The sequence below is a fragment of the Equus quagga genome, chromosome 20, assembly GCF_021613505.1.
Source record: "Equus quagga isolate Etosha38 chromosome 20, UCLA_HA_Equagga_1.0, whole genome shotgun sequence".
NCBI lineage: Eukaryota > Metazoa > Chordata > Mammalia > Perissodactyla > Equidae > Equus > Equus quagga.
Genome location: NC_060286.1, coordinates 2,147,382 through 2,265,864, shown reverse-complemented (window position 1 = coordinate 2,265,864; position 118,483 = coordinate 2,147,382). Strand labels below are relative to the sequence as shown.

The 118,483-nt window shown below is 42.2% G+C and overlaps 1 protein-coding gene and 1 long non-coding RNA gene across 3 annotated transcripts; one reads left to right on the top strand and one right to left on the bottom strand.

Moving 5' to 3' along the window:
* Positions 1–25,325: 25,325 nt before the first annotated feature.
* GCH1 (GTP cyclohydrolase 1) lies at positions 25,326–84,418 on the top strand. Of its 2 annotated transcripts, XM_046647667.1 has the most exons (7): positions 25,326–25,906; positions 60,175–60,284; positions 63,931–63,986; positions 80,259–80,290; positions 81,223–81,307; positions 82,258–82,429; positions 83,349–84,418. In XM_046647667.1, the coding sequence occupies exons 1-6, from the start codon at positions 25,570–25,572 to the stop codon at positions 82,382–82,384; spliced, it is 747 nt and encodes a 248-aa protein (XP_046503623.1). In that variant the 5' UTR covers positions 25,326–25,569; the 3' UTR covers positions 82,385–82,429; positions 83,349–84,418. The 2 variants fall into 2 exon arrangements, with proteins under 2 accessions (XP_046503623.1, XP_046503622.1); XM_046647666.1 differs by having other exon boundaries at positions 25,329–25,906; positions 82,258–84,418.
* Positions 84,419–113,481: 29,063 nt separating this feature from the next.
* Positions 113,482–116,036, bottom strand: LOC124231111 (uncharacterized). Its single transcript, XR_006886384.1, has 3 exons — positions 115,430–116,036; positions 115,012–115,147; positions 113,482–114,772 (listed from the first exon to the last, which is right to left on the bottom strand). It is a non-coding gene; the product is annotated as an uncharacterized LOC124231111 (long non-coding RNA).
* Between the last annotated feature and the right edge of the window lie 2,447 nt (positions 116,037–118,483).

Genomic DNA, 118,483 nt, shown 5'->3' with positions numbered 1-118,483 from the left:
ATGCTCACTGTCCAGTCTGGTCGGGTCCCCCTCCGGCAGGCAGCCCCATTCCTCCTCCGAAGCTCAGACCACACTCTGGCTCCCTGCTGCTTCCGGGCCCACAGCTCTCGGTGGCCAGTCCTTAGGTGGCCAGGAGCAGCACTGCTCGGGAATGGTTCTACCAACTGGGGAAACTGCCCCCAAACTCCTCCCCTACAGACCTGGGCAGGGTGTCCCAGTGCATGGCGGGCCTGCAATACCACAGCACCACGTGATTTCAGAAGAGCATCCAGAGACAAGCAGTTTGTATTTTAAGAATTCTATATTTAATGTGTTGATTTGAGTTAATATATTAAGCCCATGACGTACAGCTTTCTTTTAAAAGAACTTTAAGTAAAAATGAGTTGATGTTAAGCGCACAATAGTAATACCACCAGGAATAGCAAAAATCTCAGAGGGCTGCAGGGCTGCCTGAGGCTTGGGAAACATTTGTGCAGGCACGGAGCTGTCCAATAGAAGTGTCACGTGAGCCACAGTGCAGGCCACTCACGCACAGTCACGCCTCGTTTCACCGCGCTTTGCTTTATTGCACTTTGCAGATACTGTGTTTTTGAGAAATTGAAGGTCTGTGGCAGCTCTGCATCACGCAGGTCTGTCAGCACCATTTTTTCAACAGCATTTGCTCACTTTGTGTCTCTGTGTCATGTTTTGGTAATTCTTGCAATACTTCAAACTTTTTCAGTGATGTTATATTTGTTATGATGATCTGTGATGAGTGATCTTTGATGTTACTATTGCAATTGTTTTGGGGTGCTGAGAGCCACGCCCACGTAAGACGGTGAACTTAATTGATAGGTGTGTGTGTTCTGACTGCTCCATCAACCGGCAACCCCCCATCTCTCTACCTTCCCTGAACAAAATAATACTGAAATCAGCCCAAGTCATAACCCTACATTGGCCTCGAAGTGTTCAAATGAAAGGAAGAGTCACATGTCCCACACTTTAAATCAGATGCTAGAAATGATGAAGCTTAGTGAGGAGGGCATGTTGAAAGCCGAGATAGGCCAAAAGCTGGGTCTCTCGGACCAAACAGTTAGCCAAGTTGTAAATGCAAAGGGAAAGTTCTTGAAGGAAATTAGAAGTGCTACTCCAGTGAACACACGAATGATAAGAAAGTGAAACAGCCTTATTGCTGATGTGGAGAAAGTTTTAGTGGTCTGGATAGAAGGTCAAACCAGCCACAACCTTCCCTTAAGCCAAAGCCTAATCCAGAGCCAGGCCCTCACTGTCTTCAATTCTGTGAGGGCTGAGGCAGGAGGAAGCTGCAGAAGAAAAGCCTGAGGCGAGCAGAGATTGGTTCCTGAGGTTTCAGGAAAGAAGCCGTCTCCATAACATAACAGCACAGGGTGAAGCGGCAAGTGCTGATGCAGAAGCTGCAGCAAGTTCTCCAGAAGATCCAGCCAAGATCATTAATGAAGGTGGCCACACTAAACAACACATTTTCAATGTAGATGAAACAGCCTTACATTGGAAGATGCTTCATCTAGGACCTTCATAGCTGGAGAGGAGAAGTCAATACCTGGTTTCAAAGCTTCAAAGGACAGGCTGACTCTCTTGTTAGGGGCTAATGCAGCTGGTGACTTTAAGTTGAAGCCAGTGCTCATTTACCATTCCAAAAATCCTAGGGGCCTTAAGAATTATGCTAAATCTACTCTGCTTGTGTTCTATAAACGGAGCAACAAAGCCTGGATGACAGAGCCCACTATTGAGACCTATGCCCAGAAAAAAAGATTCCTTTCAAAATATGACTGCTCATTGACAAGGCACCTGGTCATCCAAGAGCTCTGATGGAGATGTACAAGATTAATGTCGTTTTCATGCCTGCTAACACAACATCCGTGCTGCAGCCCATAGATGAAGGAGTAATTTTGACTTTCAAAACTTATTATTTAAGAAATACATTTCATAAGACTATACTGCCACAGATAGTGGTTCCTCTGATGGATATGAGCAAAGTAAATTGAAACCTTGTGGAAAGGATTTATCATTCCAGATGCCATTAAGAACATTCATGACTATGGGAAGAAATCAAAATACCAACATTAACGGGAGTTTGGAAGAAGTTGATTCCACCCCTCATGGATGACTTTGAGGGGTTCAAGACTTCAGTGGAGGAAGTAACTGCAGATGTGGTGGAAACAGCAAGAGAACTAGAATTAGCAGTGGAGCCTGGAGATGTGACTGAATTGCTGCCATCTCATGAAAAAACTTTAACGAATGAGGAGTTACTTCTTATGGATGAGCAACAAAGTGGTTTCTTGAGATGGAATCTACTCCTGGTGATGATCCTGTGAAGATTGTTGACATGACAAGAAAGGATTTAGACTATGACATAAACTTAGTTGATAAAGCAGCAGCAGGGTTTGAGAGGGTTGACCCCAATTTTGAAAGAAGTTCTATTGTGGGTAACATGCTATCAGACAGCATCATATGCTAGAGAGAAATCCTTAGTGAAAGAAACAGTCAATAGATAAAGCAAACTTCATTGTTGTCTCATTTTAAGAAATTGCCACAGCCACCCCAACCTTCAGCAACCACTACCCTGAGCAGTCAGTAGCCATCAACATAGAGGCAAGACCCTCTGCCAGCAAAAAGATTATGACTTGCTGAAGGCTTACATGGTGGTTAGCACTTTTTGCAATAAAGTATTTTTAAATTAAGGTATGTACATTGTTGTTTTAGGCATAATGCTATAGCACACTTAAGAGATTACAGTATTGTGTAAGTATAACTTTTATATGCATGGGGGAACCAAAAAATCTGTGTGACTTACTTTATTGCAATAAGTGAACCCACAATATCTCTGAGGTATGCCTGTAATTTAAAATTTTCTAGTAGCCACATTAAACAAGAAACAGATGACATTAAATCTAACAATATATTTTATTTAACTCAATATAACTAAAATACTATCATTTCAACATGTAATCAATATAAAGATTGTTGATGAGTTCAGTGACAAAGAAAAAACTTTAGGACTGCAAGGCAGAAGAAAATAACCTGCAAAGGAACCCTTATCAAGCTTTCAGTGGACTTCTCTGCAGAAACCTTACAGGCTAGGAGAGAGTGGAATGATATATTCAAAATCCTGAAAGACAAAAACTTTCAGCCAAGAATATTCTATCCAGTGAAAATCTCCTTCAGATATGACAGAGAAATAAAAACTTTCCCAGATAAACAAAAGCTAAGGGAATTCACTGCCACAAGATCTCCCCTACAAGAAATCCTCAAGAAGGCCCTCATACTTGAAAGGAAAAAAAAAAAAAAAAAGCAAACAGGAAAGGGGCTGCAAAGCCCTGAGCAAGGAGATGAATAGGTAGGCAATAATCAGAAAACAGCAGCTCTCTATCAGATTAGGTCGATAAACACTTAACTCTTACACCAAGGATAAAGAAAAGGAAAACACTGAAATAAAAATTATATCATCATGTTAACCACAAACTCACAACACAAGATGGAATAAGATATGATAAAAATAACTTAGAAGGGGAAGCAGAAAGGGATGGAATCAGTATAGTCTAAGGAAATAAGAGACAACCAGAAAATGGACTATCTCAGCTATGAGACTTTTTATACAAACCTAATGGTAACCACTAAACAAAGAACAGAGAATATAAGATAAACAAGGAGAAAATGAAGAAAAGTGTAGGAAACTACCTAATCAAATTGGTAGCCCAATATACATGGGACAAAAAACAAAGGATATGCATAAGAACCAGAAATCATGTGATAAGACGGCAGTATTAAGCCCTCATATATCAATAACGACTCTAAATGTAAATGGACTGAATTCTCCAATCAAAAGACACAGAGTGGCAGGATGGATTGAAGAACAAGACCCAACAATATGCTGCCTCCAGGAAGCACATCTCAGTTCTAAAGACAAACACAGGCTTAGAGTGAAGGGATGGAAGATGATACTCCAAGCTAATGGCAGCTTAAGAAAGGAGGTGTTGCCATACTTATATCAGACAAAGTAGACTACAAGATAAAACAGGTAAAGAGAGACACAGAGGGGCAGTCTATAATGAGAAAAGAGACTCTCCACAGAAGATGTAACACTTATAAAAATATATAAACCCAACACAGGAGCATCAAAATACATAAAGCATCTATTAAGAAACCTAAAAGGAGATATTACCAACGACACAATAATAGTAGGGGACCTCAACACCCCACTTACTTCAATGGGTAGATCGTCCAGACAAAAAGTCAACAAGGAGATAGTGGACTTAAATGAAAAACTATACCAGATGAACTTAATAGATATATATAGAATACTCCATCCAAAAACAGAAGAATACACTTTCTTCTCAAGTGCACATGGAACATTCTCAAGGATAAACCATATCTTAGGAAACAAAGCAAACCTCAATAAATTTAAGAAGACTGAAATCATATCTACTATCTTCTCTTACCATAATGCTATGAAACTAGAAATCAACTACAAGAAAAAAGCAGGGAAATGAACAAAAATGTGGAGACTAAACAACATGCTACTGAACAACCAATGGGTCATTGAAGAAATAAAAGGAGAAATCAAAAAATATTTGGAGACAAATGAGAATGAAAACACACCATACCAACTCATATGGGATGCAGCAAAAGTGGTCCTAAGAAGGAAATTTATGGCAATACAGGCCCACATTAACAAACAGGAAAAAGCTCAAAAAAAATTCTTAAACTACACCTAACAGAATTAGAAAAAGAAGAACAAATAAAGCCCAAACTCAGCAGAAGGAGGGAAATAATAAAAATTACAGCAGAAATAAATGAAATTGAAACAAAAAAGACTGTAGAAAGGATCAATGAAACAAGGAGCTGGTTCTTTGAGAAGATAAACAAAATTGACAAACCCTCAGCTAGATTCCCTAAGAAAAAGAGAGAAGGCTCAAATAAATAAAATTAGAAATGAAAGAGGAGAAATTACAACAGATACCACAGAAATACAAAAGATTATAAGAGAATATTATGAAAAACCATATGCTAAGAATCTAGAAGAAATAGATAAATTCTTAGACTCTTACAACCTCCCAAAACTGAATCAACTGAAGATAGAGAATCTGAATAGACCAATCACAAGTAAAGAGATTGAAACAGTAGTGAAAAACCTCCCCCAAAATAAAAGTACAGGACCAGACGGCTTCTCTGGAGAATTCTACCAAACATTCAAAGATTTATTACCTTTTCTTCTCAAACTATTCCAAAAAATTGAGGAAGATGGAAATATTCCTAACACATTCTATGAAGCCAACATCACCCTGATCCCAAAGCCAGATAAAAACAACATAAAGAAGGAAAATTACAGGCCAATATCGCTGATGAACATAGATGCAAAAATCCTGAACAAAATATTGGCAAACTGAACACAGCAATACATTAGAAAGATCATACACCATGATCAAGTGGGTTCATACCAGGGACACAGGAATGGTTCAATCAACATGATATACCACATTAACAAAATGAGGAACAAAAACCACTTGATAATCTCCATAGACGCAGAGAAAGCATTTGACAAGATCTAACATCCATTCATGACAAAAACTCTCAATAGAATGGGTATAGAAGGAAAGTACCTCAACATAATAAAGGCCATATATGACAAACCCATAGCCAACATCATACTCAGTGGGGATAAACTGAAAGCCATCCCTCTGAGAACAGGAACAAGACAAGGGTGCCCATTCTCACCACTCCTATTCAACATAGTACTGGAGGTTTTGGCCAGAGCAATCAGGCAAGAAAAAGAAATAAAAGGAATCCAAATAGGCACTAAAGAAGTAAAACTCTCACTGTTTGCAGATGACATGACTTTATATATAGAAAACCCTAAAGAATCCATCAGAAAACTATTAGAAATAATCAACAACTACAGCAAAGTTGCAGGGTACAAAGTCAATTTACAAAAATCAGTAGCATTTCTATATTCTAACAACAAACTAACAGAACAAGAACTCAAGAATACAATCCCATTTACAATATCAACAAAAAGAATAAACTATCTAGGAATAAATTTAACCAAGGAGGCAAAAGACCTATACAAAGAAAACTGTAAGACTTTACTGAAAGAAATTGATGACGACATAAAGAACTGGAAAGAGATTCCATGGACATGGATTGGAAGAATAAACATAGTTAAAATGTCCATACTACCTAAAGCAATCTACAGATTCAATGCAATCCCAATCAGAATCCCAATGACATTCTTCACAGAAATAGAACAAAGAATCTTAAAATTCATATGGGGCAACACAAGACCCCGAATAGCCAAAGCAATCCTGAGAAACAAGAACATACCTGGTGGCATCACAATCCCTGACTTGAAAATATATTACAAAGCTATAGTAATCAAAACAGCATGGTACTGGTACAAGAACAGACACACAGATCAGTTGAACAGAACTGAAAGCCCAGAAGTAAAACCACACATCTATGGATAGATAATCTTTGACAAAGAAGCCAAGAATGTACATTGGAGAAAGGAAAGCCTCTTCAATAAATGGTGCTGGGAAAACTGGACAGCCACATGCAAATGAATGAAAGTAGACCATTATCTTTCCCCATGCACAAAAATAGACTCAAAACAGACCAAAGACTTGAATGTAAGACCTGAAACCATAAAACTTCTAGAAGAGAATATAGGCAGGGCACTCTTTGACATCAGACTGAAAAGGATGTTTTTGAATACCATGTCTGCTCAAACAAGGGAAACAAAAGAAAAAGAAACAAGTGGGACTTCATCAGACTAAAGAGCTTCTAGAAGGCAAAGGAAATCAAGATCAAAATGAAAAAACAACCCACCAACTGGAGAAAATATTTGCAAATCACATATCTGATAAGGGGTTAATATCCATAATATACAAAGAACTCATAGAACTGAACTACAAAAAAACAAACAACCCTCATCCACTGCTGGTGGGAATGCAAACTGGTGCAGCCACTATGGAAAACAGCATGGAGATTTCTCAAAAAATTAAAAATAGAAGTACCATATGATCCAGCTGTCTCACTACTGGGGATTTACCCAAAGAACTTGAAATCAACAATTCAAAAAGACTTATGCACCCCTATGTTCATTGCAGCATTATTCACAATAGCTAAGACATGGAAGAAAACGAAGTGCCCATCAACTGATGATTGGATAAAGAAGATGTGGTATAGATATACAATGGAATACTACTCAGCCATGAAAAAGGTGAAATCGTCCCATTCGCAACCATATGGATGGACCTTGAGGGCATCATGTTAAGCGAAATAAACCAGACAGAGAAAGACAAACACCAGATGATTTCACTCATATGTGGAATATAAACAAACTTCCAGACAAAGAGAACAAATTAGTGGTTACTGGGGGAAAGAGGGTGGAGGGTGGGCACAAGGGGGGAAGGGCATACTTTTATGCTGTATGACAAATAATAATGTACAACTGAAATCTCACTATGCTATAAGCTATTATGACCACAATAAAAAAATAAGTAAAAAAATAAAATAAAATATTGTGAGGTCCTCATACAAGATGACCCAGCAACTCAAAAAAAAAAAAAAAAGATTATTGGTGAGATATTTTACATCATTATTTTTTTAACTACCAAGTTTTGAACTTCGGTCTGTATTTTACACCTATAGCACTTATATCTTATTTGGACTAACCATACTTCAGGTGCTCAAGAGCCACAAGTGGCTAGTGGCGACCGTACTGCACAGTACAGGTCAAGGGGAAGTGAGGTCTGATTCTGTCATTTGAGCTTCCAAATCCCACAGTGGTTGTCGCCAAACGTTTTCGCTCAAGTAGCTGCAAGAGAATTTTGGAAATCTGTGTGTCCCTCTACCTCCCCCCGCCTCACACACACGTTGTTAGATTGATAACTAAAAGCTCCCTAAGATTAAATAGTTGTAAAGGATATAACTCACAGTGTATTTTAAACATTGACTTTAAAACACAACTGTGACAGCATTCTTAGAGCATCAATACTCCAGCACATTGTCGCCCACTGCCCTAAGTTAGACAAATGGTTGAACAAGCCCTTCCTTCTCTTCATTTTTCTTCTTAAACTGATATTCTGTTCCTCTTCCCTCTCCACGACCGTACCCAGCTTTCATATTTGATAGTCTCTCAGGGACCCCCCCAGCAAGTCTCTCTGCAAATAGCATTTGTGAATAAATTTACATTAAAAACAATTCCTGTGACCATAGGGTTCTAGATGTTTTTCAAGCTATTCTGGAGTGAGTTATCTTTCCATATTAGTAGTATGTAATGTGGCACAAGAAAATAAATGTCACAGAGTTGGATAAGTATTAACAACACAGTTTTATTGGAAATCTATTTCTTAATGAAAGAACTGGTTCCCCCACTTGGTTAACTTACGTAGCGGGGATGAATATTATTTACTGCTAAAATGGGACAAGATGCAGAACCAATTCTATTCCAATTTCTATCTGTATAGATTTAAGCCCTGAATAGATGGCAATAGTAAAAGTTTTGTTTTAACAACAACTCTAGATTGTTTACCTTGCCTCCAAATTATACATGAAAACTTCATAACGATTTATCATAAATTATCTTAAGTGATCTATTAACTGACAACATGATTAGATCCTCCTTTAATTTTGATGAAAGCAAATAATTGAGAGCCACTTCACTTGCAGAAGTCGTTAGAATTACTCGTTCTCTCTGTACATATGCCAACATTCTGAGTTGCCCCTTTGCAGGGTGCCTGGGGCGGTGTATCATAGAAAGATATACCAAAGTCTGAGGCTGGTTAATTTCTTTTGGCACAGTCAGAGTAGGGCAGTTGTGAAAGAGGAGGTGGGAGAGGAGACGTGTCACAGGCAGATCACTATGGACAAAAGTCCTGGTGGACATTGACAATATGGAAATTGGTGTGATCCCACTGGAATTTGACTTGATGCTGGGGTCTTAGGGTAAGGCGACAGGTGGTAGACACAGATGTGTGAAGGGAGGTGTCCAGGTGAGCATCTGGGCTCGTGGTTCTCAATCTTGGGTCTTCCAGAGCCAATCAGAAGTCAGAGGGAGCTCCTCCATTCTTTTTATACTGAGGCAGGTACTATATCTGGAAAGAGAAATTGCTGAGGACTTAACCGTCCTTTTTTCCCCTGGGGCCTGGAACAGTAGGTTGGTCCAGTTGTGGCTTTAGGATACTCTCTATCAGCTGAACAAATTACTAACATTCTGCAATTAAAAACCACTTTCTTCCTCTGTAAAATGGGAGTAACAATCCTTGCCTCTTAAGGATTTGGGGACAGTTCCATGAAACCATGAATATAAAGTACTGTTTCCTGCTAAATTTTTCAGGTCCCTTTCCCCACTAATCACTCCTGTTTATTTCTTTAAATTTGGCGACCTATTTTGATCTATTCCTTTCAGCTGATAACAGCAATCAGATCCTACTTTTTCCCTAGGGTGTGGGTCAAGCCCAATTAAGCTACTTTTCAGATCTTGTTTAAAGATATATTTTGCTCCTCATAACTGTCTTCTCTTTTTTTATATATAGCCAACGATTAATGCTGTAGTTTAATTTTGACGCATCAGAAGGCGTCAATCTGGGGGACAGGGATCTGGCGGGTGGAGGGGGAGGTGGGTGGTTAGGAGTCAAGGGTGAGTATATTATGAAAATGGGGATTTCATTTTAAATGTCTTCTTCTGTGGGTTGCAAGAAACAGGGCCACTAATCAGGGTTCGATTAGATCAACAGGGCTTTGTTAGTCTCAGCTTTTCAATGGGAAAGTATGGAGGTCTTATTAGTGGAAACAATTTTAATCTAAGGTGGACACATGCAGACGTAAACGGTGAATGGGCCACAGACCAGAGAGAAAGATTTCGGGGCATCTCTCGTGGGACACAGGAACTAGGGGACGTGCTCTGTAACGGCAAAACGGATCCTCCTCTGCATGCAGTCAGATGTGGTTTTTCACACTTCCAGTTACTTCCTTCTCTGATGCTAATAACAGTATTTCTTAAATTCCCATGTGGGCTGTTAATGACATATAGAAGCTCAAAGCATTGGAACTTTTAAAATTGGGCTTCATTCTTACTCATTTCTCAATTACGTATCTTTCAACAGGGTTTAACATCTAAAATAGACAACAAATAGCTGATGCACTAAGCACCTAGAATCTTTCAGGCACAGTACTAGGCCCTTTAGCGTGTTATTTCTTTCAATTTTAGCAAAATCCAAATATACATATATACAGAAAAGTGCCCAAAACATAACCGTAAAGCTCACTGGATTATCCCAAAGTGAATACCTGTTTAATCGCCTCGCAAGTCGTGCCCACACCCCAGAAGCCTGCACCGTGCCCTCTCCCAATCCAGACCCTCTCCTCTCCTCAAAGGCCGCCAATATCCTACTTTCTAACATCTCTCACGAGTTCTCCCTGTTTGTGGAACATATATCATTGGAATCATATATGATAATATGTTATATATATATATTTTTTAAGATTTTATTTTTTCCTTTTTCTCCCCAAAGCCCCCCGGTACATAGTTGTATATTCTTCGTTGTGGGTCCTTCTAGTTGTGGCATGTGGGACGCTGCCTCAGCGTGGCTTGATGAGCGGTGCCATGTCGACGCCCAGGATTCGAACCAACGAAACACTGGGCCGCCCGCAGCGGAGTGCACGAACTTAACCACTCGGCCACGGGGCCAGCCCCGATAATATGTTATATTTTTAAAAATCATTTCAGCATCTTTGCAAGGAGGATATTGTCAGTCTCATGTCCAGAAGATGCAAATGAAGTACAGAGTGGTTAGGGACCTGCCCAAGGTTACAGAGCTTCTAACAAGTGGTTAAACTGGGATTCCACACAGGCCTGTCTAAATGCCAAACCGTGCTCTTTCCCTAGACGATTGCCAAAACCAGAACCGATGCCTTTCAGAGGCTCTTCACAAAGGACCCCATCCTTTCAGTCTCTGCCACTGCTCACGGCTTCCATGTGAAGGCACGGTGAGCCTGGGCTCAGCTGGGACCTCCTCCCTTGGCTTGAAGGAGTGTGGTGAGGGGACAAGGGGTGAGCCTTGAGTTTCCCTGCCTTCTGGTCATTTCTTGATTTCTGTCTGATTCTTGTTAATTTGGATACCACCTGCAGCCTGGTCACAAAAGGGCCTGCTCTCTTTCACGGTTTGAATCTATGTAAGGTTGGTGAGTATAACACACAAGGCTAAGAGCATTTTTGTACTCCCCTCCAAGTTTTTGATTGTATGAGGTAAAGCCTGGAGCTTTTAAAATATCCTGAGAAATAGGGGCAATCATGAGAACCACATGGTACTTGAACGATTGAATCTTGGAATATACTGTTTAAACAAGTGCTCCTATCATGGTAACATTCCGCAAAGTCTCACTGGTCTTCCAATTAAACTATGTCTCCCAAACCCATTCATAAATTTTACAACTTCCTACACCTATGTAATTCTGTGTAGATTTCAATAGGAATACATAGATATATATATACACATATATATATATATATATACACACACATATATGGCACCTTGGAGAGGAAAGGTTACACAATTGTCCTTTTAGATTCTCCAGAACTTCGAGAATATACAGGCACACCGGATGCTTCTTCCCGGGCCCGGGGCTCGCTGCTGTTGCTAGGATACCCTCCTCGGCTCCATCCAGCCTCTGGCTCCGCTGCACTCTCACGTAGCACATGGAAGCTGAAGACAGCTCTGTTCAGAGGCTGGAGGTGGGGGCTTCCCATGTGTTGGAAACTGAGGCACCGAGGCTGTCCTGCTCAAATATACCTCCCTACCAGGCTAAAAAGCAAGCACTTTTGTCTCTAGCATTCCTTGTGAAAGTCTCATGTAAGCCTGATCCCTGAGCAGGACTGCACATTAACTCAGAATTTTTTCTGGGACATGATGGGTGTAAACAAACACAAAAGACATTAGTATTAATTATCATATTCCTTAGATTTAGAAAAGCAATTGATATCATGCTGATTGAGCATAGAGAAGTTGTTAGGGCTTTGGATTGTTAAATTAATTAAACGAGGAGGCCATTAGACAGAGGGGGCTTTAACGTGTTAGCAGCCTAAGTAAGCAAACCAAATGCTAAGCCTAGAAATGCCTCGAGGCTGAGAAATCCAAACCCAAGGACAACCAGTCACACAGTGAGCAAGGCTTTCCCAGGGAAGGCAACTGCTGCACGGCCGCCAATCAAAGCGTCGCCCTGTGGGGCCCCTGCCCTTCTCCGACTGCCCTCCTCTCAGGGGAGCCTCCTAACCACTTCCTGCCTCGTGCTGTCCCACTGAAATGGATTTTTGCTCAGATAAACTCAGAAAAATTTAACACGCCTCAGTTTATCTTTTAACAGAATAAACTCAATTCACACACTTTTGGTCAGGAGTTTCCTTTGTGGACCAAGCTTTTCCATGGATAGTAAACGATACAGAACTTCCACAAATTGCTGAAAGTTGGTTGTGGAAGCTTCCAGATTTTGAGATAATATATGTAGTGGAGGGAAAAATGTAGTTTGAATTAATATAGAATTCTTTTTAGGGGAGAACATTGTCTATGATAAGCAAAATATCCTTTGGGAGTAGAAAGCACATGATCATGAAGGCTGAGCTGAGCTGACGCCTGGAGTAACAGACAAACTAACTCACATAATGAATGGACAGGAACATGGCCGTCAAGGTGGTGGACAAGGAGCTCACCTTGAGAAGAGAGGAAATTGTTGGAGGGACTCAGCAACTGGTGGGAGACAGGAGCCCATGTGGGGGTGAAGTGGAATATGGCTAAAGGTTGTCTCATATTTAATTTTCAATTATTTACAATGATGTCTACATATTTTGTGCTATGTCAGGGAATTCCTACTCAAACTATCATAGTAGGTGGGGTGTATGACTGCTAATACAATAGTGTTATCACTAAAAATTTGACATGTTAATTATATCCATTGTGGTTAGGTTTAACTCATATAACCCAAACCCCTAAATAGCAATGGTATAAATATATTATACAAAAGATTAGTTCCTCCCTTGTAAAAGTCCTGAGGTGGACAGTCCAGGACTCCTGTGGCTGCTCTACAGTTATCAGGGGCCAGATTCCTTCTATCTTTCTGATCTGCCATCATTAATGCACACATTCTCAAAGTTGCCTCATGGTCCAAGAGGGCTGTAGGAGTGCCAGTCATCACCTCTGAATTCCAGGAAAAGAAGTAGGAAATGGCAAAAGTGCTTGCCCCTGCTTCCTGTCCCTTTTTAGTCTTCCCATCCATCCAACAACTTCTGTTTGCATTTCTTTAACCAGAACTACTGCAACATGTTTCTGGGTGGGAGAAAGATTCACATAAAAATTGCAGAAAAAGATAAGAAATTATGAGTAATTAGCATCCATTTCTTGGATTTGTCTTGTACTAAACTTCTATTCCACATAAGCCCCATTATCAAGGGAAGACTAAGAGGAAGTGAAGCCCAGGATCTGAGGGTTACTGTAAATATTCAACAAGAGCATCATGACCCTTCACCATTGTTCCCAAAACAGACACAAATGAAAAGAAGTTAATCTTGTTAATTTGCTGTTTTCTTGTTTAACCTGAGGGGTGACTCAAGGGTCACAAGGATTTATGAGTTTGTTTTGTGGAAGAAGAACACCTTCAATGAGGTTACATCACCAGATAACCAGCCCCCAGCTGCCACGAGGCCCAGAAGTCTGATTGCCCAACAGCTCATCTGGAGGGAAAGAAACATGGATCTCCCTTTGTTTGTCAGAAACTCTTCCTTCCACATCCCTTAGCTCTATAAAGACCCCCTGCTTTCTCCTTTCATTAAGGCAGATTGGAGAGAGCCTATCCTCCGCCTTCTCACTTGGCCAATTCGAATAAACCTCCCTCCATCTCCAAGCAGCGTGCCTCAGTGATGGGCTCACTGCACTGGCACACTAACTTGAGATCAAGAGGTTCGGCACCAGAAGAGTGTAAAAGGAAGGGTAAGAAGCAACTGCTTAGCAACTTCTCTGCGTGATGAACACGTCATCATCTTTAAGATGCAGATCAAGTGCCCCTCCTCCAGAAGCCCTTTCCTAACTCATCCAGTACTTCAAATTACTTCTTCTTCCGTGCTCCCAAATAATTCACACTGACCTCTGTAACTGTATCTATTACACTGTATTGTACTGGGAAGCCTGGAGGGAGATGGTCCAGGGGTGGAGGCTTTGCTGTGTCATCAGGGACTCAAGATTTTATTTTTCTGCTCAGTTATCCTGAGCACATGCTATGGTCTCCTGGCTCAGGAGGGCTATGCCACTTCTGCCAGGGCCTCTGCACTCCTGGGAAAGAGAAAGAATGTGAAGGGAATAAGGCACCTATCAGCTCTGCCTCCTTTTAAAGGCTTTTCCCAGAAGCAGCACCAATTATAGCTCATTGGACAGAACTATGTCACATGACTATTGTGGCTGTAGGGAACTTGGAAGATGTGTATTTTTTGACAAGTCCAGGCACATTGCCTCTCTGAACTAAGTTGGAGATCTTTCAGCAAAAAAAAGGAAGAGAGAAAGAATGTTGGATAGGCATGCAGCAGTAACTGCCAGAAACTAATGGCCATCCAGCACAGGGCTTCATCGCACTATATGGCACGTGTCTGATGGGAGATTGTGGCTGGCCCGGAAGGTGCGATCCTGCAAAGGACCAACCACGGTACTGAAAACATTAGATCATTACACATTCGCATGTATATTTCTAGACACGTCTTCTAGTAATAAAGATACATCCAATTTATATAGAATTCTTTCTCTGGTTATTTAACAAGTCAGTGGGATTAAAAATGTATTAAAATTGCTTTGGATCCATCACTGTCATGAACGATGTCAGGAAATATTTGCCAGAAGCCAAACATTGGAACATCTTTAACCTGGCATCAGAAAAACTACAATTACATTCAGGAAAGAACTGCTTGATGTGCGACATTAAAATGCAGTTCCCCCGGCAACTGACAGGGAGATACATTCAATAACAAGGCACTTCCATGAATTGCTGAGATTTTACAGAATTTGCAACACCTTTTATTTATTTTTCATTGACAGTTAAATTACCACTTGAAAGCATCTGCTGACTGGAAAACAAGTCCTCTGCTCTGGGTGAACTAGACATCCTCCAGGAATAAGCGTCACGCTAATGGAGGGAGGAGGTTTGGGAGAAGGTGTGGCAGCGGCCGTGTGCGGCTGGGGCAGACGGCCTGGCCGGGCGCGGCTGCACTGGAGGCAGGGCTCTTTGCAGATGTGTGCTGGTCAGTGTTCAGATCTTCTTTGTCTCAGACGACAAAGCGCCGTCCCATGTTCTGATCATACGTGAGTTTGACAACCTTTCTTGTTGAATTGTTCCATTTCACAATGCCTGGCTGGGACCTCAACATATGGGCATTTAATAAGAAATGTTATTTGGGGGCTGGCCCCATGGCTGAGTAGTTAAGTTCGCGCACTTCGCTGCAGGTGGCCCAGTGTTTCGTCAGTTCGAATCCTGGGCGCAGACATGGCACTGCTCATCAAACCACACTGAGGCAGCGTCCCACATGCCACAACTAGAAGGAGCCACAACTAAAAATACACAACTATGTACCGGGGACTTTGGGGAGAAAAAAGGAAAAAATAAAATCTTTTTAAAAAAAAAAGAAATGTTATTTAACGAAATGCGTCATCTGAGGTATAATTCTGTACTTCCACAATCAGAAGTTGCACAAAGGGAATTTAAAAAACACCAGACTCACAGGGCCAGCTCCAGTGGCCCAGTGGTTAAGTTCAGTGTGCTCCACTTCGGTGGTCCGGGCCCAGTTCCCGGGGGTGGACCTATCCTATTTCTCTGTCAGTGGCCATGCTGCAGCTGTGACCCACATACAAAATAGAGGAAGATTGGCACAGATGTTAGCTTAGGGCCAATCTTCCACAGCAAAACAAAAACAAAACAGAATACCAAACTCACAATATTTGCAGTACAGTTTTACCTCACTTAACACAACCCATTACTGAAAAACTTGAAGCAAATCATATCCTTATTGATTTATGTTATAATTTCTGAAATATCTTGTTTCAACATCAGATTTATTTTCAGTTAACAGTAAAAGAAAACACTTTAAGTTTCTCTGGTCTGTACTTAAATACTCATTTTTCAAGGGATCTTTCTATAATTAAAATTTGTTTTGTATTATAAACATCTTTGCTATTAATAATGGCTAATATTTATCGCTCGGTTGTTATATGTTTAGTAGTGTTGCTAAGCTCTCTACCTAGATTATCTCAAACCCTCACAACAAGCCTAGAGGAAGATCCTATTACTGTAATATTCATTTTACAAATGGGGAAACTGAGGCTTAAAGAAGTTAGGAAACCTGCTGGCAACTGATGGAGCCAAGGTGTGAACTCGGAGAGCGTGACACCACAGGTTGTTTCTTTTTTTTAATTGAGATATAATTGACATATAACATTGTAGTAGTTTTAGGTGTACACATAATGATTTGATATACGTATATATCGCGAAATGATCACCACGGTAAGTCTGGTTAACATGCGTCAGCATACATAGTTACAAATTTGTTTTTCTTGTGATGAGAACTTTTAAGATCTGCTTTCTTAGAAACTTTCAAATATACAATACAGTATTGTTAACTACAGTCACTATGTGTACATTACATCCCCAGGACTTATACCTGGAAGTCTGTACCTTTTGATCACCTTCACCCGTTTTGCCAAGCCCCCGCCCCCCGCCTCTGGCAACCACCAATCCGTTCTCCGTATTTAGGAGGTTGGGTTTTTTCTTTTTAAGCTTCCACATCTAAGTGAGATTGCACATGTCGTCTTCCTCTGTCTGACATTGCACTTAGCACAATGCCTTCAAGGTCCACGTGTGTTGTTTTGCACACAGGTGGTTTCTCAACTACCACATGACATGGCCCTTATTTTTTCTAATTTGTGAGCTTACATAGTTTTACTTTTCAAGTGGCAATAAAGTCTCTAGAATTTTTCTAAAATCAGTGAAATAAAAAGCACATACGCCTTAGAAGTGGCCACATCAAAGAACTTGTTGAATGAATGAGCGTACGCTTGAGAGCAGGGAGGTTTTGTTCCTTTGTGTTGTTCCCTGTGCCTCCCATAGAGCCTGTCACAGAGACTTGCGCTAAAGATTTGTTGAATGAACGAATGACACCTGATCCGGACAGCATCACGGGGCCAACCCTCCTCCATGGCAATGGAGCCCCCCTGAAGTTTACTAACTCCGCTAGAACAGATTACAAGCTTAATTTTTGTTAATCTCTAAAACCACAAATATTTTGCACATTGTAGGTTACAGACTGAAAGTGGCCCCCTAACATACAGCTGACTCAGGCATTGACTGAAATCCTAGAGAGAATCAGCTCAAAGTGAAAGCATTTGAACAACTACATGAAACTTTAAATTCCTCCTTCTTGGCTCAGATTTCCAACCTTAAGGTTCACATCTGACTTTGGATACAGTACAGAACGGGGGAAATTGTCTCCAGAGGGTCTTCTCTCCGTGTCTACTGACACGGACAATGTCAGATGGAACACGGGTGAGAGAGGCTCGTTGCCTTTATAGTGGGTGTGCAGGCGGTTCTGAGCCAGGGCAGACACCGAAGGAAGGGCTCCCAGGACGGGGCCCAACCCCTATACCTCATCGTCAGGCAGACTGAAGAATGCTTCACATCTAGTTCTGCGGATGAATTCAGCAAGCTGAGTGCAACTTAGGGTGGTGACAGCATGTGTTGCCTCACCTTTTTTTATAGATAACCAGGAAACAGACTTGCATTTTGCCCTCTGACCGTATTTCCTGTGCTGCAATTAACATGGCTCACGGCTTAGAAAAGAATCATGGCTCAATCAGCCTGCCCAGAGCGGCAGTGACCTGATTGCTGACTCTGGGCATCAAAACTCAGTCTCAGTTGGGGTTCCACATGGCTTATTCCCTACTTGGGACTTTAATGTGATTTGTAACTGAGCGTACCCTACAGAATGAGAACCACACAAACCATACTGGATTGGGGACTATGAATGCCAAGCAATGGCATTCCAATGTAAAATTCCAGTTCTCCATTAAAAGCTGTTTGAAACCCTTTGCCAAATGGCATCATATGAGAAATGTTGTCTTTAATAGAAACACTTAAATTCATTTTATTTGAATTTAATAGAAGAAAAAGGATCTGAAGCAAATCTGAAGGAATTGATTTTGAACAAAACTGTGTTAGGGTTCTCCAGAGAGACAGAACCAAGAAGACATCTAGAGATAGACATATAAGAGGAAATTTATTATAGGAATTGGATCACAGGCCCACAGAGGCTGAGAAGTTCCACCATTGGCCATGTGCCAGCTAGAGGACCATGAACGCCGATGGTGTAATTCAGCCTGAGTCCAAAGACCTGGGAAGTGGGAGCGAGTGTGGGTGGAAAAGTGGGAGAGGCTGATGGCATGAAGTCCTGATTTGAGTCAGAAAGCTCAAGAACCAAGACCTGGATGTGCGACGTCAGAAGGCAGACGAAGAAGGATGTCTCAGCTTAAGCAGAGAGAGGGAACGTGCCCTTCCTCCAGCTTCTTGTTCTCTTCCGGCCTTAATGGATTGGGTGATGCCCACCTGCATTGGGGAGGGCAATTTTCTTTACTCACTTCACCAATTCAAATGCTAGTCTATTCCAGAAACACCTTCAGAGATGCACCCAGAAATAACGTTTTACCACCTATCTAGGCATCACTTAGCCCAGTCAAGTTGACACATAAAATTAACCATCACAAGAAATATTTGTTTTTTCATCACCAGTGATAATTCTTTTTTTTTTGATGAGGAAGATTGGCCCTGAGCTAACATCTGTGCCAGTCTTCCTCTATGTTATATGTGGGATGCTGCCACAGCATGGCTTGACGAGCAGTGTGTAGGTCCACACCCGGGATCCGAACCGGTGAACCCTGGGCTGCTGAAGCAGAGAGCACACACTTAACCACTACACCACCAGGCCGGTCCTACCAATGATATTTCTTTAACAATTCCACTAAAGTTAAAAAAAGAAATTACAAAAACCATGAAGAGGTTTGAGTCGTTGTTTGATTTTTTTTTAACTGCTATGTTTCAGTTTAAATAATATTACTGACTCCCTTTTATGAAAGATGAAAACTGTGCCCATCTCCCTTTCCCTAATTCTTGGTTTTGGTGAATTGTATTATGCTTCTTATACTGCCTAGGTTAATACTGTTCATGTACTGCTTTGTAACAATGATTCTTAAAGTTATTTAGTATTGGCTTTATACTTAGTATTGTTTTTACATTTAAATATTCAAAATTGGCTTTATATTTAGATGTTTACTACAGCATCTTCATTCCTGAGATATTTTGATTATGTCTTAATTAGCAGGATCTCACGTCAAGTGGTTTTCTTAAAAAGGACTGAAAGGAGGTATGTTTTCTGAGTTCATACATGTTTGAAACAGTGTACCCTTAAACTTGAATGCTTACTTGAGTGAGTATAACGTATTTTCTTTTTTTAAATTTTTAAATTTTTAAAAATTTTTTTGAGGAAGATTAGCTCTGAACTAACATCTGCTGCCAATCCTCCTCTTTTTGCTGAGGAAGACTGGCCCTGAGCTAACATCTGTGCCCATCTTCTATTGTACATGTGGGACTCTTGCCACAGCATGGCTTGACAAGCGGTGCCATGTCTGCACCTGGGATCCGAACTGGCGAACCTCCGGCTGCTGAAGTGGAACGTGCAAACGTAACTGCTGCGCCCCAATAAATTGGCTGGCCCCAATAACTTACTTTCCTTAAAGCTATAAAGTTATCTCCTTCCAAAAATTTGTTTTTTTGGCAATGAATGTTGCTATGAAAAAATTGGAGGCTATGTCTTTACTTCTAACCCCTTTTAGGCAATTCATTGTTTTGTTTTGTGCCCGGATGCTTGCAAAACTCTATCCTTGAAGCTGTCTTTATCCTTGAAGTTTATCTAACTTGGGGTTAAGCATTCTGCCTCAAATTTTTCTAGAACATACTGTTCTAGGAAACTCTACATATATTTTGCAAACTATATTTTTAATTTTTAAGAGAAATATTCTTTATTGAGAGAGAATTTATACGCCGTAAAACTCATCCTGTTAAATTGTACAGTTCAATAGTTTTTAGTATATTCACAAAGTTGTACAACCATCACCACTATCTAATTCCAGAAAATTTTCAACATCCCGAAAAGAAACCCCATACTTATTAGTGGTCACTCCCTATTTCCCATTGCCCCCAGGCCCTGGTAGTCACTAATCTACTTTCTGTCTCTATGCATTTGCTTGTTCTGGACATTTCATATAACAGAATCATACAATATGTGGACTTTTACATCTGACTTGTTTCACTTAGTATAATGTTTTCAAGGTTCATCCATGTTATAGGATACATCAGTATTTCATTTTTATGGTTGAATAATATTCCAGTATACGTATATATCATGCCTATTTATCCAGTCATCAGTTGATGGACATTTCGCTTGTTTCCACTTTTTGGCTATGATGAATAACGGTGCTGTGAACATTCATGTTCAAGTTTTTGTGTGGACATGCGTTTTCATTACTCTTGGGTTTATACCTGCTGTAGAATTGCTGGGTCATGTGGGAACTCTATGGTTAACCTTTTAAGGAACTGCCAGACTATTTTCTAAGGCAGCTGCACTATTTCATATTCCTATAGCAGTGTATGAGGATTTCAATTGTTTTCACATCCTCAGAAACACCTGTTATTATCTATTTTTTTGAATATAGCCATTCTAGTGGGTGTGTGGTAGTGTTCACTCATACCCTGACTTGCATTTCCCTGATGATTAATGATGTTGAGCATCTTTTCATGTGCTTATTGGCCATGTGTATATCTTCTTTGGAGAAATGACTATTTAAGTCCTTTGCCCATTTTTAAATTAGGTTAGGGGTCTTTTTATTATTGGGTCATAAGAGTACTTTATATATTCTAGATTCTCATCCCATACCAGATATATGATTTGCAAATATTTTCTTCCATTCTCTGGGCTGTCTTTTCCCTTTCTTGATAGCGTCCTTTGAAACTCAAAAATTTTTAATTTGGATGAGGTCTAGTTTATCTTTTTTTGTTGTCATTGCTCCCATTTTTGGTGTTATTTCTAAGAAATCTAATTGCTTAGTTCAAAGCCAGGAAGATTTATGCCTATGTTTTCTTCTAAGAGGCTTATAACTTTTCTCTTACATTTAGGTCTTTGATCTATTTTGCGTTAATTTTTGTGCATGGTATGAAATAGAGATCCAACTTCTTTCTTTTGCATGTAGATGTTCAGTTGTCCCACTCTCATCTGTTGAGAAGACTTCTCTTTATCCCATTGAATTGTCCGGGCACCCTTGTTGAAAATCAATTGGACATAAATATAAGAGCTTTATACCTGGCAGACAAGCATGCTTACATTACATCTTTGACCACATTCTCTCATTTGTTGAGTTCTCTACCTCAGGAGCCCTAGATATTCTTATGCCAGATCATCTTTGTCTTCTCTAGTAACTTCCATCCCCATCTTTTATTCTGCACTCATTCTCGTGCCATTCTTCAGGTCAGTAATTACATTTTCAATGGTGTCTATTTTGTCCATGATTCTTTCTAATTAATTCCATAACAATGATGGTCCTTAAGTTCCTTAGATATGCAACTACTTTTTTTCAATTCTATTATTTTATTATCTTGGTTTTTGTCTCAACGAATTCATGTTTTTATTAATTTGTTCTGTAGCATAACATCTGTGAGGAACTTTCTTCTGTTCCACGAATTTTATTTTCTTCTCAGTTGCGTTCTTTGTCTTTATGTCTTCCACATACTGTGTTTCGTTTTCTTTTGTTTGGCTGTTTATGCTTGCAGTTGTCGTGCTGTTTCTCTGCCTCCTGACCATGCCTGAGACTACTGAGGGTGATTTCTTTGTGTTTCCCGTTAGAGCGGAAGCCCTTTGTTTTCTTGACGCTGCTACAGTTTATAGCTTGAGGAGTTTGTGGTACATCCCTTCTCCCGTGAAGGACTGTGAAGTTTGGGACAATGCTAAGCTCTGGTAGTTTATACTCTCTATCAATACCCCTCTTTTTAGCATCTGCTTGTTCTTCTGAGATGGTATTAAAGATCCTTTACCATGAACATGTGACTATTTGGGGTCTGTCTATCCTTCCCTTGTGAGGTAGCTTTGGGCTTTGGATAGTTTCCTCAACACAGTGTGGAGCCCTCAAGCCTTCCCTTTCATCTCAGAGAATCAGCTCAGCATTCATCTTCTCCCATTTCTCTCCCTTTCATCTCAGAGAATCAGCTCAGCATTCATCTTCTCCCATTTCTCTCCCTTTCCTCGCAGAGAATCAGCTCAGCGTTCATCTTCTCCCATTTCTCTCCAGGAGTTGGTCCATTGCTCTCCAGTCAGAAGAGAAGAAAGGTCAAAGCTCCATTCAGTTTGCTTTTCCCCATATTTGGGGGATTTACTGAGATATCTCAGGATTTCAGCGACTCCACTGTCATGCTTCTGGAAGTTAGGAGTGGGATAAGGACACTTCTCTCATGTAACTTTCCACCTTGATCCAGAATCTCCTCCAAAGTTTGAGCAACCTTCATTAAGTACACTTAAGGCAATTTGCTTTTTTCCAATTACCATTGCCAAATGCTTAATGTTAGTTTACCTGTTACCCTTGATAAGTGACTGCATATTTCTGTAGCCCCGTAGTGTTCAGTTTTTGATGCTATGTATCTCACTCATCTGCCTCTCAGTTCTGTTACTGCCCTAGAAACAGGAGAATTAAAAAAAAATAATTCCTTGGCTTCTTGGTAGAAAGTAATTCTCAGTTTGGGTCCAAGGTGAAAATGGGTCCCTTACTGGGTTAGAAACATGGATGCTGTTACAATTCCTGGCTGGGAGTGCTCATAGTTTTACTGTTGAACCATTTTATGCTAATAAATTCTGTGGGACATAGCCCTCCTTTTTTAGCTTATTCCTCCTTTTTCTCCCATTTCTACTTATAACCACCTTTGCCAACTACATACATTACTGTTTATATAACGTTGGCAATTTTAAAGCTTTCTTGTATTACCTTTGGGCAATTGGCTGAAAGGCATTGCCTCCACTTTACAAGTAAATAGATCACAGAACAAATCCAGAGACTTTGTACTGGTAACTGACAACAAAAGTTCTGATGCCTCACTGGCAGTGCTCATAAGAAAATGTTAATTTTTAGGGTAACAATTTCATTAGAAATGGTCTTTAGGGAATATGATTTTTGTTAATGTTTATAAATGTTTTTAAAGAAAGGCAGAATATTGCCACTAAAAAAATCTTACTGAAACCATTTCCATTGAGTCCCTCTGTTTTTAAAGTACCTCACTTGGTATCTTTGTTTTCATTTGTTAAACAAAAGGCCACCCTTTAATGTTGCCTCCAACTGTGCTTGAAACAGTTTGAGACCCAGTGGATAATTCGGACCAGGAAGTATCAGCAAACAGTGAGCAGTGCAGTTAGAGGGAAAAAATGTTGCAGGACCTTGCCGATGGGAAAAAAAAAACCCTTAAAGACAATAAATCAATAAATATTAGGAGAGTAACAAAGAAGCTTTCCAAGGGATGTTTATATTTCTATGATTTATGTAATTTGGTATTTAATGTACAGAGAAACTCAATAACTATCTTTTAAAAAAAGATTGACATGAGGGGCTGGCCCCGTGGCCGAGTGGTTAAGTTCGCGCACTCTGCTGCAGGTGGCCCAGTGTTTCGTTGGTTCGAATCCTGGGCGTGGACATGGTACTGCTCATCAAACCACACTGAGGCAGCATCCCACATGCCACAACCAGAAGGACCCACAACGAAGAATATACAACTATGTACCAGGGGGCTTTGGGGAGAAAAAGGAAAAAAATAAAATCTTTAAAAAAAAAAAGATTGACATGAATATTCCTTCTAATTTAGACTAAGGGTGCCTAGGACGCCAGGCAATTTCCACATTTCTTTCCTGAATGTTTAGAACCGGGCTACACCTGGAGCAGACATCCAATAAACACTAATCACTAATTAAAATGACTGAGCTGTTTTACTAGTATAGATTCATTCCAGGGGCTTCCCTCCTGGTTTGTCTGACCCCAAGCCTACTAAAACTTGTTTATATGTCAGAAAACAAGCATTAGAAACTCTCTAGAGAAAATTATAAGGTATTAATTTGATACATGTTTTAAAACTCACCTTTGGCATTATGATATAACAATTCCTCAAGTGAGGAAAAAAGTCCATTTTTTAATCTTAAAGAAAACAGTCAAGGGGCCTGCCCATGTCTAATGGTTAAGTTCACTTGCTCAGCTTTGGCGGCCCAGGGTTCTCAGGTTCAGATCCAGCCCTGGACCTAGGACTGCTCATCAGGCCACGCTGTGGTGGCGTCCCACATAAAATAGAGGAAGACTGACACATACGCTGTTAGCTCAGCAACAATCTTCCTCAAGGAAAAAGAGGAGGCTTGGCAACAGATGTAGGCTCAGGGCCAGTCTTCCTCACACACACACACACACACACACACACATAAAGTCAGAGCAGATGTCGCTGGTTGAGTCCAGTCGATCAATAACATTTCACAATTTGTACCAAAGCCTGGGGAAAGGAGCTTAGCACGTCACTCTAAAACGATTGAGCACCAAATTTTCACAATTGCGTTTCCACAAAACGCACATGGGTTTTTAATGAAAGCTCTAACTTTTCTTCGCTTGTCAATCAATTTCTCCAGGGTCAAAGTTCTGGCCACCACAAATACCACCCCCTTAGATAGAGGGATTCACATAGGGCCGCTTGGAGTAACACTCGCCCTGACAGCGGCTGGGGTATTCTCTACGTGGCAGGTGCGCTGGCCATATTTTTAACTAACGAAGCAAGCGTTCCAAGGCATATAATTCTCTTGCCTTAAAAGCATAAGAGGTGGTTGCCTTTCCACCGGCTTAACCCTCTCTCCCCGGCGAGGCCACCTGTTTGCTCATCTTTCACAGGACGAGGGAACCGGAGCACGGCTGATGCAGCGCCCTCTTTGCGCCAAGAGAAGACGGCTGCCCGGGCGCCCAGACCGTGCCTCCCTCCGGATTCCATTCATCCCGCAACAACCCAGAGGTCCAGCGCACTCCTCCCGTGGCGCAGGAAGGGCCTCGAGCCGGGTCCGCGGCACCAGCCGGGCCGGCCGCCACTCTCGAGCGCCCAGCCGAGCCTGCCGCTCTCCGCCGCAGCCCGGCTCCCTCCTGGGCGCCCCGGGGAGGGCGGGGCGAGGGGGCGGGGCGGACGCGTGACGCGAGCGGCTCCGGCCAATGGGAGCGCCCCCGGCGCCGGCTGAGCCGCCTGCCTATAAAAAGCGGGCGCCGCGGCGCGTTCCAGCCCTGGCGGTCCCTGGCCGGGAGGGTCTCTGCCGAGTCGCCTGCCGTGGTCGGGTGGCTCCGGCTACAGCCTCTTGCCTGCGGCCGCCGACGAACTTCCTTGCAGCCCCTGAAGCGCCCCAGATCCCTCCCGAGCGGCAGCGGCGGGCCGATGGAGAAGGGCCCGGTGCGGGCGCCCGCCAAGCCGCGGGGCGCCAGGTGCAGCAATGGGTTCCCGGAGGGGGAGCCGCGGCCCGGGCCGAGCCGGCCGGCCGAGAAGCAGCCGCGGCCGGAGACCAGGAGCGCCCAGCCGGCGGACGGCTGGAAGGGCGAGCGGCCCCGCAGCGAGGAGGACAACGAGCTGAACCTGCCCAACCTGGCGGCCGCCTACTCGTCCATCCTGCGCTCGCTGGGCGAGGACCCCCAGCGGCAGGGGCTGCTCAAGACGCCCTGGAGGGCGGCCACGGCCATGCAGTTCTTCACCAAGGGCTACCAGGAGACCATCTCAGGTCAGTGCGCCCCGGCGACGCGGCGCGGGCGGGGGCCGCGGGAAGTTCCCGGAGTTGCCTCACTCTTGGCAGAGGGAGCGGAGCGCTGTCACCTTCCGGCCCCGCCGGCCCCGCCAAGGCGAGGCCCTGAGCGGGCGCGTTTCGGGTGCCCCGGGAGGCCGCGGCGTCTCCACCCCGCTTCCCGCGCGCGGCCCCTCCCCGCGCGTCGTGTTGGCGCCGCGGTCGCTGAGCTCCCCGCGGGCCCCGCCTGCAGCCGCTGTCATCGGAGCGGCCCGGGCCGCGCGCTGTGCCCGTGGTGAGGGTCACCTGGGCGCTGGTGGAAGGGGCGGCTTCCTAGGTCGTCCCTTCCCCCGACGTCTCAATTTTTTGGCAGGTCTGGAGTGAAGCCTTGGTTTCGTGTGCTTCAAGCTCCCCGGGTGATCCTTCGCCCAAACTCGGGGACCCGCACTGTCTGGCTTGCTGGGGGACCTGGGTCTTCCGAGAGTTGTAATTCTCTTTTGTCCACATCAAGTTCACTCCAGCTCAGGGCTTTTTTAGAATCTGGCACAGTTCTGGGCACCGGCTTTCTCTGGAGTTTGGGGTGTGATGTTTTTAGGTTTAGTTTGCTGCTTGGAGCCTTCTCCCCCTACTCTCCCCGACTGCAGGAAACCCCAACGCAGTAAAGTGACCCCTTGGGAATCGGGGAGGTTCGCTGGGCTCTTGGAGCCTGGAGCTGAGTCCCTCTCTCGCTCGTCCCCCACCCCCGCGCCGCATCCGGGATAAGCCGGGCTGGTCCAGTGCAGTTGGCGCAGGAGACAAGTCAGGCTTTCCCCCAGAGGCAGGGGAGGGTCTGTGGGGCGGGGGTGGAAGGGGAGTGGAAAATGGCTGAGGACTTGGCTGGGTGCGCACGTTGATGTTTAAGAAAAGAGAGAGAGAAAGAAAACCTTCTGACTTCCACAGCTAGGACCAAGGACGTTGTTTTCCAGTTCATGTCTGTGTCTCTTGGTGACATTTATTTCTTCGGCGTAAGAAGCCTTTTGCTATCACCATTTCTCAAAGAATAACAGTGCTGCTTCCCAAGCTAACCTCCCTGCCCCTGTTATTTCTCTGATAGAATATCTGTTACTCCCTGAGTAGACCTGGGGAAGAACAAAGTTATTTTCACCCAGTCTTCCACACGCCAAAGGAAGGGTGGGTAATGAGTGTGTGAGAGGGATGGGGCCCAAAAAGGAAATGATGCGACATCCTAAAACCAAGAAACGGACCTCTAGTTCTGTGTCCAAGTTCACTTTTTACCCCTTGATGGTAAAAGTTTGGGGCCTCAAAAGCAGGATTTCAAATGAAAGACAGTAGAATCAACGTTCTTCATTTGGTGAGTATTCTGTCATTTGGTGACATTCCACAATGTAACAAGGAAACGTCTTCGTAGGGCCTTGCTCATTCTGCTTCTTGAGGACACAGAAAGTGGTCTCCACAGCACTGGTCAGCTTTGGGAGTCTTGCACTAATGGAATTCACGGGAGAGAAAGGGATTTCTGACCCAAGACAGGTCACAGAATTACCTAAAGTGGCTCACGAGATTTGCTTAACAAATGGTTAGCAGACGTTTGTCTCAGGAGCCGTAGGACTAATGACTGCAAAGCTGTTCTAGTCAAGTGTCAATTTATTGTTTAAAGAGTCCACAGGCCTAGAGACAGACAGCAGGTTAGGGATTGCCAGCGTGTGGAGCGGAGGTGGAATGGGAAATGACGGCTCAGTGGGTGAGGGATTTCCTTTTGGGGTGATGAAAATGTTCTGGAACTAGACCGTGGTGATGGTTGCACAAGATTGTGAGTGTACTAAATGCCACTGAATTGTACACTTTAAAACGGTTAAAATGATGAATTTGTGTATATTTTACCATAATAAAAAGTCCACAGGCCATTTAAACATTAATAGCCATTTTTGAATACTGTTTATGCTCTAAGTGCTTTATGTGGATGGTCTTGGTTAATCCTCAGTTTTGAGGTAAACACTATTCTCTTTCCCTGTGACAAAGAAACTGAGGCAGAGCGGTTGACTGCTTACAAGTGGTAATGCTGGTGTTTGAACGCAGGCAGCCTGAATGCAGAACTCTTAGCTACTTCCTTATATTGCTGCTTAAAGAGAGAAATCAGTGTATTTTATCTACTAAGTGTTTTAAACTGTGAGTCATGACCTAATAGTTGGGCCCCCAGCACAAAAAAATAGTGGAGTAGATGGAGAAGATCAGTCAGCTACATGTAGTAACGGTAAAGCCTCTGAGGAACTTCTGTGTGGGTTTTACAGGTATGATTTTTTTGGTGTGTACAGGCTCCAGATGTAAAATTTATTTTTTACTGTGAGTTGTGGTCAAACGTTTGAAAGCCTCTGTCTAGAGGATCGTGCTTAGGGACTTACTTATATTGATTATTATTTTTTCAGTTCCTCCTGAGTGGATTGATGCTAACCTCTGGTGTTTGGGGGAATTTCTCAATTCTCCCTGCACTGCAGCTTCCGTCTCTGAGCCTTGCCTGCTGCTCCTTTTCCCTGCTTTCCAAAGCGTACCTCACTATAGGGCATCAGTGGTCACCTGTGATGGGGCTGTGTCAGGATTGTGCAAGTCTGCTGGTTACTGTTCACCCCTGCGCTGTAGCTTGTAGGCCAGGAGGGAGGACTGGAAGAGACGCTGTCACCTCTCCTAGGAACTGGCGAGCCTTTGAATCTGGCTTCACAGGGTGATCCTTAGACCCGCTTATCTTTATCTATTGCTGTCTCTTTTCTGTTTAACCACATCCTGGTTTTCTTACATATTCAACATTTTACTTCAATGAGGTCTCCTTTCTACACACGGAGACTTTCTTGCATTTCCATTCTTCTTTTATTCAGGACCTTAATTAAATTGGAGGGTCTGCCGTTCCCTCAGATCCGTGGTCTTCATGTCCCTGCGTCTGACCCTTCCCGTTCCCTGTCCTCTCCTGGGTGTAAATGGGAACAACCTCTTAGATGGTGTTGTCTACCAAAGGTTAAATGTGTATAACTTGGCCCATCAATGGATCTTTTTATGAGTTTATGGGAATACGTGAGTCTTGACTCTTCTGTCAAATTTCTAGTTAAAGTAGGTTTAGCTCGTTTTATCCAGGCTGCCAACCATTTCTTAAATCACGTTGACAGTGTCCCAGATGTTGGGAAGCCTGTGAGCTTGTATGTAGCGCAGCATGAAGAGACAACATGGACTCCTTGACTGTCTTCCTACAGGCTTGAGGAGGGATGTCCTTGCCTCAACCATTTTCACTGCAAGGTGGTATCTATTTTCTAAAGATAATACAAGGCAATTAGATATTTATTTATGCAAAAGAATCTCTTAACCACTTCACACTGAAATGTGCTAGCACTCACAACAGTTTTCTTTTACTCTTTGAATTGCAAGCCTCTTTGATTTACCAAGTCAGACTGCTATGGTGAACTAAGAATTGTGACAATTTCCAAGGTTTGAAGGGACAAAGAGTCAAATTATTTACTATTTCCTTCCATATTGTGGGTGAAAGTGGAGTTTATGTCCCGAGTTTTAAAGTATTTTATAGAAAAGTTAATTCATCCTGGAGAGGTGCCATTTTGGATGTTTGTAGGTCATTTAAATCTTGATTCACGGGCTGGCCTCGTGGCCGAGTGGTTCAGTTCACATGCTCCACTTCGGCAGCTGAGGGTTTCACTGGTTCGGATCCTGGGCGCGGACATGGCACCGCTCAGTCGGCCGCGTTCAGGCAGTGTCCCACATGGCACAACTAGAAGGACCCACAACTGAAATATACAACTATGTACTTGGGGGATTTGGGGAGAAAAAAAAAAAGCAGAAAAAAAAAAAGAAGATTGGCAACAGTTGTTAGCTCAGGTGCCAATCTTTAAAAAAAAAATCTTGATTCACTAACAATTTTTGTTTTAATTTTATTTTGTTAGTGAATGCTTGGGTAGGACTTAGTTCTGATTATTGCCAGAAAGAGTACTGTGAATAAAGAAGATATAACAAGGCTGTGAAGTGTTATATGACTGGAATTTGGGAATAGTCAAAGTTGATTAAAGCTATTAAGAAGTTATTGAGAATGGAGGAGAAAGGCTAGTCCTAATAGTTTCTTTTAAAGATGTATTATCTATAAACAATTTTTGAGGCATAGGAGGAAAAGTCACTACATATCACTTTGAATTACCAAACACAGCCATTGAATTGGTGTTTGGATTAGTTTCATTAGGCTGCCGTAACAAAGTGCCAGAACCTGGCTGTGTAAACAGTAGAAATCTATTGTCTCCCAGTTCTGGAGGTAGAAGTCCAAAACCAAGGTGTTGGTAGAACCATATTCCTCTGAAGCTGTGGGGGCCCTTCCTTCCCTCTCCCGGCTTCTGGTGGTGGCCGGCCGTCCTTGGTGTTCCTTAGCTCGCAGCTGCCTTACACTGATCTCTGCCTTTGTCAGTATCCAGATTTCCCTCTTAGAAGGCACCAGTCGCATAGGATTAAGAGTCTGCTTTAATCCGGTCTGCCTCATCTTAACTGAGCTGATTACATCAGCAATGACTATTTCCAAATAAGGTCGCATTGTGAGGCGCTGGGGTCTAGGACTTCAACATATCTTTTTGGGGAGTGAACACAATTCAGCCTATACCAGTGTTAAATATTATTATTGATAAGACTGATATATTATTGATAAGAATTGATATATTATTGCTATATAATTGATATATTAATGATAAGACTGATATATTATTGATAAGAATTGATATTACCATTTCATTCAACAAATTCACTGAGTGCTAGGCACTGCACTGAATGCTGGGAACACAGGATAAGCAAAACCAGATCTGGTTCCTGCCCTCATGGAGCTTACAATCCAGCAGATAAAAACATATATTCCTCAGAATCACACGAATGAGTGTATGATCATAGGTTGAGAAATTTAGTTATAAAAAGGACACAGCTCAGTGGAAGCATTTAGCAAAGGAACTTGATCTGTGCTGGGAGATGGGGACTGCAGATGCTGGAGCCGATGTCTGAAGAACAAACACCGCCGATTCCTTACCCTGTGCTGAGCACTCTTCTGAGTTCTTGACATACATTGCTTCATTTGATCTTCACAGTACCCTATGGGGTAGGTAATACTATCCAGTTTTTATAGAAAAGGAAACTGAGGTACAAAGAGAACTTGCCCAAGATCATACCTTGAAAGTAGCTGCTTTGGGAGAATGATAGGAAATCAGAATCATCGTTATCTCTGACATTCTGTTTAATTTTAATCATAATATTTTACTGACTTATTTGAGTTCCCTCCCATTCTCCTATGCTTTTTGTATTTTCTCTACTGTTTTCCTTGTCCAGCTCCAGAAATTCTTCCATGCTTGGGCATTCCCCTACTGACTCATTTGCAGTATACTTCTGTGTTTGGACTAAGTTTAACTAAATCAAACTGAGTCAGACTGCAGTATTAAAATTTGCCAGGAGAGGGCAACTGTCTAATCTTTGGAGAATCCTAGATTATGAATCCTGGATTATATGCACAATTCTTAATTCCAGGTTATGCAAATAAATATGTTCCATACAGTTATACATTCTGTATTGAGTTTATGGCAATTAGATTGGGGGAGAATTTGGATTGGGTTTATCAAAGAGTATCTGAAGAGAGGTAGATTGTTATGCTTAAGGTGGAGAGGACATTCGCTCCATAGAATTTTGTCCTATTATAACCAGTGGCAGTTTTTTAGACCCTTTTTGGAGAATCTGTATTCATCTTCATATCCCTAGCAAAGTGCCCACCCAGCACACGTGCGTAACTTGGTGAATGTCTGAGTTAATTTCTTACAGACAAGGACCCTTCTTAACTCTTGTCTTTCTCCTGCCTCAGTGCTCTGTGTGTAGGAGCTCAATAAATGCTGATGGTTTCATACACTAAAGAAAAACGTAGGGCATTTAGCTTTAAGAAAAAGCCACGCAAGTTATTCCTACTTGATCTCCTGAACACTTCTAGCCAGAGGACATCCTTTAGATGCCCTTGTATCCGTCATAGGACCTGCACCTGTGAAACTCACCTGTCTGGTGAGACAGCTCCCTCTATATCCAGCCAGCATATAATTCCAAGGTATCATCTGAAGCGACTGGCCTGTTTCCCTGGCACATCAAAATTCTCATGAGGAAGAATCTCTAGAAAACCTGTCAGGATTGTGATCAATTTTTAAACTATCGAAGAAATGTTCAAATGTATGCAAAATTAGGATAGTATAACAAGCTTCTGTGTGCCTGTCACACAGCCTCAAGTTAACGTAAACAGATCTATCGTGCTGCATCCTTCCTGCCTCACACACTTTCCCCACTGAATTATTCCATTCATAAATACTTCACTATATCTCTAAAATATAAAGATTTAAAAAAATCATCACACCTGAAATTAACAGTAATTCCTGAATATCAAATATCTAACCAGTGTTTACATCTTTCTTATTTTCTCAGAGGTTGGTATCTCTTTACCAATTGGTTTGTTGAATAAGTATTCAAACAAGATTCACACAATATATTTGATAAATGTCTTTAAGTTTCTTTTAATTTGTTAGTTTGCTGTTCCTTTTTTTTTTTGGTGAGGAAGATTGGCCTGGAGCTAACACCTGTTAATCTTCCTCTTTTTGCTTGAGGAGGATTGTCGCTGTGCTAACATCTGTGCTAGTCTTCCTCTGTTTTGTGTGTAGGTCGCTGCTACAGCATGGCTTGGTGAGAGGTGTGTAGGTCCATGACCCGGATCCAAACCTGTGAACCCCAGGCCGCTGAAGCAGAGCACGCCAAACTTAACCAGTGTGCCACTGGGCCGGCCCTAGTTTGCTATTCCTTTTCTCCCCCTAACAATTTGTTGAAGAAACAGGGTCATTTGTCCTATAGAATTTCCCACATTCTGGACTTTGCTCATCATTTTCTCATAATGTAGTTTAACATGTTCCTCTGCTCCTGTATTGCTTACGCACTAGCAGTTAGTTAAATTTCGAGGCTTGCCTCTCCCCCTCACGCCCCCTAACAAAATAGATTTAGTCAAGAATACTTCATAGGCGGTGGCACATGCTTCCGGGAGGAAGCAGCTAAATATCCAGGTGTGTCTTTTTTTTGTGATGGTAACATCGATCAGCTTGAGGTGTTATCAGCCCATTTGTCGGTTACAAAGTTCCCTACCAGCCGTTCATCTGCAGGTTTTAGCAGTCATTGGTGATTGCCTAGATCCAGTTTTATTTAAGTTGCCAAATAGTGATGTTTGGTTCTTTAATTCCTTCTGAATTTATTAGCTTGAGTTCTTCTATAAAGAAGTATACAGGAACTCTTTAGGCTATCTTTGCAGCTTTTCAGTAAGTTCAAAACTATTTAAAGCTTAAAGATATAAGGTTGTTAATTTCTGTAATACATTTCTTTAATTTTGCAGTGGAGATCTCCCTAATTATGACTCAATCTAGAAGCCATAAAAGAAAATAATTGTAACTTTAATTACATAAAAACCAAGAATTTTCATATACCAACCAGATACCAACACAAAGTCAAATGACAAACTGGGAAGAAATAATTACAACTTATGTTGTAGACAACAGTAATATAGACACACTAATTTAAAAAGAGATGCTAGATGGGGCTGGCGCCGTGGCCGAGTGGTTAAGTTCGCGCGCTCTGCTGCAGGCGGCCCAATGTTTCGTTGGTTTGAATCCTGGGTGTGGACGTGGCACTGCTCATCAAACCACGCTGAGGCAGCGTCCCCCATGCCACAACTAGAAGGACCCACAACGAAGAATATACAACTATGTACCGGGGGGCTTTGGGGAGAAAAAGGAAAAAATAAAATCTTTAAAAAAAGAAAAAAAAGAGATGCTAGAAATTAACGTGAGAGAAAGGGCAAAAACACAGTTGAAAAATTGGCAAGACACATCAACAGACAGTTCACAGGAAAGGAAACGGATGACTCTTAAGCACTTGGAAAGATGCTTGATCTTGATCTTAAAAATAAAACAGCGAGTTTATTTTACCAGCAAAATGAGTTTATTTGGGAGAAAACATAGAATTGAATTTGGGACCCACATGCTGTGACAAAAGCCATAGGCAAGTCCAACAGTCAAAGGAGAGGAACAATATTTTATAGGGAGAAAGGAGGAAATTGGGAGAGGTTGTTTGGAACAAAAGTGCACTGGAGAAAAGCAAGAGTTCAGGGTGGTGATGATTTCTCATTGGCTCAATTGCTGGGGTGGAAGATTTCTGTTTGGGACGCAATATACATTTCTTCCTGTAACTGCCACTTCTTTCCTATTGACTTCTTTCTGTTGGGGTCTATAATTGACTATCTTTCCTATAATTGACCTCCAGTGATACTCCCTGGGAGCTCTGCCTTCAGGCCTTCTGACTCCATTTTAAATGAGGTTTCCCTTTATTAATTTTCATAACTTCATGCTCGAGAAATTCACACAGACTAACCTAAGACATTTTTTCCTTGTTAGATTGGCACAAGTCTAGAAATTTGATACTGTATTATGTTATTGAAGTTATAGGGAAACAAATATTACTGCTGAGAGTGTAACTGTCCTTATGGAGGATAAATTGGCAAGATCTATCGAATACAAATGTATATATCTTACTTGAAAACCCTGCCTCTGGGAGTTGATCTTACATAGATACTTGCATATACGAAATCATGTGTGCTCGAGGTTAGTCACTGCAGCCTTGTATGGAAGAACTCTAAATGTCTAGTCCCTTAGAATGGCTAAATGACGCAGAGGAGTTATATTTGGTAGGAAAAGGTGGGCAGGGGGAGACAACAAAATGTTGTTTGTATTGGTGTTAAGAATTGGAGGATATACAAGCAGTTCCGTGTTAATCAGGGCTTTGAACTGGGAAGATGGCAAACAGGAGCAGAAGCAAGACTTCTCACTCTATTTTCAGGTTATGATTTTGCAGTATGTGCATGCATTTTCAAATAGATAAATTTAAAATATTGTGACAAAGTTGTTTCAACTCTAGGAGTAAAAGAAATACAACTTTTCCTAATGGCTAGCTAACGAGAAAAATCTGGTTACTGAAAACCTTTACCCTGAAATCAGGGAAAAATAGATGTACATGTTTGCAGCCTTGATCTTCATTGTGATCTTTAATACATATAGAAAGAGCCTGAGTTTGAGTGTCATACACTCAAACAGATGTTGCTTAACTATCTGTATAATTACTGGCATGTCGCTGAACTCAGTTGTCATCTTTCCCTTTTTGTCAAAGGTGGTAACGTCACCAGCTAACTGCCTGGAGTTGCTCAAAGGAAGTTTCAATAGCATTTAACAGTTGCTCAGAGTTGTTTTGTAGGAGGATGAAGAGCCACCGACTGGCTTATACCAGGTTAAGCTGGTCCAAACCACACCGCAAGAGTGACTCCTGTGTGGATGGACGGAAAAAGAGTACAAGAGTAACCTTTGCTTAATTTTAATGCTAAAATCTCCATCCCAGCAGGAACTCAAGTCTTATTAGCATAACATGCGATGCATGTGAAAGCATGATTTAAAACTACCCCTGGGCGAGCTTATATTTGCCTCTATGTGTAATGACACAACTTCTTCCCTTTTGAATGTTCGTGCTCCACCGCTTGCTCGAGGAGCCACGGCTTTGTGAAATTATTCCCTGTGGTCGCTTGTTTGCTGCATGCTGCAAATAAAATGCTTTGTGTGACAACTGCTTCTGGTGAAGACTTTGTTTTCAACTCACCAAGGGAGGACCCGCTTTGGCCTGGTAACAGTAATACCTGCTTTGCCTGGGCTTTTATAAGAATTAAGAAGGTATGCAAATGGCGCTTGATGCTTAATATATTCCTTCCTTTATGGTGAGGAAGAAATGTGGGATTGGATTCAGTGGAGAGTGTTTTAAGAATGTGGGACACTTTTGAGCCCTGAGACACCATGTAAAAAGTCCACTTACTCTGAGGCTGCCATGTTGTGAGGAAGTCGTGCTACATGGGGAGGCCACAAGTGGGTGTTCTGGCTGACGGCTCTAGCTGTGGTCCCACCCAATGGGTAGCATCAAACACTAGACATGTGAGTAAAGACTCTTCCAGGTGCTTCTAGCCCCCAGCTGACTAGTTGTCTCCACTGGGGCCCCAGACATTGTGGAGTACAGACCAGTCATCTCCTCTGTGCCCTGTCTGAATTCCTGACCCACAGAATCCAGGAACATAATAAAATAGTTGTACACCACTAAATTCTAGAGTGTTTTTGTTGTTCACTAAAAGCAACCAGATTTTGAGATGAAGGTGGTTAGAATTTGCATTTATACAAAAGAAAAGGGAGTGACTTAAACAGGCCAAGAGATGGCATGATAGTTTAAGGCTCAAGATTTAAATTTGTGAATTATTGGAATAAGGCTAGGAGAGTACCTGAGCTCCTCAGAGGGGAGTCAGAGGAGGAGATGGGTACCCTAAACTTTAGGAGATGACTACATTCAGATAGCGAGAAGAGTGAGACAAGAACCAGCAGAGACAGCCCTACAGGGAGGCCTCAGAGCCAGGACATCTGAGAGTACAAGTGTTGGCAGAAAACAGTTTTAAAAAGAACAAGGAACAAAAGGACGAGGTCATGAGACATAGAGTCGAGCCAGATTGCCTAGCTTCAAATCCTGTTATTTACCAGCTGTACCCCAATCGCCTCATCTGTAAAATGGGGCTGTTAATAGTCCCCATCCATCTGACAGGGGTATTGCGAGGAGTCAATGAGTTAACACATAAAGTGCTAAGAGAAATGTCTGACTTACATGAAGTGCTATAGATATTTGTTCGTGTTAGCAGTGAGTCCTGAGATTTGATTTGAGGGTGATGTTAGTAGTTTCAATAGCTTAATGTAGTCAGAAGGAAGTAATTTGATAAATTATAGAAAAGAAGAAATTTTTTGAAGTATTTTTTCCTGACTGGCAGGATCAAGTGAATTTCCCTTTGGTGTGTATCAGTGCAGCAAAGTGCTGGGCGCTGGGTGCTGGCGGATGAAAGCCTTAGGTGTGGAAGAGAGGAGCGTAGGAACCAAAACCCTGGGAGGGGAGGCCAGGTCAGGCACACGTGACCTCATATGGTCCTCCTGTCAAGTTGGAGGTCATACTCATTTCAAAGAGGTGAAAACTGAGGAGGCTCAGATTAAGTCACTTGCCAGAGGCCACGGAGCAGAATCCAGGCGTGTGTGACTACCACACTCATGTTCTGATCGACATCATGCCCCCTCAGGTTTTAAGTGCCTATGTTACAATTTCACATGAAGATCCATTTAATATTTGAGAATCATTATTTATAAGAATTCTGCTTTTCTTCCTGAATTCTAGCAAAGAGAAAGCTAAGTAGTTTTAGTTTTGAGGCATTTCTTAATATCCTGATTTAAAGATATTTAATGAATATCATGACTGATTGCAAAAGTTTTAGCTAAATTGCATTCAATTGTAAGGTGGATTAATAACAAAGTTTCCCCCACTTAACCTTCTTTTTCTTCTTCCTTCTTTTTCCCTTCTCCTGCTTCTTCCTCCTCCTCCTCCTCCTCCTCCTTTGCTGAGGAAGATTAGCCCTGAGCTAACGTCTGTGCCAGTCTTCCTCTATTTTTGTATGTGGGACGCTGCCACAGCGTGGTTGATGAGTGGAGCAGTTCTGTGCCTGGGATCTGAGCCCACAAATCCAGGCTGCCAACGCAGGGCACATGGAACTTCAACCATTGGCCATGGGGGCAGCCCCCTTCCCACTTAATCCTTGAGTGAGGCATTTGAAAACCAAAATTGTATATATTTTGTCTAAAGCACATTTAATTATATTGTAGTCATTTATAATTTATAAATATGAGTCTGTTTTGATGGTTTTACTGTTTGGAAACTTTTCAGTTCTGTTTTAAGTATTTGTTTTTAGGGCTTATATTTGTTAAATGCAGTTAAATTCTTAATGTTTCATTTAAAGTAGTTTTATCTACAATTACAATGGTATATAAATTTCAGAGATAAAAATTTATCTCAACTCCTTTTTGAACAATTAGGCAAGCATCATACAACATAATTATGTTCCATCTGTACTTAACATATCCACATTGTATTCCCTACTGTATATTTGTACCTGTGTTGAAGTGCATACCCTTGAATGTTATATACATCCATATATTTTTGTTTGTTTGTTTCCTTCTTACTGTGGTAAAATATACATAACATAAAATTTACAATTTTAACCATTTTTAAGTGTTTAGTTCAGTGGCGTTAAGTACATTCACATTGTTGTGCAACCATCATCACTATCTATCTCCAGAACTTTTTCATCTTCCCAAACTGAAATTCTACTCATTAACCAATAGCTCTCTAGTCGCCTTTCCTCGCAGCCCTTGGTAATCCTGTTCTGCTTTGTGTATGCATTTGAGTATTCTAGGTACCTCACATGCGTAGAATCATACAATGTTTGTCCTTCATGTCTGACTTATTTCACTTAGCATAATGTCTTCAAGGTTCATGTTAAGAACATCATTTTAAAATTAGAAAAGACCCATTTGGACCTTTTTTGAGCCAGTAACTCATTCTGTAGGATGCTGTATATTCTTAAGTTTATAAGTATTATATTTTTATTTCCTTATTTTAAGAAATTCTTAGAATTGAAGATACATTACCTGTGTGTGTATGTTTGTTTGTCAAACAGCAGCCCTCTGAAGGACCCTGTGCTAGCTGTTACAGGGGAGGCGGAAACAGCTGGCCTGGCACGGGCCCTCCAGGAGCCAGTGGTCTGTGCTAGCAGGGGCCAGACATGAGTTCCTGGGGAGAGGAGTAAATGGGAGTCTGTAGGGTCAGAAGGAAGATGGGTACTTCTGCTGGAGAGACTTGAAACCACAGATGACTATGGAGCAGGAAGCTTTTGAGCTGAACCTAGAAAGAAATTCATTTTGACTATTACCTTTTTTTTAACAGAAATAGTCTGTGCTGGTTTAGAGAAGATTATGGTCCAATTGTTTTGGAATAAAAAGAATACAGTGATATTCATAGTTGTCTTTACCATAGAGTTAAAATTAAATGAAGCTTTCAGAGTAATTAGGTTTATTTTAGACTTTTAAAGATCAGCATGGAAGACCATAGGGCTCCTTTCTCTGATGGGTTTTTTTGTTTGTTTTTTGAGGAAGATTAGCTCTGAGCTAACATCTGCTGCCAATCCTCCTCTTTTTGCTGAGAAGACTGGCCCTGAGCTAACATCCGTGCCCATCTTCCTCTACTTTACATGTGGGACGCCTGCTACAGCATGGCTTGACAAGTGGTACCATGTTCACACCTGGATCCGAACTGGCGAACCCTGGGCTGCCAAAGCGGAACATGTGCACTTAAGCACTGCGCCACCAGGCAGGCGCCTCTGATGGTTTTAAAGTCCGTTTCGGCCAGTCAGCCCTTCTAATGGACTTTATCGGAACACACATTGCCACTTGGTCTAGTCTTTCTAATCTGGTCATTCATTTTATGTGTGATTCTTCCTTCTCATCAGTCCCTGTGGTTCCCCATGCTCCACGTCCTGACTCTCGGACTTCCTGAGTGTCTCTGGACTCAGTCTTCTCTTCCCTTGTTCTCTTAGTCATCTCTCACCTGAAGTGCAGGAGCTTCTTAACTGGTGCCTGGCCTCGGAGCTTGTCCTGCTCACATCCATTAGTACCAACATGACTTCATGAAATCGAGTACGTCTCTTTCTCTGAAAACACTTGACTGATTTTCTCTTGTCTTTCCTCACAATAACTGTGAGGGTCGTTTTGTTCCAGTGTCTTGCCTGCGCTTTTTTCTTACTTTCCATCTCCTCATGAGGAGCAGTTTGGTATTTTAGTTTAGTGTGTAGTTATCTGTCTTGAAAAACTGTCACTGTACCAAAATGAGTCCTTTCCTTGGCTAGTTAAACCAGACTACACTAGAAGTAGTCGTCACACAGAGCACAAATTTTATTTACAGCATGCAGCAACTACAGTGGAGACCATAGGGAAGAATCTCACAAAGCTATGGCTCCCTGAGCACCGGGAGTGGGTGCCTTTTACTTGGGGTAGGAGATGAATATGCAAGAGGGAAGCCTTGTCATTCCATGTAGAGATGGGCATGGGCTGACACGTGCAGTTCAGACACATGCCTCCGCGTACATCGTGTGTTATGTTGACAGGACTTTAGCTCCTCCTGGGATGGTGCTTGTAGAGTTACAATGAGGTGAAGATTTTTTTCTGTACATTTTCTCATTCTTCTGCCCAGGCGTCGTTGCTGCAGTGTGGTTTGGACTGGTCTGAGACAGTTCAAGCCAGTGGGTGGCTGTTCATTCTCCTGAAAAACAACTTTGAGGAACTGTTGACTGCTGATGGCACTTGTTACGCAGCTCTTTAAGCAACCAAGCAGCAAGCAACCCTTTAAGCCTACGTACGTCTTTAAGCAACTCGGGCAGGTACTGGTGACAAAATCCCTCCTCTAGTTTTATCCTGATCCTCATCCTTGAGGGGCATGGGCAAAAGTCTGTTTTCTGTAACTACTTCCTCTTGAGCATGGGTGTTATTTTAGGGGTTAGCAGAGGAGCATAATTTTCCCCTAACTAGTCTAAGATAGGTTTGTGGGTCACCAGGCATAGTTCGGAGCTGTTGGTATCCCTGTGTGACAACCATCTGTAATTTTATAGCCTCAATGAATTTAGTTGCAAAATGTACTAAACAATTAAGTATGCAGGGTCCAAAGAGTAAAAGGAGGGGAGGATAGCTACCAAGGGGCCCAAGAGTGGGAGGAACCAAGTTAGGCTGGGAGGGCTTGTTTGACTTTATTCCAGCGAGATGTATTTGTTAAGGCACAGACTCTGTCCTGGTTTGCCAGAAGGTCTAAAGAGTTAATGGGTTTTTGCAATATCTTAAAGTCTTAAACCTGATTTGCTAGCCACCATGGTCACTGTGGCAGGCCACTGTGGCAGGGACTTCTTTGATAGGGACCGTATTACAGTGGCACCTCCCATTAATGCCACCAGTGACCCAATTAGGGCAATTATCCCTGCCACCATTAGGCCCATTGGAATCAGGGAATAGGGTAACTGGGCTTAGGGTCTGACAGGGGATACCCTAAATTGTCCACATTGTCATAGGTTGGCCCATAGTCAGTTTTTCTGCATCCTTGATTAATAGGCAAGTGGCAGCTACAGGTCTCAAGCATGGGGGCCATCCTTTCACCACGATGTTTAGTTGTTTTGAGAAACAGGCTGCCACTCTTTTTAAGAGTCCCAACATTTGGGTTAATACTCCTAGAGCTATTCCTGTCTTTCATGAATATATTGGTCAAATGATTTATTCATATCTGGTAAGGCCAGTGCGGGTGCCTCCCTTAATAAGTTTTAAAGTTTTTAAGCTTATTAAAAGCTTGGTCACACAACTTGTCCCATTCAAAGGGGTCTGTTTCTGGCCCCTGTAATTTGTTTTAGAGAGCCTTAGCAATCAGTCCAAAATTAAGGATGTGTAAGTGGCAGAAGCCAGTCATCCCCAAGAATCCTCTTAGCTCCCTACATGTTCTTGGTGGAGCGAGAGCCTCCCTCTTGAGGGAGTCCACACTGCCCCCAATACTTGACAGTCTCTTTAGATATCTGTGCTTTTCCCTTAGGTACTTGGTATCCCTTACTAGCTAAGAAGTTGAACATGGTTACAGTGTTTTCATCGGATTTCCGTAGCAGGGCTGGCTGTTAGGATGTCATTCACATACTATCACAGTCCTCTGTTTTCATTTTAATTCCCTTAAATCTCGGCCCAGGATTTCTCCAAAAATTGCAGAGGAATTTTTAAATCCTTGGGGTAAAACAGTCTAGCAGTACTGTTTCTGGTGGGAGTCTGGGTCCTCCCATTCAAAGGCAAAAGCCTCCTAGGACTTAGGGTCCAATGGGATGCAAAATAAAGCATCCTTTAAATCTAGTACTGTATAAAACGTGCTCTCCCCAGGAAGATTAGCCAGCAGGGTGTAGGGATTAGGTGTTACAGGATGTATGTCTTGGAGTACTTCGTTGACGGCCCTAAGGTCTTAGACAAATTGTATTCCCCTGGTCCTGGTTTTCTAAGGGATAAAATGGCGGTGTTACATGGGGATCTACAAGGTCCGATCAGTCCTTATTCTAAAAGTTTGTTCATTACAGGAAGGACTCCTTTTACGGCTTCTGGCTTTAGGGGGTATTGTTTTACTCCAGGCCAGTGGTCCCCTTGTTTTAATTCTGCCTTTACAGGTATGGCACTGGCTGCCTAGCCCACCTGTCCTTGTGCTCAGACCTCCAAGTTGACTTAGCTCAGAATGTTTTGGAGAATTTTTTTTCTTTTCAGGTGCCAGCATGTCTTGTAATAAGGCCATGAGCTCGACTCGCGATCTCTGGGAACTTCGATTTCTATTTACCTTGTTCCCAGTTTTTGAGTACCCTATTTCTTTTTTTTTTTTTTTTTTTAAAGATTTTATTTTTTCCTGTTTCTCCCCAAAGCCCCCTGGTACATAGTTGTATATTCTTCGTTGTGGGTCCTTCTAGTTGTGGCATGTGGGACGCTGCCTCAGCGTGGCCTGATGAGCAGTGCCATGTCCGCGCCCAGGATTCGAACCAACGAAACACTGGGCTGCCTGCAGCGGAGCGCGCGAACTTAACCACTCGGCCACGGGGCCAGCCCCTTGAGTACCCTATTTCTTTTTTAATATGTCCCTCCTGAGGAGAGGAACAGGGCACTCTGGCACATAGAGAAAAGAATGTCTTAACGTTTTTGATCCTGTTTCACAGGTCAGGGGCTCCAGAAACCTCTGGGTCTCTCCTCTACTTGATACTCCTTTTATATCACTTTTTTCTTTTGAAAGGGTTCCTTTTTTGGGTATTCAACAATAGAATGTAACTCCAGTATTGAGCAAAAATTCACCCTGCTATCCTCCCACTGCTAGGTAGTCGAGAGAAGTTGCCATGGCTTGGTCTCGTCCAATCCCTTCCCTCTCCGGGATGGTTTGGACAGTTCTGCTGCCAGTGCCGTTCCTGCTTGCGGTATGCACACTGATTAGGTCCCAACTTCATTAGTGGCCTTTGATCCCATGATGGAGGCTGGGCTCACGCACCCGTGGCATTCTCTTCCTCTCCCTCAGGTTACCTTGAGCAGACTGGAGGGCCGCTGCAAGCAGGCCCCTTGTCTTTGCATCTTTTTAGCATCCTATTCTCTTCTGCCTCATCCCGGTTGTTGAACACCCTAAAGGCTGTCTCCAGTGACTGTGTAGAACTGGTATTAGGCCCTATTGTTAATTTTTGGAGTTTCCTACAGATATCTGGAGCACTTTAAGATATGAAATCGGTATCAAGAACCGCTTATATTAATAACATTTACCCACACAATATAACTTAAGAAGGTTTATCATCATTTATTTGATAATATTTTCCATGTAATTTAACACACCAAACAAGTCTAATCAGTTTAATATCTTCCTCTTGATAGAAAGAACAAATTATTTTTAGAAGCCTTAGGGCCCCATTGGAAACCCCCCAAAAGAAAGACTTTACTTAGTGTTTGAACCTTAGGGAAATTTGTCAAAAATATCAAAAGGTTTTAAAACACTTGGCCAAATAGGAAATAATGTTTAGGCATCCGTTTAATCAAGGTGACAACAGAAAATGTCAAGGGCAAGCAGAGAGAGTAAAACAGTCTAAAAAAAGAAAACCCCAGTATGGACCTCAGCCTCTGTGAGCACAGGAAATTATTTTAACAAAACATAGATTTCTTTTTCTTTTAGATATACTCACTCAAAGGTCAAGAAAAAAACCTTTTATAATCTCTTTGTCAAAAGTAGACCAAAAGTTTAAGAAGGTTACCCTTTTAAGAGAGGGAGAAAGCCAAACTTTAACATTTTTTTTTTAAAGATTTTATTTTTTCCTTTTTCTCCCCAAAGCTCCCTGGTACATAGTTGTATATTCTTTGTTGTGGGTCCTTCTAGTTGTGGCATGTGGGATGCTGCCTCAGCGTGGTTTGATGAGCAGTGCCGTGTCCGTGCCCAGGATTCGAACCAACAAAACACTGGGCCGCCTGCAGCAGAGCACGTGAACTTAACCACTCGGCCACGGGGCCAGCCCCAAACTTTAACATTTTGTTAACTTACTTTTGATATTGAAACTCATTAATTTAATCGAATTTATTTTAATCTTAGTCACCTTTACCATGTACGAAACCCTTTTTTTCCCTCTGGGTTTTACTTCCACAAACTTCCTGTCACTTGCTTTTTTTTACATTTAGAATTCATCCCATGACTGACTTCCTTTTTCCTTTCCTGGTACTTTAGGACAAGTTTATTTTTAATTAACAAAACAAACGAAACTATCTCTAGTCTTTATGCCTCTTTTACTGAAAACGTGCATTTTATTTACCTTAAATACAAAGATTTTTTTATTAACTCTTATTAGTTCTAATTACATATATTAATCAGAATTTTTAACCCTTACAGACCTTAATTTTTATTGAAAACTAAGAAGTAAGCAATTATAAACTGTCTTTTTACATTAGCATTCTGTGGCTTAGCAAATTTATAAGTACTTTTTATACTTTGTAGAAACATGTTACTTCATAGCGCAGTCTTTCAGTAAAACATAAGATATGTTTACTAATAGACCTAAATAGCTTTTAGTTTCTCTGTCATAAGCCAAAAGTAGATAAACTTAGACATATTTATTAATGATGTTTCAGTATTTGTTTGTATTTGAAAATGACCTAGATATTTAATAAATTTTCTTATTTAATTTTACCTTGTGAAACTTTAAAGTTTCAAGTTAATAGAGATTTTGAAAGTTATTTTAAATATATGTCATAGAATATAATTATTGTTAAAAGTTTATCCATAAACCGTTATTTCACTTATATCTAAACCATTTGTTTTAAATAATCATGTTTAGATTACTCACAAAAGCCTTGTCACACTAAAGCAGTTAGCCATCATCTTAAGTTGCTTTAAGTACATACATCAGAACACATGATTTTTGTTAAAAAGTTCTCCCAAAAACTTTTACCTTTTTACATTTACCTTTTCTTACATCTATTTAGTTTACCTATTTCCAATAATTAGATTGTCTAGAAACCTTATGAGACATCAGACACAATCAGCTATTATTCTAAGTTGTTATTCTTGTCCACAAATTTTGTAACAGAGATAATATGAGTTTATTGGACTTATAAAGGCTGTATGTTTACATCTTGTTGATAACTATGTTGCTATCTCTGAGGACATGTCTATTTTAATTAAACCAACAAACTTAAGCAAGTTTTTATTTACTAAAGATCATTTTATATCATGCTAACTTGAAAGACATCTGGTCTAGTTTTTATTACATTTAAAAATAATTTATATAAGCGCTTATTTTAAGTCAATTAAATAGAGTTCTCTTTAGAAATATGTCATCTGGACGCACATACCTAGACATGTAGACAGTCACAAACAGGAGCCTTAAAGTTTCAGCCGGGTCCAGACACAACATTCAAAAGAACGCTGGGTCCAAATTAGGACCTGTTCAGATGGCTAAAGATTGTTGTTAAAGATTTTTTTCTTTTTGCTGTAAGGATCTTTTTTAACAGCTGGTTTTAAAGTCATTTTATCTTTTAGAAGCGTCGGTATTTTGATCAAAGAATGCAGTCCGTTTAAGAGGTTTCGAATCCTCTCTTTTTTAAGGTGGACTTACCTGAAACAAAAGTTCCCCAAAATGGCCATTACAATTTTAAAATATCTCAAAAGTTTGCTGATTTCCACTTGTTTAGTTTTAGATTTGGAACTTTGGAGAAGCTGAAGTCGGGAGCTCAGCAAGAGAGGCGTGAGGGGCAGGGCTGGTTTCCTTTCACTAGCACAGTCTCTGCTGCTGTTGCCTTTATTTAATTATTTTTTCTTAAAGAGGCAGTATGGGATTCCTGATCTTGTTTAGAAGCCTCAAAAGTTAAAATAGGCCTCCTATTGGTTGTTAATTTTTTATAGCCGACTTTTTCCAATTGCATATGCAAATGCACCAGTTTGGATAAACTGAAATGGCCCCATTTTGGCTATTTTAAAGTGAGATCTCCTTTAGCATGTTTAATTAACATTGCCTGAAGGGTGGATTTCTATGTTCTCACAATCCCCACAATATAATTAAAAATATAATTAGGCAAAATGATGTAGTCTTTTTACATAAAGTCCATCATTCCTGGCCAGTCCTGTTGAAAAAGTTTAGCACAACGACAAAAACAAAAAACTGTCAGATCTAATATCCAGGGCCGGCCCGTGGCTGAGTGGTTAAGTTTACGCGCTCCGCTTCGGTGGCCCGGGGTTTCACTGGTTCCAATCCTGGGCGTGGACATGGCACTGCTTGTCAGGCCACGCTGAGGCAGCATCCCACATGTCACAACTAGAAGGACCCACAGCTAAATATACAACCAGGTACTGGAGGGGTTTGGGGAGAAAAAGCAGAAAGAAAAAAAAAAAGATTGGCAACAGTTGTTAGCTCAGGTGATAATCTTAAAAAATAAATAAATAAAAAGATCTAATATCCAGTAAAAGAAAAATATCAGTAAAAGAAAAAAGTGCTTAGGGGTTGAGTACCTTGGCACCGTTGTGCACAAGTTCCGTTACTCACCAAAGACGTCTTCCCAAGGTCCTACCCTAGTTTCTTCCACCACCAAAAGCAAAAGTGGGATCTTGAAGGTGGATGATTAACTAAATGACCCCAGGAAGAGCTAATCTGGTAGAGGAGAGGTCGATGGAAATTCCCTAGCAGAAAGTAAGACGGGAAGAACAGGAGGACCACTGGGAAATAACTTGAGGAACAGAAAGAGATCTGAGAGGCCTAGAAGCAAGTCTGTTAAGGAAACGGGAAAAAAATGCCAAGATAAAGTTTCTATTACGTTAAGGCAAAAGCTTCTGTCAGGCTTCCTTGACCAGCACCCACACAGATCACAGACATTCAAACCTCAGCCTGCAGGGGCCTGACCTCGCCTTTTACCACAGTTGCAAGACAAGACTCAGAGACAGACTAACCTCGGAGAGAATTAACCCGAACCATGGGAGATCAGCTTCTTCTGTCACAGACACTGCACAAACATACAGATTCAGGGACTTCCGGGGGGACTCGAGCCCACCCCTGGTCACTTTCACAATACAAAAACAAAAGGGCCCTTAAAAGGGGCTTCAAGCCCCAGCAGTGACAAACTCAAACCCTCCCCGCCCAAAGACTAGTCAACAGGGATTGCTCCTGTTCGCCAGAGCCAAGCGTTGGTTCTTCTGGAGTGGCAGAGTTGTGCAGTCCTTTCAACCAAGGGAGACTCAAGCTTCCCTGAGCTAGGATACCTCTGGATGGGGACTTGAACCCCAAAGCCAGCCTCCAACAAGTAAACCCTGGGACTCGGACCCAACAAATAAACACTGGCACTCAAACCCAAGGTTTGGGCAGCCTGACTTTGTGAGACGACTTACAGGACTCTTGTAGTGGTGCCATGGCGTCGGCATCACTTTCTTCTGCTGAGAGATCCTTTGAGCAAAATGCTCAGTGTGGCCACAAGGTCTCCTGATGAGAAAGTGACGTCAAGCTGGCAGCACCAACACCAAGAAGGAAATCCATCCCCATGAGGTTCACCCCTCAACCTCCCGTAGCGTGAAGCAGGTTAGCGCGGGTGGCGCTGCTGCTGCCCACTGCTCGTCCGTTGGGAACTGGATGGTTGGAAGAATAGACCCTCAGAGGGACAAGGGTCCCATCTGGGTTGCCAGATTTGTCACTGGACCAAAGTGAGTCTTCTCCTTAGCGAGTTAATCAAACAACACCAGAAGTAGTTGTCACACAAAGCAGAAATTTTATTTACTGTAATTTGTCATTTACAGTTTATTTACTGTAACTATCATTTGATTAACTCGACAAGGAGAGGACTCTCTTTGGTTTGGTGACAAAACCACTCTCTCTTCTTTGCACACAGAAGCTGGGGGCTGTGGGAAAAGTCCTCACTGAGGCTGTGCTGCTGCGGATTTTGCCCCTATTATCGGCTCTCTTCCACTAATTTTTCTTCACTTCTTTTTTTGTTTTTGGTCACTAACCCTGAGGATCCTCCTCCCCAGCCCCCCAAGTTTATCAGCAGCTGTTGCCTGTGTAAAGGTCTGAAGAAATACCCGGGTTTAGGTGCGGAGATCGGCTGTTGCTGAGATCTGGGTTGAGTGTTTTGCGGTCCGGTGGATCCAGGGCTGCTTCAGTGAAGTCCTCCGTCAAGAGCACACGGCTCCCGCTGTGAGCCATGTGTTTTATTGGCACTCTGTAGCTTTCATTTGTTTTAAGTAGGAATTAGATTCCAGTTCAACAGAGGCCGTTGACAAACATCCCAAACAAGGAATTTCTCATTAAAATAGCTTAGAGTACAATTAAATCTATTGTATAATTTCTGCACTTGTGGTAAGACGTTCATGCGCAGTGATGCAGGCGCTGCCTGCCAGAGTTCAGCTGAGAGGCTGTTCGCCCCATGAGGACTTTGCCAAACTCTAGATCGCTTTGAGGGAGAGCTGCTGCAGATCACACTTGCCTCACTGACCACCCCTTTCAAAATAGAAGTGCTTCTGTTGGATCAGGTATGCCACTCTGATTGCCCATCAGAAACGATTTGCCTTCCAGCCGCCAGCTGTTAGCACCTTCAGGCTTTGCCTCAGTCGAGGCCATGCTCATCCCATGCTCCTTTGTTTTCATTTTAATATCCTTCTCTTTCTTCCTGCCTATCCTTCCCTCCACTGCGATAAACTGGTTTTTTTTGAGGGTGATGCCGTTTATAAGAGAAGTTGTTTATAAGAGGGAGATGCAAATCTTTCAGCTTCATGTTTAGTGTGTTAGAAACTCTGTTCACTAATATAATCTCAAGGTCCATTTGGTGTTTCTTAAACCATTTTAGTGTGTCGACAAAGACTCGTCTTGATGTAATGGGAAGAAGAGTTAGTCTGGGCTAGTCACTGCACCCCCACTATTTTATCACCCTAGACAAGTCACCTGACTATTCTGGATCTGGTCTACAGGGAGAGGCAGTTGGACTAGGAGTCATTGTCTCACCAGGATCTCTGTGGTATGGGCGCACCTGTCACTATTGTCTCACTGCTCACTCTGTTGACTTCCAGCAGCTGACAGGTGAGGTCCTAGCGAGGAGCTCAGGCTCCTTCCAGAGCTAGAGGTGCTGTTTTCCTTTGAAATCTTCAAACCACCCAGGTAGTTTCTATGGTAACAGGTCTGGTTGTTTTTTTTCTTGTGGTACAGATTTTTTCAAAGGTTCTTGGTCTGTATGCTCTTGAGCCTGTGGTCTTCTAACCTGTAGCTTCTTTGATTGGACAGAGCCTTTATTTCAAGACCTCCCCGCAGGCAGGAGGGTTGGAGACACTCCCACGAGGAGAATAAGCAGTGCTAGTCGTGCCAGCACTGAGGTTTAGTCTATTAAATACGGCTTCGTACCATCTAGAAGAGGAACTGTTGGATCAGTTGGCAGAACAGTTATATCAAGAAAACTAATATTCTGTTAGGATCGTCACATTTTATTTTACTTTTAGTTTTTATTATGTAAAATTTTCAAACACAAAAGTAGACAAAGTTGTATAACGGAAACTGTATGCCTCCTACCTAGATTCACAATGAACATTTTGCCATATTGGCGTCGTCTGTTCTTTCACTGAGAGATCAGAGAGGTGCATTTAGTGTGACGTGTCTCCCTAGAAAGTCTTTACCTTCCTAACCACTTAAACCCTATTCTTACTCAAATTAACTATTAACTCCTTAATATCATTTAATACTTAATCTATATTCGGCTTTCCCCAGTTGTCTCAAATGTCTTTACTCGTGATTTGTTCAAATCAGGACCCGCTCGACATCATACGTCTGCATTGATTGACGGGCTGTAATCCGGGGACTTGCCGCTGCTCCTCCTCCTCCTGTGCACTGATCTCTCGCAGGTGGCCGCTCGTCCTGTAGGATGGTCCACCTTTAGAGTTCGTCTGATGGTTTTCTTCTTGTCTTCATTTGACTTGTTTCTCTATCCCTCATGTTCCTGGAAACTGGACGTTAGGTCTAAAGACTTGATTATATCAGGGAAAACATTTTTGGCAGGAATACTGTTTTCCTCATGTGGTATCACAACCAGGCGACACAAAATAGTTGAATCTGGAAGATTTAAAAACTCTAGTTGGTTTGAAGACGATTTTTTACAGGTTTCTTAGGATAAACTTCTACAGAGAAGTTCCTTTTTTTAAAAAGGTCTTTTTATTAGTTTGAAGATTTAACGGATTCTCCTTTCCCCTGAAACTGTTTCAGTTTGATTTCAGAAAGTAAAGGTCAAAGTAGCATTAAATTACTGTTTCCCCTCATGTAAGCCAAGTAAATAGTTGATAGAACCTTGTGACCCGTGTGCCCCAGCTCGGGGCTGCAGCAGCCTCTGTCTTCTCTCTGGGCTGGCTGTTAGCTTGACCATCTCCTCTCCTTCAACTCCCTGTTTATAACTAATTTTACTTAAAAAGTGAATCAGCTTTGCTCTCTTCATTTCCTTTGCTGTCATTTACTTCAGGCCTTGTCACTTCATTCGTGGCTGACTGTGAACTGCAACCACTCCTGCTGTGGGCTTCCTGCCCCTGGGCTCTCCCCCTTCGGTCCATCCTTCGGGCTTCCTGCCCCTGGGCTCTCCCCCTTCGGTCCATCCTTCGGTTCAGAACCTTCTAGGCTTCTGGTGGCTGGTGATCAGGGCTCTCCTCTGGGAGTCAGAGAACAGGGGTCAGAAATGCAGCTCCCGCACTAATTAGTTGGCTCTACTTCAGCAGGTAACTTGATGTTTCCAAATAGAGCATCGGTTTTCTCATCTGTAAATGGGGATGATAACTGTTTGGGCTAATGTGGAGTGTGGCCGGGCTTGAAAGAAGACATGCACTAAATGTAAAATTTAATTTGAAAATGCTCTAAAATAGAGGGGAGTCTGGTTTCTGCCCCATGTGTGCACGCACTCAGGCAGTCCATTTAACCTCTTGTTGTTTCTCACTGTGTATTCCATCTCGTGTGGTAGCTCTCTGCCTTACCCCTCTAGAAAACCTTCCCTCTTCCTTTTCTCCTAGCTATCGTTAAGCCCTGGCACAAATCTTCAATATAGCCATATTTTTCCTCCCAGCCCATAATTTTTCCTTTATGCAGACTATTGCCTTTGTGACTTAGCTTCTAGTCATTCTGCAAATGTTTTTTATGCTTAAGCCTCTTATTTCCTCAGATCTTAAATTTCTTGAGGTCATGGTGGGATATATTTGCGTCCAGCTCAGGAACTCTAGTATAGGACCTTCTATGAAAACTTGATCATGTTATCCTTGAAACAGACTTCTAGTGAGTTGGCTGTAGGACCTAACTGGTTTCTGAAGTGGCTACTGTCTTCCAGGATGTGGGTGCCGAAAGTTCTTACGTGAGGCCCTCCTTCCTTTACCTTCTCTGGACCATGTGGTCACTTCTGCTGCCTGCTCTAGATAAAGTTAGCTCCAGGTTTTTTCCCTTGTCTTCGCCTCCTGTCGTCTGTCCTCAATCTCAGTGTCTGCTCCAAGCTGCCTTTCCTGGCTGATGTGCAGACCTCACAGGGTTCCACAGGAGTTGTCACCCTCTGACTTGGTGACTGTAGTCAACAAGGGTTCATGGTGAGGAATCATATTGCCCATTGTTCAGCCTTGCTTTGCTGCAGATAAGGCCAGTAGTGGGTCCATTTTCAACCCTCATCCTCTCTCACCCTCGAAAGCCTGTACTGCCAGCCTGACAACTGCTTGGGTTTTTTAAAGACATGATCCTGGGTTCACCCCTGCTCCTAGTGAATCTGACTTTCTCAGGGTGGCTTGGGAAGCTGTGTTTTCCAAGGCTCCCTGTGATTGGCCATATTTGAGAACCGCTGTTCTAAAAGATGATTCATTATCCCTTAATCATTTGTCACTGACCATGGTGGCTTGCCCACCCTGCTGGTGCTTATTTGTCAGATAGCATTACAGATGGGTCCATAACATCCATCTGTATGAAGTCTCATGGTATAAGTGAATGTAGGATGAGAAGAGAGAAGCTTGTTAAGGCTTTTGAAGTAAATGCGTAGTTTATGAGATTGGTGTGTCCTTTCTTTAGAACTACTGTGAACCAGACCTTTTTACTACCATCTCTTTTGTAAATTCCATTTTCAGTTTAACAGCTGGATTGTGAAAGATATACAAAACTATCCAATTAGGAAACTAAATTTGGCAAATGTGCATCTTTTTTTTTTTTTTTTTTTTAATAATGACTCCTTAAACACACTGTGTTCTTTTCCTTCTAAGGCTCTAATTTTGGTCTACCAGAAGTTTTTGGAGTAGTAAACTAAGACCAGAATGAGAGTTCTTTGGCTTGGATAACTTTAAGAGTTAATAATGTATATGATTGGCAGCCTTCAGTTTTATCCACAAATAAATCTGAATAGTTTAAAACAGGTGCTTTTCTCCATCTCAGTACAGAAAGCTGCTGGCCATCACCATGCACATCTCAAAAGCTGACCCCTGGGGGCGGAGGGTGACTCTGTTGTAAGTTGGCATGGAGTTCCAGCACCCCCAGAGCTGTGTAAGCTGGGACCCTGGAGTTATGTTACACTCCTCCTCCAAAACCATCCGCTTACCTGTGAGGACCTTGACACCCAGGTCACAGTCCGTACAAAGCTTGATCTAGAGCTCAGGTCTCTGGTCTCTTTTAATTCATTCCTTCTATTTCACCATTGTACTTCTTGAACCGTTATGCATGTGGTTCCCTAAGAGCCAGTTAAGTAATTGCATCTGGGTGGAGAAATTATATGTGCTTTTATTTTCTCATTTCAGTATTTCTATATCTTATAAATAAACTACAACCAACATTACTGTAGTAATCAGGAAAATAGTCTTAGTTAATAAAAATAACTGTATATGTGAAAACGAGTCCCTCACCAGTAGATGTAGTGTTCACAACAAGGCCAGCTGAGAGGATGGGAATAGCTCACCCTTACTGTGTTTGCTGAATGAAACATACATATCAATACTGTTTTGAAGGCAGCCGGTACATTTATTTCACTAGCCTTGGTTAAATGTATTTTTTCCAGCTTCATTGAGATGTAATTGACATACAACATTGTATAAGTTTAAGGTGTACAGCGTGTTGATTTGGCACATATATTGCAATATCATGATCATAGTAGCATTAGCTGACACCTCCATCACATCACATAATTACCATTTCTTTTTTGTGGTGAGAAATTTAAGATCTACTCCCTTAGCAACTTTCAAGTACGTAACGGTATTGTTAAGTAACTATAATTGGAAGCTGTCCATCACTCCCCCAGGACTTCTTTCTCTTCTGGCTGGAAGTTTGCCCTCTGACCAGCGTCTCCCCATCCCCCTACCCCCCATCTCCTGATAACCACCATTCTACTCTCTGTTTCTCCCAGTTCAGCTTTTTAGTTTCCCAATATAAGTGACACAGTATTGTCTTTCTCTGTCTGTCTTATTTCACTGAGCATAATGCTCTCAAGGTCCATCCATGTTGTCTTGGCTGTATTTTAAATACTTAAAAGCAATATAGGAGTATATCTCTGCCAAGGATGACAGAAATGAAAATCTCCAAAATAACCAAACGTTTACCTTCTTTGCAACGCATTGGATCTCTCCTGCTGACAAACTTGCAGTTTATGGAATGAGTTCCTAGAGGGTAGGAAAGCGAGCAGCAGCCCTCCCTGCTCCAGCAGGCACTGTGAACGGTTGGCTAAAGTCATCTTAGCTTTTGCCATTATATCAGTCTGTGGAATGTTTGGCTTAATACTTATTTCGGCCAAGTTTTACAAATGTTAGCTCTGTCTTGTTAAGTGCAAAAAGCTGTGAATGCTGGAAGCGTTAGCAGGAGGTGTACATCATGACAGAAATGAAAACAGAGATAGTGATTTTCTTCCTCTTTTAATTTGTTTTAACATTGCTCTTACTCATAGGACAAATTTTTCAAATAGGTAGAAAGCGAAAAGTTTTAATGCCGTGCTTAGGGCAAAAGCCTTTGTTTGAATCCGGAGTGTGATTTGGGGCGGTTTCTGAAGGGGTTTGCGACACTGCGTGAAGCCGCCTGTCTTCCCTGTGTGAGCCTCCCCCGGCCCGGGCCACAGCCCGTGTGCAAAGGTGATCTCAGTTTCTTGATTTTGTTTTTCAGGAAAAAAATAGCAGCATGTGCATAAACACCTCAATTAACAATCTTTTTATTAATGAAATGTCTCAAGTATACAAGAAAAGTAGAAAGAACTAGTTTAACATCCAGTTTTAACAAATCTTAACACTTTACTATGATTGCTTTAAAAATGCAGATGTGGTTTAAGCTTCATAGTTCTCTCTTTCTGATCCTGTTGCCCTCCCTCCACAGAGTGACCCACTCTCCTGAATTCTCCTACTTTCAGGCCTGTTTTTCTGCTTTTATTTTCTATGTACGTCCACAAGAATGTGTAACAATGTGTAGTATTGTTTCTACTTCATTTAAATGGATCATATGATGTATACCTGCTGCTCCTTCTGATACTTGCTTTGTTCACTGAACATTGTTTCAGGAATTTACCAATGCAGCTCAGATTCACTCACTTGCGCTGCTGGGTCGTACTTTATTGTATAATCGACCCAAACTGTGTAACTGTTCTTCTGATGTACGTCTAAAATTCCCAGCTTTTGCTGTTACCAATAATGCTGCAGTGAGAACTCTGATGTTCCCTTGGCCACATGAGTTTTCTTTGGAGTCCCTTAGTTTAAAGTCTATTTTAAGGAAGTAAATCACAGGGCAAAGACTGACGTTAATTGGCTAAAATGGAAGATCTGTGTTTAACTCTGGCTCTGTGTGTAGTATATGGCGCACTGTATGGAGACGCCAAAGCCTTAAGCTACAGTGCTGACCCCTGAGGGTGGGGGAAGTGGGCTGTGGCCCCAGGAGGCATGGTGAAAGAGTGCTGTTTGCTGGTAGAGGCAGCTCCGATCTGACAGGACTGGGCCAGTGAGCCAACGTTTCTCCACTGATCAGGGTGTTAGCACCTTGAGTTGATTTAGTTCCAGTCAGGAGCAAAGGTACTGGATGGCTCTTTGCTCTTGCTTTCTCTCAGTTCTGAAACCCGTTCTCTCTTTCTTAGCCCTTAGGATGGAAGCACACTCAGTGTTCTGAGTCTTCTTCCTTTGTCTTTTGACAGTGTCCTCCCAGGAAGAGGCATCAGATGTGAAATTCTGGCTTCCTCAGAGATCTCTAATTTTTGGTGCTCATCACCAAACATTCTAGATAGTGCTAATTCCTGTTATCACTCAATCAAAAGGAACTCCATAGAGAGAATTTTCCTCATGTGGAGACTCTCTCCCAGGAATTTCCTTTTACCTTCCCCCCCCCCCCTTTACTGCAGCATAAACAGGTCTGTGTTTGTCCTTAAATGTATATCCATATGTTTGAGTAGGAGCATTTCGAAGGTGTGAAGATTCTCTGTGCAGCACAAAACATGGAATACTGCAAAACGGGGGCTCTCAGAGTATGGTTCTCGGAGCAGAGTATTAGCATCCTCTGGGAACTTGTCAGAAATGTGAGTTCTCACGCCCACCCAGACCGATGAGAGTAGAAGCTCTGGGGATGGGATCCAGTGATTTGTGGTTTTGTTTTTGTTTTATTGAGCTATACTTGGCATACAACATTATATTAATTTCAGATGTACAACATAATGGTTCGATATTTGTGTATATTGTGAAATGATCACCACAGTAAGTCTAGTTAACATCCATCACCATACATAGTTACAAAATTTTTTTCTTGTGATGAGAACTTTTAGGATCTACTCTGTTAGCAACTTCCAAATGTGGGTTATAGTATTATTAACTGTAGTCACCATGCTGTACGTTATATCCCCAGGACTTCTGTATCTTATAACTGGAAGTTTGTGCCTTTTGACTCCCTTCACTCATTTTGCCCACCCCCCGCTCCCCTGCTTCTGGCAACTACCAACCTGTTCTCTGTATCTATGGCTTGTTTTTGTGTTCTTTTAGATTGTACATACAAGTGAGATCATACAGTATATCATAAGTCTTTCTCTGACTTATTTCACTTAGCATAATGTCCTCAAGATCCATCCGTGTTGTCCTGAATAGGAGGATTTCATTCTTTTTAATGGCTGAATAATATTTCATTACATGTATGTATGTATATGTATATATATATATATACACACATACATCACATTTTCTTTATCCACTTATCTATCAAAGGACATTTAGGTTGTTTCCTATTTTGGCTATTGTAAATAATGCTGTAGTGAACATGGGGGTGCATATGTCTTTTCAAGTTAGTGTTTTCATTTTCTTCAGATAAATACCCAGAAATCAAATTGCTGGATCATATGGTACTTCTATTTTTTTTTTTTTTTTTTGATGTTTTGAGGAACCTCTGTACTGTTTTCCATAGTGGCTATACCAGTTTATATTCCACCAACAGTGCACAAGGGTTCCCTCAGCTATTTGTGTTTTAGCAAGCCCCCTGGGGAGTTCTGAGAACCCTTGCTTCAAAGGGCACTTAAATAGGTCCTTGGGATCATGTTGTGGGCCTGCCTTCTGTATTTCGGGAAGGGACTGAATATTTTAGGGAGGGCTACCCAGCAGGGGTCTTTGTTGTCATTGCTTAATCATTAACAACACAAGAAAGATGTACTTTAGAATTGACATTGTATGGCGTTGTTGTAGGCAAACCTTTAACTTTTGGAGGCTGCTTTGGTTTCCTTTGTTGCTTATGACCAACAGTAGGAAGTAGAATGCCATAAATCCTCGTTTCCAGGGTTACTTTCTTGCTGCTGATAACAGGCAGGAAATTAAAACAATCAGTGGTGGTGTTTTGTTCTTATTAGCCGCAGATGGTAGCTTTCAGATATGTTGGAGCAAAACATAAATCAATATAGCAGGGAAGATTCATTATTAAAGAAATAGGATTTGGCTCGTTCAAGTTTATAGTCTGGGTTCATTTTAATGAAATGGGATGTAGGCAACATATTAGTGTTCCATCTCCACACGAGGCGTTAAAATGTGTGAGGGTCTCTAGTTTTTTTCTTTTTGGTTTAATTTTGAGTATGTATAACATTTACATGGTTTCAAAGTCAAAACTATGTAACAAATTGTATTCAAAGATGTCTCGCTTCTATCCACATCCCCTCTCTCCTTTTCTCTTAGGCCTTTATGGGTAATTGTTTTTATTAACTTTTTGATTTATTCTTCTGTTTCTCTTTGAAAATAAGCATACATATGTGTGTATATGTTTGTTTCCCCTTTTCACTGTTTTACAAAAAGGGTTGCATACTGTATGACAGTTTTTAAAAAATAAATATTTTTAATAGTTCTATTAAGGTATAACTTAAATTTAATAAAATTCAACTTTATGTGTACAATTTGAATTTTGACAAATACATGTGGTTGTACAACAATCAGTACAGTGAAGGGGTAGATTGTTTCCATCACCCAAAGAAGTTTCTTCCTACCCTCTTGCAGCCAATCCTCTCTCTCACCCCTCTGGTCCCTCGTAAACCACCTGTCTGCTTTCTTTCGCTATATTTGCCTCTCCTAGAATCTCATACACAGTTTTTTTGTGTGTGTATATGTGGCTTCTTTCACTTCGTATCATTCTCTGGCAATTCAGCGCGTTAGTACAGGTATCAGTGGTTGTTCCATTTTGTTTCTGGGCAGCGCTCCGTTGTTGACACATTCCAGTTGATGGACGTTATCTTGTTGCTTTTTCCTTCACTTTTCATCTTGAGATAATGTTAGACTTAGAATAATTGCAGAGGTAGTAGAGAGAATCACTATACGCCCTTTCCCCCGCTTCCTCTAATGTGAACATCTCACACAGCTGTGGTACAGTTGTCAATACTTAAGAAATTCATGTAGGGACAGTACTGTTAACTAAACTACAGACTTTATTTGGATTTTAGTTTTTCCATTGCATTTAGTTGTCATGTTTCTTTAGTCTCATCTAATCCGTGGCAGTTCCTCAGTCTTTCCATGTCTTTTTAAAAGAACACTTGTTTAGATATTTTCTAGACTGTCCCTCAACTTGTCTGGCGACTAGACTGCAGTTAGGTTTTTTGGGAAAGAATACCACAGAGGTGGTATGCCCTTCTCATCCTCTTGTATCAGGAGCTGGCTGGCATCAATATGTCTGATCACTGATAACGTTAACCTTGATCACTCGGTTAAGGTAGTGTCTGCCAGGTTTCTTCACCATAAAGTTACTATATTTCCAAGTCTGTTTCTTAGAAGCAAATTATTGCTTTTTTTTTTTTAAAGATTGGCACCTGAGCTAATAAATGTTGCCAGTCTTTTTTTTTTTTTCTTTCTGCTTTTTCTCCCCAAACTCCCCCGGCACGTAGTTTTGTATTTTTGGTTGTGGGTCCTTCTAGTTGTGGCATGTGGGACGCCGCCTCAGCGTGGCCTGATGAGCGGTGCCATGTCCGCGCCCAGGATCTGAACCAGCGAAACCCTGGGCCACCGAAGCAGCGTGTGAACTTAACCCCTCGGCCATGGCTGGCCCAAATTATTGCTTTTTGAATTCTGATATGTATCAGTGTGCATGGCACATAGTTTACAACCTCCTCAGCTTTAATTATTATAACAGTAATAGTGACAACTCCACCTTCACAGTTCTAAACACAGGTGGATTATCTCATTTAATTCTCATGGTACCCCGGTGAAGGAGGCATTTTTTTCATGCCCATTTTGCCACTGAGAAGATAGAGACACAGAGTGCTTTGCCCAAGGTCTAACAGCTAGTTAGCGATGGAGCCAGATGCTATCTTAGACTAACTCGAGGGACAGCTTTTAACACACATGCTGTGGTTGTTGTCAGAGCTTAGAATGGGGATGCTCTCATTCTTTGCCAGAGAAAATGAATGAAGGCTTCCTACATGTCACAATTACCTTTTGTTCTTTAAGAAATATTTTTTGTTGTTCTTACTTTCAGGAAGTTTGCTGAAAGATTTTAGTAAGCAGCACATGGCAATAATACATTAACATCGTGGAGAAATCCAGGTACTCTAGGGAGCACTAAGAATCCACTTTTGGACTTGTTTCAGAAATGTGACTGAAGATTAGGGCAGAGTATTCAGAATAGAAAACTACTTTTGGAGAAGGAGCATTTACTTAAAGGATGGCACTGAGCTCTCCTCCCTGGGTTTTATCAGCCTCCCCTGACAGGGGTGTCCTTTTTGTCTGTGCGGCTAAACTCCGCCTGTTCACTTTTGTTGACTATACTAATGACTTTTCTACTGCACAGCCTGACTCGGGATGATGACTGTGGTTAAATGATGACTCAGTATCGGTGAGACTCTGTTCTAGTGGCAACAGAGCCACTGAAGGTCCGGTGGTGTGGGTGGACGTGTATGCATCCTCTCTGTGACTCACTCAGCAGCCTGCCTTTCTGAAATAGCTGTAGGTGGCTGCGAAGCTGCGTTCATCTCCTCCCTTCTCAGTGTCATCGTACTCTGTAATTGGGTAGCCCCAAATCCTTGAAATCATGCAGCTAGGTATCTTGAATGTATCTAGTCTGCCAAGCTGTCCAGAAATCAGTGCAGTTTTTAAAAATAAAGTTTTTTTGTTTCTAAATGTCTGTTGTGTGCCTAGCTGTGTGTGCCAGAGTCCACAGGTTAAACGAGACAGTGCTCCTCACCCAGAGCAGGTCTGGACAGGTGTACACATAAACACTGTAGCATTTATTTCCTGAGGAAGGGAGGAAGGCAACTGTTTAGGTCTGATGTTTCATGCAATAACTCCAACATTTTACAAAGGTAGAAAATTACTTGGGGAATTGGTAACAGAGGTCGAGTTTACGGGTGTCTGGATCGGGCCTCAGAAATCAGAGGGCTAAGGATTAGTTTTTTTCTCAGATATGGTTTTCTACACATCCATGATAGAGAAAGTATTAGGTGCAAGAAAATGTAAGGAAGAAAGTGAAAGCAGCCCGTTTCTCCCATCAGAACTAGCCACTCTTTTGTTTTGCATAAATTCTTCCTCCCTTTCTCATGCTGCAAATATATTTATAATCCTGCATTTTTATGTAATACTATACCATAAGGCTTTTTCCCGTCATTTAAAGAAAAACACTTTGCTAATTTGGTGGGAGAAAAATAACTAGTTTTAATTTGCATTCCCTTAATATTTTAGTAAGGATTAATGTTCTTTCTTATGTCGACTGTTAATTTGTATTTACCCATAGAGATTGTTAGCTTTTCTGCTTTGTGTCTTTCTATAAATTTGGAAATGTTACTAAAGCAAGCGTCTTATTTCAGATGTCCTAAATGATGCTGTATTTGATGAAGATCATGACGAGATGGTAATCGTAAAGGACATAGATATGTTTTCCATGTGTGAACATCATCTAGTTCCATTTGTTGGAAAGGTAAGGCTTTCTCTGTCGTTTCATAACAATTTACAAAAGCACAATCAAAGTTTTAAAATTAGGATAATTCTATTTAAAATTCTCACCTGCTAATACCTAACGTCTCAGATATTTAGAATTACACATAAATGTTTACTCTTTATTAACTTGACTAGTAGCTTCAACTTAACAAAGCAGAAACAAAGTAGTAGAAGGCCCTGGGGCAAGCATTTCATAGTAAATACCATATTCATGAGTTAAAATAATGAGATTAAAATCACATTTTTTTCTTGGGTAGCTGCCTTGGGCTCTGAAAACCTTTGACCTTTATTTTGACTAAATAATGTTTCATCCAAGATATACTTTTGTATAATACAACATAAGCTGTAATGATTGCAGAATTTCTTGTGGAAGAGGTTATAGTATGAGTAGATTTAGTTTGTTTCCAACTCTTTCTTTATGAGGAAAAATGACTCTATTGCAAGCTAAATAATATTATCTAGCTTGTTGTAGTTAAACGTACCTTTAAGAACATGCGGGTTTAGGGCCAAGAGCTGTCCTGTTCTCTTCCCCTCCCCGCATATCATAATTTTATTTTATTTTGACTTTTTATTAATAATTTTCAAACATAAGACTTATAAAAATAGTGTTATATACCCATCACCTAAATTTAATGTGTTAATATTTGCTTCACATTTTTTGTTAAAGTATTTAATTTTTTATAAAGGAAAACAGACAGAAGAATGTACAAGTCGTAAGGGTATTCCTTACCACCTCTCAGATCAAGAGCTAGAACATTGTTAATATCCTGGAAGCTCACCTCATGCCCCTTCTTAATCCCCAGCCTGTTCCCTGTCCCCACTGGTAGCCAGTATATTGATTTCTAACACTATAGATTAGTTTTGCTTGTTTTTCAACTATATATAAATGGAAAGAATCTACAGCATATTCTGTTTTGTGTCTGGCTTCTTTTGTTCCACATCATAAGAGTTGTTGACGTTATTGCCTGTCATTGTAGTTTGTTTATTTTTCATTGCTGTGTATTATTCCATTGGACACACATACCACAGTTTATTTATCTGTTCTGTTCTTGGTGGATATTTGTGTTGTCTTCTCTCTCTCTCAGTTTTGTTTTGTTTTGCAATTACAAACAGTACTGCTCCCAGCGTTCTTCTGGTGCACATATGCATGCATTTCTTTTAGAGATGTATGCGAGGAGTGGAATTGCAGGGTCCTGGGGGTATACCCATGTGCAACTTATTAGATATTGACCTTTAGTTTTCCCAAGTGGTTGTACTGATTTGCACTTCATATACTCTCACATGAATCCCAGTCTCTTCACATCCCTGCCAACACTTGGCACTTTCAGTCTTAACTTAAAAATTCAGCATTCTGATATGTGTGTAGTGGTATCTATATCTCTTTCTTAAACCTTTTACTGTAGAAAATTTCACACATATATACAAATAAAAAGACTGATATAATAAAGTTCCATGTTCCCATCAACTAGCTTCAGCAGTTATCAGTAAAGGACCAACCTTGTGATATATAGGCCCCCACTAGACTGTTTTGAAGCAAACCCTAGATATCATGTATTTTTTCCATGCTTTCTTCTAGTATGTCTCTCTGAGAGATAAGGATTTTTTTAGAAACATAACTCCGATTCGATTATCAGCCTAAAAACGTTAGCAGTAAATCCTTCAACATGTTAAAAAATATAAAGTATGTTATAGACAGCATGACTCTTCATCAGTAATTAATATGCATTCTAAAATAATATTTTATTATCCACAGTAGCACTACCATCAACAAAATTATCGGTAATTCCCAAATAGCATCTAATAACTAACCCAGATTTACATTTCTCCGTCTGTCTCAACTCTTACTATCGGCTTGGTTAAGCCAGAATCCAAATAAGGGTCTCATATTTGTATTTGCATTGCGTTTGGTTGTTATGTCTGTTAAGTTTTTGATTCTAAAATAGTGTCCTACCCTCCCCCAATGGCATTCTCTCATTAAAGAGACTGGGCCAGTTGTGCTATAGAGAGTGTCCCACCTTCTGGACTTGTTCCATTCAACTTCTAGATTTCCTATAAACTAGATTATATCTAAAACTTTCTAAAATTAAGGCTAAACATTTTTGAGAAGAGTATTTCATAGGAGTACTTGCGGACTCCATATTTCATCACCTCAGGAGGCATGCGCTGCCTGGCAGTGCCACAGTTAATGACACTGGGCTTGTGATAGCAGGGCTCAGGACTTTTAAGAATGAAGGAACCTTTGAACTCATCACTGCCTTTTATTGTAAGTGACGAAATTAGGTCTAGAAAGCCTTTCACTTATCTAAGAAGCCACAGGGAGTTAGTGACTTGGCTGGGCCAGAGCCAAGAGCTTGATCCTATGCTCAGCTTCTCACGACTCTATCCTGTTGCCTTCTGCTATGATTACCTCTTTGTCTGTGTTCTTGCTAACTCTGTTTTTAAATATATTATTCAGGGATGATTTCCTAAAAATGGACATTTAAATGACTTAGGGTCTTCAGGAAGATCAAAATTAGTACAAACAATGAACAAATTATAACTCTGCATATAAATATAAAAATTTCAAGTGGTACAGAGGACCTTGGTTCTATGGGAAAGTTTTAACTCTGGTTTTTCTTTGAGATACCCAACACTCGGGTGCAAATTTACTTTCTCCTTCTGCTGACCAGGAAGGCAATGAGTTGGTGTTCTCAAACTCCCAAAGCATAGTGCTAACAGGTGAAAAATCACTAATTACTACTAGGTCAGTTATTCCAGTGTACAGTAAATATTAGGTGAACAGATGCAGCCAATTCTGGCAAACCGTGATGCAAAGGAAGTTTTAATTTTACATTAGGTTAATTGATTGCTTACACATGACCATTTACTTTATTAGCCTTTTTGGAGAACTGGTATTTTCTCATACTTAGTACTTGGTTAAAAGAGAGGTAACATTTACGTATTAGATGTTAATCAGTGCCTTTTAAAAATTAAAGAAATGGCTTTGCCTTCTAGCGGGTCCTGTAAGAACTTATGTCTGAAGATCCAGGTTCTTGCTGAGCCACATTTGTGGCTGTGTCTGTCTTCTCCTGTCAGGAGAATGGTGCTCTTCAGCAGCTTAGAAATGGGGCTGCCACACCAACACAGGGCATGGAGACCCTCTTTCAGTGCAGTGGGCCTCCGCACCAGGTGGAATTTTTAAGGTCGCCATGATGTGTGGAGTGGCAATATTTACAGTTACAGTTTCGGCCATTTAAAGGAGGTTTTCCTGGCTGCATTTTAATGTTGCTACAGAATAATTTGCCCTTTCTGGAGAATGTGTCCCCTCAGCAGAGGAAAGACTTTTAAGAATCGTATCGAGAGTTTAACCTCACCAGGAAATACCTTGACTGTACTTCAAACTTGCCATTTTATTAATTGAATCATTCTTATATATTTTCTTTTTACTGCATTTATGTACATTTTTAAATGCTTATATAATTGCTTCATTTTCTAAATCATAAAGCTTCTAGATATTTTAAGGATACATTTTCATTGTGTTGAATTACGTAGTAAGTATACTGTATAATATTTACTTATTTCCTTATTTTGTCACAAAGAAGCACTATATTTTCACTTAGCTTATGATTTCTGTCTCGTCTTTGAAGGTCCATATCGGTTATCTTCCTAACAAGCAAGTCCTTGGCCTCAGCAAACTTGCGAGGTAAGTATGACTGTGTGGTGAATAGGAAAACAGGTTTCTAGGACCTGCCCCTATTCGGTGAGAGTCTCGCTAGCGTTTTTCTCTTGACCAGTGTGGATCTAACCTGGAAGTCATATTGCAATTTAAAATTTATAGTTTCAGAGACAAACAGACTTAGAGAACCTGAGGCACAATGACCTTATCTTCCTGCTCCTCCACTGTCTGCTCTCCTCTCCTACCTCCCCCCTCTTCCTCCACCGACACATCCTTGAAGTCTTAGGTCACACCTTCCTCTGTAGACTTCCCTGACTGGAGAGGCCCCGAGAGTGTATTCAGGCAAGTCCCTGACCTTTAAGGGTGGTTTAGCCAGCAGGGAGGGGTGGGAGAGGACACCTGGGCAGGGGTCTAACTGCACTGCACCGTTTTCAGACTTTTAATCAAACTGCCATTTGGGGCCTCAACTTCTGCTGTCCCTGCGTACCTCGTTTGGGGCCTCAACTTCTGCTGTCCGTGCATACCTCCAGGCATTTCTCTGGCATGCTGCAGGGCCAATCAGGTCACTTCTGCTTTCTTTGCCTCTGCAGACACAAGACTGCGCCTTCCTTGGCTTTCTCAGCTCTGTTCAGAGACAATGTTTGTTCTCGTCTCACCTATTTCTCTCCTTTCTGCTACAGTCATCTTTTCCATTCTTTAGCCTTTTAAAAAATTCCTTTGCTACCATTTTTATTTTGGTTTTAGGAAGGAGAGGTGATATATAAGCGTGGTCATCTATGTTTAACTGGAAGTCAATTTAAGGGTTAGTGTTCATATATCTCTGATAGACCCAACCACCAATACTTTATTGCTTCTAAATATCCTTTTCTGTAATTTCTTTGTATAGGGTTAATGAGTCTTGGGTGATGGGGAAATACTGGGAAGTGTGTATGTGTGTGTGTGTGTGTCTGTGTTGAGAGAGAGTTAAGAATAAAATGAAGGAACAGGTAATGAACATACAGTCACGTGTCTTGCACCTTTTTTAAATAAAAAGCTAAGTTTGGATAACTCGATCAAAGTTTTTTAATGGCCCTATAAAAATTGGAATAGAAGAATCTTTGTGACCATCTGACTGTTCTGTGGCTCTGATGTGTTCCGGCTTCTCCGCTTGGGCACTGGGATTCACCACAATCCTGAAGTGGTAGTCCAGACCTTTTCCAATTCCATGTTGGAATCTGCAACCACCACTCCAGCAATCTGACAGCTGCTCTCCACAGCTGTTCTTTTTACTTTGTTTTCACTTCCTCTTTCTTACTCATTTCCTCTAGGGATTAAAGAGAAAGTAGGTAGAAGAGAGAAATTTAACTTCCCTAGGTTCTGACCTCATTCCTGCTAAGCAGTCTTGCCACCAAACAGGGTACTTGGCACCGTGGAAGGAGGTTATTATGTCATAGCTGTAATCGCTTCACTTCAGCGAGGCACTTAACACAAATCTGGAAACATCTTGCTGCTTTTCAGTGATCTGTACCCAGTGGCAGTGCCGAGGGGTGGCTGAAAAAGGGTATTGGTGGAGACGGGGGTAATTAAATTCCTGTAGTTTCTAATAGTAGCCCACACCCCACTAACTTACTCTCAAATAATAAAGTCATGTCAACTGTGAATAAAACTGTCTTTACTAAAATTGTGTATCTTTATCATTTTAGAATGCATAGTCTGGGTGAAATCGGCGTGCTTGCTGTGCAGACGTAGCTGTAGGCCCCGCCTCCTGCTGCCCCCACTTCCAGCAAGATCGCCAACCCTACTCCTTTCCCATACAGAAATTCTGGCAGTGCTGATGCCTGTAACAGAATGTCCGTATGTGGAAGGTGTGTAGTGGGTAGTTGTCACCTATGTAAAAGCGTGGTAGACCACACTAGGCCCGTCTTAATGTCAGCGGCCTTCTCTAGAAGACCACACTGTGTAGACCGTGAGTAACACCTTGTAGAAATAGATTCCAGAGTGAACCAGTGAGATCTTGAAATAAATCGTAACTTGGAGGTAGAAGAGAATAATCCCTGGTTGTTTCCTTTACTAGTGAAAGGAAAAGATCTCAGATAATTAAGCTTTTATGAAACAATACAAAGGAGTTTATTAATGTAGGGATTTGTCCTTTCACTAATAGGATTAAAGCTTTAGAAAAAAATGGAACACTAAACGAGAGAACTGAGTGTATGTTACTTTCAGATAGTTTGTAAAAAGATGTTTTTTATTGTAGTAACATTGGTTTATAACATTATATAAATTTCAGGTATACATCATAATATATTTCAAATTCTGGGTAGATTACATCATGTTCACCACCCAAAGACTAATTACCATCCATCACCGCACACATATGCCTAATGATTCCTTTCACCATCCTCCCCGCCGCCTTCCCCTCTGGTAACCACCAATCCAATCTCTGTTGCTGTGTGTGTGTTTGTTGTTGTTTTTATCTTCTACTTAGGAGCGAGGTCCTATGGTATTTGACTTTCTCCCTCTGAACTAATTTCAGTCAGCATAATACCCTCAAGGTCCATCCACGGTGTCACAAATGGCTGTCATTTCTTATGGTTGAGTAGTAATCCATTGTGTGTATATACTACATCTTCTTTATCCATTTGTCCCTTAATGGGCACCTAGGTTGCTTTCTCCTCTTGGCTATTTTTGAATAATGCTGTGATGAACGTAGGGGTGCATGTATCTTTATGCATTCGTGTTTTCAAGTTCTTTGGATAAATACCCAGCAGTGGAATCATATGGTAGATCTATTCTTAATTTTCTGAGGAATCTCCGTTCTGTTTTCTATAGTGGCTGCACCAGTTTGCATTCCCACCAGCAGTGTACAAGGATTGCCTTCTCTCTACATCCTCTCCAACACTTATTGTTTCCTGTCTTGTCAATTATAGCCATTCTGACAGGAGTGAGGTGATATCTCATTCTGGTTTTGATTTTCATTTCCCTGATAATTAATGATGTTGAACATCTTTTCATATGCCTGTTGGCCATCCATATATTTGCTTTGGAGAAATGTCTGTGCAGATCTTTTGCCCATTTTTTAATTGAGTTGTTAGTTTTTTGTTGTTGAGATGTTTGAGTTCTTTGTATATTTTGGATATTAACCCCTTATCTGATATATGGTTTGCAAGTATCTTCTCCCAGTTGTTAGGCTGTGTTTTCGTTTTTTGTTGATGGTTTCCTTTGCTGTGCAGAAGCTTTTTAGTTTGATGTAGTCCCATTTGTTTATTTATTCCTTTGTTTCCCTTGCCCAGTCAGACTTGGTATTTGAAAAAATACTGCTAAGACAGATGTCAAACAGCATGCTGCCTATGTTTTCTTCTAGAAGTTTCATGGTTTCAGATCTTATGTTCAAGTCTTTAATCCATTTTGAGTTGATTTTGGTGCATGGTGTAAGATAATGGTCTACTTTCATTCTTTTGCATGTGGCTGTCCAGTTTCCCCAGCACCACTTATTAACGAGACTGTCCTTTCCCCATTGTATGATCTTGGCTCCCTTGTCGAAAATTAGTTGTCCATAGATGTGTGGGTTTATTTCTGGGCTCTCGATTCTGTTCCATTGACCTGTGTCTGTTTTTGTGCCAGTACCATGGTGTTTTAGTTACTTTAGCTTTGTAGTAGGGTTTGAAATCAGGGAGTGTGATACCTCCAGCTTTGTTCTTTTTTCTCAGGATTCCTTTGGATATTGGGGGTCTTTTGTTGTTCCATATAAATTTTAGGATTCTTTGTTCTATTTCTGTGAAAAATGTCATTGGAACTTAGATGAGGATTGCATTTAATCTATAGATTGCTTTAGGAAGTATGGACATTTTAACTAATGTTAATTCTTCCAATCTAAGAGCATGGAATATCTTTCTATTCTTTGTATCCTCTTCAATTTCTTTCAACAATGTTTTATAGTTTTCAGCTCACAGATGTTTCACCTCTTTAGTTAAATTTATTCCTAGGTATTTTATTTTTTTGTCATTGCAATTGTAAATGGGATTGTATTCTTACTTTCTTTTTCTATTGCTTCTTTGTTAGTGTATAGAAATACAACTGATTTTTGTATGTTGATTTTGTATCCTGCAACTTTACTGTATTTGTTTATTATTTCTAAAAGTTTTTCAGTGGATTCTTCAGTGTTTTCCATATATAAAATCATATCATCTGCAAATAGTGACAGTTTCACTTCTTCTTTTCCAATTTGGATCCCTTTTACTTCTTTTTCTCGCCTGATTGCTCTGGTTAGGACTTCCAATACTATGTTAAATAAGAGTGGTGACAGTGGGCATCGTTGTCTTGTTCCTGTTCTTAGAGGGATAGCTTTCAGATTTTCTCCAGTGAAAATGATATTAGCTGTGGGTTTGTCATATATGACCTTTATTATGTTGAGGTACTTTCCTTCTATACACATTTTGTTCAGAGTTTTTATCATAAATGGATGCTCTGTCTTGTCAAATGCTTTCTCTGCATCTATTGAGATGATCATGTGATTTTTATTCTTCATTTTGTTAATGCAGTGTATCATATTGATTGATTTGCAGATGTTGAACCATCCCTGCATCCCTGGAATAAATCCCTCTTGATCATGATGTATGATCTTTTTAATGTATTGTTGTATTTGATTTGCTAGTATTTTGTTGAGGATTTTTGCATCGATGTTCATCAGTGACATTGGGCTGTAATTTTCTTTTTTGTGTTGTCCTTGTCTGGTTTAGGTATCAAGATAATGTTGTCTTCGTAGAATGAGTTAGGAAGCCTCCCCTCTTCTTCAGTTTTTTGGAAGAGTTTGAGAAGGATAGGTATTAAGTCTTCTTTGAATGTTTGGTAGAATTCACCAGGGAAGTCATCTGGTCCTGGACTTTTATTTTGGGGAAGTTTTTGATTACTGTTTCAATTTCCTTACTGGTGATTGGTCTATTCAAATTCTCTATTTCTTCTTGATTCACTTTTGGAAGGTTGTATGATTCTAAGAATTTATCCGTTTCTTCTAGATAATCCAGTTTGTTGGCATATAGCTTTTCATAGTCTTCTCTTATCATCTTTTGTATTTCTGAGGTGTCCATTTTAATTTCTCCTCTTTCATTTTTGATTTTATTTGAGCCATCTGTCTTTTTTTCTTGGTGAGTCTAGCTAAAGGTTTGTCGATTTTGTTTATCCTTTCAAAGAACCAGCTCTCGATTTCATTGATTTTTTCTATTGTTTTTTAAGTCTCTAATTCATTTATTTCTGCTCTTATTTTTATTATTTCCTTTCTTCTACTGATTTTGGGCTTTGTTTGTTCTTCTTTTTCTGGTTCCTTTAGATGCACTGTTAGATTGTTTATTTGGGATTTTTCTTGCTTGTTGAGGTGGACCTGAATTGCTATAAAATTCTGACTTAGAACTGCTTTTGCTGTATCCCATATATTTTGGCATGTCATATTTTCATTTTCATTTGTTGCCAGGTGTTTTTTGATTTCTCCTTTGATTTCTTCATTGACCCGGTAATGCAAAATTCAGTAGCATTTTGTGTAATCTCCACATATTTGTGGCTTTTCTGATTTTCTTCCTGTAGTTGATTTCTAGTTTCATACCTTTGTGGTCAGAAAAGATGTTTGGTATTATTTCTCTCTTCTTAAATGTATTGAGATTTGTTTGATGGCCTAATATGTGATCTATCCTGGAGAATATTCCATGAGCATTTGAAAAGAATGTATATTCTGCAGTTTTTTGGATGGAATGTTCTGTTTATATCTACTAAGTCCATCCGGTCTAACATGTCAGTTAAGGCCACTGTTTCCTTATTGATCTTCTGTTTGGATGATCTGTCCATTGGTGTAAGTGCAATGTTAAAATCCCCTACTATTATTATGTTACTGTCTATTTCTCCTTTTATGTCTGTGTAATAATTGCTTTATATATTTAGGTGCTCCTATGTTAGGTGCATAGATACTTACAGTGTTATATCCTCTTGTTGGATTGTTCCCTTTATCATTATGTAGTGCCATTCTTTGTCCCTTGTTACAATTTTGTTTTAAAATTTACTTTGTGTGATAGGAGTATTCCTACCCCAGCTTTCCTTTCTTTGCCATCTACATTGAATATCTTTTTCTGTCTGTTCACTGTCAGTTTGTGAGTGTCGTTAGGTCTGAAGTGTGTCTCTTGTATGCAGCATATATATATATATATATATGGGTCTTGTTTTTTTATCCAATCAGCCACCCTTAGCCTTTTGATTGGAGTATTTAGTCCATTGACATTTAAAGTAACTATTGATAAATATGTATGTATTGTCATTTTGTTACTTTTTTTCTGGGTGTTTTAGTAGTTCTTCTCTGTTCCTTTCTTCTTCTCTTGCTCTCTTCCCTTGTGGTCTGATGCCTTTCTTTAGTAATACGTTTGATTTCCTTTCTCTTACTTATTTGCTTATTTATTATATGTTTCTGGTTTGTGATTGCCATGAGGTTCATATATAATATTCTACATATGTAGCAATCTATATTAAGTTGATAGTCTCTTTAGTTTGACCTCTTTCTAAAAGCTATACTCTTTTACTCCCTTCCTCCCCCATTTTGTGTTTTTGAAATCATATCTAATCTCTTATTTTGTGTGTGTCTATCCATTACCCTCTTATCATCAAAATAGGTCATTTTAGTACTTTCGTCTTTTAACCTTCATATTATCTTCATAGGTGGTTGATCTGTACCTTTATGGTATTTTTGCCTTTACCAGTGATTTTATTACCAAGGTTTTTTTTTGTTTTTATATAATTTTCTTATTCCTATTTGTGGTCTTCTCTTTCCCCGTTAAATAAGTCCCTTCAGCATTTCTTGTAAAACTGGTTTCTTGGTGATAAACTCCTTTAATTTTTGCTTGTCTGGGAAATTCTTTATCTCTCCTTCCATTCTGAATGATAATCTTGCCAGGTAGAGTATTCTTGGCTGTAGGTTTATTCCTTTCAGCACTTTAAATATGTCGTGCCCGTCTCTTCTAGCCTGTAGGATTTCAGCTGAGAAGTCAGCTGATAGCCTTATGGGGTTTCCTTTGTATGTCACTTGTTGCCTTTCTTTTGAAGCTTTTAGGATTCTCTCTTTATGTTTTATGTGGCCGTTTTAGTTATAATGTGTCTTGGTGTGGGCCTCTTTGGGTGTGTCTTGTTTGGTGCTCTCTGTTCTTCCTGTACTTGGATGTCTGTTTCCTTCCTTAGGTTATGAAAGTTTTCGGCTATTCGTTCTTCAAATAGATTCTCTGCCTCTTTTTCTCATTCGTCTCCTTCTGGGACACCCATAATAAGAATGTTAATCTGCCTCATGTTGTCTCAGAGTTCTCTTAGACTGTTCTTGTTGTGTTTAATTCTTTTTTCTTTTATCTGTTCAGCTTGGGTGATTTCCTCTAGTCTTTTGTCCAGGTTGCTCATCTGTTCTTCTATATCATCTACTCTGCTATTGAGTCCCTCAAGTGAATTTTTCATTTCCAGTATTGTATTCTTCATTTCTGATTGGTTCTTTCTGTTTGTTTTTTAAAGATTGGCACCTGAGCTAACATCTGTTGCCAATCTTCTTTTTCTTTTCAAAGCCCCCAAATACGTAGTTGTATATTCTATTTGTTGGTCCTTCTGGTTGTGCTATGTGGGATGCTGCCTCAGCATGGCCTGATGAGCAGTGGCATGTCTGCACCCAGCATCTGAACCAGTGAAACCCTGGGCCTCCAAAGCAGAGCACATGAACTTAACCACTTGGCCATGGGGCTGGCCCCTGATTGGTTCTTTTTTATATTTTCCAATTCTTTGTTGATGTTCTCACAGTGTTCACCCAGTCTTCTCCCAAGATCAGTGAGCATCTTTGTCAAATTGTTTATTTCTCTTTCATTTTGTTCTTTTTCTGGGGTTTTGTCCTGTTCCCTTGCTTGGCACATATTCCTTTGCTCCTCATTTTGCCTCTTTCTCTGTGCTTATATCTATGTTTTAGGTGGATCAACTAAGTCTCCTGATCTTGGAGAAGTGACCTTTTGTAAGAGACACCTTTTGAGGCCCAGCAGTGTGCTTCCCTCTCATCAGCAGTCCAAATGTTCCCGGAGTGACCCCTGTGTGGGCTACTTGTGTCCATCTGCTGCGGCAGGGTTGCTCTTACTGCAGGTACCCAGAGAGTCTAGGCTTTCCCTCCCTGGTCGAGTGTTTGTGAATTGGGTTTGGGGAGCCTCAGCACCGTTGGCTACAAAGTCTATCAGCACACTTCTATGGCAGTTTTTCTGTTAAGTGAGTAGGCACCCAGTGGGGCTTATTGTTAGGCTCAGGTGCTTACAATTGCTATAGGCCTCAGGCCTGCAAGGCTGTTGTCAGCTATATCACCTTGCAGCTGAGTGGGGCTGGCCCCAGGCACAGGAACACCCAATTGTTTCAGGTTTTGCAAGGGGCCGATCCCTTTTGTGGCTGTTCCTGAAGCACAGGTCTGCTGCTGCTGCTGAGCCCCACCCCCCACAGGTCCTCACACACCATCAACATGGTCCTGGCCCACGCACACTTTCCAACCCCTGGAGCGTACCCAAGCACCCCACTGCAGAAGCCACCACACTCTCCACCAATGCCCCCTACACTTCACCTGCTCTTCACGCAGGCCCTTCCCCACAGAGGCAGACACACCTACCTGCCTGCAGAGGATCGAGGCACCCAGTTTATGCAGGCTGACGCTTAGCCTGAGGGCTTGCTATTGAATGGGGCCAGTCCATAGGGTGGGCTTCCTGCCCTGGCTGAGCTGGATTAAATCAGTGCTCTAGTGGATGCAGCAGACCCCTGGGCTAACAGACCAAGAGAAGAACTTCAATGGCACCTGCCAGTGTGTTTATCAGCATACCTGCACTAGTTAAACAATGGCTGCTGCTGATGTCTCAGACCCCAGAGAGGTCTCACCTCTTACCAAGATGTACCTATAGCCTACCAGGTGAGTCTCTTCACCAAAGGACTGTGCGCCTTACTTTCTGGTGATTTTAGGTTGCTTTCTGAGATGGGTGAATTTGTGCATGGGCCCTTTAAGAGCCGGGTTTTTCTGCTTATGTCTGATAGCTTTTCTGGGGGTATTCCCCACTGCAATTAATAGCCAGCAAAACCAGATAGTATGAGACTTGTCTCAGTTGTGCTGAGTCCAAAGGATGCTTGTAGTGGTAACAGAGGTCCCCACTCAGGTCCCCATATCTCCAGGGAAGGCCGCATACCTTAGGGTGGCTCCCGCTGTGCTGTGAAGCTCCACGGCTTGCAAAGGTGGCTTTTTTTCTTTCCAGAAGGAATTTCTGCCTCTTCCACCTCAGTTGGGGCTATCCCTTGTTATGGGGGTTGTTTCTATCCAGTTTTCAGTTCTGTCTCTGGGGTAGTTTTTCCAAGAATGGTTGTAACCTGGTTGTATTCATGGGAGGAGGTGAGTTCAGAGTCTGCCTATGCCACCTTCTTGACGAGATCCCCTAAAAAATTTGAATAGAGGATCTATTAAATGGGAGAGAAGACTAAGATTTTATCCAACTGATTATTCCTTATAAGAAGTAGCAATATTTAGCAAGTCAAGAGTAATAAAGAAAACTGAATGTCTTAGCAAAACTTCACTGCTCATTTTAATCTTGTATGTGAGGTTTGTTATATGCTTGCCTTTAAACGAATGACCTTTCAGTGCCAGGGAAGTCAAATATCAAACAGTAAAGCCTTAAGGAACAAGAAAATGCCAGAAGTGAGTTGATCTGGTTTAACTATAGTAAAATTCTAGAGTAAACTTAGGTTTGAATAGAAATTCCTTTTGTTGCTGAAAGTCCAGTGAATATGTATTAGTTTTCTTGCCTTCGAATAATTGAATGAACATAATTCTATCTTGAATATAGAATTGTAGTGCCTTGGGGTAGCCATGCTGAATCTGTTTATTGAGCACTTGCTGTGAAGGGACACTGTGCCAGCGATTGTGGCTGCTAGGGAGAGGTAGGACACAGCCACTGCCTTCAAGGGCAGGGACAGTCTGAGGCAGCAGGTGCCACAGAAATGCCTGATTAGGAGCTCCCAGTTCAGAGGAGCATCTCAGTTCAGAGGAGCCACAGATGCCTGTGGCCTGGCAGGGTTGGAGACGCCCAGAGGTGGAGGGCTGAGAGACTTGTAAATGGAAGAGTTCCTCTAGGTGTAGTTAGTGCATAAGCAAAGGCCAATCCAAGGGTAGGAGCAAGGCGTATTCTGGTGGATAGGGAGCAGGTTGATTGACAGACCTAAGAGATTTGGGCAGGGGTGACTGGGAGATAGTGACAAAGGCAGAGTGGACATTAGATTACAGAGGCAACATTCTTTTTGCCTCTTTCTCTCTATTATAAAAGTAACACACTTACCAGTTAAATACAAATGAGTGGGAAGGCAAAGCTTTCCTAGTTCCATTCCCCAGAGTTAAAACTGGAGATTTCTTTCACTATCCTTCTGGAAAATTTCTATGCAAACACAAACATATAGCTCTTTAAAACTTGCAAAACAAAACAAAGCAAAAAAAAGGGAGATCGTACCCCACATTCTGTACTACAACTTTTCTTTTCTTTTTTTTTTTAAATTAAAAATATTCTGAAATCCCTTGGACATTTTTTAGTCCAAAAAGTCCAAGTTCCTTTTAATGACTATATAGTATTTCTTTGATTAATATAATCCATTATCCAGTCTTTAATATAGATAAGAATAGTCTACAGTTTGAGACTATTTTCAAAAAAGGAGAAAAAATGCTTTGGTGAATGTATTTTTATATATTTGCATATTTTGAGTGTACCTGTGAGATGAATTGCTAGTGTAAAATTTGCTGGGTTAAAGGTAGCTGAATTTTTGATATTACCAAAATGCTCTCCAAAAAAGATCATACCAATTTATACTCTTAATAATAGATAAATGGTGTATGTTTCTCTACACTTTGGCCAACATTGGTTTTCATCATTCTTTTCAACCTCTGCCAAACAGAGAAGTGAAAATTGGTACCTTTTGTTTTAATTGGCATTTCTTTAATGCAAGAGTGACGTTGAATCTTTTCAGAAACTTCCCGCTCTTAGCCTTTGCTAATTTTTCCATTGGGTTATTTGTCTTTTTAGGACTGATTTGTATGAGCTCTCTGAATGTGAAAGCAGTTAAGTCAGGTGCTGCAAATAATTTTTCCCAGCTTGTCAGTTGTGTTTTGATTTGTTTTATAGTATTATTTTTCCATAAAGAAGTTTAAACCTTTTATGCAGTAATAAACTCATGTTTTTTTGTGGCCTTATTTTTATATTTACGTCTTTGTTCCATCTGGAATCTATTTTAGGGTAAGGAGGGAGGAGGATCCACTCATCGCTATGTTTGCTCACCAGCCTCCTGCAGCAGCCCCCTTTGCCCCAGTACCATGCTGCCTTCTTGCTTCTTGTCCTTGCTGCCGGTCTGCTGGGCCTTTCTTATGTTCCTCCTGCATTATTGTTAAACTTCTACCTCCTCCCTGCCTTTAATCTCTTTGGGTCCTTAAATCTGCTCTCAAGTGCTGCTAGGATATTCTTTCTAAAGTGTGGATTTCCTGCTGCTGCTCTCTGTAACTCTCCATAACATTTAAGCTGACTTTAGCTGACAAGTCCCACTCTGATCTAGTTCCATCTCCTGCTGCTCTTTTGCTCTTTGCTCTGGCCACACTTGAGAATTTGCAGCCCGGTGTCAAGTCAAGCTTGTCAAGGCACGTTATATGAAGTCGTCCAAAATACTCTTTAGGATTTGCAAGGGTTAAATTGTACCATCATGCATTCTTCCTGCAAAAGTGTCACCAGATGACTTTTTCAGTTGCCAGAGGAGGAGAGAAAGCATAATACAAAAGAGAAAACAGGGGACCTAGCACAGGTATTATAAGACCAGTAAGTGGACTATTTAAATAAGATGTCCATTGGTTATATCTAGTACTCAACTCTGTCCCCTTTATTTTAATAATCAAAGCAGTATGGCACTGGCATATAAACAGATGCATCGACCAATGGAGCAGAATAGAGAGCTCAGAAGTAAACCCATGCATATATGGTCAATTAATTTACGACAAAGGAGCCAAGAGTATACAATGGGGAAAGGATAGTCTCTTCAATAAATGGTGTTAGGAAAACTGGACCCCTGTCTTACACCATATATAAAAATCCACTCAAAATGGATTGAAGATTTGAACATAAGACCTGAAACCATAAAACTCCTAGAAGAAAACCTAGGGGATAAGCTCCTTGACATCAGTCTTGGTGATGATTTTTTGGACTTGACACCAAAAGCAAAGGCAGCAAAAGCAAAAATAAAAAAATGGGACTACATCAAACTAAAAAGCTTCTGCACAGCAAAGGAAACCATCAACAAAACGAAAAGGCAACCTACTGAATGAAAGAAAGTATTTGCAAATTATATATCTTATAAGGGGTTAATATCCAAAATATGTAAAGAATTCTTACAACTCACTGGTGAAGAAACAGACGATCCAATTAAAAAATGGGCAGAAAAATGAATAGACGTCTCTCCAAAAAAGACATACAGATGACCAACAAATATATGAAAAGGTGCTCATCATCACTAATCATCAGGGAAATGCAAATCAAAACCACAATGAAATATCACCTCACATCTGTTAGAATGCCTGTTATCAAAAAGACAAGAGATGAGTGTTGCCGCAGATGTGGAGAGAAGGGAGCACTTGTGCACTGTTGGCGGGAAGGTAAATTGGTGCAGCCACTATGGGGACAGTATGGAGGTTCCTCAAAAAGTTAAAAATAGAACTACCATATCCAGCAATCCTACTTCTGGGTATATAGTCAAAGGAAATGAAGACAGGATATCAAAGAGATATCTGTACTCCTATGTTCATTGTTCTTACCAAAAAAAATGGGGCTATGGATGCATTAATTAACTAGATGGAGGAATCATTTCACAGTGTCTTTGCATATCAAATCACGTGATGTACACTTTAAATCATCCGTTGCCGGTCTTCCTCTTTTTGCTTGAGGAAGATTGTCCCCAAGCTGACATCTGTGCCAATCTTCGTCTCTTTTGTATGTGTGGTGCTGCCACAGCATGGTCTGATGGGCATGTGTAGGTCCACACCAGAGATCCGAACCCGTGAACCCCAGGCCGCCAAAGTGGAGCACGCAGGCTTCAGCACCACACCACCAGGCAAGCCCTAAATATCTTAAAATTTTTATGTCAGTTATACCTAAGTAAAGCCGAAATTTTTTTAAAAGCTGCACTTTGGAATTAAATTTACAGCCATAAATACTTTCATCATTAAATGCAGACAACAAATAAATTAAGCATTCAATATTTTTTTAAAGAAAAAGAATTATAAAGCAAGTTTAAAGAACAAATGGGAAAGAAAAAATATTTAGAAAAATCAGAAAAGAATAGAAATCATAAATCGAAGTTGAAAATCTTGTATCATAGATTGCTTGGATGTATAATTGAGAGGATACATACTAGTATCTAGGAATGAGAGGCTATGTAACTAAAAATATGCTTTAAAAACTTTAAATCTTTGTGAATAAGTTTAAAAAAAAGCTGGAGAGAGAAGGGAATAAACGAAAAGTTAGAAAACTTGGATAAACTAGTAACCATTAGAAAAGTCAAATTAATGCTGGGAGTCGGGTGGGAGGTGGGGCTGGGCTCAGTCAGTTTAACAGCATTCTCTCAAACTTCCAAGTGACCACGAATTCCCATGTTGTATAAGTCAGTCCAGAGCATGGGAAAACCTGAAAAGCTACACAAGTAACTGACAAAGCTGACAATCCCTTATAACAGAGCCTGATAAAGCTGGCTTTAGAAAAATTATAGACTGATCTCAGCTACAAATGTGGTTGTAAAAATCCTAAATGTCGAAAAAAGCTACTTTAGGGGGCCGAGCCAGTAGCGCAGTGGTTAAGTTTACACATTCTGCTTCGGCGGGCCGGGGTTCACCAATTCAGATTGCAGGTGTGGACCTACCTGCTGCTTGTCAAGCCATGCTGTGGCAGGTGTCCCACATATAAAGTAGAGGAAGAGGGGCATGGATGTTAGCTCAGGGCCAGTCTTCCTTAGCAAAAAAGAGGAAGATTGGCAGCAGATGTTAGCTCAGGGCTAATCTTCCTCAAAAAAAATAAATAATAAAGCTATTTTAACAGGCTACAAGGGGCTGGCCCTATGGCCAAGTGGTTAAGTTCTTGCGCTCTGCTTCGGCGGCCCAGGGTTTCACCAGTTCGAATCCTGGGCGTGGACATGGCACCGCTCATGAAGCCATGCAGAGGCATCATCCCATATGCCACAACTAGAAGGACACACACTAAAAATACACAACTATGTACTGGGGGGCTTTGGGAGAAAAAGGAAAAATAAAATCTTTAAAAAAAAAAAAAAAAGTCTACAAGTACTGTTTTCATCGTGACCCAGGGAGGTTTACTCCAAGAATACAGAAAGTATGGAGCCAAAGTCCTGGTGCTGTCGTCTGAGGTCTGACAGGCCCTTAGTTGAAGTTCCTGGAGATGACAGGCAGGAGGAGGTTCGATATTAGAGGAGGTAACGCCTGAAAACATTTCCGGAGCACGCTGAGTATCAGTCTTCAGATTCAGGAAGCCTAATAAAGTCCAAACAGGACAAAATAGTGATACAGCCTAGAAACCTGCAGAGTACATGTCCTCAGATATCATCAAAGCAGCCACAGAGAAGACTACTGCCTACGAGGTAACAGCATGTAGACTGATATGGCAGAGAAATTGCAGTATCGAACTAGGCTTCTGTTCCCAACAAACACCTCTCAAGAAATTATCTTCAAGAGTAAGGGGGAAAATAAAGGTTTTTTTTAGGGGCTGGCCCCGTGGCTGAGTGCTTAAGTTTGCACACTCCGCTGCAGGCGGCCCAGGGTTTCATCGGTTCGAATCCTGGGCGCGGACATGGCACCACTCATCGAGTCATGCTGAGGCGGCGTCCCACATACCACAACTAGAAGGACCCACAACTAAGAATATACAACTATGTACCTGGGAGCTTTGGGGAGAAAAAGGAAAAAAATAAAATCTTTAAGGATTTTTTTTAAATTCAGGGAAGCTATATGATTATCTTGAATGCTGAGAAGACAAATTTAACATCTACTCCTTACTTGAAAAAGAAAAATGCATAAGCTAGGAATAAGCCATTATAAACTGAGCTTAGGGACCCAGTTCACCACGTAATCATATTGTCATCAGTGCTCAATGACGGTTGCAGGAACCACCCTCCTTTGGCAGTAAGGGCTCTCTGCCAGAAACAGGCAGGCACCATGGGTAACGGTAAATGTTAGAGGCCCTCCTATTAAAGTGTGGAGCACAGTATGGATGCCCAGTATTGCCGCTGTCATCTGATGTTGTCCCTGAAATTTTATTCTAGAAGAAGAAATGACGACTATGAGAAGTCATAACTAATTTTTAAATCAATGGCATCTCCTACTTATACAACAGAAATTAATCACCTGGAAAACTATCAGAAGTAACATATATAGAAATTCGACCCAGTAAGAAAGAGGACATATTTCCTATCTAGGAGCTGAAAAGGCCATAATGTGGATAAAGGCGCACGTAGTCAGTTCCATCTGAGCAGCTTAATGGGGAGAAGAGTCATAAAATGCCTCGTAGGTGAGGTGATCCTTAAACAGAGTCCAAATTCCTGACTAAAAGGCCGAATTTTAAAGAAAAGATCCTTGATGTGAATTGTTTTCCTCAAATGGGTAATTCGCGTGACCATCTTTACGTTTCACAGCTTGAGTAAAAGATGCTGAATGGGGAGAATTCGGCGCTGACAGGCAGTGTGATAAGCTAAGATCTGGGCTTTCGTGTGGGGTGGACGGTACTGAGTGCGTCGATGGACCGTCTTACAGAGAGATACCTCAACAAGTCTGTTCGTTCTAAGCTGATTGTCCTAATAGGTTTGGTTCTGTAGTAGTTGATGATGGTCTGCTATTAACAAATAGTCTTTTTATTTTGAACTTGCAGCGTAAGCTCTGATTAGATGATATGATTGATTAGAACTTGAGACGTGGCCTCAAATTGATGACTTGGGGGCTTTAAAATTCCCTCTCATTCTGCTCTACCTGAGAGCGGTTGCAGGTCACTCTCTCCTCTTTGGGGCCATGAGGAAGCGCATGTGTTGTGATGGTGGTCTCCTTTAGACCCTCCCTCTTCTCATTTCCCTGTGGTTTTTGTATCTTTTCATCCTCCCCTGGTAAGCGTGACCCCTCTGCCCGCACCCTGCAATTCCTTCAATAAAGTCCTTTTAGTCTTAGGAGGAAGCTTTACCAATTCACCTCTAACAATTTATGGTTAACTAAAACAACTCATTCTTTTCTAGGATTGTAGAAATCTACAGTAGAAGATTACAAGGTAAACTTTTAATCTATTTTATTTACAGAAAAACATTTTTTCTTAAGAAAGAAGTATTTTTTGTTATTACAAGTATAATACATATGACGTAAAAATCAAAACCTCATAGGAATATCAAACAGAAGGAGAAAGCGTGCTGTGTTTCCAGTCTGCAGAAGAGGTCCCTGTTGGTTTGCACATTCCTTCCCACGGTTATGCATCTACTGACATTTTATGGCCTCACACTGTATATAATGGGCTTCATTTTCTTTTTACCCTACTTTGTTTTCACTTAACAAACTTTAGCCTTTTTCCCGCATACGTGTGCCTATCGCATTCATTCTGCCGGCTGTTTAGCACCATGTACGGCTGTGCGGTGGCTTCGTTTGACTGACACCTGCTCTGAGGGATATTTGGAGATTTTGTCAGTTTTCAAATAGATGCAGTGCTGCAATGAACACTCTTGGACGTTTTCAAAGAGTTGTTTATTCAGCACAGGAGCTGCATTATTTAGGTTAAATGATTGGTTTTCAAAATTGCTCTAAGTACTATCTGATAATTGGACTGTGACCCCTTTGTTAATCCTGTTGCGAGCTGCTTATTCACTCGCTGCACTCCGCCTCCGTGGAGGTGCATGTTGTCGATAAACTGTGGCTCTCACTGCACACCCGAGACAGTCGCCATTCTGATCTGTTTCCTCCAGTGGTACTGGAAGGCGCCAGGGCTTCCCGAGCTCTCTCCAGCACCTGTACTGCAGGTGATGGAATTGCACAGGGCCTCCTGTGGCCCAGGCAGCAGACGCAGCAGACTGGTGACAGCTGGTAGCTCTCAGCTCTTAACCCTCATAGAAGTCTGCTCCTTAGATTTCAGATACAGAAACCTAGAGACAGCAAAAGCTTCCAGCTATCTGTTTGTGTCAGACTCTTAATCTGAGCTCTTTGTCACACCCACAGTTCAAGAGCGCCTTACGAAACAGATTGCCGTGGCAATCACAGAAGCCTTGTGCCCTGCCGGAGTTGGGGTTGTGGTTGAAGCCACGTAAGTCTGTGTTTGCCTTTAACGATTTCGTCATAGTGCATGAAAATGATACTCAGTGCTGCCCAGTATTTCTAGTACCAGGTGATGCCACACAATTGACGCTGTCCCGTTCTCCATCTCCGAGCCTAAAGCCCTTTTACCTCTTTCACTTACTGCGTTGCCGTTCCAGGAACCAGGGTTTGGGAGACGGGTTTGGTTTGGTTTGTGGTGGGGGTTGTGGAGGTGTGGGGAGGCATAGCGTAAGTGCAGAGATGTGTACAGTCAGCAGCGTTTGCCGTCTCCCTTTGATGCCTTCTGTAGCGCTTTGTTGCTCTAAGCAGAGTTTTCCTAATATTTCGTCACACACTTAAAAAATAGAGCTAAGAATGATACAAAGGCCAGCTGAAGACACTTCTTTGAGTTAGAATGGATTGTGAGAACTGCACGCATCTTGCGGCAGAGTTTCCATGCGTTCTTCTGGTATGGTGTGAGCTCGGTACTGTGTGTGCTGTCCGGCTTCCCCAGGGCGCTTAGACTCACTGTGGTCAGCGTTCGCTGGGTCCTGCCTGGTGAGACCAGCATACTTCGTATTTCTCTGAACACCTAAGCTAGCATAGTGCTGTCTTGGTCCTGAAGATGGATCAAGTAAGAATTCTGAATTTCTTTTTATCTAGAAGTTGTTGTCTCTCTGTAGACCCCCTTGTATCATTTTCACCTACGAAGAAAATTCCGTTCTTTCCCCTTCTGTTGGATGCATTAAGGACTTTACCACTGATAAGAATAAAAGCTCTAAGACTAAGCAACTTAAAAAAGAAGTTTTAGATCAAATTTGTCTAAGAAGTGATATTTGGACACACTTGGTAACTGTGAACTCAGTTTAATTCCATTTAATTTTTCGGCATGCTTTTTATTTTAAAAACCAAACCAGCAATTGTCTACTCCTTTAAACTCCTTGTTATCTTGTTTTGTAGACACATGTGCATGGTAATGCGAGGGGTACAGAAAATGAACAGCAAAACTGTGACCAGCACAATGTTGGGTGTGTTCCGGGAAGATCCGAAGACCCGGGAGGAGTTTCTGACCCTCATTAAAAGCTGAACGCCAGCGTGTGGTGTGCGGTCTGCAGATTGTGCCTCTAGGAAGGTTGTTCGTCTGGTCTTCACTGTACATTTCATTTTCAGTTGTTACAGATGCGAACTTTATTCCTCAGCACTAATTGTGTTTACTAATTATTTATAGCAAGTCAAATAAAAATAATAAAGGGGTGAGCCCCCTACTTTCTTCTTGCCACCTTTTAGTGGCAACATTCAAGCAAACTGCCAATTGTATAAGTTACATGCACAAAACCACTGCCATTCAGAGAACCTGAAGGTGCTGGGAAGGGAGAAGAATTCGTGTGTTTTGTTCAAATAGTACAGTAATTTGGTTCATAAGAACAGCAGTGTCGGGAACGGGTGAGAACTATAACCAATGTGCTGTTTTTCTCTCCCCAAACAAAAATGGTATAGTGCTTAAGATAATTTATGGACAGTATGCAGCTTTGTTCTGCAAATTGAAAATCAGGCTCCACTTTAATCATGTGGATTAAACCACCACTGACACTTTATTTTTTATATATTTATTCTTTAACTATCCAATTGTAACGCGAGTCACCAAGAGAAGGTGGTGGAATATCTATGTTTTTGGTTTTATGGTGAGTCAAAAGGCACGTTTCTACCTTCTAGTCTCTTTTAAATTTCATCACAGGGAGTTAGCTCCTGGAGTTGTTTACGAGTGTATTCTCATGTCGACATACGGGGATTTAGACATTTAACTCTCTGTGCCTTGATGAGAATATCACACCATTCAGAGTGTAGATACTTTTGCCTTTTTTAAAAAAGCTGTTATTTTATAAGACTTAGTACCAGCCCTGCAAATACCCAGTCCTCCCAGTTTTACTTTTAGAATTTTCTTGGGAGCTTACTTTGTGTATCCCTTGTAGTTGCCTCAGAACTTTTTTTTGTCTTATCGAATATTTTTCTACATATTTCCGGAAACTTTTCAGAGTGTCCATCATTTTCAGGTTTGCAGAACCATAGCTTCCATGAGCCCAGAAGAATGCAGCACGAGCTGACTGTGGGCTGTTAGGAGCGACGTCCAGTGTCGAAGGAAAGCTGTATTGCTGGTGTCTGTGAAAATGTACCCTAATTTTCTGGAATTCCCAGGAATTATTGGAAAATACTGGAAGCCCCTTCCTGGTTTCCCTTGTGATCCAAGTGGGTCTTGTCTTCAGTGTATCTGTGCTAGTGGCGTAGATCTTTTAGTCTAGGAAGTTGTTGCCTTATTAACGATTATCTTAAAATTTCCTCCACAGGGGCAGTGTGGGCCAAATTAAAACAAACAAAACCCTCAAACCCTCCCGCCCCCCGCCAAAACACAAACACAGTTATTCCGTGGGGAGTCCCTCATCTGAAATGTTACCATAGTGCTCTTCAAATTTATCCCAGTACCTTAAGAAGAATTAACTACAGTGTTTGCTTTAGCTTTGGGAGCTCTGTCTCTGCCACTGTGATGCCGTTTGACTTACAGTGGGGCAAGATGGCAGAAGGGCTTTCTTAAAAAATTCTTCCCTACTTCTGTTTCCTACATTTTTTTGTATTTGGAGTTTCTGAAGTACTGAGTTTCTGAAGTGGTAATTGATTTTGAGTTCCTTTTAAAGTGTGACCTGATATAACCATCATCCTGCTTAATATTTAGACATCTAGAGGTAGAATTGCGCACTCAACATGTCTGGTATTTTAAAGTAAAAACAGATGTGACTTGGAGGACCAAAGAAATCCATAGCTATGAATTCGTCTTTCTCAGATCGATTGTATGCCTTTGCAATGACTCTTTGTTCTGGCCTTTCCCAGAAGTGTTCCCGTAAAGGTCTGTGTGTCCACTGGTCTGTGCAAAGTGATTACCTTCTTGTTTTACTCTGCTCTGTAGTACTTCAAGATTACTGTTTCGTATCCATGGTCTTGAGTCCTTTTTGGGGATTTTAAAGAATTTGATGCATTTAAATACACTGTTCAATGAAATTGTTTGAATTTTTTGTATGTGTGTGTGTTACTAAATTTAGTTCTATTTAAATTATTAAAGTGTTACAACTTTGTTCTTGTGAAAGTAAGTTCCTTTTGAACCACTATTGTGGATATATCAATAAATTCAGTTACTTTAATGGTATTCTGTTTTAGCAGATACCCCTTCTAAGGGCTTCTCTCAACCATCAAGCTATTAGAGTCCAAATTTGCCCCGGGCTGTTTCCCTTGGGTGTTTGGTTTGGTATTGCTGGCCTCACCCTCCTGTGGTGATGAGAAGCGGGGATCTGGGGTAGGATGGGGGAATCTGAATGGCACTCATGTCCCTGTTGTCCTAAGCCTGAGTTTGGGTACCGGCAACCTCCTGAGAACTGGCCCTACTCTCGTGTGGGAGCAGCTGGGGCAGGAAGAGAGGGCTGGGGCGGGGAGGGGCAGAGAGTTTCCTTTCCTCTTCTAGGGAGTAGCCCGCCCTGGGCAAAGCTTCCAAGTAGGTGCGAAGGTTTTGCTGCCTCTTTCCTGTCCGTGCCTGGAGACCTCATCATTCCCCCTTCGGGAAGGTCTTCCTCCTTCCTGCTCCACCTGGGCAGAGGCCCCTGCCCTCACGGGCTGTCAGCGTGTCCAGGTGCTGGGGCACTGGAGTGGCCTGCTGCTCCTTGAAGGACCCCCTAGACTGCTGGGTAGTGAATCCAGTCACCCAGACTAGGAATACTTGCTGGCCTGAAGCATTCCTAAAACCGCCACTCACAGGTGTCACAACAATGAGCTGCTCAACGAAGCCCATGTTGCTGCTCTGTGGCTTCTCACTCAAGAGCGATTGTCTGCGTTCCCTGTTTTGTCGCTTCAGTGGAAGAGCAATCGTGGGCGCTAAAGGTTTTAGAGAAGGCATTCCGTCAACACAGCACACACGGATTCACCATGCTGGGCCTAGGTCCTCCTGCTGATGGGGGCTGGGTGGAGAGGGAGTCTCCATAGATGAGTTTGAGAGCGAAGTGTAAATACCTGACAGCCCCAACCCTCCCAGAGGCACTTTAGTTTAGTCCTTATTGTGGAGAAGAAACGTCCAACAGTAGGCAGCACATGAGTCCATGACACCCATGTACCCACCACCCAGATTCAGTAAGTCTCAACTCATGGCCGTCGATTTCTCCATATCTCCCATTCCAACTGCATCAATTCAAAACAAATCCCAGACACATTTCATCAATAAATATTTCAGATTATCTAAAAGAAGAGGAATCACGTGAAAAAATTAAAATACCAGATATTATCACACCAAAAAATCAATGCTTTAATATCAAATACCTAGTCAGCATTCCATTTTTCCCTTTTGTCTCAATTTTTTTTTTATAGTTTCCTTGAGTCAAGGTACAAATGAGGTCCATTCATTGCAACTGGTTGATCTGGGTTTTTTTTTTATTGTGGTAAAAAAACCATGTAAAATTTACCATCTTAACTATCTTTAACTGTACAGTACGATAGTAATTATGTGCACACTGTTGTGTAACAGAGCTCTTGAAATTTTTCATCTTGCAAAACTGAAACCCTATATGCATTGAACAACGCCCCTTTTCCCCTCCCTCCAGCCCTTGGTGACCACCATTCTACTTTCTGTTTCAGAATTGGGCTACTTTAGATGCCTCGTATAAGTGGAATCGCGCAGGATTTGTATTTTTGTGACTAGGTTATGTCACTTAGCACAATGTCCGTAAGGTTCATCCATGAAATGGCATATGACAGGGTTTCCTTCTTTGAGAGGTTGAAAACTATTCTGCTGTGTATCCTGCGCTTTCTTTATCCCTTCTTTGTCGGTGGACATTTGGTCTGCTTCTCCCTCTAGCCTGTTGTGAATGATGCTGCAATAGACGTGTTCGTGCAAATGCCTCCTCCAGATCCGGTTTGCACTTCTTTTGAATGTACACTCAGAAGAGGAATTGCTTTATCATGTGGTAATTCTTTTAAAAAATTTTTTGAGAAACCTCTATATTGTTTTCCACAGCAGCTGTACGATTTTACATTCCTACCAACAGTGCACAAGGGTTCCAATTTCTCCACATCCTTGCCAAAACATTTTTCAGCTTTTTGATAGTGGCCATCCTGACAGGTATGAGGTAATGTCTCATTGTGGTTTTGATTTGCATTTCCCTAATGATGGTGACATATTGACCATTCGTATATCTTCTTTGGAGGAAAGTCTGTTCAAGTCCTTTGCCCATTTTTTAATCAGGTTATTTGTTTTTTGTTGAGTTGTAGTTCCTCATACGTTAACCCCTTATCAGATAAATAATTTGCAAATATTTTCTCCCATTTCATAGATTGCTTTTTCACTCTGTTGATTGTTTCCTTGCTGTGCAGAAGTATTTAAGTTTCATGTAGTCCCATTTGTCTATTTTCGCTTTTGTTGTCTATGCTTTTGGTGTCACATCCAAGAAATCATTGCCCAGTCCAATGTCATGAAGCCCCTGTGTTTTCTTCTAGGAGTTTTATAGTTTCGGTTCTTATGTTTAGGTCTTTAATCCATCTTGAGTTAGTTTTTGTATCTGGTGTAAGATAAGGGTCCAACTTCATTTGTTTGCATGTGGCTATCCAGTTTTCCCAACACCATTTGTTGAAGAGACTGTCTGTACCCCGTTGTGTAGCCTTGGCGCCCTTGTCAAAGATCGTTTGATTATATACGTGAGGACTGGTTTCTGGGCTCTCTGTTCTTTTCCATTGGTTTATATGTCTGACTTTCTGCTAGTACCTCATTGTTTTCTTTATTGTAGCTTCGTAATGTTTTGAAATCAGAAAGTGTGAGGCGTCCAGCCTTGTTTTTCTTTCTCAAGATTGTTTTGCCTATTCAGGACCCTTTGAGATTCCGTATGAATTTTAGGATGGTTTTTTTCTATTTCTGCAAAAATGCCATTGGGATTTTGATAGGGATTGCAGTGAACGTGTAGATTCCTTTGGGTAGTATAAATATCTTTTTTTTTTATGAGGTTTTTTTTTTTTTCTGAGGGAGATTGGCCCTGAGCTAACATCTGCTGCCAATCCTCCTCTTTTTTGTTTTTTTCCACCAAGGAAGACTGGCCCATCTTCCTCTTCTTTATATGTGGGACACCTGCCAAAGCATGGCTTGACAAGCAGTGTGTAGGTCCATGCCGGGAATCTGAACCGGCAAACCCGGGGCTGCCAAAGCAGAATGTGCTAACTTAACTGCTGTGCCACCGGGCCAGCCCCTAGTATAAATATCTTAACAATATTAAGTCCTCTAATCCATGAACATGGGATATCTTTCCAGTTATTTGTGTGTTCTTTAATTACTTTCATCAGTGTTTTGTAATTTTCAGTGTACAAGTCTTTCACCTCCTTACTTAAGCTTATTCCTGGATATTTTACTCTTTTTTTTTTAAATAAACTTTGGTGTTTTTTGAGCAGTTTCAGGTTCACAGTGAAACTGAGTAGAAGATACAGAGATTTCTCATATACTTCCCGCCCCTACTCTTGCATAGACTCCCTCATTATCAACATCCTCACCAGAGCACTACATTTGTCACAATTGATGAACCTACACTAACACATCATAATCACCAAAGTCTATAGTTTACCTTAGGTTTTGTTCTTGGTGGTGTACATTCTATAGATTTGGGCAAATGTATAATGACATGTATCCACCATTATAGCATCAGATAGAGCAATTTGACGGCCCTAAAAATCCTCTATGTTCCACCTATTCATCACCAATTTTTTTCTTTTTGATGCTATTGTAAATGGAATTGTTTTCTTAATTTCCTCTTTGGATTGTTCATCGGTTGATAACTTTCTTAAGTTTCTTTCAGGCTGTAGATTCACCTCTCACTCCCTCTCTCCTATGTTTTCCTACAATTTATTTGGTCATTTGCTTTTGGAGAAGCCCTACGTTCACCCCAAGGAATGTCAACTGCCAGAATGTGTGTGGCTGGCTGAATGAAGTGAAACTTCAGCATAGCAGAAGAAAAAAGAGTTGTTTTCTGCAACAACACTTTTCTGTGTCCTTAAACTCCTGTTTTTGAGGCAGCCCAGGTCAGCCTGTTGCCGCTCAGCCCTTGTTTTACAACTCAGAGTCACCCTCCCAGTTATGAAATAGAGTTTCTTCTCCTTCTGGAGGGGTCTGTCCTCTCTGGATAGGCTTCAGTTTTAAAACATCTGCCGCACGGCTCCCTTGGCTTTAGTGTGGGGGGCTCCTGGGCTGCCCAGATTTGGGTTGAGGTGAAAGGATTATTATAGGACTGGAAATAGTGACTCCTACGAGACATAACATCACTTTGAAGGCCTGTCTCTGGGAAATTCCAAGGTTTGGGTTGGACTGTGGGAGGGCTTCGGTGTGTGACTTCTTCAGTTACGTTTCCGTGGCCTTCTGAGTGAGAATCCTACTCTCTAGCTGACCTGGGGTGGGGAGGGAAGTGACACACCAAGTCTTGTATTTGAGCAGTTTCTTTCATCCTCTCCCTAATGGTGTAGTGATGACTCACTCGCAAACCCTGTTGGGATAACTCCTAGTACATGCATTACACAGCCCTAATACGTCCATCCATGTTTCCTCTTATTTCTACATTCTCCTGTTTAGCTTAAGCAATGTGTCCATGACTCTGACCTTTTGAGAAATCCTTTAACTTCTGGAACTGGCTGTGCTGCCCAGGGAAACATGGCTCGACTGTTGGTCAGTGTTGAGAAAACTGTGTTGAGGAAGTCCTGTGATGCAATGCCTAGGCATGTAGGAAAGCCTTCTCTGAGACTGCTGCACTTAAGCTTTCTTGCTTTTCTCCTGATTTTAGGATGAGTTTCTTCTTCTCCCCTCTTTTTCTGGATCTTTTCATGTTTGAAAATGTGATGAATGAGTAGACAAATGAGATAGTTTTCTTTCTCATTTGTCTTTGTGGGGCTTCCCATTATATGTGTGATGATACTAATTTTTACAGTCATATTCTGTCTTGACTGGTAAATGTCTTTATGGAGATTTTTCTCTTTAAAAGGCCATTTCACGTCTAAAACCAAGGGATAAATTGAATACAAAACAGAAAAGCTAGGAAATAAAACTCAGTTTACAACGACTAGCAGGGACAACAGGATTATTTCATCTTGGTCATTTGGAAAGCACTTTAACCAAGGACAACTAATCTCAGAGCAAAATTTCTCAATTCTCATTTCTGGGTATTTCTGAAAGCTGGTTTGCCTGAAAGCAGGGAGCACGTGAACTGGAAGTCCTGATCTGAAGCTGACCTGACCTCTTGCGCAGCAGCTGTCAAAATCACCTTGTAATGAAGAGGTGGGAGGAGATTGACTTCTTATGTCAATGCTGGAATATTTCGTTAGCAGAATTTCCATATAAATTTAATATTTAAAAAACAGTCATAAAGTGTGTTGCACTTGAAGTATAGATAACTCAACAATGAGTTCTCATGGCCTTTTAAACTAGAACACTAAAATAGAGATGAACATTACAGTGAAGCCCCAAGTCCTGAGAACTGATAATTTATGTTTGCTGCATTTTAGTTTCTTGGGAATGGAAGAGAAGTCTTCTGGATTTAACATGTGTGAGCGTGTGTGTGTTTGTACCCAATGTTCAATCTGGAAAAGTTGTTCTAGGGGGCTACCTTTTTTTGTGGGGTATATTAAACTTTTAATAGTACTTTACACAAGTGTTATTTTCTCAACAGCTTTCTTAAGTAAGGACAATTTCCAGTTTATCAGTGATCAAGTTGGGGTTCAGGGAGGATTAAATAACTTGCACCACTGCCACTGGGTTAAAGAGCAGAGTTCCAGTGCTGGCTCTGCATCTGTTGGTCTTTTTGTTAACCAGCGGCCCAGGCCATTAGCTCACCACCGCAGCTGGCTGATCCTTCCAGTTGACCTCTGTGACTCTGAGCCCTCACTCTTTTGAACTGGAATCCGATTTTTGAAGACTTATGCCATCAGCCCTCCCACTTGCCCTCGAAAGTGCTGCTGGAAGTGACTTAAGATAGGAGTGTGAGTCAGCACGGGCAGTGCCACCTGGTCACACAGGCTGACATGCTCACTTTTTTTTTAAATTTTTTTAAAACTGGTAATACACGTACTCAGCACAAAATTCAAACAGCGTGAAAGTTTATTAAGGAAGAGCTTACCTCCACCTCTGCCCTCAAGTGAGCCAGGCAACCGCTATCGTCAGGGACATTTCATGAAATACTTTATTTACTATTATTGCAAAACAAAAACCCTTCTCTCCTCCATCAAGGCTGACTGTATGTCCTTCCTAACAGAAGGCTGTGTGGCTCTAAGGTAGGGCGTGGCGTCTGTAACTATCGGAATGCAAGTTCCTGTGTGATTATTATCTCGTGTTCTTTTTAAGTCAATGGTAGATGCTCTCTCGGAAAAATTGTTAGTGAAAATTTCTGCCAAGAAATGTGTCCACTTACAGAACTTTGACCACCTTGCCAAAAGAAAAGTACTTCCAGCTAAGTGTCTAAAGCAAAGGCTCTTTTAAAATTTGGTTTTCTTTCACTTTTCACCCTTTTTGAATAGGTAATACATTCGTTTGCATAAAATATAAAGTGCACAAAAGGATGTTCAATGAAAAGTCTCTCTGTCCCCAGCCACCCAGGTCTCCTCCCCAAAGTCACTGTTTTTTACCATCTTCTTACGTATACTTCCAAAAATATTTAAGGCATATACAAGCAAATTTGTATACACACACAATTATTTATATATTCTATATAATGTAAATCTGTCTGCTTATTTAAATCAGAGATTCTTGACCATGTGTGCCCAGCACAATCACCTGGGGCACTTTTAGACAATTCATATGCCTACATCCTATGAAGACCTATTCAGTATTTGTAATTGTATTTTGAAAAAATTGCCCTTGGTTATTCTGGTGGGCTCCCTCCACTTGAGAACTGCTAGCCTAAGATACAAGATTCAGACCTGTGGACCCCTCAGGAAGCCGCTGGGCTCAAGTCCCGGGGCTCAGGCTGGAGAACAGCGGCGTGGATCACTCTGTAAACAGTCTTTCTGTCCTCCACTGTGCAGGGCGTCTGCAACCACTCAACTGATAAGTCTAAAGGTAAATTGTCCCTTAAAAGGGACTGTCTCCAGCTTAATGTAATCAGTGCTGCAATTACCTGTGTATAAATAACTTATTCTCTGGTCTGATTTTTCTAAACGTATCCTGCTTTTTCCCCCCGATTTTTATAGTTGTTCATCTTGGAAACAGAAAATATAGTGAGGCATAAAGAAAAAGACTAGGTACCCATAATTATAGAGCCCAGAGATAACTACTGTTAACATTTGTTTTATTTTAATTACTTTTTGAATTGTGCAAATAATATGTGGACACTTCTGGAATATTTAAAGCAAACTGTTCCGACATTATATCATTTTGTCTGTATTTACTTCAGTATTATCATGAATGAATAAAGGATAATGAAGGACTCAGCTTGGGTGCGTGCGCACACACACACACACATTATTACATCCAACAAAAATTTACAGTGATTATTTAATATCACACCCATTGTGCACTGACCCTTTCCCAGACTGTCTCAAATTTCTTTTTAGAGTTCATTGTTAGCACTCTGGTGTGTACTCGGCCAGTCTTTGCCCCCCTTTTCCGCATGTAACTGTCTGTAATACTTTGGGTCCTGTAAAGTACACTATCCTTCCCTCTCTTATCTTGGTATCTTATACTGGTTTATCTTATCTCATAGTTTTGTTTAAGTGGTTACATGACATTCCATGGTAGAAATGTCATAATGTATTGATCATTTTCATAATGACGGGCTTCTAGGTTGTTTCCAGTTTTTTGTTATAAATAATGCTACAGTAAATGTCTCTGTTTCCCAAGGATAGAGTTCTAGTTATGGATTTATTTCCTCCTTTCCTTCTTCCCCTCCCCTAAGTGACAAGAATGCATGGCCGCAGATGAGCCATGCACCCTCCAGTCCCTGAAATGTGTAGATATCCTCTTATATTGAACTGTCTTGTAGCTAAAATTTTTATAGCACCCAAATTAATTCCTTCTTTTACCTAGGGGTACTTTTGCACCTGGTTTATCTAAGCAGGTTCACATTTTTAAACAGAAAATTTTATTGAGACAGTTGTAGTTTACATGCAGTTGTAAGAAACACTACACAGAGATTCCTTGTACTCTTTGCGGGGTTTCCCTTATTGCTAACATTTAGCAAAACTATCATGTAATATCACAACCAGTATATTGACATGGATGAAATTCACTAATCTTATTTAGATTTCCCCAGTTTTACTTATACTCGTGTGTGTGTGTGTGTGTGTGTATTAAGTTTTATACAATGTTATCACACGTGCTTTGGTGTGTCCGCCACACAGTCGGGGTGGTGGACAGTTCCCACACCACAAGGATCTATTGTGTTGCTTTATTATCATCACACTTCCCTCCCTTCACATTTTAGAAAGATTCTTGAGGTCTGAGTTCTGCCTTCTGATGTTCCTGTTGTCTTTTGCCCTTTCTAATAACAGTACAAGAAAACACAGGTCATCTCATTAAAATAAATAATAATAAAAAAGACTAGGACACTGTAAAAAAGACCTTGCATTATGTATGGCTTTACTGAGACTAGCTAATAAATAAATGAGAATGCTTTGTGGTTAGTGTATCAGTTGTTTGTAAACGAAAGGGTATGTTTTGAGGTTATTTGAAGGAGGAGGTTCTTCGGAGGGGCTTTAAGCACACACATACACCACACACAAACAGACTTGATAAATATTTCAAATTGCTTCCTGACGGGATTACCAGCACTGAGTATCATTTTAAAAATGTAACATATTATTAGGGGACAATATTTTCACTGTCTTACCTTTATGTTAAAGTCTTCTAATACTTTATTATCAAATTGGATCTCAAAGAGTTTTGCCGATATTCCCCTAGAGGCTATGGGGCAGACATTTCTTTCCTTTCCCTGGTTGTCCAATACTTTAGAACATTATTTTCAGCAAAAGTCAAATATGAAGCTGCCACATGTAGTATGCATACAGACTTGTATCTCTAACGCGGCCGATCCTGACTTTACAGAAACCTCCCTCCCGGTCCTGACTTTACAGAAACACTCCTCGTAGGCTGGAGGCAATGGTATTTTGCTTAAGGGGGTTTTTGGGCTAAGGGCAGACCTGAAGACTTTTGCTAAAATTATTTCTAAAAGGGACTTGCTCTAAATTAAAGGATACTTACCTTTTCTATGTACAGCTTAATGAAAAATAATTTTATTTTCTTCAAGTGAAGGCGATCTCTGGGTGGAGGGCCTCTCAGTCTCTCTCTGAGAAATGGGCATATTCTTTCTGCTTGTCACTGGTCCAGGCTCTCCAAGTCATTGTGCATGCACCATGGCAGGCTGTCTCCTTTTGTAGGATCAGAACTTTTGCGAGTCAACGTGAATTGGGGCTGATCGACCTTTTATTATAAGGTGTCATTTCTGCTAAAGGCAGAGCATTCCTGAACCAGGAATTAAGGGATGATACACAACAATATAGGAATGAGCTTGGAATAGACGGGATGTAGAGAGCAGTGGGAGGGGTAGAGCAATAGATGATGGGTGGAATTAGAAGGGACTGTCCTCAGGCAAATGTAGCAGGGGGAGTTACTTGGGCCAGAAGTGCAATTTATGATAAATCATTGCCCAATTAGCCTGGAAAAGTTAACACAGGCAAAGCGTAGAAGATGCAATTTAATCGTAGCTGTTTTCATGCACGTTTTAGATCTAGAAATCACGTGTGGAGGATAAGCAAAGAAAATCAGATTCTGAAAGACCATATGGTAATTGCCATTTAAAACAATAATAGATGCATATATCCTTTGCACCAACAGTTCTCCTTTTGGGAATTTACCTTCTATGTGTGTTTGTATATGTGTGAAAGTGACAATTGTGTACAAGGTTGTTCACTGCAGCATTGTTTACAATAAGAAGCTCTTGTTTTTTTTTTTAATTTTTGTTTTTGCGGATGTACATCATATTTCAAATTCTGTACACATTACATCATGTTCACCACCCGAGCACTAATTATAGTGCATCCCCTCACATGTGACCCTAATCATCCCTTTTGCTCTCCCCCCTCCCCCCTTCCCCAATGGTAACTACCAGTCCAATCTCCAATGCTATGTGGTGTTTTTTTTTTTTGTCGTTTTTATCTTCTACTTATGAGTGAGATCATATGGTATTTGACTTTCTCCCTCTGACTTATTTCACTCAGCATAATACCCTCAAGGTCCATCCATGTTGTCACAAATGGCCGGATTTCGTCATTTCTTATAGCTGAGTAGTAGTCCATCGTGTATAAATACCACATCTTTATCGATTCATCCCTTGATGGGCACCTAGGTTGCTTCCAAGTCTTGGCTATTGTGAATAATGCTGTGATGAACATAGGGGTGCATGTACCTTTATGCCTTTGTGTTATCAAGTTCTTTGGATAAATACCCAGCAGCGGGATAGCTGGATCATATGGTAGATCTATCCTTAATTTTCTGAGGCTACTCCATACTGCTTTCCATAGTGGCTGCACCAGTTTGCACTCCCACCAGCAGTGAACAAGGGTTCCCTTCTCTCCACACCCTCTCCAGAAGCTCTTGTTTTTAAGTCAGTTTTAAAGGCAAAGTGTGTGAGGTTTGGGTTGCGATTTTGAGAGTCCTTCCACCTGGACGTAGATCAGATTCTGACCCACGCTCCACCTTTATCTCTTGGGCTCACACTGAGCAAAGTTCTGAGGTTGGGCAGGACTCTTGGTTGGTTCTTGAGAACCCTTCAAGGCTTTAGTTAGCATCTCATTCTTTTTTTTTACTGAGGTAACACTGGCTTATAACTTACGTACATTTCAGATGTACATCATTATATTTCAATATCTGTGAAGACTACATTGTGTTCACCACCCACAGTCTAGTTGCCATACATCGCTACATATGCGCCCTTTTACCCCTTCTGCCCTCCCCCGCCCTGGCTTCCCCTCGGGTTCCCACCAATCTAATCTCTGTATCTATGTGTTTATTGTTGATTTTATCTTCCACACATGAGTGAAATCATATGGTATTTGGCTTTCTCCATCTGACTTATTTCACTTAACATAATACCCTGAAGATCCATCCATGTTGTCACGAATGGCAAGGTCACATCTTTTTTATGACTGAGTAGTATTGTATATATATGTCACATCTTCTTTATCCATTCATCTGTTGATGGGCACTAAGCTTGCTTCCAAGTCTTGGCTATTGTGAATAGTGCTGCAATGAACATAGGGTACAAATATCTTTTTGAATTAGCGTTTTCATGGTCTTTGGATAAATACTGACAAGTGGTATAGCTGCATCATATGATATTTCTATTTTTAATTTTTTTTAAAAGTTTTCTTTTTTTTTTAAAGATTTAATTTTTTCCTTTTTCTCCCCAAAGCCCCCCAGTACATAGTTGCATATTCTTTGTTGTGGGTCCTTCTAGTTGTGGCATGTGGGGCGCTGCCTCAGCGTGGTTTGATGAGCAGTGCCATGTCCGCGCCCAGGATTCGAACCAACGAAACACTGGGCCGCCTGCAGCAGAGCTAGGGAACTTAACCACTCGGCCACGGGGCCAGCCCCTATTTTTAATTTTTTGAGTAGTCTCCATACTGTTTTCCATAGTGGCTGCACCAGTTTGCATTCCCACCAGCAGTGTATGAAGGTTCCCTTTTCTCCACAGCCTCTCCAACACATGCTATTTCTTATCTTTTTATAATAGCCATTCTGATGGGTGTGAGGTGATGTCTCGTTGTTTGATTTGCATTTCCCTAGTAATTAGTGATGTTGAACATCTTTTCATGTGCCTGTTGGACATCTGTATATCTTCTTTGGAAAAATATCTGTTCAGAGCCTCTGCCCATTTTTTAATTGGGTTATTTGTTTTGTGTTGTTGAGTTGTATGAGTTCTTTATACATTTTGAATATCAACCCCTTGTCCAGATATATGATTTGCAAATATCTTCTCCCAATTGCTAGGTTGTCTTTTCATTTTATTGACAGTTTCCTTTGCTGTGCAGAAGGTTTTTAGTTTGATGTAGTCCCATTTGTTTATTTTTTCTTTTGTTTCCCTTGCCTGAGGAGATGTGATGTTCCAAAAGATACTGCTGAGACCAATGTCGAAAGATGGACTGCTCATGTTATCTCCTAGGAGTTTTATGGTTTCAGGTCTTGCATTCAAGTCTTTAATCCATTTTAAGTTAATTTTTGTGTACAGTGTAAAATGGTCTACTTTCATTTTTTTGCACGTGGCTGTCTAGTTTTCTCAACACCATTTATTGAAGAGACTGTCCTTTCCCCATTGTGTGTTCTTGGCTCCTTTGTTGAAAATTAGTCGTCCATATATGTGTGGGTTTATTTCTGGGCTCTTGATTCTGTTCTATTGATCTGTGCATCTGTTTTTGTGCCAGTACTGTGCTGTTTTGATTACTACGGTTTTGTAGGATAGTTTGAAATCAGGAAGTGTGATACCTCCCGCTTTGTTCTTTCTTCTCAGGATTGCTTTGGCTATTTGGGGATCTTTGTCGTTCTGTATAAATTTTAGGATTCTTTGTTCTATTGCCATGAAAAATGTCATCAGGACTTTGATAGGGATTGCATTAATCTATAGATTGCTTTAGGAAGTATGGACATTTTAACAATATTAATTTTTCCAATCCCTGAGCATGGAATATCCTTCCATTTCTTTGTGTCGTCTTCAATTTCTTTCAACGTTTTATAGTTTTCAGTGTACAGATCTTTCACCCCTTTGGTTAAATTTATTCCTAGATATTTTATTCTTTTTGTTGCAATTGTAAATAGGATTGTATTCTTGATTTCTCTTTTTGCTATTTATTTGTTAATGTATAGAAGCACAACTAATTTTTGTATGTTGATTTTGTACTTTGCAACTTTACTGTATTTATTATTTCTAATCGTTTTTTGTGAATTCTTTAGGATTATCTATATATAAAGTCACGTCATCTGCAGGTAGTGACAGGTTTACTTCTTCTTTTCCATTTTGGATCCCTTTTACTTCTTTTTCTCACCTGATTGCTCTGGCTAGGACTTCCAATACTATCTTAAATAAGAGTGGCAAAAGTGGGCAGCGTTGTCTTGTTCCTGTTCTTAGAGGGATAGCTTTCAGTGTTTCACCATTGAGTATGATGTTAGCTATGGTTTGTCATATATGACCTTTATTATGTTGAGGTACTTTCCTTCTATACCCACTTTATTCAGAGTTTTTATCATAAATGAATGTTGGATCTTATCAACTGCTTTCTCTGCATCTATTGAGAGGATCATGTGATGTTTAATCCTCATTTTGTTAATGTGATGTATCACATTGATTGATTTGCAAATGTTGAACCATCCCTGCATCCCTGGAATAAATCTCACTTGATCATGGTGTATGATTCTTTTAACGTATTGTTGTATTTGATTTGCTAATATTTTGTTGAGGATTTTTGCATCTATGTTCAGTTATATTGGCCTATAATTTTCTTTTTTTGTGTTGTCCTTGTCTGGTTTTGGTATCAGGGTAACATTGGCCTTGTAGAATGAGTTAGGAAGCATCCCTTTCTCTTTAGTTTTTCAAGAGTTTGAGAAGGATAGGTATTGAGTCTTTGAATGTTTGGTAGAATTCACTGGGGGAGCTGTCTGGTCCTGAACTTGTGTTTTTTTGGAGGTTTCTGATTACTGTTTCAATCTTCTTACTAGTGTTCAGACTATTCAGATTCTCTATTTCTTCTTGATTCAGTTTTGGAAGGTTGTATGATTCTGAGAATTTATCCATTTCTTCTAGATTATCCAGTTTGTTGGCTTATAGCTTTTTGTAGTATTCTCTTTTAATCCTTTGTATTTCTGTGGTGTCTGTTGTAATTTCTCCTCTTTCATTACTGATTCTATTTATTTGAGCCTTCTTTTTTTTTTTGGTGAGCCTAGCTAAAAGTTTGTCAATTTTGTTTAACTTTTCAAAGAACCAGCTCTTAGTTCCATTGATCTTTTCTATTGTCTTTTTCATCTCTATTTCATTTATTTCTGCTCTGATTTTTATTATTTCCTTCCTTCTACTGATGTTGGACTTCATTTGTTCTTCTTTTTCTAGTTCCTTTAGGTATATTGTTAGATGGTTTATTTGAGATTTTTCTTCTTTTTTGAGGTAGGCCTGTATTACCATAAACTTCCCTTTTAGTACCGCTTTTGCTGCATCACATGAATTTTGGCATGTCGTATTTTCATTTTCATTTGTCCCTAGGTATTTTTTGATTTCTCCTTTACTTTCTTCATTGACTCAATAGTTGTTCAATAGCATTTTGTTTAATCTCCACATACTTGTGAATTTTCCTGTTTTCTTCCTGTAGCTGATTTTACGTTTCATACTATTGTAGTCAGAAATGATGCTTGGTATTATTTCAATCTTCTTGAATTTATTGAGACTTGTTTTGTGGCCTAATATGTGATCTACCCTGGAGAATGTTCCTTGTGCACTCAAAAAGAATGTGCATTCTGTAGTTTTGGGATAGAATGTTCTGTATATATTTACTAAGTCCATCTGGTCTAATGTGTCACTTAAGGTCAATGTTTCCTTGTTGGCCTTCTATCTGGGTGATCTATCTATTGGTGTAAATGGACTGTTAAAGTCCCTTACTATTATTGTGTTACTGTCAATTTCTCCTTTTATGTCTGTTAATATTTGCTTTATGTTGGTGCTCCTATGTTAGGTGCGTAGATATATACATGTGTTATGTCCTCTTGTTGGATTGTTCCCTTTATCATTACATAACACCTTCTTTGTCTCTTGTTACAGTCTTTGTTTTAGTGTATTAAATACTGATATAAGTATTGCTACCCCAGCTTTCTTTTCATTTCCATTTGCATGGGATGTCTCTTTCCATCCCTTCACTTTCAGTTTGTGAGTGTCTTTAGTCTGAAATGTGTCTCTTGTATGCAGCATATGTGAGTCTTGTTTTTATATTCATTCAGCTACTCTATGTCTTTTGATTGGAGCAATTAGTCCATTGACATTTAAAGTTACTATTGATAAGTATGTACTTACTGCCATTTGGTTATTTTTTTAATGGATGTTTTAGTAGTTCTTCTCTGTTCCTTTCTTCTCTTGCTCTCTTCCCTTGTGATTTGATGACTTTATTTAGTGTTATGGTTGTGTTCCTTTCTCTTTATGTTTAGTGTATTTACTATAGGTGTTTGTTTTTTGATTACCATGAGGTTCGCATATAATAACCTATTTAAATAGCAATCTATATTAAGTTGATGGTCTCTTTTAAGTTTGACCTCTTACTGAAAGCTCTACATTTTTACTCTCCCCTCACCACTTTGTATGTTTCCAATATCATATTTAAACTGTTTTATTTTCATGTATCCCTTAACATCTTATCATAGATATAGATGATTTCCATACTTTTGTCTTTTGACCTTCATACTAGCATTCTAGGTGGTTGATGTAGTACCTTACCTGTATATCTGCCTTTACCAGTGATATTTTTTCTTTGATAATTTTCTCATTCCTATTTGTGGTCTTTTCTTTTCCAGTTAAATAAGTCCCTTTAACATTTCTTGTAAGGCTGGTGGTGATGAACTCCTTTAGTTGTTGCTTATTTGGAAAGTTCTTTATCTCTTCTTCCATCCTGCATGATAACCTTGCCAGGTAGACTATTCTTGGTTGTGGGTTTTTTCTTTTCAGTGCTTTGAGTATATTGTGCCACTCCTTCTAGCCTGTAAGGTTTCTGCTGAGAAGTCGGCTGATAACCTTATGGGCTATCAAAGCAACAAAGAAACTTGTTGCTTTTCTCCTGCAGCTTTTAGGATTCTCTCTTTATCTTTTTGTTAAATATTTATTTATTTTTGGATGTACATCATATTTTGAATCCTGTGTACATTACATCATGTTCACCACCTGAAAACTAATTATAGTGCATGCCCTCACATGTGAACCTAATCACCCCTTTTACCTTCTCCCCTCCTCCCTCTCTTTATCTTTAATTCTTGATATTTTAATTATAAAGTGTCTTGGTGTGGGCCTCTTTGGGTTCATTTTGTTTGGGACTCTCTGTGCTCCTATACCTGGATGTCTGTTCCGTCCTCAGGTTAGGGAAATTTTCTGCTATTATTTCTTCAGATAAGTTCTCTGCCCTTTTGTCTCTCTGTTCACCTTCTGAGACACCTATAATGTGGATGTTAGTATACTTGATGTTGTCTCAGAGGTCCCTTAGACTGTCCTCATTTTTTTTCATTCTTTTTACCCTTTTCTGTTCAGCTTGGGTGATTTCCTCTTCTCTTTCATCTAGATCACTGATCTGTTCTTCTGTATCATCTCCTCTGCTGTTGATTCCTTCTAGTGAATTTTTCATTTCCATTACTGTATTCTTGAGCTTTGATTGGTTCTTTTTTTATATTTTCTAATTCTTTGTTGAAGTTCTCACTGTATTCATCTATTCTTCTCCCAAGATGAGGGCGCATCCTTATGACTATTAGTTTGTGCTCTTTATCTGGTAGATTGTTTATCTCTGTTTTTTCTAGTTCTTTTTCTGAGGATTTGTCCTGTTCCCTTATTTGGAACATATTCCTTTGTCTCCTCATTTTGTCCACTTCTCTGTGCTTATTTTTATGTATCAGAGAGATTGGCTATGACTCCTCAACTTGGAAATCTGGCCTTACATAAGAGATGCTTTACGGGGCCCAGAAGATTGCTTTTGTCTCATCACCCATTCCAGATGTTCCAGGGGTGTCCCCTATATGAGCTGTGTGTGTCCTTCTGTTGTGGTGGGGTTGCTATTGCTGCAGGTGCACGGGTAGGCTAGGCTGGCACCTGGGCTGGCTGGTTGTGAGGCTCAGCCATGCGTGGTTGTTATGGGCACATTATTGTGTTAGGCAAGCCCCTGGCATGACTTGCTGCCTGTTTGCTGGCACACAACTACTGCAGTTTTGCTGGTAAGTGAATCAGGCCCCCCAATGTGGCTGGTTGCTAGGCCCTGTCGCACACAAATGTTGCAGGCCCCCAGCACAGCTCCCTGTGGTGCTCAGCTGTCTCTATTTTGGTGGGTGGGGGTGGAGCAGGCTTCAGAGGAGGCTTGCTGCCTGGAGCACATGGCTATTGTCAGCTAGCATTCAGGTGGGGCAGGCCCCTGGCAAGAACTGACTGATGGGCGGGACAGGCCCCAGGTGCAGCAGTGCACAACGTTTTCAGGTGTTGGAAAGCAGGGCAGATCCCCATGTGTCTGTTTGTGACTGCTGGCAGCACAAGTCTGTCATGGAACCACGAGGCCACTGCAGGTCCACCTGGGTGGCTGTCACGGGTTTGCTGGTGGGTGGTGCTAGTCCCTGGGGTGGACTGCCTGCTGCCTGGCAGCACTCCATTGCCTTGGGTGCTCTAGTGGCAGAGTAGACCCCTGTGCTATCAAACTGAAGGGAGGATTCCAATGGCACCTGCCAGCCTCTGTGTCAGCAAGATTGAACTAGGTGAACAAGATTGAACAATAATGGCTGCCTCCAATGTCTCAGTCCCTGGGGGGTGGGCCCAGCCGCCTCCTGCCTCTCTGTGAGGGATGCGTTCCTACCTGAGTAAGTGAGTCTCTTTTACCGATGGACCATGCACTTTTCTATCTGGTATTTTTGAACTGGTTTCTAGGTTGAGTGAGTCTGTGTATGGGCCCTTTAGGAGCAGGTTTTTCTTTCCCTGAAGTTCTGTAGTTTCCCTGGGCATGTTCCCCACTGGTTTTCAAAGCCAGGTATTATAGGATCTCTTCTCTCTTGTGCTGGATCTAAGGGCTGGGGTGTCTAATGTGGACTCAAAACCCCCACTCCTCTGGGACCAGCTCTGTACCTTTGAGATCGCTCCCAGCCATGAAGTGCCATGGCCAGGGCATGTGTTTTTTCCTTAGCAGGGCTGTTTCTCTGCCTCTTCCACCCCTGTCCGTGTCGTTGCTTGTTGTGGGAGTTCTTTTTATCCAGCTCCAAGATCTCTCTCAAGGGAAATGTTTCCGCAGGCAGTGGTAGATTTGTTGTGTCTGCGGGAGGATGTGAGTTCAGGACCCTCCCATGCTGCCATCTTCCCTATTCCTAGCATCTCATCCTAAGAGTAGCACATGGACCAGGAGTCATGGCGTTCTTGGTTCTTTCACTTTTAGAGATTGGAAGAGGGAGGTTTTGGGGAGTTTGTTCTCTGATGAAGTGTCCTGTAAGCAGACGAAATGAGGGATGTGGAAGTGTCCCCCTCACTCTTTTATTCTTCCTCTTTCCCCTTAGGATTGGAAGCCAAAGGCCCAAACTCTACCTTATGTAAAAGCCACAGGAGCTAGTACGACTTGGAAGGGAAGTTCAGATCTGAGTTCCTGTAATTCTGAACAGACTGTTTATTTTTAAAGCAACATCTATGTTTCATAATCTGTTTTATAAAAATGTAATTGCTCTGATAATCTGCAGTGTACTGAGTTTGGGAAAGATCATTATTGGAGACCTGGAACTTCTGATAGTTTTGGCACACAGAGTTTCCCCTTCTTAGGTTTTAAATACATGGAAGAAAACAAAAAGAAATGTAAGCTGGAAATGTTACCATGGAATACTGCTTGTCTCTGTGGTGAGGACTCTTTACATGGTCATGTAAACGCTGATTACCGAGGTAACTAGAAATTCAGAGACAACCTCTATCTTGGGAGGAAGAAGTGTGAGTTAAATCCTCTTCTGTCGTGACAAAGTTAGGGTAACATCTAAATTAACAATCAAGAAAGAGCAAGTAAGCACAATTTTTAGTTAAGTAACTACAAGGAGAAACAGCTAAATGACTTTTAAGGAGATTTGTCTTTAAGTGGGGAGGAGGGTAGACTCTTGCTAAAATTATAAGCCTTCTGTCACTACTGGACTTTTTAGAAAATCATGTGCCTGTACTTACTCTGTTGAAAGTTAAAAATATATCTCTGTCTTTATTTACGTAGATGCAGCCAAGAGAACAAGGGTAAGTAGGGCATCTGGAATGATTATTTGAAGTGTCTTTGAATGTTAGGACTAAAGTAATATTTGGGGAAAAAGGAGAAAAGTGAAGTATGTGCATTCTTGGACGAAACAAAGGAATTCTTGCTCTCACCTAACCTTGTTTGGCCTGAACTTTTGCATCTTTATTTCTCTGTATTCACAGCTCTGTGGTGCGCTAGATCAGGGGTTAACATACTTTTTCTGTAAGGGGCCTGCTAGAATACTTTTGATTTGGCAAATCACATGGTTTCTGTTGCGACTACTCAACTTTGTCATTGTCACATGAAAGCCACCATAGACAATATGTAAATGAACAAGTGTGGCTATGTTCCAATATAACTTTATTTATGGACACTGAAATTTGAATCTCATATAATTTTTATGTGTCATGAAATATTCTTTTTATCTTTTTCAATCATTAAAAAATGTAAAAGCCATTCTTAATTCGTGGACCTTACAAAAGCCGGTAGTGGGCAGGATTTGGCCAGCAAGCCACAATTTGTGGACCTCTACTCTAGATCTAACACATTTGTGTGGTTCCCTTCCATGCGTAGCAAAGAGCTGTGGCCATTTGGGCTGCAAAGAGGAATCTACATGGCATCAGTTCCCTAGCATTCCCAACTATGGAAATGGTCTCCTAGAGGCCTTCAAAGTCCTCATGGCCCTAAAGAGTTAAACTCAGTTCCTCCCCTCTCTCTCCCCTACTCTCATTTATTTTTACTGTTTAATTCTAGAAACATCCCTGTGAACGAAGCTATATTTCAGTGAGTACTTAGTTGTTGGAAATTTCATTACCTGAGATAGAAATAATAAGGAGGTCACAGATGTAGACACTTGGGTTCTCGTTGCTCCAGGAGAGCTGGATTGGGGCATCCTGGCTCCAGCAGCTTCTGAGGGGTTTGGCATAAAGGGGACTTCATGGATGTCAGACCTTGTCTCTACTTACAGGTGACCTGACCAGGTGAGTCCTGGGAGTGAGGTCCTGCCTGCCCTGAGAAGCCTGCCCTGGAGACAGCACCACAGCCCCCTTCCTTGTCTCCAATAGTAGCCATTACTGGGGAGGACACAGATCTTCCCCTACATACTCTGTGCCCTTCAGTTTAACCATGTTGCACATTGGAATAGAAGATGAATGAGACCTCTCTGTCCTTAAGTCTAGGGAGGGATACATGTAGAGAAGTATTTGAAGCACACTGGATAAACAGCTCTAACATATGTGGAGGCCACAGTGGAGAGGGGAGTAGTGGAGAAAGAGGATCGAAGAGGTAGGCAGAGGCCAGATCCCTGAAGACCCTGTCTACGCCCTGCCCAGGAACTGATCCTGAAGCTGTGGAAAGCTGGTGGAAGGATTCCAAGCAGGGAAGTGTGGGTTGTAATCAGAGCTGGAGGACAGACAGCTTAGGGGGCTGTTGCATTAATTCCAGAGGGATGTGAGGCCTGAACTAGATCAGTGGCCGTGGAGGCTGAGAAGAGGGGACTGCAGAGAGGCTTAGGAGGTGGAACCCAAAGAGCGTGTCTGCGAATGGCTGAAGACAGTTAACTCAGGATGATCCCCAGTTTGGGGGCTTGGGTGTCCGGGACCCACAGCTGTGCTGTTCACTGAGGTCATGATAACAAGGAGAATGGCACTGGGGATGCTCCGCTGGGGAAGTGTGCACAATGGAGCCTTCAGTTAGACACGTTCATTGAGACCCCTGTGGGACACCCAAGCGCCAATGCCTAGTGGTGAAACTAGGAGTGAGGTCTGGGCTGGAGGCAGAGACGTCAAGGTCAAGTTTAGACCAGTTGCTGCTCAAGTTGCGCCTGGAGCAGAGGTCAGCCAGAGAGAGGGGACAGAATAAGGAGATCAGAGAAAGGAGAACCCCCTAAAGACTATCCACAGTTAGGACTCAGGAACCATGAGAGACGGGTGTGCCTAATGTCAAGGATAGTGTTTCCAGAAAGAGAGAATGTGAGGATATCGAGGTGGATGTGTGCACAAATATGTATCTTCGAGGATGTTTATTCTGGAGTTCATAATATTAAAGAGTTGAAATAACAAATACATAACAGGGACTAAATCATGGCATGATCGTATGATGGAATACCATGCAATTGTTGAAATAAGAAAAATATTGAGAGAAAATACACCAAAATATTTGAGTAATAGAAAATACTATTCTGGTGTTCATTTACTATTTATTTAGAAATCATTTAAGTTTTCTTATTTGCCTTCTCTCTTTCCAAATTGTGTACAATGAACTTGTATTACATTGGTAAGCAAACCCGTCTAAGTGGGCAGGACCATCCCGGAGAAGAGCCCATTGGATTTAGTGATGCGGAAATCATCAGCCCGGTGGTGCCCACGCTGCCTGAGAAGTGGAGGGGAGGAGAGGAAGGAGAAGCTGCAGGTTTAGACTCCTCTTTGAGAAGGAGGCTGTCAAGGGAATGGGAGACAAGAGGGGCCATGTCTGGACTGGATGAGGAGCTGAGGGAATTACTTTCTGAGGCCAAGCTCCTGTGTTAAAGAAAAGAATCAGTCTCTGGGGAGAGGTTGTGGGTTCCAGGTATGTGAGGGGTTACTGATGGGCAGGGGCCCAAGGAGAAGGAAGGAAGGAATTAGGTCTGGAAGGTCTTTTAGGGATGACCTGTGGGCAACACATGGGAAAGAGGATGGAAGGAACGCAGAGAAAATCAGTGCTGCATGGGGAGGGGGAGGGCCCAGGATGGAGTAGCATGCCTACTGAAGCATTTTTGGGTGAGGTGACTTCGTGTCTGGGATTTGCTTTCAGATTCTCTGTTGGGGGTGGAGAGAGTGTGGGGATGGGAGGGAGGGGTTGGAAGAGATGAAACAAGGTCAGCAAAATGTTGATATTGTTAAAGTTGGGTAATGGAGTTTGGTCACTCAGAATGGAGGTTCTGCATACTTTTTTGAACTTCCAAAAATTTCCGAGATTAATTTTAAAAGCCTATTCTTACAGCTGAGTCTGATCTGCACCCTCCTACCTGTGGCTGCAAACCCAACTACTTTGATTTACTTACCCCGCGTCCCAAACAGTAGACCCTCTGTCTTCCTAGCTGCCTTATTCTCGTCCCAGGCCCTCTAGGGAATGTGCCCAGGGCAAGTCCCTGCTACAGATGGCTATTTCTGCAGCAAGGGTTCAGTGGCCAGAAAAGTCACCATGGAAAAGAACAGACTCTTGAATGCAGAACCCCCAAATAATCCTGTTCCCAAACCTGCAATAAGCGGTGAGTGGGCTGTCGCTGCACTCCAAGCCCCCCCCCCCCTTGCCCCCCCCCCCCCCGCCCCCCGTATTGTGTAGCCCAGAGGTTCTGTGGGCTGAGGGGTCTCTGGGCTTGCACTCACAGGGGAACAACAATTTGGGAACACATAATTGGTTTTGTACTTTGCTCAGGTTCTAATTCCAGCCCAGGAGCCAGGAATCACTCTTAGAGAATTTCATCTCCTCATGGGATTATGGTGCCCAGAATACAAACTTCTGGGCTTTTTTGAAATGGTGCTTTTAAAGATTTTGGCACATAATGAATGTTCAGTAAATGCTAGGTCATCATCATCATCCCTGGATAGCTAGACTAGAACTTCAAACATCATAACATTTTAAGGCTGACCTGACCTCAGAGCTCGTTCCCTCCAAGTCACTCATTGTATAGATGGAGAAACTCAGTGACCTGTCCCAGGTCACACAGCTCTTAGTGACGGGGTAGATGACAAGCCTTTCTCCTTGAACGTCCCAGAATGAGGATCTAAATCTGCTTGTAAACTTCTCAAAGCCTGGGCCCAAGTGGAGGCTGATACGGTAAAAGAAGTATTGTCCAGGAGGCAGAGGCAATTTAAAAGGAGCTCAAGCCCATTTCTTAGCCTTCTTTAAAACTGTGAAGATTCCATAAATCACAGACACAGCGATAAAACCTCTTGCCTTGTCTACCACTTCCATCATTCCTCCAACTGCCCAGAACATCCTTCTCCATCATTCAAGCTCTCCCCCAATACTGCCTCCCCCCACCCCCGACCCAGAAGAAGGGACCCTCCCTCTTTCGGAGGAGGAGGCAGAGGGGAAGTCACCTGGCAGTTGCAGGTTTGGTTTTGGCAGGCTGGCAGAGGAGGCAAGGCTGCAGACACTCCCATGATAATATCCTGTCGCATCCTCAGAAGGGTAGCTGGGGGTGAGAGGGAGGTAATGTTTGTTGGGGCATATATGCCAAAGTGGGACCTCCTCAGCAAACACTCAAGGAAATACATTGACTTGAGAGTTCTGAGACAATTAGGAAAAGATGTTGAAAGAGTGAGACTCTAGGGGATACGGAGATGGTAGTCAAGTGGAGATGCCTTTTTCATGTGCTGGGTCCCTCAACAAATGACAAGTGGTCGAATTGCATCCCCACCCAAGGCTTAGAGCTGGGCTAGACCTCTGTACACCCTCCTGGATCCTCTTGCCTTAGTTTAGTGTCAGAACTGCTAGATGAAGCTTCCCCTCGCATGCTTGTGTGTGTCTTGTTGATTTCTTGGCTATGCTTCCTTTCAGAGTAAGCTTCAGCTTGGGGAGGGTCATCCTGACATCCTGGCTTACCCTCTTGTGCTGGGGCATTTAGGGGCCAAGGAAGGACGAGTATCCAGCCCAACACCAGTGCCTAATCAGGGTGGGCACTGCCGTAGAGGGAGGGGCGTTTGGATCCTGCAGAGAGTTGACTGTGCCCTGCTTGGGGCAGGTGAGCCACCGAGGTCCATGGAGGGAGCCTGTGCCAATCATTGCTGCTCTGTCTAGACTTTCCAGGGGATCTGGATGGAGTGGGAATCATTCAGCGTATATATCTCTGTTCTTGTCTATGTGAAAGAAATATTAAGGACTGAACCGTATCCACCTGCCTAGGATATATGGGCTTTCAAGTAAATACAGTAATAAAAATAAGGCCAACAAATAAATACACAAATTCTGTAGATAAATGAATAAAAACCTTTTATCTAGTCTTGTCATCAAGGATTAAAATGTCCCACCCTCACACAAAACCTGCTGTGTCTCATCCAGACTAACTATAAGATTCATTGCCATCATGACAGCTGTCGCTCCTTGCATCTAGGGCGAGATGCTCACGGACCCCAAGTTACTATTCCACACAGCAGGTGTCGTTATAGCCAGTTATCAGTCCACATCTTATTGAGCTCGTATTGTTAAGGAGCGGCCATTGTGGAAGTGTGGGCGGTGATAATAGCCAGTGGGGAGGCCTTCTGTCCCCCAGGTGCATAGAGAGTGAAGAGAAGATGAGGCCAAGGCACGAGCAGCAATTTGTGAATGGAGCCATCTATCACAAGGCCCGTTGTGTGGACTGTCCATTTCTTCCTGCACTCGACAAGTATTTGATAATTTCTGCTATGTACCAAACACATTTCTAGACACTAGGAATAGAGCAGAGAAGAAAGCAAATTCCCCACGTTTATAGAGGGTACATTCCGGTAGGAAAGAGAGCACAAACAGCTAAATACATGGCGTGTTGTAGTACTAAGTGATAAGGACCGGAGGTGGGGGCATGTAGAGTGGTGGGGGATTGCTAGTTTGGCTAAGTCGTCCAGGAAGATCTTTCTAACTAGGTGGCAATTGAACAGAGCAAGGAGAGGGCAAGAGCCAAGAGGATCCCTGGGGGAGAGACTCTGAGGGAGCAGGAGTGTCCGGGCCTGAGGTAGGAGCACATTTGGTGTCTGAGCAACCACAGGGAGGAAGCAGTGTGTCTGCAGAGCAGGGGGTGCAAGAGAGAGGTGGGAGGTGGGGTTGGTCTGAAGGGCCTTGAGGGCCATTTGCTGAGTGAGATGGGAGCCATTGGAGGTATTGAGCGGAGAAGTGGCAGGATCTAACTTAGGTTTTAAGGAGCACTTGGGCTGTCCTGGCGAGAATGCACTAAGTGGGGAAAGCTGGGTGTAGCTGGTGGCTCATGATATCCAGTAAGAGATGGTGGTGGCTTGGGCCGGGATGGTCATGGTGGGGACGTGAGAAGTGGACAGATCTGGATACATTTTAAAGTAGAGCCAAAAGGATCTGGTGACAGATTGCACGTGAGGTCTGAGAGAAGGGAAGGAGGCAAGGATGACACTAAAACTATTAGCCTGAGCAACTGGAAGAATGGAGCTACCATTGAGGCTCCAGAAGGGACACAGCTGGAGGGACGGACGATCAAAGGGCTGGGACATCAACGGGTCGTGGAAACAAAGATAAAAAACCTGGAGCGTATTAATTGGTGTCTATGCCTACTTGTTCTAATTAGGAAGTGGTTGCAAACTGGTGGCACATGGGCTGAATCTGGCGGCAGACGTGTTTGGTTTGGTTCTCACAGTAGTTATTTAACAACTGAGTTAGTTGCTGATGTTCAAAACTCATGGGATTTTATATAAAAATCCGGATTTCCTGCTACTTTTAGAAAAGTGGAAGATCTGGCAACTGAGGTCAGGGCTGGTTGGATCTGAATGACAGCCAGCCCTTTGGCTGCCGCCTGTCATCCCACAGCTGCTGCTACCCTCTCTGTCCCCTGTCTCCTAGGATCAAAATAGGTGTAATAACAGGACCTACTTTCTGGTGGTGTTGGGAAAATTAACGGAGACAACTCGTCTAAAGCAACTAGAATAAACTGTCTACTAACTGTTCAAAATATCAGCGGTTATTGTTGTTATTATTATCACCTGTGTGTCTGGGTTGGCAGGGCTCGGAGTCTGCAGCTTGTGCAATGAGCGTTTCAGAGAGCTGGAAGGTGATTCGAACAGGGCTTGAGAGATGAGTGAAGCTTCCCTTAATAAGCGATGGCTCCAAACCAGAATGCACGGGGCAGGAAGCACAGCTCCCAGACACTGAGAAAACCTTGTCTGCCCGAGTGGTATCAGCCCCACAGATCAGGGCTCATTTCTTTTCTTCCGCAGAGCGCGGCATAGTGGCCTGGATCATCCAGTGACTCATCTAATAGCCCGTGAATTTGCCTAGCTTGGGGCATCTCAAATCACATCTGCAGCCTCCTTATCAGGCAAGCTAGGAAATTAAACCTAAACGGCTATGGTGTTGCTAAGTAATATGGCTGCGTACACAGACACTCGAGGCTGAGACCATCACAGCCCCATTAAAGCATCATTTCCCACTTTGGCTAATAAGGTTTGAAACCTTCAAAGGAAACCTACTGTTCTTTTTTAAGGTCATAAAACTGGATAATTTGGTTATAAGAAAGTTATTTCCCTTCCAAATGCTACGTATGTGTGTGTGTATGCACGTGTTTGTATATGGGTTTATGATGGAAATCTACAGCCTCATGGCTAACAGAAGTGGGAGCAAGAGGGGATCAGAGACAGCGATCCTGTCCTCCTGGGCCCTTTGCCCTGGGCCATGAGGGCCTGATCAAATCCACCTCTGTGTCTGGCACCTGATCCTCAGGAGGTGTTTGTTAAATGAATGTTGGCTTCACTCTGCCTAGGAATGCTTCTTGGAGATATGCGGTACCAAGAGATGTAGGCATTCCTGGTGATTTCTTCCTCAGGGCCCTTTTTTCTTTCTTTGTTTCTTTTCTTTTCTTTTCTTTTCTTTCTTTCTTTCTTTCTTTCTTTCTTTCTTTCTTTCTTTCTTTCTTTCTTTCTCTCTCTCTCTCTCTCTCTCTTTCTCTCTCTTTCTCTCTCTCTTTCTCTCTTTCTTTCTCTCTTTCTTTCTTTCTTTCTTTCTTTTCTTTCTTTCTTTCTTTCTTTTCTTTCTTTCTTTTTTGAGGAAGATTAGCCCTGAGCTAATATCTGCCAATCCTCCTCTTTTTGCCGAGGAAGCCTGGCCCTGAGCTAACAACCATGCCCATCTTCCTCTACTTTATATGTGGGACGCCTACCACAGCATGGCCTGCCAAGCGGTGCCATGTCCACACCCGGGATCCGAACCGGCAAACCCCGGGCCGCCAAAGCGGAACGTGCGAAGTTAACCGCTGCACCAGTGGGCTGGCCCCAAGCCTTTTTTTCTTTAGAGAGCTTCTTTCTTTCTACAATAGGGCCCCCAAACCATGAGATGGGCTCCTGGCCCATGGGATGCTGGGGAAGCTGAGCTGGACTGAGAAATGAGCTTCCTTTCCCCCTTTTTCTCTAGTCAGACCATGTGTCCATTTCAGGGTTGGCTCCTCACAGACCTCCAGTGTAGAACTCAGAGGCACACCTCCAGAGAGTGAGGCCGTGGCTCTAGGGCCCCAGTTCACGCAGGTAGGGACTTGGCATGTGTATCGTCACCCCACTGCAGCTCTTCTGTGACCCCATAGCTATGCTGGGCGGTGAGGCACGTTCAGTGAATTTGGACCATGTGGCCAGGGGGTGGGGTATCTGGAGCCCACCAGCCTTCCCAGCTCCTGTCTCTGAAAGGACTCCTCCCTCTTTTCTGAGCTGGGCTCTCGGGATGGTGTGGGGGTGAAATCCCTCCTCTTTAATTAGCGTCTCTAATCCCATCTTCTCCACAATGCTGAGGGTTACTTTCTTAAGACTCGTTCAGGTGGGTTGGGCCTTATATCACTTCTGGTTGGTGAGAAGAGTGTGGGACTTCGAGGCCAGGTGGAGGGAGAGGCACCCACAAGCGCAGTGGGTGTGTGTCCTGTCCAGTCTGGAATCAGGCCTGAGCTCTAACTTCTGGTAGCTCTTGGTAATCTGGCCAAGCCAGTCCTAATCTTCACAACAGAAGAATCTGGGAGAGACTTTCTCCTGGCATTGTTGTGTGACGTGAGACATGGCTGTGCCCAGGGCGGACAAAGACTTTCAGATAAGGGATATCTCCAAATGAGACCCTCCTTGAGAGTGCGTTCATCTTGTTGTCTGCCGCAGGCTTGGCCCCATCCGCTGGGGAGGAGCTATGCTCTGCTGGAACCACACTGGCCTGTGGGGCAGGCTGGGCTGGCTGTTGGTCTGACTGTGTTTCCAAACCCCTGTACACCACCTGCACAGGAAACACTTAGCCAAGCAGGGGTCAGATTTCAGTCCAGTCTTCTGTTCTAACAAATAGCTGAGTTTAGATAGCGATGTTTAGTTGTTAACCACCAACACATCCATTTGTACTGCTTTGCAAACCTTGTGAGCTGTGAGCTGTGAGCTGTGACTTTCATGTGAGTATGCCAAGACTTGGGTCTTACTGGTTAGTTTTCATATAACTGCTTTTGCCAAGTATTCTCTCTACTAATTGGTTGCTTAATAACTTAAATCAAGAGGTGCATTATTTCTATCCCCCCCCCCCCCCCACTATTTCCACGGAAGGAAATGCTGGCCATGTTTAAACAGCACCCGTTTTATTCTTCTGGAAGGCTGTCACTTGCTTGGTTGAGTATGTGTGTTTCCTTGGATGGCTCCTTTATGATTCTTGTTGTGCTGCTGCCGGAAAGACTTCTAAAGTGTGAGTTGGCTCCAAGCTGAGTGTTTCCACAGCTCCGCTGACTTTCTTTGGCTTGATTGGTGGGTTGCTAAGCACGTACATCTGCACATCTAGGTACTTGTCCATTTCTGAGACCCTCGACTCCAGCGGAATTTCCTGGGCTGGTATAGAGACAAGGAGAAGGGAGACCACTGCCCCCACTGGCTGGGTCCCAGGACAGGGCAAGAACAGCTGCAGGGCATCCTTCTTTCCTGAGGGCCTCAGAAGACACCACTAGCACTCAGGATAGCAGTGTGTTGGTGGGGCAGCCTCGTGCTCTTCTGACAGTCCCACCTCGTTCACAATTGTTTCCATCTCTACCTCTGTTGAAACATCCTGGCCAAGTCTAGAGAACCCCTGGCCTTCCTTTCCTTCACAGTGAAGACTGGTACAAACCCTGGAGATGGTGAGGCAGCTTCAAACAGGGATAGCCTTTTACACAATTCTGATCATAAACTGTTGCATATTCATGGTGGAAAACGCTGAAGATATAGAAAAGCACTATAAAGGAGATAAAAATCACCCATAACCCACTGTTAACCTGTAGATAACCACTACTAACCTTTTGAAACATCTATTTCAGGATTATATATATATATATATATATATATATATATATATAACATGTATGCATGAATGATTTTTAAAAATTGGATCAAACTATTTTGCAACATGCTTTTCCCATTTAACATTTTATTATAAACATTTTCCCATGTGATTAAATTACTCTACATCATCATTTGGATTGCCTATCATTCATGATATGAACACATTCTGGTTTATTTACCCAATTCCCTATTATGAAAACTTTAGGCTGAGTCTGATATTTCTTTTGTCATTATAATTATCGCTGTAATGAACATCTGTGAGATTCCTCTTTATGTTAAAGTTTGGCACATTTTTAAAGACTTCGCTTGATATTGCTAAATTATTCTCCTGAAAGCACATATTCCTGACTAGCTGTGTATAGATGCTTTTTATTGCAATTTAAAATTTATTTGTCAATTTTATAGGTGAAAAATGAGCCTCTCTTTATTAATTTTTTTTCTAAGGAAGAGTAGCCCTGAGCTAACCTCTGTGCCAGTCTTCCTCTATTTCGTGCGCAGGACGCCGGCACAGCCTGGCTGATGAGCGCTGCAGGTCTGCAGTTGGTCTGAACCAGTGAACCTGGGCCCAAAAAGCAGAGTGCGCCAACTTAATCACTATGCCACTGGGCTGGCCCCTCTCCTTATTAATTTTAATATCTTGGATTACGAGAGGTTGATGTTCTCCTTGCAGGTCACTGACTGGCAGGGATGGCCCAGGCTCCCTTGCTTCCAGACGATGCAGGTGAAGCGTCGTTAGTTATCACTTAGGAAGATGAAGTCGGGGCGTGCTGCCAGGGAAGTCACAGTGGTTGCCATTAGCCTTCAGAGCCTAAAACCAATCTTCCTAAGTGTCTGCTTTCAATCACCCCTGAGTGGGCCTTCTAATCTGAGAGTGTCTGCTCCCGCAGGCCTCTGTCAGGGCAGAACTGGACGGAGCGGGCCGTGGGGCACAAGAGGCGTGGGATGCACGTGAGATGCCTGACCAACTAACGGATTGATCTTCTCCACCTCCAGTCTTTCCTCTCTCTCTTCCCCTTATTCACGCAGATAATCAGATATCAAATGTCTTTCCCTGTGTTTTGTGGTGTCTGTTCCCTTAACTGATGGGGTCACGACAGTTTTTAACGCCAGTTTTGATATTTTGAGTCTGCGGTTGGTGAATAACCTGCTGAGCAGGTCGTTTAGGACCAGCTGTGTATGGATGCCAGGCTTCTCCTTCTAGGGAGGCAGGTCTGCAGGACGAGGTGAGCAGAGAGGTGAGAGCAGGGAAGCCAGATCTGAGCAGTGGTCACTGTGGGCATGGGATGTGCTCCGAATCAGACCTGTAATCTGTAACATGCATGGTGCTGGGAGAACAGCAGCCCTGGGGGTGCGTGGCTGGGCTCTGAGGAAAAGTTGATGTTCTGTGCTCCTTTCATCACAAAACGACTTTACAAAAGTGACTTGAGTGCAACTCATCCCAATTAGTAGGTGCAGGGATGGATCTGAAAGACAAAATCATAAAGTGTTCGCCAGTTTCGATAACCGAGTTTATGAGGAGAAAAGCAATGGCTGGGGGGCGGGCCTGGGAGGCGGGAAGTCCGGGGCGCCGCGGGCTCCCCTCGGCAGCAGCAGGTGGCGGCAGCTCTCCCGTGAAGGCCGGGCTGGAGCGGCCCCTGCAGCCTCCCGACCTGGCAGGGGCCCCCAGGGGAGCGCAGAGGCCCGAGAGAAACTGCATGATTACCTGGAACGAGGGAAAGAGAGGGACGCTGGTCGTGCTGCCTCCTTCCTCAGAATCTACTCTGGGCACAAAGCAGCTCCGAGAGGCACCGGGCAGGAGAGCGCGACAGGAACGCCCATTGTCTCCGAGGTCCTGGAAACTGAGAGGAATTCACATTGCATCTCCCACTTTGGGTTTTGAATCTGTAGTAACTTGGCCAAAAGGTGACAGAAAGGTGGCACTTAGCCAGGGCATGGAGACTTTCTCAGTGGAGAAAGCAGGTTTGGCCTAGGTGAGCTCTGACTGCGCGCACTCGGAGAGGCGGAGGCGAGGATGTCACAGTGGTGACAGGGCGGGCGCCAGCCCTCTCTGCTGCCCAGGGACGTGGCGTCGCTGGTGCCGAGCGCGCAGAGGGGACGATTTGGGAGGGTCGGGGACACACCGTTGGCTGCCGTGGAGGGAACCGCTTCTTGGAAGAATCCGAGGCTTTGGGCGCAGCTCAGCGGTGGGCCAGCACTTATTCTTGACCGCCGCGAAACCGCTTTGGGTTTGTCACCGTGCTTTCCTGTAGGTCTGACTTGATCTTCTAACATGAAGTATTTCCCACAGGTTGGCGGGATTTCAGGCCTTCTGCAGCGTTTGCACAGCGCTCAGCTCCTGGAGGGGCAGCCTTGGTGGGTGTGCGGAGGGCGCTGAGCGCGCTGCCCAGCCGCGGGGCCGCGGGGGTGAGTCGGCCGGGCAGCTGGCAGCAGCCTGCGGGGCCCCGCGGCGCCCTACCTCCCGGGACCTGTGCCTGACTGCGGGCGAGACCCTGTCACCCAGAGCTGTTTTCTTTGCTGCACGAGACAGGTTACTTAAGCTCTCCGGGCCTTAGTTCTCGTTTGTAAAATAAGATGATAATAGTATCCATCTGGAGGAATTGTGGGAAGGTTGAGTCAGTACCTTTGAAAAAGAGCACTGAGAGTAGAGAGTTAGCACTCGGTGCGTGTTGACGACTATGAGGCCACTCAGTGATGACCGCGCATCTGGGATCTCACAGGGAGGCAGCCGCGGAGGGTTAGACAGTTGCCCCGTCTCCCAGCAAGGCTCCTGCTTTACACCCTCATGGCCTTGCCAGGGACATGGGAAGAGCATAGAGGAAGGCCTGTTGTTCTATCTACTTCTGGAAGAGGCTGATGCAAAAGTAACCAGGCCTGTGAGTTTATGAAATAATAACATTCAAAATGGGAAACTTAACCTTGGGAATCGCATTAGTCTCTTCAACACACTGAAGGCAGAAGAGAAGTGACTTCTCACATGGGACGCCAAGACCTGAAAGAGCAAGCGCTGTCCTCTAACTCTTGGCCCTGCCACTTATCAGCTGTGTGACCTCGGGCCAGCTACTTAACCTCTCTGAGCTTCAGTTTCCCCATTTGCAAAATGGGAATAATACTTTAATGGGTTGTTGGCATTCCTAAATCAGATGCTATCTGTAGAGTTCTTAGTGAGCTAAGTTCTTGGAACCTGGTGAGGGCTCCATAAAAGCCCTTCACCACACCCATTATTATGTTTATTGTAAATGCTTCTTATTACAAGTACTCACAGCTTACAGTTTACCACTCAGAGAACAGGTTACTTTCACAGCAGGGCTTGTCCTTTTCTCTTCCTCATCTTGAACGGTATTAACGCTCATGGGAATTCCCCTACCTTGGCTTCATGTCCTCCTGCCTCTGCATGTGTCAGGAAGAGGGAATGGCACCGGTCTGGTGGCCCAGCAGTTAAGTTGAGGTGCTACAATTCAGCTGGCAAGGGATTTCCCGGTTGGACTCCCAGGTGCAGACCTACGCAGAGCTTATCAGCCACGCTGTGACAGGAGTCCTACATATAAAATACAGGAAGATGGGCACAAATGTTAGCTCAGGGCCAATCTTCCTCAAAAAAAAAAAAAAATGGAATGGCTCATGGCTCCTATTGGATGATCAGGGCTTTTGAGGGGTCCAGACTCAAACCCTCCTCATCCTTGACTCCTTCCGCTGGGTAACTACTAGGAGTAGAATGGTAGGACTTTATGGTGGGTGTGTGCTTAACTTTTTAAGAGACTGCCAACTGGTGTCCAGCATGGTGTACCATTTTACCTTCTCACCAGTTCCAGTTGTGCAATCTCCTCAGTCACTTTTCTGCTCTGCCCCATATATCAAAATCAGTTCTTTTCAAACTTTAAAAAATATTTTTATTAAGAAGCAGAACCTTGGGCCAGCCCGGTGGCCTAGTGGTTAAGTTGGGTGCACCTGGCTTTGGGGGCCAGATTCGGTTCCTGGGCACAGACCTACACTACTGTCAGGCAGAAGCCATGCTGGGGCAGCGACCCACCACAGAAAGAGGAAGATTGGCAGCAGATGTTAACTTAGGGCGGATCTTCCTCACCAAAAAGGAAAAAGAAGCAGAACCTTACAAAATACAAAAGGTCGTGCCTAGACCCCGTGAATAAAGCAAAGAGATGGATGCTTTGGTTGAAGGGTTGGCGGGCGCAGCGCCCGCAGTCCCGAGGCGCCCCTGCCCGCGCCCCCTGGGGAAGGCTCCCGGGTACCAGGCGGGGCGGGGCTCGCCGCACCCTCCAGCTGGGGCCTGGCCGCCGAGGGCTGCGCCGGCCGCCTTGCAGCGGTCTCCCCGACAGCCTCCGACGCCGCCGCGAGCAAAGGGCCCGCCGCGCGCGCTGCGCCAACCCTGGTGGTGATGGCGACGCGCCGCTCGGCCGCGGGTGCACCCCTCCTCCTGCGGTCCCGACCCGCACGCGGGACGTGCTCTTGGCGCTGCCCGCCGGGTGTAGCCCGGACGCTGGCCGATGACAGGCAGAGGAGCCTTTGCAGGGGGCTTCAGGGGACCCGCCACGCTAGCGGGCCGCCCCCAGCCCGGCCGGCTCGGGAGGGACGCTCAGGGAGCCACGTGCTGGGCGGGCTCGGCACGCCCCGCCCCGCTGCTGCTGGTGTCACGGAGGAACTTCAACTGTACGAGGGGGACAGATGGCACCGTGGACCCCTGGGTGTCCGCAGCCCAGCTTCCTCAGTTACCAATAGGGACAGCCTGTCCCATCTCCACCCCCACTCTCACCCCCATGTAATTTTGAATCGAATCCCAGACACCATGTCAGCTCATCCTCAGACAGGTCCGTAGTTCGGCTAAGAGAGAAGCGCTTTTTCAGACATGACCGCAGTGTCGTTGTCCCACCTGAAAGAGTGCGCCGGGTTTGCAGGTGTCGCTTGTGCAGCGTCAAGCGTGCGGAGCGCGCCTGAAGCTCTCGTCCACCTGGAGGCCACCTCCTTTGGGATCAGGAGGCCCCTGACGCTGTTGGAGGAGGGGGTGCATGTTTAAAGAAAGCGGGCAGGAGCTCCCCTTCTGGAAATCCACACTCACAAAGGCAAAACAGCACGAAGTTGGGCTGAAAACGTGTGTTGCAAAAGGGTCCCTGGCTCGTAGGCCCGGGACTCCTCCAATCTCGTAGGAGAAGCTTCTACTTATC

Coding starts and splice junctions, on each gene's coding strand:
- GCH1 (XM_046647667.1), top strand. CDS start 25,570: ATGGAGAAGGGCCCGGTGCGGGCGCCCGCCAAGCCGCGGGGCGCCAGG. Junction 25,907..60,174: donor CTACCAGGAGACCATCTCAG/GTCAGTGCGCCC, acceptor GTCTTATTTCAG/ATGTCCTAAATGATGCTGTA. Junction 80,291..81,222: donor CTACAGTAGAAGATTACAAG/GTAAACTTTTAA, acceptor TCACACCCACAG/TTCAAGAGCGCCTTACGAAA.